We start from the raw sequence: 121777 nt of genomic DNA, 5'->3' as shown, positions 1-121777 counted from the left end.
GAAAAATTAAATATGATGACCTACCTAGTGAAGCCATACTTCAAAGTTCCAAAACACTTCTGTGTTTAATTGAACTGTTAACTCATTGTGTCCATCACCTTTGAATATGGAATATAGTTAACACATTTAAAATATTGTGCGCGTCCAATATCATCAGCGATCCACAGCGAGTATGCGATGCAAGGAGGCGATCAGATTTGTCATTGTCTCTCTTGCATACACATTTCGGAAATCAATATCTTATTCACCTCGCTATTTTAAGTAAGCATATGTGATTAAAATTGCATACTTGATGTTCGAACGACTCATTAACGATTTAAGAACTGTTTAAAACTATTTAAAATGTATAAAATACTATTTCCAATGAATCTTTCTTATTGTAAAATCTAATGTGGAAATATATTGTTCCATCAGTTATTGTTTGCCACATGATGTAATGAACATTAATGTATCCAAATTATGAATTGCATTCAGTGATTGAAAGTCGATTTTTTAATCGAATATTACCAACCGCTATACAATCAATACAGACCTGCAATAATTATATCTTTTTGACGCCGATCTGGTGTCATTACCATATCTGAAACAGTCAATTTCCCGCAGACAGAAGTAATCATCAGACAGAAGGTTTCCACTTTACCGTCATTTTAGGCAATTATCGTTCGGTATGTTATCAACCAGATATTCACAGGTAATAATTGAGTTTCTCTGTAGAGTTCAGGCTTTCAGTATTTATCTAATTTTCATTTGGATTTTAATATAATTGATTGATGATATGACTGGGTTGGATATTGATTTGGTCATTTTTATTAATAGGTAAGCCACATTAACAATATTCATGGTGGTTTCACGCGTATATTGATCACACATAAGGTCATACAAAATATGAAAAACATTACAGAGTAATAACATTATGTAAACAACAACAGGTAAACAAAATTGTGCCTTTTGGCTTTTGACATCAACCATTGGCATTTTTTTCCGAAAACAAATGTACAGATACTTAAAAACCACAAAAATGTATTCGCTGCTGAAATATAGAATTGTAATTGTGGTCCTGCAATATTTTATCAAGAAAAACCACACAACACAGTTTAATATAAACATTGATCACAGATACGAAATCGTAGGTTTTGCAACGTAACTATAGACAAAATGCAATCGTGAAATTTAAAAATGACAACATGTGTTCGTCTGGACAGGGCGTATATAACAAAATATTAGAGACTTAAGCAACACATTATTGTAATGCAGACAGAAATATCTTAGCAATTAATGACAGGAGTAATTTTATGGAAATGCGGCTCATTCCCGTTGATTGGACAGGCGTAATCGTAATTATCATTTATTATATCATAAAGACGATGGTGTGCTACTTTTTACACTCGTAATTTGATTGTATATGTGTTATAAGCTTGAGTGTCTCAGTTAAATACTTCATAACAAATGTTCTAATTCAATACTTACCTCCCGTTCACACATAGACGCCGCTTCTACTACGATCAAACCGTGGCCGAAAACGTGGCCGCTAATGACAAATCGCAGGAGAAACGCAGTGGAGCCTTCATAAGCGCAGTATGATCGCGGTAGAGTCTCTATGATCGGAGAGTTCTAGGCTCTCGCCACGCTTATTTTGAACATGCTCAAAACAAACGTAGCGGGATCGTTGCGAACAATATTCGGTGTATATATAGGGGTTTCTTAATACGGTCGAAATGAAGACCATAATTTGCCAAATTGTTCGATTTAGACTCAGATCGGTTTCGATCCACCCCGATACAAACCCTTTTCATATAATGGCTTGATCGAGATTATGGTCGTAAAGTCGCAGCTCTGTGAGAACGGGGCGTACACACAACGTTCGTTCAAAACGTAAACATACATCTCTAGTATGTGCGTACTAATTAAAGGTTGATATAATATTGTATATATATATTATTGTTAACTTTGTAAAAAGGTGTACATTTTTTCTGACTTAAATGTGCTTGCTTTTTTCCGGAAGTTTCTAGTAAAGTTTTACATTTTTAACTCATATAAAGGTGGTTCCCGATTCTAACTATTCGGATGCTATCTATTCGGATAAAATTCCGTATGACCAGTTAACGAATCAGAAATACTTATGATCCAAGTAGATAAAAACCCAACAAATTGAATTAAAGAATTAACACAATAGCAAATTATAATACAGAATTACAAAACACACTCTTTTGGCTGAATGAGGCAAGTGTTGGTTCGGATCTCGTGCAAGTTAGCACTAATTGTTCCTCTTAGAATATTCATTAAAACATCAAATATAAAGATAATTCAATTGTTTGCGCTCGCACAGGTAGTTGCTTTATATCTAACATTATCGAACTACATATACATTTACATGGTTTCAAAACTTTGAATAACTTCTTTGCATTCGTACAATTGTTTGCTCGTTAAATGTTTTGTTCTTAGCAATCTGCTGACCGTCATATGTGAATATGTTTGTCAGAGTTCAATATGTGCTTTTATGTTTATCTCTTCCAGAATGTTGAAACGTTTTCTTTTCAAGTAAGGTGCGAATGAAGCCCTTGGAAGGTGCACACTACTGTTTATTTATGATCCGTTACTGTGCCGATACTTGTCTTATATATGTAATTTTGATTCAAACGTATATGACCTGCTCCTTCGAAATTATAATTATTGTTTTATTTCGAAATTATAATGAATTTTGTATTTTACTGATTATACACTATATGCTGATATTTATTATATACCTGTTTAATGCTTTTAACAAAATACATGTTGTATCAATCGTTGAAATAAAAAATCCCGTATTACGCTACTCGCTGTTTCCAATTCCGTATTACCATACTAGCCGGACTACTTCGACCCATTTAAAGGGGCCTTTTCACAGATTTTGGCATTTTTTAACTTATTCATTAAATGCTTTATATCGATAAATGTAAACATTGGATCGTAAAAGCTCCAGTAAAAAATCAAGAATAAAATTAAAAAAAGGAAAAGAACATTGCCCGGACCAGGTTGCGAACCAGTGACCCCTGGAGTCCTGCCAGAGTCCTGAAGTAAAAACGCTTTAGCCTACTGAGCTATTCCGCCGAGTACACATGCTGAGCGTATTTTAAACCTTATGTAAGCAATCTTCGTAGTTTCACAAAATTTAACGACAAAAACAGAACTCACCAAATTATTCAATCGTTTCGCGTTGCAACGCTTTATAATTTTTAGGTTTTAAAATCGTCAAAAGATGCATATAATGGCTCTATTAGACCATGGTAAATGTTCAGTATTACTGTTTCCTCACAAATATCATAACTAAAACGAAAATTTGCGAATCTGAAACAACTTTTTTCAATTTTGTCAATTTACCAAAGCGTGAAAAGATCCCTTTAATAACGTCACATTACACGCACCGAAAATATAAATATTTTTTATTACGAAATATATTACGTAGTACATCGTGTGACGTCATTTCTGTGACAAAACACAATTGTTTTATCTAAACTCTGCAAGGACATGTCGGACGTGGTGTTTTTTAACAGTAAACTATGTGTTAAAAACGTATTTTGGAGTGTGTGTTTATCATGCATACATGTATATTTCGATAGGAATACTATAAAATAGTGTGGTTTAAACTAAGTTTCGATAAAGACATGGAAGATAGAAGTGGAAGTGCATATTTTTTGTTTGTTTTTTTTGTTACTCTCAACAAGACGATTGCGTAGTATCCTATTAAAAAACAATAAATCTCGTCATTTATGATTATGATGAAATAAATGCGATATCATTTTTTCAGCGTTATATGGTTAATACACATGTAAATGCAAATACAATATACATATTCACAAATAGCTGTGCAGGTTATCATTATATTAATCTGTTCAGCCTTTTATTGTTTGTTTTATTATTTAATATTTTTCATATTTTTCGAACATTCCTTGAAACCACTTAAACACTTTAATTTAAGGACATAGTTCTGCCAAAAAAATGTTTAATTCTTAATTAACAGGCTTATTCCATCATAAATCATCACATTCGTTCAACAACGGATATACTGAATTAAGATTCAGTCGCCATTTATTACAACATGAATTGTTATATGGGTGCAACCCAGTGCCATTGATGACTTCTCTTACTTCTGTTCATCTTATTTATGTATTGTGCGACCTCTGGTGAGAAGCATTATGCCGTCAGTTCTCCTGTGGACAATTCTTACATTTCTGTGAGTTACAACTGGACATTTTATACAATGATAATCAACGTTCAATATTTCCCAAGGAGGCTATATCGATAGACATCCCAGTAGTGAAGAAAATTAATTCACTTTTAAATAACATTGAAAAGTTATGATTTTCGTTTCCGTTTTTCTCATTTGTAACATGATACATATGAAGCTCTGATACTCATGAACATAAGATTTCTATGATCAAGGTCACATGACGGTTAACACATGTGAACACTGCAAATGTAGAATTTATTGAAAAAAATATAAGTACTAATAATATGTGGACATAATTCGAAACGAAGTCTCAAGTGATCCAAACTTTGTTAACACATGTGAAAACACTTTTCGCCACATGTATATATCATTGGAAAAACTGTTCTGATAAAGTTTCATTTAGTTTGGGCAATATATGTGGTATTTGAATTGTTCATAAGAATTTCTTCAATTTGACCTTGTGACTTGTGACTTTGCAACAAATGCAGCTTGTAGAAGTTTCATTCCGTAAATAATTAAAACATACCACTCATTACGGAAGAGGAATGAAGCACAAAAAGTAATTATAACAAGAGGGCCATGATGGCCCTGAATCGCTCACCTGACTAACCCTGCTACATCAACTTAAATTCTATCAGACCCATATACAATCCCAAGCCAGATTTCATCAATTAATACATTTTGACAAAATTTCATTAAGGCGTGATGAAAATTGTGACCTCTTTTATCTACACAAAGTTTTACTAGAATTGGCCAGGTGACCTAATTTTTTACCCCAGATGACCCATATAAGATCCAAAATCAGATATTATCAAGATAAACATTCTGACCATATTTCATTAAGATCAGATGAAAGCTATGACCTCTACACAAGGTTTTTCTATGATTTGACCTAGTGACCTAGTTTTTGACCCCAGATGACCCAAATAAAATCCCAACCCAGATTTCATCAAGATTAACATCATTCTGGCCAAATTGTATTAAGTTTTAGATGAAAACTTGGGCCTCTACTGTCTACACAAGTTGTTTTTTTTTAACTTTGACCTAGTGACCTAGGGTTTTACCCTAGATGACCCAAACTCGATACCAACCAAGATTTTAACAAGACAAACATTCTAACTAAATTTTCTTAAAGATTGGATGAAAATTGTGACCTCTGTTGTCTTTACAATGTATTTCTATTATTTGACCTAGTGACCTAGTTTTTGACCCCAGAAGACCCAAATACAATCCTAACCCAGATTTCATCAAGATAAACATTCTGACCTAATTTCATAAAGATTGGATGAAAACTCTGTGACCTCTATTGTCTACACAAGGTTTTTCTATTATATGACCTATGGACATTATTTTTGACCCCAGATGACCCACATACAATCCCAACCCAGATTTAATCAAGATAAACATTCTGACCAAATTTCATAAAGATTGGATGAAAACTGTGAACTCTATTGTCTACACAAGGTTTTTCTATTATTTGACCTAGTGACCTAGTTTTTGACCCCAGATGACCCAAATACAGTCCCAACCCAGATTTTATCAAGATAAACATTCTGACTAAATTTCATAAAGATTGGATGAAAACTGTGACCTCTATTGTCTGCACAAGGTTTTTCTATTATTTAACCTAGTGGCCTAGTTTTTGACCCCAGATGACCCAAATACAATCCCAACGCAGATTTAATCAAGATAAACATTCTGACCAAATTTCATAAAGATCGAATGAAAACTGTGACCTCTAATGTCTACACAAACAAATTGTTGACGGACACACGCACACACGCACACACGCACACACGCACGCACGCACAACGGACGCCGGACATCACTCGGTCACATAAGCTCACCATGTCACTTCGTGACAGGTGAGCTAAAAACCCACTGTGAGTAAGTTTTGCTCAGGTGAGCTCAACACAACGATAAACAACTTCATCATAAACGTAAGCATGCAAAACTAAACAAATAAGCAATCTTTCAAATCATAGTCTGCATGCAAATGCATTACAATTTACACTCACATTACCGTGTGTATAATAGGCTTATCTCAATGTTTAATAAACAATTATTATGTTTCATTTATTTTAATTATGGTATTATTTGACTTCGGTGTAAGGTGGTTTCAAAATCAAATATCTATAAATAGCGGGATTGTTAGTTTGGTTACATTATAATATTGGTTTATCCAAGTATTTCCATGGTAATTAATGTTTCACTAATGTGTTCTTTTTCACAAGTTTCATACATATGCAATTATAACCTCATAATATAACAATACGTCAATATTAGACGTGTCATTTAATTGATTGCCTTTGTAGTAATATGTGACGATTTTGACATGATATTAAAATGCAGTTGTATTCTATAGAAACGTGTGTATGTCTCATCCGACATGAGTAATACAAAGAAACATTGGACATGTTTAATTCGCTTCTACAAAAAAATTATACTTTAAAATCAGACATGTGTTAATATATACATTTAAGATTCCCATGGATACAGTTTGGCCTAAGTAACGCTTGAGGTGTTGCTGTCTCTATTCTTGCCTCGATGAGTGTAGGTTATCTCACAATACATGGTAGTACAGTTGTCAAGATAAAGACAGTTTCTTAATCCCACAGGTTAGCAGGTCAAAATAACTTTATTTAAACAGGACGTAACGCATATGGTATACGAAAACATTTCAGACACCTGTGTAAACATAGCGAAATGTCCTTGGTTTCCGAAGCCATAGCTTAGCGTACTCGTATCTTGTTAATTATTCCTTCGACTAAAGTTTTCGTGTATGTATGATAACACTAGATTACAAATACAATATTCAAACGCATATTTATTTAGTGATCCTTGTTTTGCAGAGCTGTACAAACGGTCATCAGATGCAATATTTATATCCTCAAACGTGTGTCTCTAATACTATTCATATAGTGGTTATTCTTGGGTGAAAGTATGATTCTCATTGGAACAAAAACGTTCATGTTATTTTTCAACGTTGAAGAACAGCTGATGGCACCACCTCAAAACATAGCCGCCGTGGTAACATGGTCATAAGAATCCCATTATACTCAAGAAAGTCTTTGTTTAGAGAAATAAGGATACAAACGCGTATCGTGTACATTTTTTGATAAAACAAAGAGAGGAAATTCACCTTGCGTTTTCAAACGTTCCGCTCATAAAGTTCTTAAAAATGTGTGATCATTATGTTGTTTTATAAATCAGAGCTGTTTAATATGATACATATAACTACAGAAATTATAAAATACAAAGATAAACAGCCCCATGTTCACATGGCACACATGAACCAATAAAATGATACTTGTTTAAAATATTAGTATAAAGGCAAACTATTCACAACAGTTTACAACATATATAACACCCTCGTATTTTGCGTGAACACTTAAATCAAACTAAATATTGTCAAAGTATATGTATAATTACACTGACAATATTCTGTCGGAATAGAGAGTTCCTTGCAAAGCGAGCTCCTCACACTGTCCGCTCATTGGCTGATTCTTTCTTTTATGCAATTTGCATTTTGTGTCTACTTCGTAAATCGTATTTGCAATCCAGTTGCTCACTGACCACAGAGGGGTAAATGTCTGAATAGCATTCTGTGTGGTGTTTCGACTATCTCCAAGGCCTGCCAAGTACCATACGCCTTGGTAATTCAAAGACAAAGGGGATCCCTGAATGTTTGTGTTTTCTGAACCATTAGGGAACCGAAACCGAACGCAAATGTCACTGGAATGATCGCATCGGCGCAACAACTTGCCGCGTTTTGCACTTAAACGCCATTTCTGCGTTTCGTTCTGGTATAATCTTGTTGTGAACACCGCTGTACTAAGAACTCGAGACAAATGGTAAAACTGTGCGTGGGAAAGGATACAAGGTATGACGGTCGAGTGGTCACGCGACTTGGGTACCAGTTTCACTAGACGAACATCAAAATCCGCCACGCTTACGTCGCTATCAAAATCGACGCTAAGCAATATATCACGTGACTCTTTGCGTCCAATCTTCAGCACCACGCTTGAGGAGTTAAATGGCAGAAAATCTTTGGCGCAGCTTTGTCTGGTTATAACCCAATCGTCGGTTAACAGCGTACCGTAACACGTTCTAGTAGTGTTCGACACTTTGTGTACACCTTTCAAAGTTACATGCCAGCTTCTTGCTTCTTTTTTAAATTTTCTGTAACAAAAAAAAACATGTTTACAATAGTTTGACTAAAAAAAATATTTTAAATACGAACATGGTATCAATTTAAATAATTTTAGTGCCTTAATATAACTTGAAAACTGTTTACTTGACTGCTTCTTCTTGTCCCCTAGCGGTGTACATGATCTGCAAATTCTGGCAGGTCAATGTCTTCGCCACAGTGGAGTTGTCGCAAGTTAACTTATTAGATATCACGTCGGTGACCTATATAAAAAACGCATATAAAAGATTTTAGTGAACCTATAAAAGAAGTTCTGTTCAAGGGTCAGCAGGTAAAGCATATTTAGCTATGAGTTGCAGATCAAAATTGTATCTCATCAAATCAAATAAATAAATAAACTGAAAAATAGTATATTTGTAGATTGCGCTGCATGATCGAATTTTAATATAATCACTAATGACAAAAATAATATATCATTCGTAGAAAACAACATACCTTCTACTTACTTTATGTTTAAGTAACATAAATAATTTAATCTTAAGAGAAACAAGGGTAAGTGTTATACGTTTCTGAATTATGACTCCATTAAATGTGAGTAAAATGTCATGAGGCAGACAATGCTGTTAACAATTGTTAAAGGACAAAACGTAATGATGTTTGTTTTGTTGTTGTAAAACTCAAGTGTTGTTAATTTTATAATAGATTTACGAAAAAGATAGGTTTGAAAATAGTCTTCACGCATTTTTATTTGTCACGAGTAGTTACTGACTCATTAAGACCGTTTTTGCTGTTACAAAAACATTGCGATTTTTCTAATGATTTGATGCTGTGAAAAATGTATATGTTATACATAATGGATATATATTATGCAGTAACTGGCTATTTCTAATGATCCTTGTATAGGCAAAATATACCTTAATTCCATAATATGACGCCGGTGAACTGCAAAACGTTTTACTGGATCCCAAAAGACGGAACTTGTATAAATTTCGGGTGTATTCATGTAACCATGACAATCGGCAGTCGCATGACAACGGATTGTCGTTTAGCCACACATTTCCGCCATGTGCGACAACATTTACAATTTCAGGCGACATAGTCTGTATCTGGTTTTCGGATAAAACAAGTTGGCGGATGTCTTGGTTCTTTTCCTTTGGGAAGCTTAATTCAAAAAGACGGTTACCAGTGAAGTCAACAAGTGATAGTTTCTTCGACATCACTAGATCTGAAAAGTTGAATGTTGGCAACAAGTTTTTCTGCAATTTTAGCGTTTCTAGATTAACGAAATGTCGAAAGGCGTTTGGCGTTATATGCTCAAGTCCATTAAAAACAAAATTCATATCTCGCAGGTTGACAAGACCAATGAAAGTGTTGTCTTGGACTGTTGCTACTTTATTGTTGTCCAAGTTCATGGAGAACAGATTTTTCAGATTAACAAATGTGGAGTCTTCAAATGCTCGAATATTGTTGTCGTTTAGAAGAAGATTATGTAGACTACTTAGTGTGTAAAACGATTTCTTGTGAATATATTTTATGGCATTGTGACCCAGGTTCAAAAACTTTAAATGCGGGAGTCCAAACAAAGCGTACGAGTCTATGGCCTTCAGATTATTGTACTGTAGACTTAGCCACGTTAACTTTGAAAGCTGGTTAAGAGGAGCAACTATGAATGCATCATTCTCTATTTCCGAAATAATATTATGCTCAAGATTCAAGCTCATCAAGTTAAGAAGTCCTCTGAATGTTTTGCTTCTTATTATCTTCAGCTTGTTGTAAGAAATGTCTAATTCTTCCAACGTGTCTAATGGATGCAAAGCAGCTTCTTCGATATCGCTAATTACATTCTTTGAAAGAAACAGCTGCTTCAAATTAGGCGTTGCTGTAAATGTTATATTGTTGATGAAGGACAGTTTGTTGTCACTAAGAGTGAGCGTAGTAAGCGTTTTTAAACCAACAAAACACGCTGGTTCAAGTGTTCTAATATCGTTAGTACCAATGTTCAAATCTTGTAACAGAGACAAATTTTTGAAAGCTCCATTTGCGATTGAGTTGATACTGTTGGCGGACAATGAAAGCGTGATAAGGTTAAAAACGGTTTCAAATGTGCTGGGATCTATGCGGGTGATAGCATTGGCACGTAATTCCAAACGCCGCAATGAATTCAGTTGTTTAAACCATCTAGCGTTAATGTTCCAGATTTGATTCTCGTTTAATAACAATTCCTCTAGATTAGTTGCCCCATCGAATACGGTATCTGTTAAAGTCCGGAAGTCATTTCGAGATAAATCGATGTGTTTCAAGCTTTTCAGACTTTGCAGAACGTTGTGGTGAATCGCAGAAAGCTTATTGCCGTTCAAAAACAAAAATTCTAAGCGAGTAAGGCTGTTGAAGATGTTTGGAGAAAGAGACTGCAAGGTGTTGTCAGAAAGTCTCAACTCGAGTAAATTATCCAACCCCTGGAAGGATGCGGCGGATATATGTGAAATATTGTTATTTTGTAATGCCAAGTTCTCTACAAGTGGTACATTTTGGAAGATAAACGGGTACAAAATTTTCAAGTTGTTGGCGGATATTGTCAACTGCCTTATTTCTGTACCATCCAGGAAAGAGTTGGGGCGAAGATAGGTCAGTTGAGTGATTCTGTCACCTACTGTGATGCTGCTATCTCCGTACAATGTTAGCTTGAAGGCATCTGAAACACCCAATCATTAGGGTTAATATTTATGTATAAAACTCCCCTTACTGTATTTAATTATGTTATAAAACCAATATAAATGTGAATGCATTGAACGAGCGCAAAAATACAATGTTTAAGGTTAAATCAATATTTATTTACTTTTCTAGTTAATATATGCATTTAGTAAAGTACACCCCGTTTTTAATACCAAGTACAGCGATCAATTGAAGAATCAGTATAAAATATTAAGTGTACAGTATGTCAAAGTATAAACTTTAAGTGTATATGCGTACATGCATACACGCGGCATGAACAATATCACACTGAGAATTATTCGGGAGGCGCCCAGATTATATTTGAACAAAATATATACACGCGTTAAGACAGTGCCGCGTTGAAAATATGTACGGACCGTACCGCGTAAAAATCATACAATCGCACAATCATAATCTTTGTATTTCAACATTGCTGTTTGTCATTCATATCGTTTTTATTTTCATGTCTTGATCAGTTTGAAGTACTTGATCCGAATTTATTATCGCACCACTGTGTGGTACAATTTCACATGACTTCTGTTAAAAATTATTGTTGTTGTTATGAAAGTGTTATAAAATAGTGCCATAAAGTATCGCATGTATTCATATGGGATAATAACAAAAAGGATATGTATATACACTCTGTCAATAATACAGGAACCATGCAATAACTGATTAATATATGTAATACTTTCGATCTTACAAATAGTTTGGCGTCATTAGATAATTGTTTAGAAAAAATGTGTTCTGTTATTGACAATGTTTGTTCACCTGTATTCAAGAAGACCATAAACACTCAATTTAGAGGTAAATATCGTGAACATAAAAATAATCGATGGTTTAATGACGAGTGTCAAAAAGCAAAATCTGAATTCTATAATAACTTGAATACGTGTATATATCGAAAGTATAGGTCGGATGAAAATAGAATTGTGATGGTTAAAGCGGGTATATACGATTTGGTCAAATATTTATGAATTAATATAAACCGTGTAAAAAACTTATTATATATATATTTCAATATAAATTAAAATAAAAGTTAAGAAGAACATGTGTCGAAAAATGCGAAATAAGCCAGATATTTAATTCTGAAATTGAAAACGGCTGTACAGCCGAATTCGCAAGCATGTATACCATACATGTACGATGTGCATCTAAACTTACGAGGGGTGTTCCAAAAGTTCGTGGATTTTCGCTATAACTTTCATTTGGTAACATAAATGGACAAACAAATTGCATGTTAAGAATATTTCGTCCTTTCCAAATATACTCTCCAAATATCATGGAAATATATAAAACAATAAATATATATCAGAGATTTAAACATGTGCGCAATGCGCACACCGACGCACGTGTAACGTTTCTGTTCAACGTCAATGACGTTATGAAGTTAACAACTGTCAAATCTTTTCCACATAATCACCTCCAACGCGAATGCACTTTATGTGTCGGGAAATCCACTTGTCAAAAGTGTCTTTATACCAGTCAGCGTCAAAAAACGACACGATTCGCTTTGCTGCAACTGTAAGTTCCTGTTTACTTGCAAAGCGAATACCGCGCAACTGTGATTTAACTTCCGGGAAGACGCGGAAGTCCATAGGGACCAAATCCGGGCTGTAAGGAGGACTTAGGCGCTGTAACGTGAAATTTGCCGTAAATTCTGTTTATCAACGACATTTAAACCAAATTTAAATTCGCGTAACGCTCATACTTATAATAAAATACACGCGTGCGCCGCATGTCGTTACTGAGGTCTCTATGGCAACGCGTTTCAAACGCGCTTTATGGAATTCATGCATTTTTAGCATATATATAAAGTCCGTGATAATTGGTTTGTATAATATGTAAATTTCATTGACTTTAACCAGCAAACTAATAATTTATAGCGAAAATCCACAAACTTCTGGAACCCCCCTCGTAGTTAATCGGTTTATAATACAAAGACGAATGCTTCGGTTATTGTAGGAAAATATGTACGTCACTATCGGCTCGGGGCGCTAATTTGTCTTTGCTGCATTTTATGAAATACGGCTTTAATGTATAATTTTTCTTGCCTATTGTGTGTTATTGTAACATATTTTATCAATATATTACAATTAAACACATATAAAAAATCGTATATACCCGCTTTAAATCCCGGAGCAACTTAAAATCTTGGTTTAGAAAAAAATGAATATAATTATGATTCAAAGCAGACAAACATTTTCGAACATAATCGGTTTTTAGATGCCAAAAAAAATTGGAAGTTATTAAAGGGATCGGTGAAGCCTTGCAAGTCAGATAAATTAAAGACTGATGATTTTTTCCGATATTTTAAATCCATTCATGATCCATACACACATTTTATCAGCCAGTTGAAGACATTCTATATTTTAATGAAAGATACCTTAATGAGGAATTTCAGGTAATGTTTGATGATTTAAATATTGGAATATCACAAGAGGAAATTAAAAAGGCTTGTACATCTTTACAAAATGGAAAATCTGCAGGTCCTGGTTACGTTTTAAACGAGTTTCTTAAACACGGTGTTAGAAATGAACACTTTATGAGGATTTTATATTTACTTTTTAATAACAGGTTATTTCCCAGAAACTTGGAGCGAGGGACTTATTGTTGCTGCATAAGAAGGGGGATTTAGACGACCTGAGCAATTATAGAGGAATAACCTGTTAAAACTTAAGTACAATAGGAAAATAATGTCGTAAAATAGTCAATAATCGATTGAACTTATGGGGGGAATATAATGTGTATATAGAAGATCAAAAAAGGTATGGGTACTATTTACTATATTTTTGGAATGCAGGGTATTGTTACGCATATTGTGAATCAAAATAAAAAACTGTACACGTGTCGACTTTACGAAAGCATTTGACTGTATAGTTAGAGATATCATTTGGTATAAATTTATACAATTAGGGGTACGTGGTAAAATATTGAGTATAGTAAGATCGACGTACAATGTTGTTCAATCGAAAATCCAATTTAATAATGAAATCAGTAATGATTCGTTTACATGCTATCTGGAAGTGAGACAAGGTGAGTCGTTATCGCCATTTTTTATTGCGATGTATTAAAATTGTATTGAGGTACATTTTATGCTTAATAAGTTTGATGGAGTTAATCTTGATATGTTAAGAGTGTATTTATTGTAATATGCTGATGATATTGTAATATTTGCGGAATCGGAAGCTGGAATACAAAGTGGATTTAATTTATTAGATCAGTATTGTACTAAATGGACGCTATGTGTTAATGCGAATAACACAAAAATACTGATTTTTAGAAAAGGCGGACAAAATATAGCAAATTAAAAAATGTATAACAAAGGCCGAATCGTAGAAATAGTGAATAGTCTTACATACCTAGGCATAGTATTTACCACTGGGGGTTCTTTTTCATTAATTTATGATGCACTCTCAGGACAGGCTCTTAAAACAATATACAAGCTGAAAGCAGATAAAGTAAATACCCACAAATATAAGTTAATCATATACTTGAGCTTTTTGATAAACTTATTGAGCCTATTCTAAGTTATGACTGTAAAGTATGGGGGTTAAATAATAGTGGTCAGATCGAACGAATACATATACGATACCGTGAACAAATGTTTGGTGTGAGGTTGCAAACACAAAATAATTTTGTTTAAGGGGAAATGGGACGTGTGCCGTTAATAAATAAACGTATCATCTGTGTTTTAAAGTACTGGTTTGAAATATTACAATCTGATAATGTCAAGTTCATTAAAACCGTTAATGATATGTCATTATATGATCATTATATATATCCAAAAAATAAATATTTGGTTAAATCGCTCAAGGAATTATAAGACAGACTAGGATTTGGTGAAGTATGTTTTTTTCAAGGTGTAAGAGATATTAATATATTGTATCCATAGCTAAACACAGAAAATCGTATATGTTTCACAAACCTGGTCAAGTGAAAAGCAATACACCACAAAATGTAGAAGTTATAGCCGTGACTGTAGTTCCACCCGTATGTAAATGTAGTATATGTTTCAAAATTTAGACTTGCTTTAACTCGTTTTAGAGTATCTGCCCACAGAGTAAAGCAGGAAGATGGCACAAGCCTGAACAGATACCGTTTCAAAACAGAAAATGCAAACACTGTAACGTTCTTGATGACGAATTTTATTTTTACTGGAATGCCCATTATGTATGTACTTACGTTAACAGTTTATAAATAAATATTACTTGAAGAACACAAACATGATCAAGTGTATTGGCCTCTTACAGATTTACAATTAAAAAAGTGTACGAACTCTATTTATTTTTGTTTTTAAATCTTTTAAATTGAGAGCTGAAAATGATATCGATAGTTTCTTTCTATGTACTTACATGTATTTATATATTTAATATAACAATAAACAAAATACGATTAAGTGTATTCATTTTTTTGTATTAAAACTGTCATCAATGTTCAGGTCATATACAATTTTTATATTAAGACTTTCTGCTAGGTTCTTTTAAAAACTCTGAACGCCATTGACCGTCTGTGTATATACTTTATTGTAATAGTTGTGTACTCAAAGGCTTAAAGTCTAATGTATATTGAAATAAACTCCAAACTATATCATTGTTCGTTTAAATATAAGTGCTATAGTGCAAGGGGCAGCTATTTGAAACACACATGTAGGAGTATTCAAAATCAGTCTAAAGTAATGGTGTATTCGATTTCCATGGGATTGATAAAAAATGTTCGTGATAATATTGGACTTCAATGCCAAATATCAATGCTGACCTTCCCATGCCAAAGATTCGATATGATCATTTCAATAATAACCATAATATGCAAATCAGTTAACGACAAGCTGATGTTCTAGCGGGACTATTTCGCTAATTGTTTCATGAGATTAGCTGGTGTCTCTTTAAGAGGTAAAACTCGGACTCAGTTTATCAAGAAAATAACTAAAGTTACTAGCAAATGATATATCAATAAGGTATTGAAGTCGCTTCCTCTATATTACGTCCCGAAACCGTTTTCAGAAGGTCGGAAATAAATAGTAATCCGTCAGGACAGTGCACAAGTCACACATCTAAGCAGACCCTCAAAATTCATTGGGAAAAATAAACTGTGACTGTAATGAATGGATTCCAATTTATCACATGCTATACCCTGTTTCCAATGTAATACAACGATAGCATATTTTTTTTATATTACACATGTGTAATACAACATTTTTAAACGTTTTCATTGGCTTAGTTTTCGTTTATTGACCAATCGCATTTTGTTATTTTGCTGAAATGACGTAGCAACGTCAAATGACGTCACGAAATGTAAACAACATTCAGAATTTATCGTTATGTTTGCGTAAATATTTTTTATTAAATTTGCTCATTTAAAAGCATGTGATAAAAAAGATCTGACACTCGTTGTCATATCATACCATATTTTATTAAACTCGTCCAGGAAATTCGTTAGTAACAAAATTCCTGAACTCGTTTAATAAAATATGGTATGATATGAAAACTCATGCCAGATCCTATATGTATCCTGATGCTCCATTGTTTTTGGTATATGGGCAGTCCTTAAATACCATCTATAGAAGCGCAACGTTTCTGCTCTTTTAAGTCTTAAACTTCTCGTAAGATCAAGTGGAGAAAAGTGGACCAAACTTGTTTTAATAAAGACTATTGAATCGAGGCCAAACGGGTATAAGCTTATTTACTCTCCTTTTGCACACATACGTCAAGGTACGGTTGCAATTCTCTTTATTGCGTTATTAACTTTTGTAAATTATATAATATGGGCGCCTCTCGTATTTGCTTGTGTAAGGCGCATTTATAAAAACGATTATTTGCACACGTTGAACTATAACAAGTACTAAATAAAGTGCCTCAGCTGTTATTCGCTAGTATTACAACCCAATATGTTTATAATCCTTCTGTTTACTATCGATTTTCAAAAGACCGGAACTCGTTGTTAGAAATATGTTATCGGTAGCCTTTCCGTTAATCTTTAAATCTCATGAGAAATGGGAACTATTTAAACGTATGTACACTTCAACAATTATATGTATGATGAATACTCAAACAACAGATGGGTCATAATGCATTAAGAAACTTTCTCCTCGATATTAAAGCAACAAATATAAATACATATTAATACACTATGTCAAAACTTACTTATATTAATTAGCGTAATAAACGTATTAATCTGATAATTATGTGGTATGTAATACCATTAATTATATGATTCAATATTGTAAAAAACCATCAAATGCATAATACATTTCATTTCTAATTAGCAATACTTTACTTAATTTTATATTGATATTTTATCCTTAATGTATTTTTGTTTGATGGTAGAGGATATCGACCACGACATACAGGTTTTAAAATATGCAACATTCTAGTTGCAGGAAAATTTGGATTTATCGACCTGCATATTTTGATTACGTGTTTTATTTTTACCAGCTCTACGTAACCATCTCAGGACTCGAAATTAACACTCGCACACTCGCAAAATGCGAGTGAAAAATACCGATTGCGAGTTAAGTTTTAAGCCACTACAATTTTTTTGCGAGTGAAGAAATAGTGAAACAAAAAGAGTTATATCGCTAAATGCGCTCGACGTTGTGAACGCTAAACCGCAGGTCAATTAATAGAACGTCCGAATACCCATATGCGGAAGCTCGCACCGTATGTAGACTGGTATACTTATAGTACATATATGCGGATGGTATTGGTACAAAGAACATGAAACAGTCGATTATCCACACATGTTCACTGTAAAAGACAAAAAACATGAACAGTCATGACGTCGAAACGAAAAATAACTAGTTTCTTTTTGCCCACAGATTGACATAACAATACGAAATATAAAGTAAATTTAACCGTTGAGTTGAGAGAGAAAAACACGGAAATTAAATTCTTCCACGAAAACAGTGAAAAAGTGGGAAAAAGAACTTCATATATCACACCAAAACTTGTGGTTGATGTCATATTTTATTTAGTTTTAATAGTACTAAACTAATGTCCAAACTTGCTTTTATTTATGTTTCCAGCAAAATTTGCGAGAATGTTTTTGATTTTGCGAGCTGGTATTTAAGCTGCTCGCAATGTTTTGCTAGTAGAAAGGAAAGTTAAATTCGAGCCCTGCATCTAAAATCAACTAATACATAATCGGCGTCAATGCATCTTTTATCCTGATGCTGCCTAAGCAGCCGCTTAATCCTCAAATATTGCAGAGCACGCCTGGGGTAACCAATTAAGTTTGCTAATGAATAAACCATCTGACATCATTCAAACTCTCTACGTGTTGTCGTAATGAACAATTACCAGCAGCTCAGCAACGCGATATTTGATACATCAAACTTATCATGAAAACAGGGCTTACAACATAATTTACTCAACAGCATAATGAAATCAACAATTTAGAGCACTTATTTATTAGATTGTAACGCGTATGCATGTTGCCGGGCGTCGTTTGGCATTATCCTTTAACAAGCCTGGAAGAGTGACACAATAAACAGATGTGTAATTGCTTCCATTACACAAGCATGATATAAACTTTACATTCAAGAAAAGAAAAGAAAATTGACGAAGACATTACATTTTCTAAAATGTTGAGTTTATGTGATATTATAAGTCGAAATAGATATGAATATGATATTTTCTCTGTATTCTTGCATTTCTTAATAATTTTTATATTAATTTTGTTTGAAGACAGATTAAATTGTCGTAATAAATCTTTGTCAACCAACTTTGGACCTCTACACGTGCTATTGTCAACGAATTACTAAATACTTGCGTTGGGGACAATGACATAAAGTATAAAAATATGAAGTCGACTTCCCTTAGTGCAAACTGTTCTACCTACAATTATTGTCCTCACAGTTCACATGGTACGCATACGTACGTTTCATGCACTAATAAATCCTCTGTTATTTTCTGCGGTTTAATGATCATTAATAACTTTACCGGTAGTGTGTTTCTTACTTTTTTTGTTATTTAATAGAAGAAAATCACATGCTTTGAAAAAGGAATTAAGTACAAATCATAACTTGCTGTGAGCTATTGAAACTATTAACACCTAAGATTATATCATGTTAAAATGTGCTTCAGGCGGTCACCTGATTACCATGTTCCTTTAATGTTTGTATATTTTCGATACAAATCCTGTATTTTGCTTCGCTAGCATCAATTCAGAACAGTGTTTGAACACAGGTTAATTCGATACAATATCATTCTTAACAAAAGATATGTGTAATAACATTTCAAAACTTGACCAATCTGTATTTTCGGAAACAATGGTCTTATGGTAGGCTTAGAGATCGAGAGGTCCCTGGTTCGAATCCCGCCCTGACCACTGGAATTTTACTGAGCAAGAAATTTATCCCACATTTGCCCCTCTCCACCCAGGTGTATAAATGGGTACCTGTTAGGGAAATAAGCCAATGTGCCGTGGCTGCATACTGCACCAAATGTTAACGGACGACTTATGACCCAGTAATCCGGTGGTAAAATGTGAAGCGCCTCTGAACACACATGCTGTCAGAAAAGGGCGCTATATAAATGGGGCAAAAAAATACCTATAAAACCGTTGTAAAATCACAATCAATGGGTCAAAAAGGCTCAGAATGTTCACCTTCGTTCCGGTTAATGACAAGCTCAAAACGTTTTGATATAATAATAAATGCTATACTTGTTAGTCACATATGGCAAATAATTTCTTGATATGTAAATACATTCAAGTAACAATTCGAAGACGTTCTTATCCTTGGCTGCCATGTTTTCAAAAGGGCGAAAAAATAATTGCACTCGGTCGTAATATCTTCCGCATGCTATGAAGTTTGCGTACAACTATTTGTGTATTAAATCATTCACATTTTAAAGAAAACGTTTACATAATGCCTTGAATGGATACTTGTTTCTACGCCTCCATTCCCATTATTCACCGTAGTAAGTGCAACTCGGCGCTTGAAGTGCACTTAACGGTTTTTATTGCGGTAAAATGCATGTTCCAGCTGAAACTTTCTTGAAATCCCATTTCAAACGGAAGTTGGTAATGATTTTCCACAGTAAATGTCAAGATTATAAGCCGTGTGAGAGGGAAGAATATTCCCACATCATGCATAAAAGCTCTAGCCAGTCTTATGAGATCTTACATACTTTACCGGTATATATGTATGTTTGCTGATCTGGTCTTGACAAAAATGTAAAATGTTAAGGGTTGTGGTTATGATCTGATACCGATGGTGATCCATCTTGCAATATTGAGCAATGGCACATTTACGTATTAAACTCGAAAGGTAAAAGAGAAAAAACGGGATTCGGATAAAGGACCTTCCGATTCCCAGACCGGAATCCTACCAATACACCACTAAGAAGAGTTGAAGTAACCATTTAAACATAATCATATTGAAAATATTAAACATATTTATTTATTATTGATTCCGCTGCAAGCTAGAAAAGCTGGTTCGAAGAGGTACGTAGATGTCTATACACGATTCAAATAATTATCATTTACACTTTCATATACACCATCAGACGGAAATCTAGTTTTGAGGATTTGTATCAATTTACAATGGAGATGTCACACGAAGGCCAGATATCATAAGTTACTTACATTAAATAATTATTGCAACGTCGTTTGCCACACAAATAGGATTTTGCCAATAATCCAAATCCAAGTTTTAAAACTTAAAGCCATGTCTGTCGCTAATGATTTAATAGCATCTGTACAGCCATATATCCCGGCACCATTTTAAATATATTAAATACATTGTCGGAGATCTTAACAAGTTACTTACCAAAAATAGTGTTATTACTTCACAAGAGTTCACCAATGTGTATATGTCAACCTGAGAGGAATTATCTTTGTGAACGATAAATTGCATTTCCGTTTCTAATTTAAGTATTTTAAAATACCCTATTTTTTAACTGATATTTTCAAGAAAGAATTATGTCATTACTGAAACATGTTACCAGTTTTAGCGTCTATTTAAGAAACTGGATATTTTTATAAAATATATTTCAGGACAACACATCCGTTATTTATTTAAACATCTGTCATGTAATCAATTTATATCTAATTAGTTAACCACCAAACAATTTATTGTGTAGTATCTTCGCGTACAGTCTTTAGGTTCTATGTCTAATGAATGTGTGGTATGTATTTCATACTTGGCATAAATGAATGACATTCATTTTTATATGCGTATTTAAACGGTTTTGTTTACAAATTCTTGGTTTGCAAGTTGAAAAATATTGAACGTTAATTCAAACAAATCAATTAGTATGTATTGTTGTATTAAATGGCGATATCCTTTTTGAGTCCTAGAATACATTTTATTGTAAGACTTGGTTTTTCATTTTAAATTCTAACGCAGTTTATTTCAATAAAATAAATATAAAAAAAGCAGCAATTCAATTTTCTACAAATATTGTTTATGGCAATGTTTACTTTTAGAATTAAATAATTTGAGGATTATGTTTGTAACTTGATGTGCTACTTTTGTTCAATTATTGAATTATTTCAACCAAATTAATACCTTATCTTAGTACTGAAACCTAGCATTACAATGAGCTCAATATGATTTATTTTATTAAGTAAGATTTGGGCTTACCCTCACTGCAGCTTGAATTGCAAAAGATAAAAAGAAAATATGCGCACGGTGCATGGTGCTTCATTTTTTTTTTATATAATTGCGATGAGTCTTTTAAGATATAGATCGACATGGTGCCAGAGCGTAGATTGCTATCTCTACAGATGCTTGATTTCCCCTGTTGCCATGTTGCGGTCTCAGTTTATCAGAGAACAAATGGGATCTCTCTAAATCTTTAGAGCGGCTTTAGATGGAAAAATGCTTTTGTCGGGATTATATGTTACGATATACGCATTTTATTTCACAAAATCTAATAAAACACAGTCAAACAAGTTTTCTAAAGATCGTTTGAAAATATGTTGTATCATCACTATTAATTCATGTTTTTCATGTTAACAGTTAACCCATTTGTGCCTCTAGAAATAAGGCCCTGGGTCTGCGCTCTTTGCTTAAAGGAATTTCTGTAAAATATCCTAAATATAGAAATAAATATACTAGACATCCCTAATTTTGGAAATAAATTGATCCAATTTAGAAGGATGGGAGAGTCATCTAGGCATAAATGGGTTAACTGAAAATAGTTGCATGATTTGAATAGCATCGCATATACACTCTTTAAATCACGTTTTATTTTCGCATACTTTTGCGTTTTGCGTAAAGTTCGTTGGTTTTGCATTACTTATTGTATAATGACGTCGCTTGAATCACATTATTTAACTATTAAATGACCACCGTAATTTGAAAACGGGCCGTACGCAATATGTGGCCAGCTTAGTTCAACCCAAACCCGCTCAATCGCTGGTCAGACTTGGCTACTGAGCAGGCAAATCAGGAGTTGCGCTGATCGTATAAGCAAGACACTGATCATATTTTAATTATCAATCGTTAAGACCAATATATTGACGCAGCTTGTTTAATACTTGAAATGTATATAGTAGCTTATATTTTGAATTGGCAACCAATAAACTTAAATAATAAAGCCATGAACGTTTTTTCATAAGCACTTACTGCAAGCATGGTCCTTTACTCATCGAAAGGATCTGCAGACAAACGTTTGCCTATTTGGCCTATAATACCACCTCCGTAACTGAGATTTAGTATATATATGTTAATGTGAAAGGCTATTACAAAATTACCAAAGAAATACAAATAAACAGCTGAGCATAACATGTTCATAGGGTAAAATGCCGTGTCTGCAACGTTTCATTAGCTTATGTGTCATGACTTCATCTTCGCCTGCAAAGCCTTTATGCCTGAATGGTTTAGCACTATGATGCCGTTGCGTGCAATCACCTATTCTGTAAAGGTTATTCGCGACACAAGATTGATTTCCTGAAATTTCTCAGAAATAATAAGAAAACAATTTAAGAAAGATTGGAAGGTCGATAGAGTGTTTGGTGTAGGGCTTATATTCTTATGTGAAGTATGAAAAAAACTATAACTATTATTACATTAAAAGTTATCTCATAATCAAGTTTTTAATAGGATATTTCCATAGTGTTATATCGATAGACCGCACAATTATTATTCGTGAAGCAATATTTCTTAACCAATGTATTTATCTGAAAATAAATTAGGGAATTATTTACTGAGAAGCTCATGCCATCGAAAAATATGAACTCCTTGTGTTTATGAACCCTTGGCAACATTGAATTCAGTAAGTTGCTATTGTCCGTTTTGTACATTTGCGATATTTAATAATATAAAAATTATCGTTCTCTTCATCGGATGAGTAGTAAAGGCATGTTCTCTTCATGGGATGAGTAGTAAAGGCATAAAATACGAATGATGATACTCTCTAATGCTGGCGTCGTCTCAGTTTATCAAAAACATGTCCGCAATAACCTCGCGGTGAACAAAACCATGATCAATAATTGGTGGGATTATCTTGGTGGGATTATCTTGGCTTTCTGTTCGTTCGCTGTTTTATTTTGCAAGATGCGTCAGTGTGTTTCAAACCACTTATAATAAAAAAGTATTTGCTGCTGTAATCAAGCTTTATACTTTTAAAGCAGTTGTTGTTTCAAGATTGTTATAGACTTTTATTTCACTAACCATCTTATCTGCGATTCAACGCTGTCTGTAAAGTATTTTGTTTTCAAATATCGACGTTCGTTTGCTTAATTTACTCTTCATAACAAATAATAATATTCTTTAAACGTGTTTAAGTCTCTTTACAAGAAACATAATTTTGCAAGATCAAAAGCAAATAAGTCTGGAAAACATTAAATAACCTTTTAATGTTGTTGTTTTTATAATGCCGATACGTGCTGATATGTTGCACGTAAACGATTATTCTCGCTACAGATGTTAATTTATCAATTCCACAGATTTGGTGCTTATCGGTGGACAAATGATTAAGTCTGGTATAATCTTTACGAGGTTTGGAAAAATAAAGTAATACCTGGAACTGGAACTTCATATTCAGGTTCGACATGACAAAGTACAAACAATACCATGTTGTCATTATTTACATTAATAAAATCTATATATATATCAAAACGGTCTCCTTTTATAATTGAATAAATAAAAAGACACATTTTTGGTATTCTTTAGTGCATCGAACCATTATGATTTTATTTTGCAAACACATAACATTTAATCCTGTGTTGACACATCTTAAAAAAAGTGCAACGGCTGAATTTCTTTTTAAAAAAGAGGTCACACATTGCGTCAAGATTAACACAACTGCTTTTTTTTAAATAAACGTTGGAAAAGCCATTGACAGGTGTTCTGCATGGCTGATATCACGATCGAATAAACAACACATGTGTAAATGTTATCGGACGAGTATGACATTTTTAACTACATCAGCATGTTGAATATTAATTAAAACCAGAAGCAACTATTTCAAAATTAATAATCTTAATGAACTCTTCATACTTATATCAATTCGTCTTCGCAACAAATAGTCATTATTTAAGCACATATAGCAAGAGTTTGATATATTATGTGTACAATTATTAAAGTCTGTTACCCCAAGCACAAGCACTATGACCCTTGTAAAACTATGACCGGATTCAATTGCTCATTATTCTCAATCATGACATAAGATGTGCATAAATAGCAACGATCCAACAACCCAAACAAAGTTTTGTTAAATGTTCGCAGTTAAAAAATCCAAATATGAAAATTATGGAGTAAGAAAGATTATTCATAGAACACTCTAACTGGGCATGAATTATCTGTGCAAGCGTTTACTAATTGTGGTTATTGGGTTTTAAGTTGAGTTTACCAAAAATGTGATCAAAATCGTACTAGAAATAAAACTCGTTGAAAAAAATGAATGAAGATATAAAGTATTAAATTTCGTTGACAGTTTTATATCTGGGTTTTATTTACGGTATCTGGAAATCATCTTATAGACTATGCAGCTTCCAAGATGTATAAATGTGTCAGAACCATTCACAAATATCAGATGATATCGAGATCCAGGAGTACACGGGTCTGAAAAAAAACAATCTTACGAGCTAGGTACTACGGAAACGTATATGGTACACCCCAATAATGTGGTCATGCCGGAATAATTTATATCGATTTACTGTGAAATAACATGGTATGTCGACATAGTTTTGTAGCTTTTCCCACCTTAATTTTACTCGTCATAACGACATTAAGTTGAAGTCTCGACGTAAATGTTTCCGGCTTTTCCCGAAAATATATTTGGTCGACATGATCTAAGTCGACAAATCTACATAACTTGTGGCGTCATGCTCTTGTGAAAATGACTTTCCATCATAGTTTTAGTCGACACGATGAGTTATTTTTTACGCCATGACACCTTTTTCATATCATGCCGTCGTAAAATTTTGACATCATCACAGTATTGCAACATTGGCTCATGACTTCCGTCGTCGAACAGATTTTCAGTTTCTGGTATATTCTTTCGAAACACGCAAGACCCTAGAAGTCCATTTTTACAGCAGGAATGCTTGGTATAAAGGTAAAAATAACATACACTGTTTGCAAACAATAAATATTTATGTGTTCGTTGGGTTTTATGAGCATTTAGAGAGCTCAAATCTCGATTGATTCATTTCGATATTTTTCTTTAACTAATACATGCAAAACGTATGTTTAACGACGCACAACTTTTTTATATTGCAGATTTGTGTCTTTATGGCACTGATATATGTTGACTATTCTTTAGCTGTACTTTCAAATCAAGAAAGGGATGTTTGGATTTCGCGTTATCACAAACAGGGCTATACGCGTCTGGATATATGTGGATTTTTGCATTTCCTACACAACACTGCTCTCAGTTTGAGTCATCTGAAACGGATACTGCGAAGGTTAGGGCTCCAAAGACGCAACGCGTCATCTCCTCTTCCAGACGTTATACGAGCGATTCGCTCAGTATATAAAAGAGGGATGGCTGTATGTGGTTATAAAACTATATGGAAACTGGTCAACACAACCACAAATGTCAAAGTAACCCAAGAAACAACAAGGTGTGTATTGAAGGTAATTGATCCTGAGGGTTATGCTCTCAGGTCTGCACATCGCCTGCGACGCAGAGTCTATACCAATAAATGTCCTAATTTTACTATACACATTGATGGGTATGATAAGCTAAAGCCTTTTGGAATTGCTATACACGGGGCGGTTGATGTATTTTGCAGATGCATATTATGGCTGGAGGCATGTTATTCGAATAATGACCCTCGAATTATAACGGGCTTCTTTGTTAACTTTGTGAAACGGATTGGTCGCGTTCCACGTCTGGTTCGTGGTGGTGCAGGGACAGAAAACGTTTGGGCACGGGCTATGCAGATAGCGTTTAGGTTAAATGACAGGGATAACATGTCTGGAATGAACAGTTACATCACCGGGAGATCCACTTGCAATCAAAGAATTGAACGTTTGTGGGTAAATTTAAGAGTCAGTTTTACTGTGTTTTGGAGGAACTATTTTAAGGATATGGTAGACAGCGGCTTGCTTCGAATTGATGATCCTGTGCATTTAGAATGCTTGGGATTCTGATTCATTCGATTAATACAACGTGATCTGAACTCTTTCACCCATCTATGGAATTCTCATCGGATTCGGCAGCAAAGACATGTGGAAGCACCAAATGGGATACCGATAGAAAGCTACTACCAGCCTGAGGCGTATGGAACCCGAGATTTTTCACTTCGGCTTCCTTGCGAATTGAAAACCATTGATCGTATTTAAGAGAGATACTTTGTAAAGAAACCACACTTTGGATGTAAAGATGACTTCATACCCGTCCTAGAACATGTGTGTGAAATGCGGCGGGAGCAACTGCCGATTCCTGAATTGATTCAACGTGCGACTTCTTTGTTCTTGGCCTTGACTGAAATGTTGGATGGTTACTAATTACATATGCAAAAATGTATGCTTAAAAAGTGGTTATATTTTGCAAATTTAATCGTTAAGTAAGTTTAGTTCAAGTAAGTTTCGTTGAGAGTTTTATTTACAATGTGTCGATAAGCAACACAAAATTGATATTCTTGTTATTGGAATTGATCATGAAGTAGTTAAACGTTGTTGTTTTTTTCTTTGCTTAAATAAATTCACTCATTTTGTTGTACACATTTACAGACATTGCAAACTTGGCAAAACAGATTAATCATGTTCATCATTTCATTGTTAGATTGCAAAAGAATGAATGAAACGTCACTAATTGTTTAAAAACATTGCGGTCATTTAGTTATGAAATCCTCGTAAATTGTGGAATGTTCCTTTCAAAAAAATTTTTTTTTTCAAAATATTTATTAACATTTCATTTCAAACTTCAGTATATTAAACGAAACGACTGTTGTAAATCTTATATTTAATATTAACACGGGCGCAAATTTATGATATGTTTATTTTGTATATTCTTACTTGATTTGCTGTTCCTGAAACTCTAGTGTATATAGTACATGTTTAAAATAAATGTTCATACTGCAATTCTTTATTTTTTGAATAGTCAAATAATTCGTTTTTGAGGAAATAGAAAATTAATCAAATGTGACACAAAATTGGGCTATTTGTAGGTCAATTTTAGGGCTAGTTAATGTGATCGGTCTTTCTTCGTCGTCCGTCAACATTTTCACTAAAGCGAAATCACCTACTCAGCTGTGTCAATAATACCAAAACATGCACAGTCCTCAAAGCTAGTAAGGTTGTAGTTTGCTTTTATTTCCATATTATGTCCACATCGCACATTATTTATCAAAATATTTTCAAAAAATTGAAATATTTGTTTACAAGCCGGTATAGTTTTATATGAGTGGTGATACACGTACCCTTTGACTAGATCGTTCTATGGTCTGAAGTCCTTATTTTCTTGTTTTGTTCATAAATACATTGACACCATCTGGAACCTACACTACTGTAGAAGATAATGTTAGAGTATTATTAAATATAACACACAAGAAACACTGAAAAAAGGATACTTTTGTGCAAAAAAGAATTTAAACAACTAGAGTAAAATAATAGTACACTTGAAAAAGTATGATGGGCCAGAAATGATAATTAAAATAATATAATATGAAAGATACATAAATATTGAAAACATGTTAATTAAATTCATTTAATTTTATAGCGTATGTTAAAACTATAAAGATAAGGATTCATCACATGCCATACCCTGTTTCCCGTTTAATATAACCATCACCTATTTTTTTATATTACACATGTGTAATACAACATTTTTAAGCGTTTTCATTGGCTTAGTTATCGTTTATTGACCAATCGCATTTTGTTATTTTGCTGAAATGACGTCACGAAATGTAAACAACATTCGGGATTTATCATTATGTTTGCGTAAATATTTATTTAATTTGCTCATTTAAAACATGTGATAAAAAAGATCTGACACTCGTTGTCATATCATACTATATTTTATTAAACTCGTCCAGGAAATTCGTTAGTAAGCTCGCCAGAGGCTCGCTTACTAACAAAATTCCTGAACTCGTTCAAAAAAATATGGTATGATATGACAACTCGTGCCAGATCCTATATATATCAATGTGTTTGTTAAAGTGATATTTTACACTGTTTCCAAAAGTTTCAATCAAATTTTTGTCATCCTGGTAAACCATACTTTTTTCAACTATTTTTAGACTCAATTTGTTAACATTTTTTCTTACAAAAAGATCCTTTTTTCAGTGTTTCTAGTCTGTTATGTTTGATCATACTCTAACATTATCTTCTACAGTAGTGTAGGTTCCAGCTGGTGTCAATGGATATATGAACAAAAAAATAAGAAAATAAGGACTTACAACGCCCAAGAAAAAAGTGGTTTAGAAGGTTAAAACATGTGATTATTTACTCTTTTTGAAAGATTTCATTAGAACTGGTTCATGTATCACTTAAGTATATGTTATTTTAGTTCTGCATATTGTTCCAAACTTAATATAGAATGCTAATATGAGGAATTATTATTTGACATTACTCCAACACCTTCTGACTATTTCAGAAAGTGATATCTACTTAAACAACAAAACAAGTAACACAAACAAGAGGGCAAAGAGGCCCTAGGACGTTCACCTGATGGAATGAGATCAAAAGAAAGACGAGTTAAACTTGTGTGCAAATAATTCAGAACATTTATATGACAAAGGCTGACTTCAATTCAAGGTTAAGGTCTTCCAAAGTATTTAATATAAGCAAATATACAAAATTACCCGACCCCCTGGTAGACATGGTTTTTTAATACTGATTGACCAGAACAATTTTACAACTCAAAAGTGTCAATGAAACAAAGGTTTTAACCAAAGTTTATGAAGATTGGGCTTAAAATGCAACTTCTAGAGTTTTCACATGTTTATATTATAAACAAAAAGAGAAAACTGCCCCACCTATCAGTACCAATTTCGAACTTGTCTGAAAAATCAATAATACCAATTTTCTGACTAAGTTTCATAATGATTGGCACAAAAAAGTGACTTTAAGGGTGTTCACAAGCTTCTTTTACTACATAAAATATATGGAAAATGACCCCACGGTGGCTCTGTTTTTTTGACGGACCAGAACCAGTTTCAAACAAACTATACATATAGAGAAAACTGCCCCACACCCTGAAAGCCATATTTTCCAACCGATCTTTACCATTTTCGAACTCGTCCATGATATCAATAAAACTAATATTCTGACCAAGTTTCATGATAGGGAAAAAATGTGACTTACAATGTAACTTGTGTCCGGAAAACTGCCCCGCCCCCTGGCGGCCATGTTTTTCAACCGACCAGAACCATTTTCAAACTCAAGAAGCGACATATCCTTTACACAAACATTTTGGCAAAGTCAATGTGACTTCTAGAGTATTCACAAGGTCTTTATTTGTTTGACCAAGTGACCTAGTTTTCGACCCCACATGACAAGTTTAGAACTCAGTTGAAGTATGATTTGGACAAATGTCCTGATAAAGTTTCATGAAGATCGGAGAAGAAATGCGGTCCTAAGTGTTCCTAAGGCAAAGGTTCACGACGGACACAGGTCGATCAAATATCAACATGAGCACTAACGTGCTTATGTGAGCTCAACACTGGGCAGCCAATTTGTTGACAAAGGCATTGAAAGGACCAATAGCTGTTGAAGGACGGAGCGCTTTACTTTTCCGTCACGTATGTATGTATAGACATATATAACCATATGCGCATATTGGTACTTCTATATTTTAAATATAAATTCAATTAGTGGCTGCTGAGTGCAGAAACCTAAACGGTTATACCTTATAATGCCCATGGCATCAACGGGCAATAACTCATCGAATCAGAATGATTAACATTGACATGAATAACATTGTTTTGTAGCTTCATTCAAATGTTTTCAGAATTATAGAAATGATTGAAGTTGAAAAAAAACAGCAACATTTGAACGTCCGTCATTTGGAGAAAAATATATCATAAACATACAAACATTATGGGCAATAACTCATCGAATCAGAATGATTACATTAGCATGAATAACAGTGTTTTGTACTTTCATTCAAATGTTTTGAGAATTATAGAAATGGTTAAAGTTGAATAAAGAAGAGCTGTCTCCATAGGATGACATATGCCCCCGAAAAATGCTTTGATAGAAGTTATGAGCATTTTTCGAAACCTAAAGGCTGATTTTGAAACATAAACGCTGACCCTAAGTTCAAGGTCAAGGTCAAATGGGTCAAAATTTTTGTGCGTATGGTAAGGTCTTGTTCATATATGCCTGCTTATCAAATATGAAGGTTACATCTGAAGCGACATAGAAGTTATATGAGCATTTTTTGAAACCCTAACGCAGATTTTGAAACCGAAACGCGGACCATAATTTCAAGGTCAAGGTAAAAGGTGTCAAAATGTGTGTGTGTATGGAAAGGCCTTGTTCATATACACATGCATACCAAATAAGAAGGTTACATCTGAAGTGACATAGAAGTAATGAGCATTTAAAAAAAAGTATAACGGACAGTCCGATCACTATATGCCCTCCTTCGGGGCATAAAAAACAAAAACATTTGACCTCCATCATTTTGAGAATAATATATCATAAACATACAAACATTAAGATAACAAGCTAATTCCTTGAATTAATATCCCTGCCAAATAAATTGTGTTTATGGATGGGCGTAGAACTAAAAGAAAAGGTATAGGTGAAGGGTTGTGCCTTTTCTCAATTATTTTTTTAACTCATTTGATGGGTTTGCAAACAATAAAATGCAGTTATTACATAATCCTTTGATGCATAGTAAATGACCTAATAATGTATAAAATTTGTAACCTTTGACCTCAATGTGTGACCTTGACCTTAGACCCTAGGATTATGGGTGTTGAATGTGAAGCACCCCCAGATGATTGAGAACAACTATGGCAAGTTTCATGGCTCTGACTCATGTGTTAATAGAGATAAATCTCTAAGCTTATATTATCAAAGCGCTGAAGGCACTGAAGATGTTCGCTATTGCATAATTTAACACGCAATTCGTTTTTGAAAATCAATCGCAAGTTTGAAATGAATACACGCCATTCAACTTTATAAAGTGTGTGTCATAGCGCACGGGTCGAGTTTTGTGTGCACTTTTTATCATCCTTATTATTTCATAGAAATAACTAAGACAAAATAAAAACAACATGCTTTTGGAAGTTCTGAAAGCATAGAAAGTATGTTGAAAATGGTAATGAGAACTTAATATAAAGAAAATTTGCAGTCACCATCATATTAAAGGAATATTTTTTCTAATATCAAATGACTATCTCACCAAGAATATAAATTCATAATGAAACTTCCGTGTACAAAACTTTTGATTTTTGACACCATATACAAATTCAAAATATACAATAATCTTCGTATCTTGTATATGGAGGAATAAAAGTATATAAACATTGCTGTTTATGCTTTACTTGTTACCCGAGCAGTTCACACGGTGTCAACAACGCTAACATAAACATAGGTATAGAGCACTAATGCGCTTTTAGGCATAGCTGTTTCAGTTTTCATCTTAGTGACTTTTACATAACGCCAGACAACACGCATGAATATTTTCGAATATTAAATAAGCTGATTCGAAATACAACATCTGAATTTTTGCTACATCACTGCGTATGTGCTCAATTCAAAGGATGTAGCACTGTTCAGTGTAAGGAATTCCGGACTACTCTCTGTATGCTCAAACGACACAAATTGTGGCCCTGTAACAATTACGCGTTACAATCCATCTCGCAGAATTTCACTTTCGCCTCCAAGATGAGAAAACAATCATTAGCAAAATAGTATAGTCACGATAAGAGAAAATCGTTTAATTATCATACCACAATGTTTGCCGTACTTGGTCAGCACGTCTGGAAATCATTCCTTAATGTGTGGATAGGTTTCCATTATTAACAAGTTTGCTATTTTGAAATCAATTTTGTATCAAAAAGCATTGTTCTCAAATGTGGCATTTTCAATTCGCAATAAGATTTGTAATGACCCTCGTCATGCGAAAATGGGTCTTATTCCATATGCGCCCATCATATAAATAGCCCACTCAGCTATCCCTCCTTCTGGTAAGGAGAAACATAACATATTGAGTGATTTTAAAGCGAACAGCATCGCCTATGGCCTGACTGCGCCAAAGCACATGTTGGGTTTAACAAACGCTTGCCGAAACGCATAAGACCCATTTTCGCATGACGGCGTTATTGACGTGTGATTTAAATGTGTCGAAAGAAAACTGCGTTTAAATCAAATATAAACATACGATATATTTCGATAGTGAAGAAAGATACTCATAACAAAGCATATGAGGACACATATGAAGTGCTCTCCCGTAGTATATTTTTTATTTACTCACACTTATGTGTGGTTTGACAATGCTAACACACATTTAGCTGTGAATATGCAGCTTACAAGTGAAAAACACAACACAATAGTTTAACTTTTGTTTAATTGTATTTAATTATTTAGAAAAGTAAATTGCTAACTTTATTTCAAAGTCAGCGACCATCTAAAACGCATTTTTTTCAAGATATAAAGGGTCATAACTCCATTATTAACAGATGGTGTACAATGCCATTTGCATGCATCATCCTCTTATCCATATATATATACATACCAAGTTTCAATAAAATCCGCCACAGCACTTCTTAGGTATGGCTCCGGACACAAAAGTGCCGGACGGACGGAAGGACGGAAGGATGGACAACGCCAAAACAATATCCCTCCGCCTATGGCGGGAGATAACAAAATCAAGACATATAACAACAACAGACATATCACGTTTAAACTTAAAAATATGTCCCTCAATTTGGTTTATCTGAAAGAACTGAACATAAGTGTCACTATCTATGTAAAAGCCATACAGCACTAGTGTATGGATGAATCTTACTGAAAGTACTGAAGTACGCTCAATAGAACATTTGAGATAAAAATTGAACTAAAAATGAGCAAAAATAAACAAAACAATATAGCACAATAAAAACTGAACTAAAAATGTTATTTCACAGTAAGTCGATATAAACTAATCCGGCATGACCATATTATTTGGGTACCATAAACGCCTCCATAATTTTTAAACAACGCCCTTTGTCCACATAAATTATATCGACCCCTTCAGTTATATCACCATGTCAACATTATGTTGCTTGCAAGTCATCAAGATATATACCGTCATACAGTAAACAACACAGAAATAGTTAAATTAACTAGACGGCTAAAGTTAAAATATCGACAGAGATTTAGGCTCTTATGTCAACATGCGGGTTGTTTAAGTCTTGACAACTTATCTTATGTCGACAAATCAACATAATTTTAGGCGTCATGCTCTTGTGAAAATGACTTGACATTCTAGTTTTCGTCGACACGATGAGTTGTTTTTTACGCCATGACACCTTTTTCATATCATGCCGTCATAGAATGTTGACATCATCACAGTATCAGGGTGTACCATATACGTTTCCATAAGGTACACAAGTATTAGACTTTTTTTAAGTGATTTTGGTGACTTGACTTGTTAAAATAATTAAATTAAAAGCGAGAACCTTATCACAACACATACCAAGTGTATTATGTTTGTAAATAAGAGAGTGATAAATTCGAATGTTCTAGCGGTTATATTTTGCAATTACGAATTGTGTGTCTGTTTGTTCAAAAAAGTCTTCATGGTAAATGCATGAGTTGTCGTTTTCTGTATGTTTTACAGCGACCTATGTTTAGAATTTTGGATAAGTGAAAACATAAAAAAGTAATATATATTTGTGTCTAATTCATCCATGACATCATATTTCATATGACACGAGTGGTACACCTGTGAGTGTTAAGTTTGTTTAAAGGAAATATGTATATGTCATCGACGTAGTTGTTTTGTTACTTTCCAGTATTGTTTTGTTTTGTTACTTTCCAGTATTGCTCTCCTTCATGGAACAACGTAATAACTATTATCAAGACAATTCAATATACGAATATAGAAGCACAAGGAGTGACATTAGTTTTAATACATAGGCGTCTTTTTACTTATGTATATTTTTGTATTGCTTTGCTATGGTTATAATTAAGGATTTGCTTTTAGACATATTTAATAATCATCTGAACTTAATAACGTGACTGTTCACTTAAACTATAAGATACCGTTCATGTCATGAAGAGTGACAACTGTGTCTTCAAGGTATATGATTTAGTATTATAGTATAGGTTATAGTATCTTAATATATCAAACGGTAACACTATGGCTACTATAGCAAATTATGACACTTGAGTGGTGAGTGTTACTTCGGACACAGTCGTAACCATATATAACTTCATGACACAGAAATATTTACATGTCGACTCTTCTTTTCATTGAATTTGTTTTTGGTCTTTTGTAAGATGATTAAATCCCATGTCAGATAGTCATTAACAAATCACTTTAGTAAACAATTATACACTAAATAAAAGTGGAATTAACATGATCAATATGTATTGTGATGTGTAGATATTGTTTTTTACTCCTGATATTGTACAAGTTAACTTATCACAGTTGTTTAACTAAGGGATGGGGAGGGTGCGTTGATGTTTTGTATGATCAACTTCAAACTTTTAGACAAAACACTACAACTGAGATGATAAAGTTAAAATTGAATCACAGAAAACTTATATGTTATAGGTATTTATAGTTATTATGTTATTATCTATATATAAGAAAATTATCTGTACAAAAAACATATTGACTTATCATTAGATTTGCCAATCTCGAACTTAATTATATATATGGAGGTATACATCAGGTGTATGGAATTGCTAAGCCGTCCGTACCATGCGGGCAGAACTTGGCACAACTAGAAACAAACACAAGCGAACTGTGATCTATTTAGCAGACGCACATGAATGCAAACGAAGTCTCTATGAAGATCGTTTATCTCACGTTGAAATCGTAGATTACTATCTTTATTATCACATTTCTGACTCTAATGAAGGAAGCCATTCATAAGCTAGAGAAACGTTTTAGTGCACGCATAGTGATCACCAGTTAAACAGATTATATTATTTTGTTGTTGTTGTTTTTATATCATATAATCGTGACCTCAGGAATGCACACAAATTTAAAGTAAAACATTTAAAAAAAGAACAGCATAATTTGCGTACCTACCTCAAGACTTAAAACAATGTATATTTTTTCTAACTGCGAGTCAGACGAAATGCCAATTCATGTCGATACCAATCTTAAGAAAGCCCTTTTATGGCATTGTCCATGAAACATATCATACTGCGGTCCCCTTAAATAAATATTCAGATATGTCAAAGAATAACGCACACGTTTGTTGAATTTGATTTTATATTTCATTTGCTGTTGTTGTTGTGTAGTTGTTTTGTTGTTGTTGTTTTTTTCAATAAAAATGCTAAGAACTATAATGATTTAAATTATAATTGACGGGTATCTTCAAGAAAATTGGTCGAATCTTCACAACGACGCTTGCATAAGAACCGCGTCATGCTTATAATTTATATATCTTATTGCGCATGCCGCATTCGCGCAGTCTGATTTCATGACACATGCCGCATTCGCGCAGTCTGATCTCATGGCGCATGCCGCATTCGCGCAGCCTGATCTCATGGCGCATGCCGCATTCGCGCAGTGTGATCTCATGGCGCATGCCGCATTCGCGCAGTCTGATTTCATAGCGCATGCCGCATTTGCGCAGTCTGATCTCATGGCGCTTGCCGCATTCACACAGTCTGATCTCATAGCCCATGCCGCATTCACACAGTCTGATCTCATGGCGCATGCCGCATTCGCGTAGTCTGATCTCATGGCGCATGCCGCATTCACACAGTCTAATCTCACAGCGCATGCCGCATTCACACAGTCTGATCTCATATCGCATGCCGCATTCACACAGTCTGATATCATGGCGCATGCCGCATTCACACAGTCTGATCTCATAGCGCATGCCGCATTCGCGCAGTGTAATCTCATAGCGCATGCAGTTTTCAAACAGTCTGATCTCATGGCGCATGCCGCATTTGCGCAGTCTGATCTTATGGCGCATGCCGCATTCGCGCAGTCTGATCTCATGGCGCATGCCGCATTCGCGCAGTCTGATCTCATGGCGCATGCCGCATTCGCGCAGTCTGATCTTATGGCGCATGCCGCATTAGCGCAGTCTGAGATCATGGCGCATGCCGCATTCTTACAGTCTGATCTCATGGCGCATGCCGCATTCGCGCACTCTGATCTCATGGCGCAATGTGCACTCGCGCAGTCTGATCTCATGGCGCATGCCGCATTCGTGTAGTCTGATCTCATGGCGCATGCCGCATTCGCGCAGTCTGATCTCATGGCGCAAGGTGAATTCATAAGTCTGGTTTAATGGCACATGCCGCATTCGCGCAGTCTGATCTCATGGCGCATGCCGCATTCGCGCAGTCTGATTTCATGGTGCATGCCGCATTCGCACAGTCTGATCTCATGGCGCATGCCGCATTCACACAGTCTGGTCTCATGGCGCATGCCGCATTCGCACAGTCTGATCTCATGGCGCATGCCGCATTCGCGCAGTCTGATCTGATGAGGCATGCGTCATTCACACAGTCTGATCTCATGGCGCATGCCATGAGATCATGCCGCATTCGCGTAGTCTGATCAGGAGCAACTAAGAACACGAAACCTTGCTCGACTTTATAAATGTTAATGTAGCTCCTGACCAGACTGTGAATATGCGCAGGCTGTTTTGGAGCTTTGCTCGCCGCGTTCAGCATCCGACCAGTAATAGCATGACTCGGCTCAAAGTGGTTTGTGTTTACACACTTATATTGAAATATAAAGAAAAGTAATTTTACAAAAACTATGCACGTGATCAAGAACCATGGTCAATATTGTATGTTCAAAAATAAACATTTGTTTTTATTTTTCTTTCAAATATATGACTAGATGCGTTAGTTATGTTAAAGACTCGATAATTCACCACTACCTTTGAGCTGCTACACTTTAAGTGCACTTTGAAGTTTGTTTATAGCACATGTTTCAGCTTCAACTCGCTCGGAATCGCATTTCAAACAGCACATGTTAGTTTTTTCTCGACCGTTAATGATTAGATTAGTAATCATGCGAGCTGGAGGGTATTTACAAATCATGGTATTTATAAATTATGCATGATGGTAAACAAAATCTAGACAATTTCTTTGAGATGCTGGCGTAGAACTAAGCGGGTTAGGCGCCACAAAGCATGGCTATGCACAGCTTATGTCAGTGCGTGTTACTTCATGTCAGTGTTATGAGTCTAATGGATTATGGCATTAGTTTTCGACTATATATCGTATAAAAGAGAAGCAAACATTCCCATTTACATTCACATTTACAGTTCATTCATATTTAAGGATGTAAGATCGTTTCCACTTTACAGTTCCTATTGTTACGTAAAAGCAATTAAAAGCTCAATACTACTTGTCGCGTAATTGTTCAAATTTTATATATGTTGATATGCTGATTGTATTATTTAATGGCTCCCAATATTAACAAAAATATGCTTTGAAAGATAGAAATAACTTTCATAAACGATTGTAAAATTGTTGGTGGATCAATAATTTATCAAAAGTGGGAGCCGATAAAAATCTTTTTATTTTAAAAAGTCAATGTTCATAAACAAACCATTTATTATCTCTAGCTATTAAATGAGTAATGAATTGTATTGTTTATATGTTTAATATTTGTTTAAAAACGCATAAATAGATACATACTTTTTGTGAGTGTTATGATAATGAAGCTCTTCTTAATGGCGGTAGCAAAAATTCAATTAACGACGACATTTTATTCCTTTATCCATATTTTATGTTATATATGTGTTCAATATAATACAATTTAATATATGTTTGTTAATTCATAAAAAATTTAAGTGTAAGATTCAGTACGTATGTGTTTTATATGCATTCTTCTATATCCCTGGTGTTTTGTTACAAAATATTTGGTCAACAAGAATACTATAGTGAAATGTAGGTATTAAGCACAGGTTAAACTAGTTTATTAAAAGCCACATAACGCGAAACTTTGGTTATTATATACTACATTATTATACAGTCACGAAAGGCCAGTTGTAAAACATTTACTGTTAATCGACTTGACACGGAGAATATTTTCTTGGTAATTTGTGTGAACATACAAGATTGTCAAATAAGCCTTGTATTAATCGAGTTTTTAATATAACTCACTTAACAGAAAAAAGAGAAGCTTAATTCTGATTAGGAACGAACAAATAAATAAATTCTTCAAATGTTCCTGTATGAATGTAAAAGATGTCATCTTAGCATTAAGGCATTGCGCAATATTAATGTCCAGTTGCCTTTGTCCTAATTGAAAGGTCAACAACGGATTGGATTTTTTTTCGGAAAAAAATATGAAATATTTTATATCAAACACAGCTATTCGAGTTATTTTAGTTAGAACGTCTTGTTATGCATATAAGTATAACATTAATCAATAAAATATTCAATAAATGTCTCGTGCTAGAACAACAAACATCGAACATATAACTTTAACAATCACCTGAGTTCCGATATAAATAAAACATGTAAAATATGACAAGTTTATAATAAATGACAATAATAAAAAATATATTCATGTATTAAACGCATTTACTAGTATGTATACGCATTAAATGTATTTTATATATTGTATTTAGTTGCAATGTCAAATGTTCTGTTTAATTTGAAAAAATATCGTGTCTACTGCATATATGCAAATATCAGTAAAGTATACAATTAGTTCTCATTTAAATTTATTCTGATTATCGAAAAACTATGGCAGGACGGCTAGCAAAAACAAGATGTCTTACTTTTAGGCAGTGGTCTCGGAACCTTGTTCAGACCCATACACACAATGTCGCGTCCCTGGAGCTCAGCGGGATCTTTCTGCCAAGTTGGGGCCACGGTCCCCTTAAACGTGTGCTCGAGACCCTCCATTTCGCCTAGGGACCTCCAGCGCTCCGCCATGTCGCGGTAACCGAGATGGGTCAGTGCAATGCAGCGGCATTGAGCCGGGCAGTCGGATTCCTCTGCCGACGCCGGTGATTCTGGCGGCACTGCTCCATCTGTCCCCAGCTCCCCGTGGAGTCCCGCCGTGTGTCGCCGAACGTGGCCGCCCTCGTTACGGTAATATTCATAACAGCTGACCACCGAACAAACACACAAAACGCGCAATAACTGTAACATTACCATCGCTTTCGGTTTTGAGAAATGCATTTAAAACGTGTAAGTCATATAAAATCCATGCCAGAATAAAGTCTATATCTGGAGCCTTGTCAATTAGTAGAAAATTTATCAAAATACAAAGTTAGCACTCAACTTTTGCTTAAACTATAGTTATGATCGGAGGGAGCTACACACTGATTTCATAGAGTCGATGTTAAGGATCTAAAGGCATCTGATGCCGGCGAAAAAAAACACTCCAACAACGCATTACCACATTTTCCCACCATCATTTGAATGAACAAAGAAGCACAGAGATCGCATGCGGATAGAAAGAGCGCTACCTTTAAAATCTCTCTGATAACCCGAGTCAGTCTCTGAAGCCCCCAAATCATCCGCATCTACCGCAACTCAACCGAACACGCAGTACATCATTGCGCGCAGCACGGGACGTCCTCGGGGGATGGATCGTTTATCACAGGATAATGTACAGCGATTTGTAAACGTAATTTTTGGGGAAAGACAGAGACACTGTTAAGTTATGGTAAATCGCAGCGAGATGGATGAACTTGAGACGATAATAAAGCATTTAAGAAGTTCATCAGGTGTTCCAATTGTTTTATATTCATAATCGAGTTGTCACCTCAGACATAACATTAATATTTCACAAACATTTCGGTCAGGTAAAAATTAAATGTGCCAATTTTTCATTATATATATCCGTCCATCTTTCCGTCTAAACGAATTTGAGTTATGTATTAATTCCCATTTTCTAGATTAACTAGGTCAAAAATACCCTTGACACAACCACCTTTTACATTATTAATTAACAAATTGCAAGTATATATTCTTATTGCATAGCCCGATTACTTTTCTTTTAATCATACCTAGCATATCTATCAGGTTTTCGGTTACCGATTTTCAGCTTATATATATATATATATATATATATATATATATATATATATATATACAATAGATTTTATGTAAATCATAGTTGATGTAACTTATTTGTACATAAACATTCGTTTCGCAAGACTACGAGATTTAACAGGTATACTATCATTTATTCTTAATGGCACGAAATACTAAGAACATAAATGTCGTGTCATACGGCGTGATGATGGTATTTACTATGTGGTTCAAATCAAATATTTTATTAGTGGTTTCTCTGCTCCCACATTACGCAGATGTACGTGTTTTCAGTACCACAGAAACAGTCTTAGCTAACTTCGTGTCATTCGATTCATTTTGTTTAGTTTCATACGGTTTTGTGTGCTGTAGTTGTTATTAGATCACAACGCATTGTGCATGTTTAATTGAACATTTTGAAAATTCAAAGGTACACTAACTGCTTTGACATCTGAGACAATTTACTGAGCATCTATGTACTTCAAATAATTGTTTATAAGCCAATTAATACCGCTTATTCAGGCTCTAATTATCATATTTTAAAAACAACATTATCATGTTTTAAAATAGTATTTAAAAAAGAGTACGCAGCCAAAAACAATGATTTATGGTAATACCTATGATATGTATTTTCCGAGGAAGATTCCTCACGTCCCTGACTGATTATTGAACGTCTCACATTGCGTGCAAATTATTGACCAGTTCTTAACCAGTAATTATTAAACAGCTCTTCACCAGTAATTATTAAACAGCTGTTCACCAGTAATTATTGAACAGTTCTTAACCAGTAATTATGGAACAGTTCTTAACCAGTAATTATGGAACAGTTCTTAACCAGTACTTACTGAACAGTTCTTAACCAGTAATTTTTTAACAGTTCTTAACCAGTAATTATTGAACAGTTCTTAACCAGTAGTTACGGAACAGTTCTTAACCAGTAATTATGGAACACTTCTTAACCAGTAATAATTGAACAGTTCTTAACCAGTTATTACTGAACAGTTCTTAACCAGTTATTATTGAATATTTCTTCACCAGTAATTATGGAACAGTTCTTAACCATTATTGAGTAAATTCTTGGACTCAGAGCCGAATTTTTTACCTTGGAATTTTCGAAGATATCACATCTTCTTCATCAGCTGATCACTGGCTAACTGACGTCACAGTCACATGACCGGTGAAGGGTCACGTGACATGAGGAGACTGTCATAAACCCGGGGTAGCTCGAGTCCCTCGTCCCTGTTAAGTGATGGCCGCCGCTGTTTAATCTCAATTGCTTCTTTCACCTTGCGTTTCCATAGATGTTCTTCGGAGGTGAGTACTTTAGTTTTGTTAGGGTCGATCTTGTGACCTGTTTGTTTACAATGTTCATATATGGCAGAAGAAGTTCGTGTAAGGTGTTCTTTCAATCTAGTGTCTAATTGTCTCGCTGTTTCACCTACATAGTCATTTTTACAGTCCTCACATTGGACATGATAGATCACACCACATTTCTTCATTTTATCTGTTTTGTCTTTAACTTTGGTGAGGTTCTGTCTGATGGAATTGAAAGGTTTGTGGAAGATGTTGGCTCCATGTTTTTTGAATACTCTAGCCAAAACTTCTGAGGTGCCCCTGATATAAGGTATTCCTGCAGTCGGTCTCTTTTGTGTTCCCTTATCTTTGTCTAGTGTTTTCTCTTTCTTTTTGGGTAGTCTGAATATCCAATCCGGGTATCCGTTGGTTCTTAAAGCGGATTTCACATGTTCGATTTCGTCTTTCTGGTCTTTTTCTTTTGTTATTAGGGTTTTGGCTCTGTGTAGTAGGGTACGTACAACTGATCGTTTGTGTTCAAGGTGGTGGTTGGACTGAAAGTTCAGATACTGGTCGGTGTGCGTCGGTTTCCTGTAAACCGTGGTTTTCGTCGACCCATCGTCTGCCACGTGAACACATGTGTCCAGGAACGGAATACGGCCTTCTTCCTCCTCCTCTGAAGTGAACTTGATATGTTCGTCTATTGAGTTGATGTGGTCCGTGAATTCTTGGATGTTGTATTCATGGATTTTAGTCATGTCACGTGACCCTTCACCGGTCATGTGACTGTGACGTCAGTTAGCCAGTGATCAGCTGATGAAGAAGATGTGATATCTTCGAAAATTCCAAGGTAAAAAATTCGGCTCTGAGTCCAAGAATTTACTCAATAATGCATCAACCAGAGCAGAGAAACCTCCACGAGCGAGTTCTTAACCAGTAATTATTGAACAGTTCTTAACCAGTAATTACTGAACAGTTCTAAACCAGTAATTATGGAACAGTTCTTAACCAGTAATTATGGAACAGTTCTGAACCAGTAGTTACTGATCAGTTCTTAACCAGTTATTATGGTAATTAACCGAATTCAGACGTATTCAATAATGTATTCTTAAATGTAATGATATCGGCATAAACTGCAAGAACAACTGTCTTTTCCTGAATCCTGATATGACATACTCTAAGAAGACTTTGGTCTTATATGGGTCATGGCCTTCTATGTCTTGTACTTTTAATAGAAGCTTTAATGAAAATTACAGACGATATGACGTGTCTACAACTGCATTTAAAAAGGCTTGATTTCTAAAAATACCTGTTTAGCTGTCTATTGGAGATTCATAAACAAATGATTCTTATAATTTTCGTTTATGTTTGGTCTCTGGCGCATACATTTACACCTACAACACGTTCAACAAATTACCGCCATAGAATTGTAAAAAGTTGAGGCTTAATTGATCCTTCCGGTGCTCAAGCAATATGCCATGTATAATAAATTTGCACGATGTTCCGTAAGCAGGATGTGCGCCAGTAAATTTTCGTTTGTTTGTATAGACGATAAAGCGCAGATTCGTGAGAAAACAGTTAACATTTGCTGCCGTTAAAAGGAATAGTGTATTCCACGACGAAAGAAATTATACGCACAGCTAAAAATCGGCTTGTTCACATTATCATTATTCATTTCGGCATTGGGTTAAAATACTGTCAATTTCACTCATGTCTTTCATGACAGCCATCACAATGGACGCGTGTTCAACATGGTGGTCGTCGGGGAATGTGTCTCAAATGTATGTGATAATAACGTATACGAAAATGAACGTGTTGGCAGTTTTCGCATTGTTTTTGCCAGTGTCTGAAATGTTATACAGTTGTGCAAGTGATGAACAGGACGGCATTTCGATGTGGGAAAATTGTCGAAATTCAGATGCATTGGGAAAAAAAAGCATTCGAACCGAGTTCGTTTTGTCATATATAAACGGGTCATTATATGACAAATTACCATCCTAACTTCCCAAAATTCATATAAAAGGTATTTTAATCGATTCTGGTAGGGTAGGGTGTCCTTTATAACATATCAAAAGATTACCAATATCGGACCACCGGAAACTGTTGTTTTGTTTTAAGATGGCATTCAGGATGGCCGCCAAAACGTATTAATGATTATTTTTGTGTCTATACCTAGGTTTCAGGGGTCAAAGAACACAATAAGATTATAAAAAATTATGTTATCCTATAGCGTAACAGAGAAATCCAACATGGTGTCAAAATTACCGCTAATACAATGACCGCAAGTGAATTACTATTGATTCAAACGTGTTATCATTATTTCGTAATTTTATTATAAATATTTTTTATGTTTTGTTTTTAAAGATCAATTCCCAGTAAAACTTTGTATACAAATATTATTTAAGTGTCTATACTTAGGGCTCGGGGGTCAAATAACATATTTAGATGATATAAATTATAGTGCTTTATAGCGTAACAGAGAAATGCAACATGGTGTTAAACTGATCGCTAACACAATGGCCGCAAGAGCATAACTATTGACTCAAACGTGTTTTTGGTTTTTCGTGATTTTTTATAAATAGTTTTTAATGTTTTGTTTTAAATATTAATCCCTAGTAAAACCTTGTATATTTTTTCATATATTGAAGCTCTTGCATCATAAACACCACAAAGAGACCTGAAAGGCCCAAAGTCGCTCACCTGAGATTCAAACGAAATGACCTATTCTGTGCAACCCAGGATGTCATGAGAACAAATGTCCTAACCAACTTTCATGACTAGGGAACACCCTGGCAGCCACGTTTTTCAACAGACCAGAACCATTTTCATACACAACCAAGATAACATTTAAACAAATATTCTGACAAAGTTTCATTAAGATTCATGAAGCCATGTAAGGAAACATTCCGCGGCCCCTGGTGGCCATGTTTTTCAACCAACTGGAACCATTTTCAAACTTGTCCAATACTAGTATATCATTGGGACAAATCGTCTGACCAAGTTTCATGATGATCGGACTATAAACGTGGCTTCGAGAGTGTTAAAAAGGTTTTACTATAGCCATATAAGGAAAAATACCACGCCCCTTGGCGGCCATGTTTTTTCACCAACAGGAATCATTTCCGAATTCATCCAAGATATCAATGGGACAAATCGTCTGACCAAGTTTCATGATGATCGGACAATACATGTGACCTCTATAGTGTTAATAAGGTTTTACTAAAGCCATATATAGCCATATTAAGAAAATTGCCCCGCCCCCTGGTGGCCATGTTTTTAAAGCAACCGAAACCGTTTTCGAACTCATCCAAGATATCATTAGGACAAATCTTCCGACTAAGTTTCATAAAGATCGCAAAATAAATGTGGCCTATAGAGTGTTTACAAGTTTTCACTACAGCCATATACGGAAAAATGCCCCGCCCCCTGGCGGCCATGTTTTTCAACCAACCGTCATCATTATTATTAGGATGAATCTTCTGACCAAGTTTAATGAAGATCTGACAATCAATGTGGCCTCTAGAGTGTTAACAAACTTTCACTATAGCCATATAAAGCCATATAAGGAAAAATGCCCAGCCCACTGGCGGCCATGTTTTTCAAGCAAACGTAACCATTTTCGAACTCATGCAAGATATCATTAAGACCAATCTTCCGACCTAATTTCATGAAGATTGGGCAATAAATGTGGCCTCTCGAATGTTAACAAGGCTAATGTTGACGCCGCACGACGGACGACGCACGACGGACAAAAGGCGATCACAAAAGCTTTTAAGGATGTGTTAACTGTACCAGTATATGGACCCATTCTGAGTACATTGTAACATTTTAAATCAGAGCTTTAAACTAAGTAATTATTGTCTCTATTTCCATTAATGATTTAATAATGAGTGTGAACACATCCAGACAAGATTTTTGTCCAATATGCAAGGAGGAGATTGGTATTTACATGAACAACTGGGGTGCTATTCAGTGGAAGGGAGTGAGTATAATTGAGACTGGCACTAAAAAACATTAAAGCGAGATTATACAATTTGTCAAATATTTATGAATTTATATAAAATGTGTAAAAAAAAACTTATTAAACATATATTTCAATATAAATTAAAATAAAAGTTAAGAAGAACATCTGGGGATGGATTGTTTATCACAGGATAATGTACAGCGATTTAGTAAACTTAACTTTTGGGGAAGGACAGAGACACTGTTAAGGTATGGTAAATCGCAGCGAGATGGATGAACTTGAGACGATAATAAAGCATTTAAGATCGAAGTTCATCAGGTGTTACAATTGTTTTATATCCATAATCGAGTTGTCACCTCTTAAATAACATTAATATTTCACAAACAATTATGTTAGCTAAAAATAAATGTGCCAATTTTTCATCTGGCGGTTTCCTCAATTATTTATTCGATGTTTTGTTTGTATTTCCATATATCCGTCCATCTACAAGTCTAAACGAATTTTAGTTATATATTAATTCCCCTTTTCTAGTTGAACTAGGAAAAAATACCATTGGCACAACCACCTTTTACATTATTAATTAACAAATTGCAAGTAAATATTTTAATTGCATAGCCCAATTACCTTTTATTTAATCATACCTCACACGAATACCAGGTATCGGTTACCGATATTCAGCTTATATATAATATATACAATACATTTGTATGTAAATCATGGTTGATGTCACTTATTTGTACATAAACATACGTTTTGCCAGACTATGAGATTTAAAACGTATACTATTTTTTATTCTAAATGGCACGACATGCAAAGAACATAAATGTCGTGTCATCCGGCGTGATGATGGTATTTACTGTGTGGTTCAAAACAATTATTTTATTAGTGGTTTCTCTGTTCCCACATTACGCAGATGTTCGCGGTGTTTTCAGTACAACAGAAGCAGTCCCAGCTAACTTCATTATATTCGATTCACTTTGTTTAGTTTCATTCGGTTTTGTGTGCTGTATTTGTTATTGGTTAACAAAGCATTGTGCATGTCTAATTGAACATTCTGAAAATTCAAAGGTACACTTACTGCTTTGACATCTGAGCCTATTTACTGAGCATCTATCAAATTCAAATAATTGTTTATAAGCCAATAAATAAAGACTTATTCAGGCTCTAATTATCGTATTTTAAAAACACCATTATCAGGTTATTAAATAGTGTTTAAAATATGGTCCACTTTGCTAAAGTAAATCATGTTCACATTAATCACATTTTCAAAACAAAATAGACGAATCTACAAGAGATCGAGAAGTCAAGTTTGAGTTATAAATTATATACAATTAATTATAATATATATATATATATATATTATGGGGGATGGGGATTTCATAGTATGTATGCCTCGTTCTGCACCGTAGCTAGGCGCACACGCCGAAGTGTCAAATGGGAATATGTATGTCTGTTTGTATATCTGTGTATCTGGTTGTTCACACACCTTTTTCCCTATATATATATATATATATATATATATATATATATATATATATATATATATATATATATATATACATATAAAGGTTTCTTTTCCTAAATACTTTATGTACATACATAGTTAAGTTTCTGTTGGTACTTGTATTATCTGATTGCATTAATTCAATAAATTTTATAATGTTTTGTCTTTTCCAGTAATATTTATTTATATACAATATCCTATTATCACCATATAAGGGACATTCTAATAAAAATGATTTTTACCCTCAAGAACATTACAATCTTGATATTTTCTATATTGAAAAGGTGTAGCTTCAGGTTTATGCCATATGCCTGATTCGATTTCTTAACTGAGATGAAACCCTTAATCTTCAAATATCAGATCTAAACTTATTTGCACTAACATCATTTAAGTAAGGTTGCAGTTCAAATTTACAAAAATGCCGGCAACTTATTGCTCGTGAATAATCATTAAGTTCTGACATCAAATTTTGGTTAAATGTATCATTTAACCAAGACTTTACCGAGGATAAAACACACTTTTCATCGCCTATACATTGAATAAGCCGCGCATATTGAAAGCCTAAGGTCTGCAACCGATTACAAACAGAATTTTCCCAATAATGTTTATTTGGTTTACTTTTTAAATTTCCACACATGTGGCTATACCGACATTTAAAATAATTATGATCTTCTAATTGAATAATTCTCAACCAATACGGTATTACATTAATGGCACTTTTAGTTATCAAGGATGTTCTTCCAACTTTCCCAAATACACAATTGTTCTGTGTTTGAATTGTCACGCCTAGTAGTTTGTTTGTTGTTTTGTAAAAATTGAAGTGAAATGTTATTCACAACCATTCATTTTATGACTTCCTTTGAATTGGTTGCATTTTATAAGTTTGTGAAAGGTAAGACGATGTATTTCCTATTTTATGTTCATCTTCTTATTTAAATTATGCTTACACTTTAAATGACTATATTCAAGCTTTTTGCTGCCTGTAGCGTGTTTTAAAGCACCGGAGGTAACTCGATAAAAAAAATATTAATTAATAAAATTAGTTTGCTGGTAAAATACAACCAAAGATGTTCACAAAAACTGGATCAATAAATCCATCAAAGATTAAAGAAACGCTTGACTTTGAGGCATTAGCTGTAGGACGTCGACAAAATCGTGCTATTTTGACCTCAGTATGGCCATTACTTTAATGAAGGTATTCCCAGGCATTACGAAGTAATCGAGCGGAAACGAAAAAAAAACGTCCAGGTAGTAATCTGAAAATAAAATAAGACATTGCATTGTAGCCTGGACATTTGAACGTCAAGAGTATGACCGCATATCAGGGTGCCGGATCACGTGACTTTATGGGGTTCACTAATGGATGTTAATGGATTCAACTAGTGCATAAAAGACAGTTTTTATGCGACGTATGGTTATTTGAAAAACATCATAATTAGTTTATTTAATAAGCCTGTGCTCTCGGCAAAATCTTCGATACATTCGACACTCATATATATACACGGTATAATTCTTCGAAACGTGCAATTTGGGCACCGATTTCAGACGTAATCAATAATGTGTTCTTAAATCTAATGATATCGGCATAAACTGCAAGAACAACTGTCTTGATCCTGAATCCTTATATGTCATACTCTAAGAAGACGTTGGTCTTATATGGGTCATGGTCTTCTATGTATAGTACCTTTAATAGAAGCTTTAATGAAAATTGTAGACGATATGGCGTGTCTACAACTGCATTTTTATATCAGATATTCAAAATTCTAACATATGGGAACTGGCTTCATTACTAAAAAATGCCCTTTTAGCTGTCTATTAGAGCTTCATAAACAAATGCTTCTTATAATTTTCGTTTATGTTTGGTCTCTTGCGCATACATTTACACCTACAACACGTTCAACAAATTACCGCCATAGGATTGTAAAAACGCGAACCTTAATTTATCCTTTCGGTGCTCAAGCAATATGCCATGTATAGTAAATTTGCACGCTGTTCCGTAAGCAGGATGCGCGCCAGTAAACTTTTTCTTGTTTGTATAGATAATTAAGCGCAGCTTGATGAGAAAAAAAAGTTAACATTTGCTGTCGTTGAAAGGAAAAGTGTAGTCCTCGACATAAGAAGTTATACGCACAGCTTAAAATCAGCTTGTACACATTATCATTATTCCTGTAGGCATTTGGTAAAAATACTGTCGATTTCACTCATGTCTTACATGACAGCCATCACAATGGACGCGTGTTCAACATGGTTGTCGTCGGGAAAGTTTCTAAAATTTCTATTATAACAGAAGAATGTATACGAAAATTAACGCGTTTGCGGTTTTAGTATTGTTGTTCTTTGCCAATGTCTGAAATGCGATACAGTTGGGAAAGTGCAGCGCAGGACGGCATTTTGATGTGGGAAAAATTGTCGACAAATTCAGATGCATTTGAAAAACAACGTAACCGGAAGAATTCGAAACGAGTTCGTTTTGTCAGATATAGTCGGGTCATTATGATGACAAAAATACCACCCAAACCCCCCAAAATTCATGCAAAAAGTATTTTAACTGATTCCGGTAGGGTAGGATGTCCTTTATAACATATCAAAAGTTTACCAAAATCGGACCACCGGATTGTTGGTTTTTTTCGATATAGCATTCAAGATGACCGCAAAAACGTTTTAATGATGATAACTGTGCGACTATTCTGTCAAATTTCGTTATCTTTGTGTCTATACTTCGGCCCCAGGGGTCAAAGAGCACATCGAGAACAAACATCGCAAATAATATTTAGATCATATATAACGAGCAAAAGTGTGAGAAATTACATGAAGCGTCCCAGAAACGTGCTTTCATTGAAACTGCTTCTAGATTTAACAAAAGTGATATTAAGTCTGAGGTTGTTTCCTTGGCAACTCGGTATCCAAGTATTGAGGATTTAAAGCTAGAGACAGCTATAGCATTCCTTCCGACTACTGGTAGTCTGCGGACACTACTGGAGACATTATTATATGGAAAAACACAAGAAGGAATGTTGCGGCAGTTGGTCATGCTATTATTCAAGCAGTTCGTCCACGAGCTGTCATTGAACCATTACAAGTGGGACTTGCGGTTCAAATCCATCATCTATATCGGTCTTAGTCCATTGTCGATACTCGGCACGAAATGGGATGTTGTTGTTCATAGCACCACAGCGTTAATTTGCGGCGATACAGATTTACTGATCTTGCTCTTGCATTACTCGAAAGGTACAGTAAGACCATCTACTTCCGCTCTTACATAAACAATCAAAGGAACACAAAATGTATACCGGTACTATTAATATTTTGAAAGAACTTTTAGGAGACGAAGTGTGCAATCAATTGCTCTTTGTTCATGCATACACAGGCTCCGATTCAAATGTATTGATTTTCGGCATCGTTGAAACAGTCAGTCTCTTGGAAATTAATAAAACCTGTTACAATCATGAAGTTATGCGCTAGTTCATTCCATCTTCCAAACAAGTTTTAAGAGGAAATATCAAATGTTGGAAAATGCTTGATGGTGGAACTGTTTGGTGATAAGATTCCTTAAAATCAATGCGTCATAAAGGTTTCACAAAGAAAGTGGCTACTGCCGAAACATTCGTCACTCCTGAGCGCCTTTCCCCAACATCGCATGCAACAGTATGGCATAGCCCACGCGTATATTATCAAAGCATGATGTGGATGGGAATGGAAAATAATACGAAACCCATTGAATGGGGGTGGAAACAGGAAAACGACCAATTAGTTCCATTCTTGACCCAAAGCAATGCTGCACCTGTCGAAACATTAAAAATCATAAATTGTAACTATTCTGTAAATCCTCTCCATGAAGCTGCAGACACTATGTACTCCCCTGCACTGCTGTATAGCGTCCTTGCCTTACTGAAAACTGCGACAAGCTACAATTTACAAGAGGTCTGTACTGAAGACGAGGAGGACGAAACGGACAGTCTCTCCGAGACAAATTGTACGGACGAAGGTGATTGTGTATCAGATGATAGTGGACAGCGGAATGTCATACATTGTATTTCATGATTTTTCAACTGCTTAGTGATATAAATTTAATCAAATTCTTCTTTGTCTCCAAAACTATGGCATTTGACTAAAAAATCATCACCTTTGAGCCAAACGTTATGTACTAGTAGTCCTTCCTATTTTGGCGGTGCCTATTTTTGGACGCCAGAATAATAGATTTCTGGGGAACAGTAAACTTACACTATGTCTGTTGATTTTAAGTGTTATTCGACCCCCAAAATCTAGGTATAGACACCAAACTCATCAATTTTAGTGGATAGTTAAGCAGTTACGATCATAAATATGTTTAGGCAACCATCTTAAAAAAACTTTCCAAGGTCCGATTTCGGTAAACTTTTGATGCCATTAAATACCTTTTCCCCTACCAGGAACAGTCAAAATACCTTTTGTTGCAATTGTTGGGGGTTCAAAGTGTATATTGACCTCACTAATAAATTAAAGTCTGTAGAATTTCTATGATGGTCTTATTGTAACATTGACCTAGAAGTGTTATATTGATCTTTGAGTAAGGGATACAGGTCATATGGGTTACACTTCAGCTCCACGTTGTTTACATTTTAGGGCTTTAATTTTTTTATTGTATGATGAATGACTAAAAAGCTATCTTCAAAACCATTAACTAGGCAATTTTTTTTCTCGTATTTTACCTTTTTAATATCACCTTGACCAACGAGTTCGTAACACAGGTCATGATTTGGTCATGACACCTTCACGTGCAATACATGTGTGGTTAGTTAATTATTCATTGAATTCTCACTTACCATTCCAAACCAGCAGTGTACTATGCCAAATTTTGATCTCCTACGTGTGAAATCGACCTTTGTTTCAGAGATGTTGAAATGAAATATTGTAGTTAGAATTGCATGATAAACAAGGCTATTGTCAAGCAATATGGTCCCCTACTGGCTCCACCATTGTCAGAAATTCCACCATAGCAACCACAATTTTTGACGTAGGAACAAAATTAAATGACGTGCATAATGTCCATATTGCCATCTATCCATGTTGCAAGTTTCATGAAAAAATATTAAGAACTTTAAAAGTTATCGCAGGATCCAGAAAAGTGTGACAGACAGACAGACTCACAAAGCGCAAACCATAAGTCCCCTCCGGTGAAACCGGTAGGGGACAAATAATGTCGTTACAAATCGGACATATTTGTTATGTCCAAATTTTACATCAATGTTAATTCAGTACGCAGTTCTTAAACATAACACGTCATCCCAATTAGGTGAACATTAGGTGCAGAAGAAAATACTGATTCTAACGGGGGTATAATAGCACGTTCACAATGTAATTAACTGGGTTGTGCGCCCATTATCTGGATAGAAATGGTTGCTAGAGATATGCCTTCTTTTCTACGATTAATTATCATAAAAGATGTTTTGACTAGGGTGCTTAGCTCTTAATGAAACTTCTCTGGACTTGTCAGTAATGTTTTTTAAATAACCTAACCGACTAGCTTTCTATAATTTAGTATGATGTTTATCAATGTGCAAGATTATTTGAGGGAAACAAGCATCTTCTTTTAAAACACTTAAGTTATTAATCATAGGACTATTTAATCTAATCTGTTGAAAGAAAAAAACAGAAAAAAAAACAAATGAGTCAGAAATAAAGAGAAAACACATTTTGGATGGACACAGAAAAAATTTAGAATGCTTATATAAAGCTGAATGTGAAAATACTTTACTCATTGTGGTATACAGATGCTGAAAACCATTTTGAAACATCAAACCATATTTCATGGCAAGATCTTCGTTATAATAAGAAATTCTACGAAAAAAAAATTGCATTCATAATTTATTTCCTCTAACAACTTCAACAGTTGTGCCAATACATTTTGTATATCAGCAAAATATTTGCATTCATTTCCTCTAACAGCCTCCAATTTGAATAAAATAGTTGTTTAAATTTTTAATAGACGGAGCAATTTGTATAAATACATTGATTCCCCCATTATATAAAAGACGCTCACACAATTCAAGTTGGATTTAAAACAAGACTATTGTCAAGCAATATAAGTCCCCTACCGGCTCCAATATTGTCAGAAATTCCACCATTTTCAGAATATTTTTTTTTTATATTTGTTGCCATAGCAACCAGAATTTGTGTCCATATTGCCCTCTATCCATGTTTCAAGTTTCATGAAAAAATATTAAGAACTTTAAAAGTTATTGCAGGATCCAGAAAACCACCATTTCAGCAGTATTTCTAGTCTATTTGTTGTCATAGCAACCAGAATTTTTGACGTAGGAACAAAATGAAATGACGTGCATATTGTCCATATTGACATATATCCATGTTCCAAGTTTCATGAAAAAATATTGAGAACTTTAAAAGTTATCGCAGGATCCACCATAAGTCCCCTCTGGTGAAACTGGTAGGGGACTAATAAAAAGACATCCATATACAATGTGTAAATGTTTTCTCACACAATACAAGCATAAGTCTAATAATTAGTTATCCAACAGTCAAAAATTAGACAGCCATCAAGATTTCTGGTGTTTCTTTTTCTTCATTTTTTTCTTCTGTTTAGAATGGCCCTTTTCCTCATTGGCTGCTTCAACTGCCTTCCTTTTCTCAGCCAAGGTACTAAAATACAGTTAAGACGAGTTCATAATCTTCACTTGTGTAAATTTCTTCAATACCAGTCTTTGATGCAAACTTCTTTTTTGAGGTATTTGGTTGTATTATTTTAAGACAGTTGTTCCAAAGCAGACAACATTTTTACATAGCATATCATTAAATATAAAGGCATTTTTTCAATAATCAGACACAATAATCAGACTACTAAAATATTTGTGCATATCACACTCCCCTCCCCCTACTATGCTGCCCTTTAAATACATCTCTACTCCAGCTTTTATTATTCCTTGATTGGATTGAAAGCCTTAAGCATATTTAAACGCTTTGACATCTGATTCTTTTGTATACTGAGAACTTGGTATTTTAGGGAGATCTGCAAAACACTCACACAGAAGGGATTGTACCGCCTGCTGGAACGGTAGACTCCAAATCCATTACCAAACTGCAACCTTTTGTTAACCCAATCATATATCTATTTCAATACACTATTTCTGACCTTTTGACACTGATAAGCCCCTTCTTCCCGCTGACAAGGGCCTGGTCCCAGTCAAGCTCTGTCCCTTTGATGGCGTACTGCTTCAGTTCCTCATCGCCGAGTATGGCCATTTGCTTCTTCTGCTGGGCTGTCACCTGCTGGGCAGCCTCATCCTGCATAGGAGCAGTTGACTTGCATGAGAACCAGTGTATAACACAGTTGACTGGCAGAAGAACCAGTGTATAACACAGTTGACTGGCAGAAGAACCAGTGTATAACACAGTTGACTGGCATGAAAACCAGTGTATAACACAGTTGACTGGCATGAGAACCAGTATATAACACAGTTGACTGGCATGAGAACCAGTGTATAACAAAGTTGACTGGCATGAAAACCAGTGTATAACACAGTTGACTGGCATGAGAACCAGTGTATAACACAGTTGACTTGCAGAAGAACCAGTGTATAACACAGTTGACTGGCATGAAAACCAGTGTATAACACAGTTGACTTGCAGAAGAACCAGTGTATAACACAGTTGACTTGCATGAAAAACATGTATAACACAGTTGACTTGCATGAGAACAAGTGTATAACACAGTTGACTTGCATGAAAACCAGTGTATAACACAGTTGACTTGCATGAAAACCAGTGTTTAACACAGTTGACTGGCATGAGAACCAGTGTATAACACAGTTGACTGGCATGAGAACCAGTGTATAACAGTTGACTCGCACGAAAACCAGTGTGTAACACTGTTGACTGGCAGAAGAACGAGTGTATAACACAGTTGACTTGCCAACGAACCAGTGTATAACACAGTTGACTTGCATGAAAACAAGTGTATAACACAGAAGCCTGGCATAAGAACCAGTGTATAACACAGTTGACTGGCATGAAAACCAGTGTATAACACAGTTGACTGGCATGAGAACCAGTGTATAACACAGTTGACTGGCATGAGAACCAGTGTATAACACAGTTGACTGTCATGAAAACCAGTGTATAACACAGTTGACTGGCATGATAACCAGTGAATAACACAGTTGACTGGCATGAAAACCAGTGTACAACACAGTTGATTTGCAGAAAACCAGTGTATAACACAGTTGACTGGCATGAAAACCAGTGTATAACACAGTTGACTTGCATGAGAACCAGTGTATAACACAGTTGACTTGCATGAAAACCAATGTATAACACAGTTGACTTGCATGAGAACCAGAGTATTACACAGTTGACTTGCATGAAAACCAGTGTATAACACAGTTGACTTGCATGAGAACCAGTGTATAACACAGTTGACTGGCATGAGAACCAGTGTATAACACAGTTTAATGGCATGAGAACCAGTGTATAACACAGTTGACTCGCATGAAAACCAGTGTATAACACTGTTGACTGGCAGAAGAACCAGTGTATAACACAGTTGACTTGCCTAAGAACCAGTGTATAACACAGTTGACTTGCATGAAAACCAGTGTATAACACAGTAGGCTGGCATAAGAACAAGTGTATAACACAGTTGACTGGCATGAAAACCAGTGTATAATAACCAGTTGACTTGCATGAGAACCATTGTATAATAACCAGTTGACTTGCATGAGAACCAGTGTATAACACAGTTGACTTGCATGAGAACCAGTGTATAATAACCAGTTGACTTGCATGAGAACCATTGTATAATAACCAGTTGACTTGCATGAAAACCAGTGTATAACACAGTAGGCTGGCATAAGAACCATTGTATAACACAGTTGACTGGCATGAGAACCAGTGTATAACACAGTTGACTCGCATGAAAAGTAGTGTATAACACAGTTTACTGGCAGAAGAACCAGTGTATAACACAGTTGACTTGTGTAATAACCAGTGTATAACACAGTTGACTTGCATGAAAACCAGTGTATAACACAGTAGGCTGGCATAAGAACCAGTGTATAATGCAGTTGACTGGCAGAAGAACCAGTGTATAATAACCAGTTGACTTGCATGAGAACCATTGTATAATTACCAGCTGACTTGCATGAGAACCAGTGTATAACACAGCTGACTTGCATGAGAACCAGTGTATAACACAGTTGACTTGCATGAGAACCAGTGTATAACACAGTTGACTTGCATGAGAGCCATTGTATAATAACCAGTTGACTTGCATTAGAACCAGTGTATAACACAGTTGACTTGCATGAGAACCAGTGTATTATTACCAGTAGACTTGCATGAGAACCAGTGTATAACATAGTTGACTGGCATGAGAACCATTGTATAATAACCAGTTGACTTGCATGAGAACCAGTGAATAACACAGTTGACTGGCACGAGAACCATTGTATAACAAGAAACCGTCGGAGACGGGTGATTTTCTCCAAAGGTTTTTTTTGTCACAATATTGAACTATATATTCAGATAAAAGGAAACGTCTTGAGGGCACAGTAGTTGGGGGGACAAGAAATTTTTTATAGAAAATTTCAAAGGGCCATAACTCTGTGAAAAATCATCCAACCAGAACCTGCTGATAATATGCACATCTCCTCTTGGTAGTGAAGCTTCCCATAAAGTTTGTGAAGCGTCCCATAAAGTTTCATTGAATTCCGGTCATTAATTGCTGAGAAATAGCCCTGACAAGAATTGCACTATATGTACAGTTAATGGAAAATTTCAAAAATTTCAAAGGGCCATAACTCTGTGAAAAATCATCTGACCAGAGCCAGCTGATAATATGCATATCTACTTTTGGTAGTGAAGCTTCCCATAAAGTTTCATTGAATTCCGGTCATTAGTAGCTGAGAAATAGCCCGGACAAAAATTGTGCACACGGACAGACAGACGAAGCGGCTACTATATGCTCTCCCCAAAATAAATTTTGGGGGAGCATAATGACCAGTTAAATTGCATGAGAACCAGAGTAAAACACAGTTGACTGGCATGAGAACCTGAGTATAACAACCAGTTGACTTGCATGAGAACCAGTGTATAACAAGCAAATTTGTTAAATTGATATCCTCCGCCAATATGCTTGTGGACACTCATACCAAGTTTCAATGAAATCCGCCAAAGCACTTCCAAGATATGGCTCTGGGCACACAAAAAACATTTTTTCAAGATACAAAGGGCCATAACTCTGTTATTATCAGATGGTGTACAATGCCATTTCTGCGTGCATCATCCTATTATCAATATAATACTAGTACCAAGTTTCAATGAAATCCGCCAAAGCGCTTCCAAGATATGGCTCCGGACGGACGGAAAGACAGATGGACGGACGAACAAGGCCAAAACAATATCCCTCCGCCTATGGCGGGGGATAAAAACGAGTTGACTTGCATGAGAACAAGTGTATAACAACCAGTTGACTTGCATGAGAACCATTGTATAACAGCTAGTTGACTTGCATGAGAGCCAGTGTAAAACAACCAGTTGACTTGCATGAGAACCAGTGTATAACAACCAGTTGACTTGCAGAACCAGTGTATAACAACCACTTGACTTGCAGAACCAGTGTATAATAACCAGTTGACTTGCAGAACCAGTGTATAACAACCAGGACAAGTGTACATAGAGTGATCAAGATTCCCTTGCATTCTACTTTTGTTCTCAAATTTCACCTCCAACCTCAAAGAGTAAACCAGCCTACCAGTATCTCATACCCCCATTCCCCGCCTACCAGTTCCTCATACCCCCATTCCCAGCCTACCAGTTCCTCAAAACCCTCATTCCCAGCCTACCAGTTCCTCATACCCCCATTCCCAGCCTACCAGTTCCTCATACCCCCATTCCCAGCCTACCAGTTCCTCATACCCCCATTCAAAGCCTATCAGGTCCTCACATCCCCATTCCCAGCCTACCAGTTCCTCATACCCCCATTCCCAGTCTACCAGTTCCTCATACCCCCATTCCCAGCCTACCAGTTCCTCATACCACTATTCCCCGCCTACCAGTTCCTTATACCCCCATTCCCAGCCTACCAGTTCATCATACCCCCATTCCAAGCCTACCAGAATCTCATATCCCCATTCCCCGCCTACCAGTATCTCATACCCCCATTCCCAGCCTACCAGTATCTCATATCCCCATTCCCAGCCTACCAGTTCCTCATACCCCATTCCCAGCCTACCAGTTCCTCATACCCCCATTCCCAGCCTACCGGTTCCTCATACCCCCATTCCCAGCCTACCAGTTCCTCATACCCCCATTCCCCGCCTACCAGTTCCTGATTACCCCATTCCCAGCCTACCAGTTCCTCATACCCCCATTCCAAGCCTACCAGTTCCTCATACCCCCCTTTCCCCACCTACCAGTTCCTCATACCCCCATTTTCCGCCTACCAGTACGTCATACCCCCCTTCCCCGCCTACCATTTCCTCATACCCCCATTCCTAGTCTACCAGTTCCTCATATCCCCATTCCAAGCTTACCAGTTCCTCATACCCCCATTCCCGGCCTACCAGTTCCTCATTCCCCTATTCCCCACCTACCAGTATCTTATACCCCCAATCCCAGCCTACCAGTATCTCATACACCCATTCCCAGCCTACCAGTTCCTCATACCCCCATTCCCAGCCTACCAGTTCCTCATACCCCCATTCCCGCCTACCAGTTCCTCATACCCCCATTCCCCGCCTACCAGTATCTCATACCCCCATTCCCCTCCTACCAGTTCCTCATCGATATCTGCTAACCCCCATTCCCAGCCTACCAGTATCTCATACCCCCATTCCCAGCCTACCAGTATCTCATACCCCCATTCCCAGCCTTCCAGTATCTCATACCCCAATCCCAGCCTACCAGTATCTCATACCCCCATTCCCAGCCTACCAGTTCCTCATAACCCCAATCCCAGCCTACCAGTTCCTCATACCCCCATTCCCCTCCGACCAGTTCCTCATACCCCCATTCCCAGCCTACCAGTTCCTCATACCCACATTTCCCGCCTACCAGTTCCTCATATCCCCATTCCCCGCCTACCAGTTCCTTATACCCCCATTCCCAGCCTACCAGTTCCTCATACTCCCATTACCAGCTTACCAGTTATCATAACCTCATTACCAGCCTACCAGTTCCTCATACCCCCATTCCAAGCCTACCAGTTCCTCATACCCCCATTCCCCGCCTCACAGTTCCTCATATCCCCATTCCCGGCCTACCAGTTCCTCATACCCCCATTCCCTGCCTACCAGTTCCTCATACCCCCATTCCCCGCCTACCAGTATCTCATACCCCCATTCCCAGCCTACCAGTTCCTCATCGATATCTGCTAACCCCCATCCCCAGCCTACCCGTATCTCATTCCCCCATTCCCAGCCTACCAGTATCTCATACCCCCATTCCTAGCCTACCGGTATCTCATACCCCTATTCCCAGCCTACCAGTATCTCATACCCCCATTCCCAGCCTACCAGTTCCTCATACCCCCAATCCCAGCCTACCAGTTCCTCATACCCCCATTCCCCTCCTACCAGTTCTTCATACCCCCATTCCCAGCCTACCAGTTCCTCATACCTCCATTTCCCGCCTACCAGTTCCTCATATCCCCATTCCCAGCCTACCAGTTGCTCATACCCACATTCCCCGCCTACCAGTTCCTTATACCCCCATTCCCCGCCTACCAGTTCTTCATACCCCCATTCCCAGCCTACCAGTTCCTTATACCCCCATTCCCAGCCTACCAGTTCCTCATACCCCCATTCCCCGCCTCACAGTTCCTCATACCCCCATTTCCCGCCTAACAGTTCCTCATACCCCCATTCCCAGCCTACCAGTTCCTCATACCCCCATTCCCAGCCTACCAGTTCCTCATACCCCCATTCCACGCCTACCAGTTCCTTATACCCCAATTCCGGGCCTACCAGTTCCTCATACCCCCATTCCCAGCCTACCAGTTTCTCATACCCCCATTCCCAGCCTACCAGTCCCTCATATCCCAATTCACTGCCTACCAGTTCCTCATACCCCCATTCCCAGCCTACCAGTTCCTCATACCCCCATTCCCCGCCTACCAGTTCCTTATACCCCAATTCCGGGCCTACCAGTTCCTCATACCCCCATTCCCAGCCTACCAGTTTCTCATACCCCCATTCCCAGCCTACCAGTCCCTCATACCCCCAATTCACTGCCTACCAGTTCCTCATACCCCCATTTCCAGCTTACCAGTTCCTCATACCCCCATTCCCAGCCTACCAGTTCCTCATACCCCCATTCCCCGCCTACCAGTTCCTTATACCCCCATTTCCCGCCTACCAGTTCCTCATACCCCCATTTCCAGCCTACCAGTTCCTCATACCCCCATTCCCCGCCTACCAGTTCCTCATCAATATCTACTAAGCCCCATTCCCCGGCTACCAGTTCCTCATACCCCCATTCCCCCCCCCTACCAGTTCCTCATACCCCCATTCGCAGCCTACCAGTTCCTCATACCCCCATTCGCAGCCTACCAGTTCCTCATACCCCCATTCCCCGCCTACCAGTTCCTCATACCCCCATTCCCAGCCTACCAGTTCCTCATACCCCCATTCCCAGCCTACCAGTTCCTCATACCCCCATTCCCCGCCTACCAGTTCCTTATACCCCCATTCCCCGCCTACCAGTTCCTCATACCCCCATTCCCAGCCTACCAGTTCCTCATATCCCCATTCCCAGCCTACCAGTTCCTCATACCCCCATTCCCAGCCTACCAGTTCCACATCGATATCTGCTAACCCCCATTCCCCGCCTACCAGTTCCTCATACCCCCATTCCCAACCTACCAGTTCCTCATACCCCCATTCCCAGCCTACCAGTTCCTCATACCCCCATTCCCTGCCTACCAGTTCCTCAAACCCCCATTCCCAGCCTATCAATTCCTCATACCCCCATTCCCCGCCTACCAGTTCCTCATACCCCCATTCCCTGCCTACCAGTTCCTCATACCCCAATTCCCAGCCTACCAGTTCCTCATACCCCCATTCCCAGCCTACCAGTTCCTCATCGATAGTCTGAACAGCAGGGGTGAGGATGATCTCCTGCCTGGCCACCATGCCTTGCTCCACATCGTGCTCCAGGACCCCTGTCAGTGTGCTGGACAGCTTGCGTATGATCTTGTTGAACAGGCCCAGCAGCTGGGAGGCTGGCAGGTCCAGCTCCCTCTCCAGCACCTCCACCGTCTTGTGCTGCAAGCCCAGACCCAGCAACACTGCCTGAAATGGGGAACTCAAACTTAAATACATACATGCACAGTCAAACTGAACATGAACCCATGTTAAAAGCCTAGGCCAAGCATGACTACCTGAAATGTGATACAGACCCCATTGAGCGAACATATCAGGATTTAGAAAACTAAGCCATAGTGCAGATTTAATCACAAATACTTCTAATCACTTTGACTCTAACCATGAAGACTCATAACAAACAACACTTTCAACCACAAGTACTTTTATCACTGAGACTCCTAACCACTTACACTCCTAACCACTTACACTACTAACCACTAAGTCATTTACCATTTACACTACAAACCACTTGGATTCCTAACCATTTACACTACTAACCCCTTAGATTCCTAACCATTTACACTACTAACCTCTTAGACTCCTAACCATTTACACTACCTACCATATACACTCCTAATCACCATGACTCTTAACCACTAAGATATCTAAACTCTAAAATGCTATTCATTTAGAATTCAAAACCCTCAGAATCCCATCAACTAAAGACTTCTAACCACTCAGACACATAACCAGTAAGACTTCTAATTACTCACAATCCCAACCACTAAAACTTCTAACCACTTCCACTTAGACTTGAATTATTACCTTTAAGTTTAACCTTGACATTTAAGGCCAAGAGACTGTTGATACCGGACACTCAGTATCCTCTTGGTAGTTATTTGTGCTACCTTGCTTTCAGATTGCATGATGAATGGCGACGTTACAGCCAGGACAAGCTGTTTAATTGCCAAATGTGACCTTAGACCTCTAAATTCTACCTTGACCTCTGAGGTAGAGGTGACCTTCAACCTCTAAATGCTACCTTGACCTCTGAGGTAGAGGTGACCTTCAGCCTCTAAATGCTACCTTGACCTCTGAGGTAGAGGTGACCTTCAACCTCTAAATGTTACCTTGACCTCTGGGGTAGAGGTGACCTTCAACCTCTAAATGTTACCTTGACCTCTGAGGTAGAGGTAACCTTCAACCTCTAAATTTTACCTTAACCTCTGAGGTAGAGGATATGACCTTCAACCTCTAAATGTTACCTTGACCTCTGAGGTAGAGGTGACCTTAAACCTCTAAATGTTATCCTGACCTCTGAGGTAAAGGCAGGTTTCACAAGAAACTGCAGTCTTCTCATGGCGGTAATTAGTGGTAAGTTCATTCAAAACAGCAAATGACAAAGTTACAGTCTAAGAAAGCAGTTTTCATCTCCAACTTTTAACTCCAACTCTTTAACTTTGAACTCCTGTTGGAACCTTGATCATAAGGTAGATAGACTTGTGTTAATTTTGACAAGTCCTCTCATGACGGATTGCATTAGTGCAAATTATTTAAGATATCCATCAATAAATGGCTAAGTTTTGACTGAGGAAGGAATTGTTCAGCTTTTATAAGACCAATTTAAGACCATTTACATAGGGAGACAGATATTAACAAAGACACAACATCTTATGATGATTTACAATTGTTTACAGAGTGACAGGCCACAGCCACTGAGAATGACAATAGAAGAACACTCAAGTGAGGGCTGGTACAATGCACTAAGGGAGTATATGACACTTTGGTGAAATTCCACTATTTAAACCAATATCATTCTGACAAGGGAAGGCAGATTAAACTTACCGACTGTATAATACTAAGGTGAACATCAACTAATTCCAAGAAGACCATTCTGGCTAGGGCAGGTACAAGGTCCATAATGAGGTGGTAGTCCACCATATTCTGAGCGTACAACTCGAGGCGTTTCAGGTCATAGCGGGTCACATACATCTCCAGGTCCTTACTGCTCACGGTGCCTGCACAACATGGCAAAGAAATGTCTTAAAGAGAACATGGTAATGTACAAAACATTCACAAAGCTATTTATAATGACATTATTTTATAAATAACATTTAGGTTATACAATTTTATTTTTTCTTATTTAAATATATTATCATTGCATGGAAAAAGACCATAGTTGAGGATATTGTTTAGTGATATAATATACCCACTCGACATTGGCTCTAAACATGTGTGCTGGGTTCATATATTTTTTAAGAAAGCTCCAATGCCTTCTAGTATCAGGGTGCAGGACCATGTGTCTTTGTGGGATTAATCTTTTTAACTTTTATGGATGTATACAGGACGGAAGGTGGTGCTTTATTTCAAATAACTTTTTTAAACAATTTTTCTTAAGAATTTCAGCTAGTGCATAAAATACAGATTTTTATGCTGCTAGTGGCAATGTAAAATACATTATAATTACTTTATTTAATAAGCCTGTGTTTTTGTTCAAAAATTCGATTTGTACTACACAGTTTTGCTTCACGCAACCTGAATTTGTCACGGATTTCAGACATATTCAAGGATTTATTCTTTTATACCTTAAGATATTAGCACAAACTGCAAGAAAAACTGTCTTATATGCACTCTAGACTTTTGCAAAGGTATTTCACTTACTAAACACATTTGCAAAAACAAAGTTTTTAACAGTGTGATTACATTCTGTCCAGCCCATGTGTTAACCCCTGAAAACCCTGATGATTCTGCACCCTGAGTAATGAAATTACAAATGTGTGCAAATATTGGTCAACATGTCTGTTTTATGTGACACAGTAAAGAATCTACAATTACCTGTTGAAGTATGTTTGAACTGTTTCTGCTGCAGCACATTGAGGGCCATGGCTGGCATGAACTCTCGGAACTGATATGACAACAGTGATATGAACCTGCGCCGGAAATCTGGAATATGAAAACAAACCACATCATAGCAATTACCAATGCTGGTCATTCTTTTATAAACATTGAATATAAGCAAGCAAATACAAGAGCAGTCTTGAACACATTCTATATGTATTAAATACACTGAACTTACTGTTCTCCAAATCAAGTAGCTGTTGTGTCTAGTTCAAACTGTGTGTGACTTTTAAAGAGGGATTTTCACACTTGAAATCATTTATTATATACAGAATGATAGACTCAACCAAATAATATTGGGTATTAAAACTATTATGCTCATACAAAGAGACACACCCAAATAATGTAATAATAACGCATACATAATCAGTTACTGACACAACCCTGGAATGATTTACAACCAAAATAAGGCAAATGCATATTCCTAACGTGTGTGAATTCAATGTTGATAATGGACTTCCATTTTATGTGAACAAAAAGAAAAACTTATCCATAAATGTGTGGCATGTTTTTTCATGTATGAATAAATCCCTACTGGTAATATAACTATGTTCAAAACAAGGTGCTGCATTTGATAAACCTATATATGCTGCGGCATATGCCTTGTCAGAATTGGTTCACTGGTTCATTTGAAAGAGTCCAAAGGTAGCTCAGTGCAATGTTATTTGACCTCTAAGTGTCACCTTGACCTTAAATTAAGGATACGATTGTAACAAAGTGCAATGTTATTTGACCTCTAAGTGACACCTTGACCTTAAAATAAGGACACGATTGTAACACACTAAGTCTTATGATGCTTTACGTTTGTGCTGATATATTTTAATATCCATCCAATTATGGACAAGTTATGCTGCAACAGAACTGTTCGACATACAGCTGGGAACTCATACAAAAGATGTACAGACATACATGGTGACTGGAATATGCTGCATTCCTTGAAGGTGGACATGACAAACTAACAAACAAACACCTTTTAAACAAAAATCTGCCAGCCTTCTTTGGCTCTCTAAATTTACACTTTGAAGATTTTTTTTAAAATAATGAACTACCAAAATATTACACCAAGCGATGAAAGCCTTTCTCAGACAAATCCTATAAATTCAAGTACACAACAACACTATCATGATATTCTATATATCCTACAATATTTATTTTAAACATCTTTGATGAGACAATCAAAATATGAGCGTTTAATTGTTGAAATTTGTTATAGCCAAAACAGATTAAATTGACAGAATCTAATCATGCATAATTACATCAAAATTATTTGTGATCTTTTCCGATTTCGCTACTTGAAATGGTCCTTAATAATTAAATGTAAAGCAGATGTTTATTCAAAACCTAGCTTTTCCTACAACAACATTGTTTAGCTGTAGGATGAAATTATTAACCAACACTCAAACATAGCTAAACTCTAAAGACTCTTGCATTGAATGACAGAAATTGAAGAACCAGCATGTACTTCACTTACAGACATTTTGATGGGTCAGATGTAAGGGGCCTTTTTCCAGATTTTTGCAGATATTGAAGTTGTCACTAAATGCTTTATAATGAGAAATTTAAACATTGGATCTAAAAAAGCTCCAGTAAAAATCAAAAATAAAATTAGAAACAAACAAGGGACAAAATTGTCACAAAACCAGGGTTTCATTGTGAAAAAAAAATCTGATAAAGGGAGAAAACTCAAACTGAACTTTTGAAATGACCAAAAAAAATTAACCCCCTTTGTAAGTTTTTTTTTTTTTTTTTAAATCTATTTTTAGTCGTGGCGACCTTGACATTGGAGATATTGACGTGATTCTTTCGTGGGACACACCGTCCCATGATGGTGAACAAATGTGCCAAATGATTTTAAAATCTCACAATGAATGACATAGTTATGGCCAGGACAAGCTCATTTATGGCCATTTTTGACCTTTGAACTCAAAGTGTGACCTTGACCTTGGAGATATCGACGTAATTATTTCGCGCGACACACCGGCCAATGATGGTGAACAAATGTGCCAAATGATTTTAAAATCTGACAATGAACGACATAGTTATGGCCCGGACAAGCTTATTCCGCCAGCCCGCCAGCCAGCCAGCCAGCCCGCCAGCCCGCCCGCATTCGCCAATCTAATAACCAGTTTTTTCCTTCGGAAAACCTGGTTAAAAAAGTAATCCTCAATTGGGCTCAAACCACAGACAACTAGTCTAAGAGAAAAGTCTAACACTTAGACCACTAGCAATCTGTGCTCATTTAATGAATGATGTATTTTATACTTTATATAAGCAATCCTCGTTGTTTCACAAAATATAACGACAACAACAGAACTCTCCAAATCATTTTGCATTGCAACTCTTATAATTTTCAGGTTTTTAAATCGTCAAAAGATGCACATAATGGATATTGTAGAGCATGGTAAATGTCCAGTATTAGTGTTTCCTAACAATTATCATAACTACAACGAAAATTTGCGAATCTGAAACAATTGTTTTTAATTTTGTCAATTTACCAAAACGTGAAAAGGGCCCTTTAATGAGCAATACAACTATTAAGTATTAAGATGTCTTCAAATATTTTATTTATCGTCATTTTTCATGAATATTGTAATGGTATGCATTTATTGGAAAACAATAGCTGTCACCATAGGATGACATATGCCCTCTAGGGGTAAATTTTTTTATGCGTATGGAAAGGCCTTGTCTATACCAAATATGAAGGTTATATCTCAAGGGACATAGAAGTTATGAGCATTTTTCAAAACCTAAACACAGATTTCGAAACCTAAACAGGGACACTAAATTCAAGATCAAGGTCACAGGGGTAAAATTTTTTGTGCATATGGAAAGGCCTTGTCCATATACACATGCCTACCAAATATGAAGGTTATATCTCAAGGGACATATTAGTTATGAGCATTTCGAGAAACCTAAACGCAAAGTGTGACGGAAGGACAGACGCACGGACGGACAGTCCAATCACTACCGTAATTACTCTATGTTTTCGGACACTCTAAGTTTTCGGACACCCCCTTTTTTAGCAAAAATTAATTTTTTTTGTGACTCTTTATTTTCGGACACACGAGTTTTCGTCCGTTATTTATGTCTCTAAGTTTTCGGACAGTATATTTTACAGCGCTATTTTACCAATTTTGGAACCTGTTTTCCATATCTAATGACACTTCGATCATGGGGTTTTACAACAAGATTAACATCATTAAACATTGCGGGTGCATGCCTAAGGGGAATTGAACATTACATTTGCTTTATTGGGTAAAGAACCTCGTAAATCGGTATTAAACAATGGTTTCGCCCGATAGCATAAGCGTTATGACATGACAATTACCAGGGGTAGTGCCAATTAACAGTTCAATTTTCTACCGCAATGGTACTACCCCTTCTCAGTAAAATAACTGTGACAAATACTAAATGTTTCAAATTGTGATGCACCCTATTACAAGTTTTACGAACAATGGAAGGTGTTACACAACAACTATCGGAAATGAACAAACAAAGAATTAATAGTTTGCTTTTTTTATTGCGTTAATTACAGGTTCATACAAGCGTGTATTGGTACATCACATGCTTATTTTTGTACTCGTTGGTCAAAGTACATCCTTGAAGTAACTTTCTGTCAAATAAATTAAGCATTTACAATTATTTAAAATGCAGTGCAAACATGTATAACTGTAATTTATATTATACAGCATGGTATTTTACAAGCGCGTGCTATAACCAGTAGTCGTTGATGCAATTGACGCTATTTTCGGACACTTCCATTTTCGACTCTAAGTTTTTGGACACCTGTATTTTGTTAATATTTTTCGTATCTAAGTTTTTGGACACGAAAAAAAAAAAAAATATATTTTTAAGTGTCCGAAAACATAGAGTAATTACAGTATATGCCTTCCTTCGGGGGCATTAAAAAAACAAGGCTTTAATCTTAAAGATACAGCATTTTCATCAAGTGTCTTCGCTTCTTTAATGGAGGACCTCAAATGCAAAATAAACGGAAACCACATACCCTATAACCAAATAGCTGAGGTAAGCAGAACACATACATATAAGGTTCATCTGAAAACTGTTGTAACTGTTAAACATGTAAATTAGAGATACAATAGTTTCAAACTCATTTTTGACCAGACAAACCTTTCCAGAAAGCAGGCAGCCACATGGCTTCTGACTCCCCTTCTCCAGTGTGTAGGGATTTCAGCATGATACAGGAATACTCTCCTGTCAGTTCATTGGCTGTCTGCCTCAGATACACAGGAACAAAACCGCATTTCTTCCAAAATCTACAAGAAAGGTGGAATTTTCCTTAAGATTAAATGACTGTTATACTGCAAACATTCTTCAAATAAATGCAGAAAACGAAAACTGTTCTTTCGAGATCTTTTGAGAAACAGTACATGCATGATCTCTGAACTACCAATAAAACATTCAGATTACAACTTTAAGAATCTTCGACAAAGTCTCAAGTACACTTTTTTAACAATACTTTGACAGCTAGACATTATTTGGAAGTCCAATTGTCCCTGAAAACAAAATTAGATTATTTATTTAAGTATAATGATACAACATGATAAAACATATCTACATACATGATAAAATAGTAAAACAATAAGCATGTATGCGAAATGAAACCATGCCAATAACATTATACAAAGGATTACACAAACAAGAGGGCCTGAAAGGCCCAAAGTCGGTCTCCCGAGATAACAAGATATTATTGGGACAAATTTCTGACCAAGTTTCATAAAGATCGGAAAATAAATGTGGCCTCTAGAGTGTTAACAAGGTTTTACTATAGCCATATAAGGAAAAATGCTCCGTCCCCTGGCAGCTATGTTTTTCAACCAATCGGCATCATTTTTGAACTATTCCAAGATATTATCGGGATGAATCTTCTCATCTAGTTTCATGAAGATCGGGCAGTAAATGTGGCCTCTATATTGTTAACAAAATATTACTATAGCCATATAAGGAAAAATGCCCCGCCTCTTGGAGGCCATGTTTTTCAAGCAAACATAATTATTTTCGAACTCATCCAAGATATCATTGAAACCAATCTTCTGACCAAATTTCATGAAGATTGGACAATAAATGTGGCCTCTAGAGTGTTACCAAGGTTTTACTAAAGCCATATATAGCCATATAAGGAGAAATGCCCCGCCCCTGGTGGCCATGTTTTTAAAGCAACCAAAACCATTTTCAAACTCATCCAAGATATTATTGGGACAAATCTTCTGACCAAGTTTCATGACGATCGTTAAATACATGTGACCTCTAGAGTGTTAACAAGGTTTCACTACATCCATATAAGAAAAAATGCCCCGCCCCCAAGGTGGCCATGTTTTTCAACCAACCCGCATCATTTTTGAACTCGTCCATGATATTATTGGGATACATCTTCTGACCCAGTTTTATGAAGATCAGAATATAAATGTGGCCTCAAGAGTGTTAACAAGATTTTACTATAGACATATAAAGCAATACAAGGAAAAATGCCCCGCCCCTTGGCAGCCAGGTTTTTCAAGCAAACGTAACCATTTACAAACTCATCCATGATATCAATAAGACAAATCTTCTGACCATATTTCATGAAGATTGGCAATAAATGAGGCCTCTAGAGTGTTAACAAGGTTTTACTATAGCCATATAAGGAACAAGAGATGTGTTCGTCAGAACAATGCCCCCTATTGCGCCGTGTTGAAATAAAACAAGAGGGCCTGAAAGGCATAAAGTCGCTCACCTGAGATTACAAGATATTATTGGGACAAATTTTCTGACCAAGTTTCATGAAGATCGGAAAATAAATGTGGCCTCTGGAGTGTTAACAAGGTTTTACTATACCCATATACGGAAAAATACCCCGCCCCTTGGAAGCCATTTTCTTCAAGCAAACATAATTATTTTCGAACTCATCCAAGATATCATTGAGACCAATCTTCTTACCAAATTTCATGAAGATTAGACAATAAATGTGGCCTTTAGAGTGTTAACAAGGTTTTACTTGAGCCATATATAGCCATATAAGGAAAAATGCCCCGGCCCTGGTGGCCTTGTTTTTAAAGCAACCAAAACCATTTTCGAACTCATCCAAGATATCATTGGGACAAATCTTCTGACCAAGTTTCATAATGATCAATAAATAAATGTGACCTCTAGAGTGTTAACAAGGTTTACTATAGCCATATATGGAAAATAGCCCCGCCCCCGTGGTGGCCATGTTTTTTAACCAACCGGCATCATTTTTGAACTTGTCAAAGATAAAATTGGGATGAATCTTCTGACCGAGTTTCATGAAGATCGGACTATAAATGTGGCCTCTAGAGTGTTAACAAGATTTTACTATAGCCTTATAAAGCCCTATAAGGAAAAATGTCCCGCCCCTTGGCAGCCATGTTTTTCAAGCAAACGTAACCATTTTCGAACTCATATAAGGAAAAATGCCCCACCCCCTGGTGGCCTTGTTTTTCAACCAACCGGCATCATTTTCGAACTCGTCCATGATATTATTGGGATAAATCTTCTGACCAAGTGTTGTGAAGATCAGACAATAAATGTGGCCTCTAGAGTGTAAACAAGATTTTTCTATAGCCATATAAGGAAAAATGCCCCACCTCTTGGCAGCCATGTTTTTCAAGCAAACGTAACCATTTTCGAACTCATCCAAGATATCATTGAGACCAATATTCTGACCAAATTTCATGAAGATTCGACAATAAGTGTGGCCTCTAGAGAGTTAACAAGGCAAATGTTGACGGCGCACGCCAGACGACGGACAAAAGCGATCACAAAAGCTCACCATGAGCATGTTGTGCTCAGTTGAGCTAAAAAGATGACTTAATCTCTTATTTCCATTGTGGTCCTTGGATATTGATGGCAGTGACATAGAGAGGCATGAGATGAATATCAGAGATTTGAGTTATAAAAGACAATTATTTGCATACAAAGGTAGATATATTAAAATGTGGATTAATTAAAAACTAACTATATAGATCTAAAAGAATGATTACATATTAAGAAGATGAGTTTTAACTGACAACTGAAAATGAGTTATACTTGTAAAATTCCTTGAGGAGGAAGGTAGTTTGTTCCACAGAACACAAACATTATATGCAAAAGATTTAGCACCAAAACCTTTGACTTTGGGTAAAATATAGCACTCACTTTCACTTGACCTAGTCTTGCATGAATGACGAGTCAAAGGGAACAAAGTTTTCACTCATATATTCAGGAGCTAAACCATTTTTGATTTTGAAAACATGACAAAGGGTAGCTTGCTCCACTCTCTTTTGAACAGGTAACCAGTTCAAAATCTTCAAATGTTCATTACCTATATGTGACATAGGACCTAGATTGAGGACAAACCTTATTAATTTATTTTGTGTGACCTGAAGTTTATCTTTCCAAATTTTGGTAAAACCATGATACCAATAAACAGCTGCGCCATGAGCGCATGATACGCCCGTCGTTCGCCAATGAAGTAGCAAGGTAATAAATAACCCTTTGAATCATTTTTTTACTTCAGTTTATTTGTATTTGAATACATGGTTTAATTTATAAGTACATGAGCATGGAGCGCCGTCTCCTTGACATTCATACCATATCTTTTTTTGAGTATATGAGGGTTTATCAATATTAAGATTGTGTTGAAATTTGAAAAAAATCCATCGAAGGATATTTGAGCTACGGTAGGACATTCAATGAAATCACGAAATTTTGACGAACAAAGTCCCATAACTCTGAAACGACAATTCAGAATTCCGTCAAAAACGAAAGGGGATCAGGGTTTATCAATATTAAGATTGTGTTGAAATTTGAAAAAAATCCATCGAAGGATATTTGAGCTACAGTAGGACATTCAATGAAATCACGAAATTTTGACGAACAAAGTCCCATAACTCTGGAACGACAATTCAGAATTCCGTCAAAAACGAAAGGGGATCAGGGTTTATCAATATTAAGATTGTGTTAAAATTTGAAAAAAATCCATCGAAGGATATTTGACGTAGCGTACGACATTAACAGACGGACGGACGGACAGACGGACGCGGGGTATACCATAATACGTCCCGTCATAGACGGGCGTATAAAAACGACATGCGTAATCAAAATGACATTGGATTACAGTCAAGACCAGAAGTTTCTTAGTTTGGAATGAGAGAAAATCAAGTTTTCTATACAGAAACTTTAACCTTGTATTGGCTTTTTTAACAACAGAACTAGCCATGGAATCACCAGACAGTGACTGATCAAGTGTAGCACCAAGATATTTGACTGTAGAAGTTGACTGAATACGAATACCATTACAACTAACATTGACAGAAGCACCAGACTTTAACCTAGGTTTAGAACCAAATAGAATTGTCTCTATTTTACCTACTTGAAGAGAAAGTTTATTGTCAATTAACCATTGACTGACAGACTGTAATTCATCTGTCAGTTCTTTTTCTATGAAAGACCTGTTTTTACCTGCAACAAGAATGGCCGAATCATCAGCATACAGAAGAAGTTTATTTTTAACCACTGCCTGCATATCATGTTCATATATTAAGAAAAGTAGTGGCCCCAAGATGGATCAGTGTGGAACACCGTAAGTAACCTTACCACTAGAAGAGAAAGAACCAGCTACATTAACAAGTTGTTGCCTGTCAGAAAGCTAGGTATGACTTAAACCATTGAAGAACATCAGGACTGAGACCCATGGCTTCTAGTTCTAGAAGAAGAACTGAATGGTCTACTGTGTCAAAAGCTTTTTGAAGATCCATTAAAATCATACCTACAAGGTGACCTTTATCCATATGAAACCTATATAGTCTGACAAATGAATAAGGCTTAAAACTGTCAAGATAAAAATCTTATTCAATCTATCCAGTACTTACATTTAGCAATATACGTATTATGTATTATTATGTACGGCCATGATCAATGTTCAAACTTATTGAACTATTGCAAACTGAAAACAAATCTGTATTGATTAAGTTTGCAAAATATATTAAAGAAAGCTTGGAAATTAAAACAAAATTATAAATGTTAACAAAAGCTGATCATCCTCTTTACATGCTGTGTTATGTTATATTAAAATGTCCATTAATTCGTGTTTAAATGTTATACTGATATATGAGATGTTATAAATTGTCATAAAATAATATGTGTATTATGATGATGTACTATGTACAAATCAAATATCTGTTCTGTTCTTAACCCATTTATGCTGAGTGGACTCTCCCATCCTTCTAAATTGGATCAACTTATTTCCAAAATTATGGATGTCAAGTATTTTTATTTCTACATTTAGAATATTTCTTACAGAAATTCCTTTAAGCAAACAGCACAGACCCTGATGAGAGGCCTTTTTTCTTGACGCTAGGCATGAATGGGTGAAGCTAGAATATAGCTGACATATTCACACCTGAGTAGATCAGATGTCATCCCGTATGACACACCCAGGTAATCCAGCTTTTCAGCCTGACGCTCACTCAACTTCATCAACAATGGTGGGAGGTCCTTCCGTGGAGTTATGCACTCTTCCAACAGCTCCACTTCCTCCTCTGTGACTGTGTTGGTGTCTATGGAAATGCCTTCATCCCCTTCTAGAATGTTCTGAATTTTACCCTCATAATACTGTTCCAGCAGAGTCATCGCTCGCTTACCATAACCCATCTGCAATTAGTACCAAAAACGTGTGACATTAAGGAATAAAAACAATCTAGTACAGAACAATCACAGTTTATTACATTTTAAGAAAACTGTTATAAATCCTTTTAGACTTGTTTTTTTAATACAAACATCTGACATCTAAAAGTGTACCTGTTTACAACCATGATATTCAATATTCACAACATTCTGAATCAGTACAGAACTCTCCTGTACAGAGCTCCCCTGTACAGAGGTCCCCTCTATATCTTACCCCTGTGTAGTCTGGATGAGTGGCAATCCTAACTATACGGGCTCCGGACAGGCTAGGAAAATCATGGTCTTGAAACTAAAAACAAAAACGTTTTTAATTGTAATCAATATTAAACCAAAATAATTTCTCTATAACAAAGACATACAATAGTATTGCACCTGTTGAATGCTGGGAATAATCAGGATTTTGTATTCGTGTTTAATAAGTTTAAAATCATCTTTACTCTATCCACAACCTCATCGCATCATCAAAACAAAAGAAACAATAACCATATCCAGATCAATATCTTACACTACCTACGCTACCAATCACACAGTACAACAAGGGACAAAATTGTCACAAAACCAGGTTTTCATTGTGAAAAAAAATCTGATTAAGGGAGACAACTCAAACTGAACTTTTGAAATGAACAAACAAAATTAACCCCCTTTGTAAGTTTGTTTCAAAATAAATCTATTTTAAGTTGTGGTGACCTTGACATTGGAGATATTGACGTGATTCTTTCGTGCCACACACCGTCCCATGATGGTGAACAAATGTGCCAAATAATTGTAAAATCTCACAATGAATGACATAGTTATGGCCCAGACAAGCTCATTTATTGCCAATTTTGACCTTTGAACTCAAAGTGTGACCTTGACCTTGGAGATATCGACGTAATTATTTCGCGCGACACACCGTCCAATGATGGTGAACAAATGTGCTAAATGATTTTAAAATATGACAATGAACGACATAGTTATGGCCCGGACAAGCTTGTTCCGCCCGCCCGCCAGCCAGCCAGCCAGCCAGCCCGCCGGCATTCGCCAATCTAATAACCAGTTTTTTCCTTTGGAAAACCTGGTTAAAAAATAACCATCATGAGCTTTAATTTATAACAAGAGCACCGCATAATGGGTGCCACGCTTGGCTACGAAAGCTTGTCAGATTTTTTTTTTTTTTTTTTTAATTTAGAGGTCACAATGACCTTGACCTTTGACCTAGTGACCCAAAAATGGGTGTGGCGTGTAGAACTCATCAAGGTGCATCTACATATGAAGTTTTAAAGTTGTAGGTAGAAGGACTTTGATTTTAGAGCCAATGTTAAAAAACCTTAACAAACCTTGACACGGACGGCAGACAGGACGAGCTGGCTATGACAATACCTCAGGTTTTCTCCGAAAACAGCCGAGCTAAAAACTGACTGCCACATCTGTTGTAATGGCATATTTGATATGGTGTCAGCCTAGACCTCTTGAGGTCCCCATTCTGGGAGTATTCCCAAGATCTCTCTTAAAATACTTCAACTCCAGCAAACCCTCTCACAGGAACTGCACGATAACAAGATTTAGACTACTCAATGTTAGAGTGAACTACCTGCTGTGAGACAGTCCATGGGATGAGATCCCCAGACGCACGTTTGCCCCGGGACAGACTGTTCAGTATGGACGACTTGGAGATCTCCCCTTCCAAGCACACCTACAATATTGGACCAAGCTGACAACTGAGCTCATTAATAAAAAAATATGGGCTGTGCTCTGTGAAATGGGGGTTTAATGCATTAGTGTAGAGTGCTGTCCCAGATTAGCCTGTGCAGTGAGCACAGGCTAATCAGGGACGACACTTTCCGCCTAAACTTGATTTTTGCTAAGAAAAGTCATTCTTTAAACAAAATATATCATAAAAGCCGAAAGTGTGGTCCCTAATTAGCATGCATTCTGCACAGGCTTATCTTACTGCACAGGCTTATCTGGGACAACACTTTGGGCACATGCATGAAACCCGCTTTTTACAGAGCACAGCCCATATCTATAGAAATAACTTAACACTTGTGCAAGTTATCTCATCAAACAATGATAAATGAACTTTTTTCTCTGAGTGGGAAATGAGACAGCAAACAAATCTCATGGATTGTTACTTTCTATACTATTGACCATGTTATTTATATATGTTATCAATGACATATCTAAGCTAGCCATTTCATAATTCACTGTATATGTATGCAAAAAGTTTTAATGGGTTACAAGAAAGTTGCACAACACAACCTTTTTAGGTCTAATACATATCTTAAATGTAATCTACAGGTACAGTATTCATATTTAAACTTTAGTAAATTACTAGATGTAATATATAGATATCGGCCCTGCTCTGTAAAAAGGGGATTTAATTCATGTGCGTAAAGTGTTGTCCAAGATTAGCCAATGAAGTCCGCACAGGCTAGTCAGGGACGACACTTTCTGCATAATTTGGATTTTTGCTACGAAGCAACGTTCTGTAAACAAAAGAAATCATAAAAGCAGAAAAAGTCTTCGCTGATCTGGGACGACACTTAACTCAAATGCATTAAACCATTTTCACAGAGTACAGAGTACGACCCATATAATAATTAAGCAACCAGGTTACAGGCCAAGATTTTGGAACTTAGTAAGCCTGTTTAAACGAGATTAGCATAAGCTCTCTTTGTTGATACTGAAATAAATTGTGAACAAGATGTGTTTGTGAAACACAATGTCCCCCTATATAACGTTTGACCTTGAAGGATGACCTTGACCTTGTGAAGGATGACCTTGACCTTTCATCTTCAATATTGCAAAAGTATTCATAAAATAAGCGATTTGGGCCACATATATTTGACCTCTGACCTTAAAGAATGACCTTGACCTTGACCTTTCACCACTCAAAATGTGCAGCTCCATGAGATGCACATGCATGCCAAATATCAAGTTGCTATCTTCAATATTGCAAAAGTATTTATAAAATAAGCGCTTTGGGCCACATATATTTGACCTCTGACCTTGAAGGATGACCTTGACCTTTCACCACTCAAAATGTGCAGCTCCATGAGATACACATGCATGCCAAATATCAAGTTGCTATTTTCAGTATTGCAAAAGTATTCATAAAATGAGCGATTTTGGCCACATATATTTGACCTCTGACCTTGAAGGATGACCTTGACCTTGACCTTTCACCACTCAAAATGTGCAGCTTCATGAGATACACATGCATGCCAAATATGAAGTTGCTATCTTCAATATAGCAAAAGTTATTGCAAAATGTTAAAGTTGGCGCAAACAAACCAACAGACCAACAGACCAACGGACCAACAGACAGGGCAAAAACAATATGTCCCCCACTACTATAGTGGGGGACATAAAAAGTGTATGTTTAAAGTATTACAAGCTTCAAATGAAAATAATACGTGGACTTATTGTCATAAATAGTATTTTGTACAACAATATCAACTATGAAATAGTAATTTGCATCTTGGAAATAAGTGACTTAATGCAGTTATACTCAAACCAGGCTTATCTTTTTTTTTAGAAAATGAGGCCAGTTCCTCCAAAATTTTACAACTGCTTTAACCTTACCATCATTAATTTTCAGAAATAAAAAAACCCTAAGTATATTTATCTCTGTTAGTATATTTATCTCTGACCAAACTAAGGGCAAAGTATTAACTAGTGTTACAGATTTTCATAGCAGAGTTTCTGCAAGTAAAAAAAGACAAATTTGTTTGTAAACTAAAAGCATGGCTATTTTAACGGTCAAAAATAAGAACTGGTTCCTTTTAGGAAGTTAGTCTGCAAATAATTGAAAACTGTCGCACGTGTACACTACAAGATTCATGCAGCTTATTACAAAATATTCCTCTTCAGACATGCAGCTTTAATTATAAAATGCAGGAATAATTAGATCCAGGTCTATTATAACTTTTTCTTGAACATCTTGTCAAGTCAGTCTCATTACTTTATGGCATAATCAAATGATCTCTAAAGCATAAAATAGTTTCTATCTTTATAGGTTCTGTCATTTTGTCAAATGTATACAAAATAACGTTTTGATTACAGTTGACCCACTATTAATCTTTATATACTTCATGTACAGGAAAGATGAAAGACTGCTTGGAATATCAAGGGACCAACCACACATGTAAGGGGCCATAGACTAGTGGCCTTGTTCTAATTAACTTCATGTTTCTCCCTGTTATATGTTCGTCTGTTTTGTTCTCCTAACCTGCAGAACACACAGCACCTCAGGCAGGGCAGACTGGTTTGGATCCACGGGACCCAGCAGTACAAATATGTGGTGGGCCGGAGCATCAGACAGCAGTTGAAGGTCATTGGGGGTGTTCTTAGAAAGAAAGCAACATGTAACATGATTCATCTGTTCGAAGCCATAGGGGACTTCTCTGCAAATATTCTGACTGGGCCTCCAGGTTTTGATGGAAAATACAACAAAATGTACTATTAATCCATTTTCCTCAGTTGAATGCATATCAAACCATATTTTTCCACAGAACAAAGAGGAATATTAGCTATTAATGTGGTAGAATAAAGACCCCAATTGTCTTTTGGAGCAATTGTAACAAACACTTTTAAGAATAATTAGAGTTCAATAAAAATGACAAAATTACTTTCTTAAAAAAAAAAAATCAGGGAAAATTTCCCTGTCAACCAAATACCAACCTTGTAATGGGAGGAGACATAGAGCCCCATGATTCTATGCAAGAATGCCTCAGAAGCCTTGTGATAGGAGAACAGAGTGTCCCGATTCACATAATACAAGTCACAAAGCTCTGGCAGGGGGCAACCAGACAATATCCTTGGAACATCACTAGCGTCCAAACAGAGAAGGTCATTGAGCCATCTCTCTACTGGATCATTATTTGTGTATCGTATGGACTCGTTGAGCACCACCTCCTGTAGAGTCCGGCCTGATGCTGATGATGCAACCTTACTGTCTGACTTGGTTGTCATAGCAACTGTTTTCTTGACCTCTGCTGTTGTGCCGCCGTAGGTCAAGGACTGTTGACGCAGCTGCTGAATAAGCTTCAGTGAGAGAGAGCGGCCAGTTCCTTCATACCTGGGGGTCGAAAACACAAATGATTGTGTAAATTAAGTCAACAATTATGCAATATTGATACCTGAGAAGATCTGATGTCACAAGATCGGTGTGGTGAAAAACAAGAGGGCCTGAAGGCCCAAAAGGGCTCACCTGAGATAACAAGATATTATTGGGACAAATTTTCTGACCAAGTTTCACGAAGATCGGAAAATAAATGTGGCCTCTAGTGTTAACAAGGTTTTACTATAGCCATATTAGGAAAAAAGCCCCGCCCCTTGGGTGGCCATGTTTTTTAACCAACCGGCATCATTTTTTAACTCATCCAAGATATTACTGGGATGAATCTTCTGACCCAGTTTCATGAAGATCCGACTATAAATGTGGTTTCTAGAGTGTTAACAAGATTTTACTATAGCCTTAAATAGCCATATAAGGAAAAATGCCCCTCCCCTTGGCGGCCATGTTTTTCAAGCAAACCTAACCATTTTCAAGCTCATTCAAGTTATAATTAAGACAAATCTTCTGAATATATTTCATTAAGATTGGACAATAAATGTGGCCTCTAGAGTGTTAACAAGGTTTTAGTATAGCCATATAAGGCAAAATGCCCCGCCCCCTGGCGGCCATGTTTTTCAACCAACCAGCATCATTTTCGAACTCGTCCAAGATATCATTGGGATGAATCTTCTTACCAAGTTTCATGACGATTGGACAATAAATGTGGCCTCTAGAGTGTTAAAAAGATTTTACTATAGCCATATAAAGCCATATAAGGAACAAGAGCACCGCCTTGCAGGTGCAGACCGCTCATCTATTTTCTTTTTAAAGGTGAAGGGACTCTCATTTTCAATCACAAAGGAGGGAGGGGTGGAGTGAAGAGGGGTGCATTGTGTGGGGGTGTGGACATTTATTACATTATGTTCCAAAAATGCAAAAAAAAAGGAAAAAAAAAATTCGGGGGGTGGGGGGGTGGTGGGGGGGGGTGGGGGTGGGGATTCTTGGGTGCGATGGTTGGAGGGTATTTCAAACATAAAATAATAAATATTAGTGTTTTTTAAGTTTCAAAAAAAAAATTGGGGGGGGGGTGAGGTGGGGGGGTATAGTGTGAGGGTGTGGTGGTAATTTGTGAGATGATCTTAAAAAAAAAAAAAAAAAAAAAAAAGTTAGGGGGGGGGATTCGGGTGGGGGGAGGGGTGGTGGGGGGGGGGATTCTTGGGTGCGATGGTTGGACGGTATTTCAAACATAAAATAATCAAAATAAATAGTTTTGTTTTTAACCGTTTAAAAAAAAAATTTGGGGAGGGGTTGGCGTGGGGGGGGGGTATAGTGTGAGGGTGTGGTGGTCATTTGTGAGATGATCTTAAAAAAAAAAAAAAAAAAAAAAAATAGGGGGGGATTCGGGGGGGGGGGGGGGGGAGGGCACGGGCGATGTTTTGGGTGGAGTCTATTGTGGTATGTCAGGTAAGAGTAGTTTTGTCAAAGTATCAATCAAATCTAATCATAAATAAAGAAGTTATGGCAATTTTAGCAAAATTTAATAATTTGACCTTGAGAGTCAAGGTCATTCAAAGGTCAAGGTAAAATTCAACTTGCCAGGTTCAGTAACCTCATGATAGCATGAAAGTATTTGAAGTTTGAAAGCAATAGCCTTGATACTTAAGAAGTAAAGTGGATCGAAACACAAAATTTAACCATATATTCGAAGTTACTAAGTCAAAAAAGGGCCATAATTCCGTAAAAATGACATCCAGAGTTATGCAACTTGTCCTTTTACTGTACCCTTATGACAGTTTGCGAGTGTTCCAAGTATGAAAGCAATATCTATGATACTTTAGGGGTAAAGTGGACCAAAACACAAAACTTAACCAAACTTTCAATTTTCTAAGTATAAAAAGGGCACATAATTCTGTCAAAATGCCAGTCAGAGTTACATTACTTTGCCTGCACAGTCCCCTTATGATAGTTAGTAAGTGTTGCAAGTATGAAAGCAATAGCTTTGATACTGTAGGAATAAAATGGACCTAAACACAAAACTTAACCAAAATTTTCAATTTTCTAAGTATAAAAAGGGCACATAATTCTGTCAAAATGAACGCCAGAGTTATCTAACTTTGCCTGCCAAGTTCCCTCATGATAGTAAGTAAGTGTACCAAGTTTGAATGCAATAGCATTGATACTTTATGAAAAAAGTGGACCTAAACGCAAAACTTAACCAAAATTTTCAATTTTCTAAGTATAAAAAGGGCACATTATTCAGTCAAAATGCATGCCAGAGTTATCTAACTTTGCCTGCCCAGTCCCCTCATGATAGTAAGTAAGTGTACCAAGTTTGAATGCAATAGCATTGATACTTTCTGAGAAAAGTGGACCTAAACGCAAAACTTAACCGGACGCCGACGCCGACGCCAAGGTGATGACAATAGCTCATAATTTTTTTTCAAAAAATAGATGAGCTAAAAATGTCCCGCCTCTTGGCAGCCATGTTTATCAAGCAAAGGTTACCATATTTTAACTCATCCAAGATATCAGTTGGACAAATCTTCTGACCAAGTTTCATGAAGATCGGAAAATAAATGTGGCCTCTAGAGTGTAAACAAGGTTTTACAAAAGCCATATAAGGAAAAATGCCCCGCCCCCTGGCGGCCATGTTTTTCAACCAACCGTCATCATTTTCGAACTCTTCCAAGTTATTATTGGGGTGAATCTTCTGACCAAGTTTTATGAAGATCAGACAATAACTGTGGCCTCTAGAATGTTAACAAGGTTTTACTATAGCCATATATAGCCATATAAGGAAAAATGCCCCGCCCCTTGGCAGCCATGTTTTTCAAGCAAACGTAACCATTTTCGAACTCATTCAAGATATCATTAAAACCAATATTCTTACAAAATTTCATGAAGATTGGACAATAAATGTGGACTCTAGAGAGTTAACAAGGCAAATGTTGACGCAGCACGACGGACAAAGGACGACGTACAAAAAGCGATCGCAAAAGCTCACCATGAGCACGTTGTGCTCAGGTGACCTAAAAAAACACTGAACTGAGAATGTATTTTACTCTTAGTTAAATAAAAACTGCAGTGTTCAAGATGTTTTGGAAGTTGCATACCTCATCATGATGCAATCAATTAAAATAGAACATAATTAACGTAGTTTTCAATAATACTAAACTTTTTACCCGTTTATGCCTAGTGGACCCATTTTTTTCAATTGGATCAATTTATTTCCCAAATTAGGGATGTCTAGTACATTTATTTCTATATTTATAATATTTCTTACAGAAATTCATTAAGGCAAACAGCGCAGACCCAGATGAGACGCCACATCATGCGGCATCTCATCTGGGTCTACGCTGTTTGCCAAGACCTTTTTTTCTAAACGCTAGGCATAAATGGGTTAATATAGATAAAGCAATCCTCTAAACTGCCTATACCCATTGATAGTGGATGAGAGGAAGACAAGGTAAGGTCCAAGGAGGTTCTTCACCAATGGGAGAGGTATGGCAGCTGCCTCATCGATACACACTAGTTCAGCCTGGCCAAGCTTGTGGGCGTCAGATGGGTGGATGTACTGGAACAGAGAGGTAGGATGTGGTGTAAGTACAATCTGCCATGCATACGAGTCGTTTTCTGAGAAAACTGGGCTTAATGCATGTGCGTAAAGTATTGTTCCAGATTAGCCTGTGCAGTCTGCGCAGGCTAAGCAGGGAGGACACTTTACGCTTTTATGACATTTTTCGTTTAAAGGAAGTCCCTCCTTACCGAAAATCAAGTTTAGGCGGAAAGTGTCGTCCCTGATTAGCCTGTGCGGACTTCTCAGGCTAATCTGGGACGATACTTTCCGCACATGCATTATGCCCAGTTTTCTCAGAACACGACTCATACTGTTAATTCAATAGTGCAAATAGTTTGTGGGCCTGCTATGGATGGAAGAAATGGCACATAACAGTATGGTGTTGTACATAACAAAATGCCAATCATATGTCAACTCTAGTAATGCAAGACATGCCCTTCCTTCTGCATATTAGACAAGAAAATATAAAGGGAGGCATTATTATCCTAGCAAGAAGTACATCATTTTCATCTTTTGAGAATCCATAAAACAATATATGACACAAATATGTAAATGTTTTATTTATTTCTTATTGCAATAAAAATCTCTTGTATCTTAACAACTTAATTGTGGGAACTAGTTCAAGTCGATCTTTTTGTTTTCATTCCACTGCATTTTTAAAATTAGGATGTACACTGAAATTTTAATTTTATGTATCATTTTTGCATATTGTTATTTAGGCAATAACTGGGTAAGTCAAAGTTAACAGATGAATGTTGATTAAAGAGGGTAAAAAAGGACAAATACAATCTAATAACTTTGTAAAAATAATTGGAAATATGAATCACTTATATTGATTTGTTTGCTTGTTCGATTGTATACGGAAGGCGGAAAACTACAACGGGCGAGGCATGGTCAGGGGTGATAACCCCCAAAAAGGGTTAGGGTAAGGGTTAGGGTTAGGGGTCGGATTAGGGTTAGGGTTGGGTTTAGGCTAACCCAAACCCTAACCCGACCCCTAACACTAACCCTAACCCTAACCCTCTAACCCCCCCTTGCCATACCATGCCTCGCCCGTTGTAGTTTTCCGCCTCCCATTGTATACCAGTTTCATCATTATTACAAGCAGTCATAAAATGATTGTAACTTATACAACTGCATAGATAGTACTGAGAAGAAATATGATAGGGGCTTAATTTTGAGTGATGCAAAATTTAGAATTTCACCTGAATTGTCTGTCTGTGCTCTCTGAAAATGTTGACTCTCACAATGGCCTTGTTGAAGTCAGGATTGGTAGACTGTATTATCTCATAATCTAGATGTTCCTGCAAAGAATTACAGTTCAATGAGCCAGCCTACATTGTTTTCTTTTAACATAAACATTACAATGGGTCAACGTTTCAAACAATAAAACCCAGCTCATTTTAGCAGAAATCATGACATTCAAGGGAGAGTAATCTGAGTATCTTAGTATATGGATGCATTAACAGTTGTCTTATTATAGTAAGTGCCATTGCACAATGCTCTCCCTTGTTAATTGACCAGCTATCAATTATTGAAAGCACATACACACCTTTTATTCTGTGTTTGTACATACATTCTCATAGCAAATTTTAGAAACAATGCAGTCAACCACAGAACAAGAGCAGTCTCCATTGGATGGCATAACGCTTTGATAGAAATTATGAGCATTTTTCAAAACCTAAACGCATTCTTCGAAACCTAAACGCTGACCCTAAGTTTAAAGTCAAGGTCAAAGGTGTCAAAATTTGAATGGAAAGGCTTTGTCCATATACACATGCATACCATATATGAATGTTACATCTGAAGCGACATAGAAGTTATGAGCATTTTTCGAAACCTTAATGCAAAGTGTGACAGAAAGACAGGCAGACGGACGGACGGACAGACATATGGACAGTGTGATCACTATATGCCCTCCTTCGGGGGCATCAAAAAGTAAATAATTCATAGATTTATGCTCATTTCTAAATACAACATACCATATCCTAATTGTCAGACAATCCAACTGTACCTGGTACTCCAGGGCATCAAATCCTTTGAAAATGAACTCGAACAGTGTTTTTAAGTTCTCCGGGCTTGGCGAAGTGACAAATATGTTAGAGTAGCCAAACCCGACTGCAGTTGCTATAGCGAGCCCCAGGGCTGCAGACTTGCCTCGCCCACGGGCCGCTGTCATAGCAATAGTGCTCCTTAGGGTCTTCTCTGATATTGCTTCTACAAACTTTAGCAAAGCCTTGCCCTGTAGGGATAAAATGGGATACAAGAATTATGTGAAATGAAGGACATATCATAGAATGAAAGGAACAGGATATTTTTATTGTAAATTTAATAAAACAAGCCAAAGCACACATATAGATGTTAAATTACAATAGTCAAATACTTCGTAGTTTAAATACTTTTATTGTACATGTAATTTAAAGTAAAATTAATTAGAAGTATTAAGAGGTTTAGATAAAATATATAGATACCAAAAGAACAAAATCTTGGTTACAAACAATAAAACATATATCTTTTCTATCAATGTAAATTGTTCAATGTCACAAATAATACATACCGGTAAGTATATGGACTTCACCTTAATACATCGAGGTTTTCAGAAACTCTTATATATGAATGGCATTGAAAGAAATAGTACATTTTGAGGTATACACAAACTGTTTGCACAACCATTGTATACCTGATCAAATGTTCTGCAACATTTCACCAGGGCCCCAACGGGCTGTGTATCCTGCAAGGAATCCTTCAAGTCCCGTAACTCTTGCTCCTGGGCAGAGATATTCTCCTCCTGGCCAGGTAAGATAAAAGTTGTCATTTCATACAAACATACATATGTATAGATAAGAAATATTAATATCCAAACTAATTTAGGTTTACTTATCATTAGGATTTTTTTTTGAGTCCTAAAAAATGTTAGAGGATATATATGACAACATACTGATAATTCATAGAGAGACTGTGTGATTGTGGTTCATACAAATTTTTTTTTTTTTATTTCAAACATATATATCAGCAATTCAATGTTTATCATTATGTTATATTATATATTAGATCTTAACTGTAAAAGAAAATGGACATATTTAAACTAGTTTTTCGTTAGTATTTTCAGGACACGAGAACATAGTACAGTGGGTCATAAATCTGGGAGTTTAAATGTTGCAACTAATATCTAAATGTGTTTGATTTGCAATTATTTATTGGTTGCGAGCTCACCCCAGACTTGGCAGGCAGGGGATGTATGTGCAGCATGTGGGAGGAGAAAGGCAGCAGGTTGAACTGGTCGTCTATCACCATGCAGTGCCGGCAGGAGGCAAGTGACAGGATGAATCTGGAAACAACAAGTCTGTTTTCAATCTGGCACTCAGAACACCATTTGTTAACACCATTTGCCAATGATTGGAATAAACAATACAGCATCAACCTGTCCAAAAAAAACCATTACATTGTTTAAATTGACTAAGATGTGACCTTAATTGTTCAAATGATGACAATGAAGTTCCATACAGTCAAAATCAGGTAAAAAGATCCCCAAGAAAAAATAATCTTAGCTTATGTTTGGTTACCAAGAGGACACTTATTATGTTTGATAAACTCATTTGTATATTTTGTAATTCAAAATTCATCTCAGGTCAACATTTTTACTTTTCCATTAATTGTTGTCTCTGACTTTGAGCAAGCAGGTAATTTTAAAGACTGTTATGGTAAAATTTACTTTCAAGTTTTTAGATAATTATGATCATTCATCTTCCAAAAATTGTGAAGATAGCACACACAGTTTACCAAAAGAGAAAGGTATCACTGGTTCATCTTTTAACAAGGTGCACCATGTATTTTGTGTTTATATTTTGCATGTCATCCTGTGTGGTTGTAATAACAAAAGATGCAGCACAAATCTACTTCTAAATACATGCTAGCGCAAATTCTCTTCGATGGTATATACCTACCTTTCATTAAAGCGTCCCACAACATCTTGGTGAGCCTCTGTTCTGTACCTAGAGTGGACATCCTGCAATTGTTAGCAAACAGTTGTTAATACTGATAAATCAAGCACATTTGATGAATTAATATCCCACGCAAAATAAATTGTGTTTATGGATGGGTGCAAATATTTTGATGTATGGTAGAATCCTAACAAAGAGAAATAACCCTAATTTCATTAGGGTTATGGTTCTTTTGCATGGTACTTCTCTTCATTGAATTTATCCACCCATGAAGTTTCCTGTTGAAATCTTGTATCATATCTGAGATATAGCCCTGAAACTTTGCATCATGCAAATACAACAAAGGGAAATAACTCTTATTCAAGAAAGTGTAGGGTTTTGGTTTTTGTGCATGGTACTTCTCCTTTTTGATATCTTTATACCCATGAAGTTTCATGTTGATATCAAATATACTGCAGTTTCTAAGATAAAGCTATAAACAGTTTGTGACAGACGGATGGGCGGACAGACAAGGCCAATGCTATATCCCTCCACCTTTTGCGGTGATAACACACATGAACAAGAGCACCGCCTTGCGGGTGCAGACCGCTCATCTATTTTCTTTTTAAAGGTGAAGGGACTCTCATTTTCAATCACAAAGGAGGGAGGGGTGGAGTGAAGAGGGGTGCATTGTGTGGGGGTGTGGACATTTATTACATTATCTTCCAAAAATGCGAAAAAAGGGAAAAAAAAAATCGGGGGGGTGGGGGGTGGGGGGTGGGGGGGGGGGGAAAGGGGGGGGGGATTCTTGGGTGCGATGGTTGGACGGTATTTCAAACATAAAATAATAAAAATAAATATTTGTGTTTTTTAACCGTTTAAAAAAAAAATGGGGGGGGGGGTGAGGTGGGGGGGGGGGGGGGGGTATAGTATGAGGGTGTGGTGGTAATTTGTGAGATGATCTTAAAAAAAAAAAAAATAAGGGGGGGGGGGGATTCGGGTGGGGGGAGGGGGATTCTTGGGTGCTATGGTTGGACGTTTTTTTTTTTTTAAACATAAAATAATCAAAATAAATAGTTTTGTTTTTTAACCGTTTTCAACTTGCCAGGTACAGTAACCTCATGATAGCATGAAAGTATTTGAAGTTTGAAAGCAATAGCCTTGATACTTAAGAAGTAAAGTGGATTGAAACACAAAATTTAACCATATATTCAAAGTTACTAAGTCAAAAAAGGGCCATAATTCCGTAAAAATGACATCCAGAGTTATGCAACTTGTCCTTTTACTGTACCCTTATGATATTTTGCGAGTGTTCCAAGTATGAAAGCAATATCTATGATACTTTAGGGGTAAAGTGGACCAAAACACAAAACTTAACCAAACTTTCAATTTTCTAAGTATAAAGGGCCCATAATTCCGTCCAAATGCCAGTCAGAGTTACATAACTTTGCCTGCACAGTCCCCTTACGATAGTTAATAAGTGTTGCAAGTATGAAAGCAATAGCTTTGATACTGTAGGAATAAAGTGGACCTAAACACAAAACATAACCAAATTTTCAATTTTGTAAGTATAAAAAGGGCACATAATTCTGTCAAAATGCCAGTCAGAGTTACATTACTTTGCCTGCACAGTCCCCTTATGATAGTTAGTAAGTGTTGCAAGTATGAAAGCAAAAGCTTTGATACTTAAGGAATAAAATGGACCTAAACACAAAACTTAACCAAAATTTTCAATTTTCTAAGTATAAAAAGGGCACATAATTCTGTCAAAATGCACGCCAGAGTTATCTAACTTTGCCTGCCCAGTCCCCTCATGATAGTAAGTAAGTGTACCAAGTTTGAATGCAATAGCATTGATACTTTCTGAGAAAAGTGGACCTAAACACAAAACTTAACCGGACGCCGACGCCGACGCCAAGGTGATGACAATAGCTCATAATTTTTTTTCAAAAAATAGATGAGCTAAAAATGTGATCCATAAGCAGAAATTTGAACGAAAAAACAAACATTGTAACAATAAACAAGATTAACAAATTACAATGTAGAATGTTTACAGAATAGCTTACCTATTTAAATGAATATTCATATGTGCACATTATTGTTTAACCTACTTTGAACTTTTTGCCTTAGGATTAATTGAGCCTTGTTTTGAAAAAAATGGGCTTAATGCTTGTGTGTAAAGTGTCTTCGCAGATTAGCCTGTGCAGTCCGCATAGGCGAATCAGGGACGACAATTTCCGCCTAAACTTGATTTTCGGTAAGGAGGGACATCCTTGAAACTAACAAGAGATGTGTTTGTTAGAAACATAATGCCCCCTATTGCGCCGCTTTGAATTAAAATTTCAATATATCATTGGCCGGTTTAGAAATTATCTCCCTTTTAATAGAGCTGCAACGATTCGATCCGATTCATCGAAAATCGATTCGAAATGCTTCGATTCGATTACGATACCAAACCTACCAAATTCGATTCGATTCTTTAAAATATATACATATATACATAAATACGTAAAGAACGCTGTATTCTGACTATTGATACGGGAAGGTGAAGGTTTTATGTTTACCTGTAATTAGGACCCGCGCGATTGGTTGCTTATTACTTTAGTCATCCAATCAATAAGCGCGTTAAGGTCTACTTTCGGAAAAAGCGTCAAAATGGCTGAACAAGTTGTTTCCGACAAATTGAAATTATCAGATGCGCCTAAGTGTGGCAGTATTTTGGGTTTGGTAGCCCTACCGATAAAGCAAAGTGTAAACTGTACTACACGGATGTGGCGTACGCAAAGTCCGGCTTAACCACTAATCTAATGCAACATGTCAAACAAAAACATAACGTTGATTTAGCAAGACTAAGAGGTCGCACAAGTGCAACTTCTGAAGTCGCGAGCCAGAAAAGTAGTTCTATTTCTGTTGGAATTTTGTTAAGTTTATCAGAGAATGTGATTTGTCCTACAGGTAACAGGTGATGCTGTCATGTCACAATGGCAGACATGCTTATTGCGGTTTTGGGTAAAAGTATTATGTGATAGTACTACCATTCAACTGATTCCAGATACGTTCTTATGATTATTTATTTATTTTTTATATTATTGTGTAATTAACACAATCTTCTAGTCAGAAGTTTTTATATTAAAATTCCTAATTTGCTTTTCTTTTTAATGTGTTTTATTGAAATCACATTTGAACAGAAATGTTAATTTTGAGGCATAAGAGTGAATATATGATGAAACTAGGTTTAAAGATGAATCGAATCGAAAAAATCGGTATCGGAGTGTCTGAAATCGAAATCGAATCGAATCGAGCTGTTGGTGAATCGTTGCAGCTCTACCTTTTAAAGCTTATTACTTCCCTTGGATTGTACTTTTTGACTTTTGACCTTGAAAGATAACCTTGACCTTTCACCACTCAAAATGTGCAGCTTCATGAGATACACATGCATGCCAAATATCAAGTTGCTATCTTCAATATTGCAAAAGTTATGGCCAATGTTGAAGTTATCAGACGGACGGACAGACTGACGGACAGTTCAACTGCTATATGCCACACTACCAAGGGCATTAAAATACCTTAAAAGTGGAAAGTGTCGTCCCTGATTAGCCTGTGCAGACTGCACAGGCTAATCTGGGATGACACTTAACACACGTGCATTAAGCCCAGTTTTCTCAGAACGCAGCTCAATTTGTTATTTGTTATTTAAGTATTGAATTCCTTTTTTTTTTCAAAACAAATTGACACATTGTGCTTTATAATTAATCAATTGTAAACAGGATAAACCATTGCAAGATCAATGTTCCATCTTTCAATCAAATACTTCTTGAATTTTCCATCCATAATAATAATATACAAGAAGATATTATAAATACCATGAAATATCAGCAATGTAAATACTTCTTTCTTTCCAGCTTCTATGCAATATAATTCCAAAATCTAAAGGGTTAAATAAATCTTCTATATTGGCTGATAAAAACAAAAAGTTAAATCAAGAATGATTTTATACCCTACCATAGACATGGCATACAGCTGCTTGAGTGACTTCATGGAGTTAAGAAGTATAGTGATGATGCCTCCCCCCTCCACAGTCTCCACTGTGCGAGCTAACAGGTTAGGAGTCATCGCTTCAAAATCCTGTAAATAAATCTTAGAGAATTATATATGATGATTGGGTTAATATGTGGTTAATTGCTTGTTCACAATGTTTCAATGAAGTAATTACAATAAAAACTCATCATCATCATCATATTCATCATCATCAATATTACCGTAATTACTCTATGTCTTCGGACACTCTAAGTTTTCGGACACCACTTTTTTTAGCAAAAATAATTATTTTTCACGACTCTTAATTTTTTCGGACACACGAGTTTTCGTCCATAATTAATGTCTCTAAGTCTTCGGACAGTATATTCTACAGCGCTTTTTTACCAAATATCGGTCCTGTTTCCAATATCTAATGACACTTCGATCATGGGGTTTTACAACCAGATTAACATCATAAAATCTGGCAGGTACATGTCTGAGGGCATCGGACCATTACATTTGGGTTATTGGGTAAATAACCTTGTTAATGGGTTTTAAACAATGGTTTCGCCCGATAGCATAAGCGTTATGACAATTACCAGGGGTAGTGCCAATTAACAGTTCAATTATCTACTGCAATGGTACTAACCCTTCTCAGTAAAATAACTGTGATAAATACTAATCGCTCCAAAGTGGATGCACCCTATTGCAATTTTTACGAACAACAGAAGGTTTTAGACAACAACTATCGGAAATGAACAAAGAATGAATTCATAGTTTGCTTTTTTTATTGCGTTAATTACAGGTTCATACTAAAGAGTATCGGTACATCACATGCTAATCTTTGAACTCGTTGGTCAAAGTACAACCTTGTAGTAACTTTATGTCAAAAAAAATTAAGCATTTAAAATTATTTAAACTGCAGTGCAAACATATATAACTGTAATTTATACTATACGGCCTGGTATTTTACAAGCGTGTGCTATTATTGGTAGTCGTTTATACAATTGACGCTATTTTCTGACACTTCAATTTTCGACTCTAAGTTTTCGGACACCTATGTTTTGTGAATATTTTTCGTATCTAAGTTTTCAGACACGAAAAAAAAAATTATTATTTTTAAGTGTCCGAAAACATAGCGTAATTATGGTACACTATAATAGCTATCACTAAACTAGTGACTCAACAATAAACAACATAGTTATGGCCAGGACAAGCTCATTTATGGTCATTTTTGATCTTTCAACTCAAAGTGTGACCTTGACCTTGAAGATATCAACATAATTCTTTCGCATGACACAATGTCCAATGATGGTGAACAAATGTGCCAAATGATTTTAAAATCTCACCATGAACGACATAGTTATTGCCTGGACAAGCTTATTTATGGCAATTTTTGACCTTTGAACTCAAACTGTGACCTTGACTTTAGAGATAACGACATAATTCTTTCGCATGACACGCCGTTCAATGATGGTGGACAAATGTGCCAAATGATTTTAAAATCTCACAATAAATGACAAAGTTATTGCCCGGAAAAGCTTATTTATGGGAAACTCCAAATGTGACCTTGACCTTGGAGATATTAACGTACTTCTTTCACATGACATACCATCCCATGACGGTGAACAAATGTACCAAGTCATTTAAAAATCTAATGATTAATGACATAGTTTTGGTCCAGACAAACTTTCAGTTAAAAACGCACTTAGTGACCCCGTGACCTAGTTTATTGACCCGACATGACCCATATTCAAACTTGACCTCGACATCATCTAGATACAACTTGTGACCCAGTTTTGTGAAGATCGCATGCAATCTTGGGACAGACAGACTGGCAGACTGACCGACAAAGTGACTCCTATACAGCCTCCATTACCAATGGTAATGGGGGTATAATAATAAACCTGTGGTTGTGTTGTATCAGAGGAAAAGATTCTTAGAATTGCTGAGCTATATAAGCTTTTAGACCTGCAGGGCACGACCATTTTTTACCCAAGGGGGATACTGTAACAAAACGTTGTTGAAGACAACTTGGCAATGTCACATACAGAATTTTTATCTTAGAACCTTGCCGACTCAGAGAAGATTCACACTGAGAGAACCATTTTCCATGACCATTGTCCTAGGCTGACAGACTTTTTCTGAGTCTGAGATGCCAATGGTGATTTACGTACAACCCCAACCTTTACTTCTTGAGGGATAAGAGTTATTTTGTTACAGTGGAATAACAAGAAACTTAATTATTTTAAATACGTTGGGGGGGAATGGTCACCTGTAAGACACACATTCCGTACGTATTTCCCAGAATCTTATGGGTCTCTGAATAATAACAGTATCGTATTGAAGTGGCTGAGATGAATAACTCAAAAGGGTCGTCCTCCTTCACATCCAATTTGCCACTGGCAATCTTTTTCTGAAGCTGACGCATCCGCTTTTTGCGATGACTGAAAAATGTGTCAATAACGGGTAAACATATCTACTGAGTCCAGCAGTTGTCATTTTAATAACTTCTGACTCATGGCGTTTAATTTAAAAAAAATTGAAGTTGCAATAATACATTCATCTGCAAAAGCATTTTTAGAGCAATAATACATTCATCTGCAAAAGCATTTTTAGAGCAATAATACATTCATCTGCAAAAGCATTTTTATAGCAATAATACATTCATCTGCAAAAGCATTTAAATTATTAATGAACTAACCTATATGTACTATAAAAAGTGTCTGGTTCTTACAAAAAACTTTAATTTTTGATAACATTTAACCTGCAGTTGTCAGTAAATTATACTTGGTACAGAATATAACAAATGACTTTAAACTAAACTGCTTCATACATATAGCAGTACAGTTCAGTTTTGCAGTAATAAAATTAAATTTAAATTTATAAACATTAATTTAGCCTCATTCTGACAAATATGGTCTAAATGCATGTGCATTAAGTGTCTTACAAGATTACCTCTGCAGTCTGCACAGGCTAATCAGGGATGACACTTTATGCTTTCAAGGAATATTTCACTTCAAGGAAAATATTTCTAAGCACATGTCCAGTTGAAGCGAAAAGAGTTATCCCTGATTATCCTGTTGGGACAAGCTAATCTGGGACTACACTTTATGCACATGTATTTAGACCCGTTTTTTGAGAATGAGGCTAAATTATTTAATGTGATTAAGACGAGTACCTGCTGAAGCCTAGTTCTTTTTTGTAGCACCAAAGGACAGAGGGTCGGGCTCTCACTTGAGCCTTTGACAGCATATGATGTAAAATGACAACCTGAAATGTTCCGAACATGAGTCATGTTCTGAGAAAACTGTGCATAATACATGTGCGTAAAGTGTTGTCCTAGATTAGCCTGTGCAGTCTGCACAGGCTAATCAGGGATGACACTTTGTGCCTAAATTGGATTTTTGCTAAAAAGAGACTTCATTTAAACTAACAATGTCATAAAAGCGGAAAGTGTTGTCCCTGATTAGCCTGTGTGGACTGTACAGTCTAATCTGGGACGACACTCAACGCACATGTATTATGCCCAGTTTTCTCAGAGAACAAGGCTCATATTGTCATCACAATGTGACTCAATTGAAAAATAATGACAAACCTGAAATGCATATTTTAACAAGCGATGTGTTCGTGAAAAACTAAGTCCCCATATATATGACCTTTGACCTTGAAGGATGACCTTGACATTTCACCATTCAAAATGTGCAGCTTCATGAGATACACATGCATGCCAAATATGAAGTTGCTATCTTCGATATTGTAAAAGTTATGGCAAATGTTAAAGTTGGGGCAAGCAAACAAATGAACTAACAAACCAACAAACAAACCAACAGACAGGGCAAAAACAATATGTTCCCCACTATAGTTGTGGGGGACATTAAAAGTTTTAAGGATAATCATTTAGGACTGATGAAATGTACAACATTAAATTTAATGACAATTTGTTATAAAATGTGAATGGATATGTATTTATTGTAAACCAACAGATTAGGTCTTGAGAAAATATGTGCTCTTTAATTTAGGTATTTCATTTGCTAATGAGATACGGTGGGACCGCATATTCAAACCACTTTTTGATCATACAGTTTATCATAAATGCCAATAAATAAACAACCTGTCAAATTTTATTTAAGGATTAATAACATAAACTTGAAAAACTCATAAGCAATCTTTTAGCATGATAGACATGATAAGAAAAACATAAATGCCAAAAACCCTAGCTCTTACCTGGTCCCTTGCATGATCACCGATGACAACAAACATTGTCCTGTGACCCAAGTTGACTCCATTTTCTATCAAAACTCTGATCCGGTTATCTATCTTTTTTCTGACCATTTCTGCGTAGTTTCTAGGAAATCAAAACCTGTAATACATACAGAGGCAATAACAAGTATTTCTGTAGATATATAAATGTAACTAGCTAAAGAAACTGAATTTTTTAACAATGTAAGAAAGATGGCTGGATCCTTCAGAATGAGATGTGTTAATGTGCTTACAAAATAAAAAAATAACTTCATTTATTATAACTAGTTTATATTCTAATTGTTAAAAAAAATAAAGAAAATACATCCCAATAACAGGATTTTATTCAATAGCAACGGCACTGTCATATATACAGTAGATTGCTTTGAAATAGTGAGCATGATTTTTACTCCACGCTTTTTGAAAAAAATGTGGGGATATTGTGGTTATATCCCCCGTCCGTCCGTCCGTCTGTCTGTCTGTCTGTCTGTCCGTCCGTCCTGGCCACTATCTCCTCCTACACTAAAAGCACTAGAACCTTGAAACTTACACACATGGTAGCTATGAGCATATGTGCGACCCTGCACTATTTGGAATTTTGATCTGACCCCTGGGTCAAAAGTTATAGCGGTTGGGGTGGGGCCGCGTCAGAAATTATCACTCATTTTTTTAGGTTATTTTACATTTACTTCTTTATTTCTACACCGATTCACTTCAAATTGATACTGGACCTCTCTTATGACAATACGGTCAATCTCAACCATGCATGGCCCCATTCCCAACCCTGGGGCGCCCCGCCCACATAGGCCACACCCACCAAAAATTTCCATCTACTATAATTTTTTCATTTCTACACGGATTCACTTCAAATTGATACTGAACTTTTGTTATGACATTAGGGTCAATCTCAACTATGCATGGCCCCAATCCCAACCCTGGGGCGCCCGCCCACATAGGCCACACCCACCAAAAAATTCCATTTACTATAATTTTTTCATTTCTACACGGATTCACTTCAAATTGATACTGAACTTCTCTTATGACATTAGGGTCAATCTGAACTATGCATGGCCCCATAACCAACCCTGGGGCCCTGCCCACATAGACCACACCCACCCAAAATTGCCTTTACTATAATTTCTTCATTTCTACACCGATTCACTTCAAATTGATATTGAACTTCTCTTATGACAATACAGTCAATCTCAACTATGCATGGCCCCATTACCAACCCTGGGGCGCCCCGCCCACATAGACCACACCCACCCAAAATTGCCTTTTACTATAATTTCTTCATTTCTACACCGATTCACTTCAAATTGATACTGAACCTCTCTTATGACAATACGGTCAATCTCAACTATGCATGGCCCCATTACCAACCCTGGGGCCCCGCCCACATAGACCACACCCACCCAAAATTGCCTTTTACTATAACTTCTTCATTTCTACAACAATTCACTTCTAATTGATATCATGATGAACTTCTCTTATGACAATACGGTCAATCTCAGCTATGCATGGCCCCATTACCAACCCTGGGGCACACCTAGGTCAAACATTCGGCGTGGGGATACGCGTCGGCCTCTGCCGCGCCATTTCTAGTATTTCACATGTTTTTGTGTCACTTGACTCAGTTGTGTGAGCGCTTGACTTCAGATCTGAGGATGGCAGTTTCAATCCCCATTCAGGCCACATAACTTGTGTGGGGATTGGTAATACAATTATTCTACGGACAATCTTTCCTCAACACTGAATTGAGTTGGGCAGTTGTCAGTTACTAGCTTAAGTGTGTTCACTTAGTACCAGTTATCCAGCTATACATTGACAATTGTGAGTTGTTTAACTGACATGATAGGACTAAAATACTGTTTACAAAGGTGAACAATTAAAACTAAAGAAAAAACAAGCCTTTTCTTAACTATTATTAGTAAAATGTAATAATTATCCCCACGCTTTTTGAAAAAAAGGTGGGGATATTGTGGTTATCTCCGCCGTCCGTCCGTCCGTCTGTCTGTCTGTCCGTCCGTCCTGGCCACTATCTCCTCCTACACTAAAAGCACTAGAACCTTGAAACTTACACACATGGTAGCTATGAGCATATGTGCGACCCTGCATTATTTGGAATTTTGATCTGACCCCTGGGTCAAAAGTTATAGCGGTTGGGGTGGGGCCGCGTCAGAAATTATCACTCATTTTTTTAGGTTATTTTACATTTACTTCTTTATTTCTACACCGATTCACTTCAAATTGATACTGGACCTCTCTTATGACAATACGGTCAATCTCAACCATGCATGGCCCCATTCCCAACCCTGGGGCGCCCCGCCCACATAGGCCACACCCACCAAAAATTTCCATTTACTATAATTTTTTCATTTCTACACAGATTCACTTCAAATTGATACTGAACTTTTGTTATGACATTAGAGTCAATCTCAACTATGCATGGCCCCAATCCCAACCCTGGGGCGCCCGCCCACATAGGCCACACCCACCAAAAAATTCCATTTACTATAATTTTTTCATTTCTACACCGATTCACTTCAAATTGATACTGAACTTCTCTTATGACATTAGGGTCAATCTCAACTATGCATGGCCCCATAACCAACCCTGGGGCCCCGCCCACATAGACCACACCCACCCAAAATTGCCTTTACTATAATTTCTTCATTTCTACACCGATTCACTTCAAATTGATATTGAACTTCTCTTATGACAATACAGTCAATCTCAACTATGCATGGCACAATTACCAACCCTGGGGCGCCCTGCCCACATAGACCACACCCACCCAAAATTGCCTTTTACTATAACTTCTTCATTTCTACACCAATTCACTTCTAATTGATGATGAACTTCTCTTATGACAATACGGTCAATCTCAGCTATGCATGGCCCCATTACCAACCCTGGGGCACACCTAGGTCAAACATTCGGCGTGGGGATACGCGTCGGCCTCTGCCGCGCCATTTCTAGTTTGTTTTGTTTTTATAAAAATATAATAAAATGAAACTGCTTGTTTGTAATATGAAGTCCCCACACTGATCCGACATTTTTCTAACCGTTAAAACGCGCAGCTGCACTTAACAACTGAAAAAATACTTATTTGTTTAAAAAGATCATGATAACCCACGTTGGGCGCAAATGTAACACAGCCAGAAATATCCCCAACCATACTGGGGATCGAACCCGGGACCTCCCGGTTCCAAATCAGACAGACACTCTATGACGTCGCTATAAAAGCTAGCTCATATAGCCAGGCAGTATAAGTTCTCCTTATACCGAACCCTGCTACATACTACCCCACCAATTGTGAAATTCTTCCACGAATTTCCTATTGCCATAACATCTGTGGGACGTCTGACACACATGGTGGGTTTTTTAGTTTGGGCGCCAATGTAACCCAGCCAGAAAAATCCCGGACCATACTGGGGATCGAACCCGGGACCTCCCGGTTCCAAATCAGACAGACACTCTACCGCGTCACTATAAAAGCTAGCTCATATAACCAGGCAGTATAAGTTCTCCTTATACCGAACCCTGCTACATATAGAAAACTCTCAATAATGAGCGGGCTCTCCAATTTATCCCATAAAAATGGTGAAATATTTAAAAAGAGATCCGTAAAAATATTAACTGTGTCGCACTTAATTCTCCCAACACAGATCCAAAAAAGTCACATGGTATAGGCACAGTGGTCAGGTATATTCACGAAAAAGCATAGGTAAAAAAATTAGTTATAACAGTACATTTTTGTATCTGGAAAATCGTACAGAAAGCAAAAAACAAGCTAAAGAAACTTCAGCGTACAGTTTATATAGTATTGACATACCTGAAGCCAACCCGTATCGAAAGTCAATCAGAGTCGTAACATATTTATGTCACGCTATAAATCAAAGAAAGCTTATTTTCTTGGATACATTTCTACGTTTATTGGTGAATGAATATAAATTACTGCATCGGGGAATATTTTAAGGTTCAAATGTTTAAAATGCATCTTACAATAGATGAAAATAACTCTCATCAGTCTGAAATTCACAATTTTGACGCCATTGTCGCTTTGTCACATGACGAGTTTTCATTTGGATACTTTCTGATTGACCTTGACATTTTTTGCTGAAATTGTAAACATTACTTTCGTTTTCTGAAATCTATTATTTGTGATTAAAAACTTACGTCTGGTGGATTATAAGACTGATTTCATTGTGTATCAGGTAGTTTAAAAAAATATTTACCTTGAGTTTGTATTTTCACTATAATTTGTTTACAAAACAAGCCAGAATAATCTAAAATACCGGTAATGTAATTCTGAATTTGAAAACACTTGAGCACATGGTATGTTACTAAAAATAGAATAACGTCATATGACTGTGAAATCTCGGGAGATTCGCATTTCAAGAAAGTCTGTCACATCGCTGTTTTTCTCGATATGTAAGAGCAGAATAGATAAATTTTAAATGTTTAAGATAGTATTTTTTGAAAGAATATATCAGTTAAATGAGAAAAATGTCAATCTTTCCGATCAAGTGGTTGATTTGGGCCAATAACTGCATTTAAAAGCTGTTTTGGACCAGTCTTTGTAAACTGTCAACTTTTCGGGAATTTCTGGTTGACTTTCCTAATGGGGTTGGTGCATAACTATAAAGTCGCGCCTGTCAAAAATCATAAAAAGGGACATTTAAAGTAATGGTAGCCAGAACTAGCAAAAAACTAGTCCGATCTGATTTTCTCAGTCCATCATTTTTCAACTACAGGCTAGTGCTTTATTGAGCAACTTTCTGATATATTGTGTCTGAAGCTTTGATGTTGACAATTCGAAAGTGCCCACCCATTTTCCAAAGATGAATGCACCAAGATCATGAAGATGATCAATAATTAACTTTTATTAAGAAGATATCCAACGACTGACCAAACAGCAACACTAATGATTTAACTGTGTTATACACGTGTTGATAAAACCACAATTGTGCTTAAATAGTGATGACCTTAACTTCGGTTATTCACATTGAATATTATAGATTCGTGTTACCTGTTCCACAAACACAAACTGACAAGGTAACCTAAGGTAAAGTCAAAGTGTAGCCCTAACGCTCGCGAAAATTCATTGCATCATATGCAAGTTAGCAATGTTTGATTTGATATATCAACAAGTCCAAAACAGTAGATGCGTCTGTCATTATTTAATACGAAACACGTTTAACATACCTTATTCCAGAGACAACATTTTAATTCGTGTGAGTTACATCAAATTGGGTTTTGTTTGTAAACACTCACACGTGCTGGGACTTTCTGACGGAGGTGGTTTCTTAACCTTCACCGATAAACATTTTTCCGCGCCAAATGTCAAACGTTGCTGCAGAAGTTCACAAACACAAACTATGACAGATAGAGTGCGTTATTTATTAGGGAAACAGCCAGGTAATTATAACTCAGACAAATATTATGTTACTAAACTTCTATAAGAATTAAGACTGTTTAAACTATAATTATCAAATGCATCATCTATTTTGTTTTATCTCTTAGCTTACTCTCATAGTATCGGCCCTCCTGACCTCATACTATCGTGCCTTTAACAAAAACCCTCAAGAAGTGCTGGAAATTTAATTATTTTTCAAGTGTTAGAAACCAATCTGAAGGGCCGATACTATGAGACAATTGTACATCAAACAGATTACTTCAGTTGATTGGTGTATAGCGGATTTTAGTGAGTAACGGATAGGTTAAACGTTTTTTGCAAAATACTTTTATTGATGTTAAAATTTATAGTTGTCTATGAATTGAATACAAAAAGCCTATCATTGTTAAGTCGATTCATGTTTTTGTTGACGTGTTTCAATGTTTACAACTGTTTCTTTTTTCGAAAGCATGGATCTCTCATGCCATAGTCAAACTCATACGTAAAAGAGATAAACTTTACTCAAAGCTAAAGAGGTCAAAAACTCCAAACCCCCAAAAGGTCACACAATTCAAATCCCTTAAAGCCCAAATACAAAAGCAAATAAGGAACTCGTATTGGTCCTATTTAGACACAGTTATCTTTACTGATAGTTCCAACCCAGGCCAAAAGAAAAAGTTTTACTTCTTCATCAAATCAAACAAAAATGAAAACTCAGAAGTAGCCCCACTAAGCAGTAACGGTCAAATACACTCTGATTCAACCACAAAGGCCAACATACTAAATCAACAGTTTGAATCCGTCTTCTCCCGCCCCCAGCCTATTATTCTCAAACAACTTGCTAAGAGTGCCATACCTAATCTCTCCCACCCATTGATGCCCCCAATTAACATAACTGTCCAAGGAATTGATAAACTCCTAACTGGCCTAAATCCCAATAAAGCATCAGGCCCAGATGAAATCTCCCCAAGGCTTCTCAAAGAGCTGCACAGTGAAGTTGCCCCAATTCTGACAAGCATTTTCCAGAGGTCACTGGATACAGGAATTGTCCGAGATGACTGGAGACATGCAGTTATTTCCCCTGTCTACAAAAATGGTCAAAAGTCCAAAGCTAGTAACTATCGGCCCATTTCCCTTACCTGCATTGCATCCAAACTTATGGAACATATCCTGGTCTCAAACATTATGAAGTACTTTGACGCCCACAACATATTAAGCCCCCAGCAGCACGGTTTTAGGTCAAAACGGAGCTGCGAGACCCAACTCATAGGTTCCACCCAGGAGATTGCTGACAATTTAGAACTCGGTCAGCAGACTGATGTCATCATAATGGACTTCAGTAAAGCCTTCGACAAAGTAGATTACCACAAATTAATCCACAAACTTAAACATCTGGGAATTAATAATGAGGTCTCCTCTTGGGTCCGCTCTTTTCTCCAAAACAGGTCACAACAAGTTCTGGTCGAAGGTAAAAGCTCCGATAGGCTGCCAGTCCTCTCCGGAGTCCCCAGGGTTCGGTACTCGGCCCTTGCCTCTTCCTCGCCTACATTAATGACCTACCTGAAAGCATCAAAAGTCGGGCCCGCCTCTTTGCTGATGATACTGTGGTTTATCTAACCATCAAATCCTTATCTTCCGCAGAAAGCTTACAGCAGGACCTGCACCTACTAGAGTTATGGGAGCGGGAATGGTCTGTGGAATTTAATCTCCACAAGTGCGAGATCTTAAGAATCCATAAAAAAAGAAAACCCCTCATATTCCCCTATAGGCTACATAACATGGAACTTAGATCAACCGAACGGTCCAAATACTTAGGAGTCACCTTAGGTCAAAATCTCAATTGGGCCCCTCACATAAACAACATTACCTCAAAGGCCAAAAATACTTTCCGCTTCATCAAAAGGAATGTCAAAACCGACAACAAAAAGGTCAAAGAAGCTGCCTACAAAACATATGTCCGCCTCCAGGGTTTTTTTTGGCCCGATTTTATAGCCGAAATTCGGCTATGTTCCCAATCCCAAAAAGTATACTTTTTTCCCAAAATGTGGCAAAAAATTCCCAATTTCCAAAAAAAAAAAAAAAAAATAAAAAAAAAAATTTTTTTTTTTTTAGAAAGAAGTCTATTGTGTATTTTATCTCAATTTCAATTCAATTACATCTAACAAAGTATTATATGATTTTGTTCTTTTAATTTAAATGATTATAGAGAGTTATATCAAATTTAGTATTTTCCTAATCAGTGGACTTTTCATGTGGAAAAAAAGGCTAATGAATTTATTTTCCCAATTTCATGAACATGCCGATAAAATTCCCAATTCCAAAGCCATTGGCTATCTTCCCAAAAAGTGGAAAAAAAACCCTGGCCTCCAAGTTGAATACTGTTCTACAGTCTGGGATCCCTGGCAGAAATACCTCACATACAAAATTGAAATGATTCAGAGATCAGCAGCCCGTTACGTACTTAATGACTACGGTTACACCAGCAGTGTCTCCGATATGATTTCGGCCCTAAATTGGAAAACCTTGGAATATAGAAGACGCCAGGCCACCCTTGTCATGTTCTTCAAAATCAGAAATGATTTAGTTGCCGTGGATCATCACCATCTTATTCCTACCAGAAACCTAAATTACCTAATCCCACATTCCAAAACAAATTACCACCTAAACTCCTTCTTTCCCAGGGCTATCAGGCTATGGAACGGTCTACCAACCTATATACAATCCAGCCCCAGCCTACTGACCTATGTCAGTCGGTTGAATTCCCACCAGCTCTAGACCCCCTACTTCTGTTTTTAACTTTAGCTTTCTTGTAGATCTTTTTAACCTACTAATCCTTTGCACATAATTTTTAAAAAAACTAACACCCTGTTTTCCAGACAAGCGTCTGTCAGTTATAATCGAGCACGATTGTAGACAGTATCAAGTTGAAGTATCAAGTTGAAGTTGAAGCAAAACAAGGTCACGTTATGTAAGCACCGTTTTTGTGACGACAGGAAAAGTGCAGACGAATGGTTTCTTGAATTTTGCAGATTTTTTTGGTAAACATAATGTTCATTGATGTAATAGTTTAGTATTATGTGTCCTTTACAAAAGTTAGAATGCTCAGAAACCAAATTGATGCGTACCATATAAAATAAGCATGAAAGCTGCAACTCGGGATTTAGTGAATAACGGACATGTGATGACCCATATTCAGGAATGTGGGGATTGTCTCAAAATAAATATAAACTCAATTGAAGTTGTCCAATACACATGTGGTTAGCGTGTGGCTGTGCTATTATATAGTGAAAACATCATTTTTGATGAAAAATAATCAAATTACATGTATAACGAAAAATCGATTTATCTGAAAACATATTTTTCACTATCAAATCTATATATATATACCAAGGTATTCAACTCAAAATGACTCGAATATATGGTGCATCGCTTCATCAATTGTGCAGCAATTTCCATGAACTTGGTCTTATAAACACAGAAAGTAATTTCCTTTCTGGAAATGTACATATATTGCAATTATTTTTTACAAATGCTGTGGCAAATTTCAAGAAATAACATGATACAAATGTAATCCGATAAAGACCTAAGCGATACGGTAATGGCTGAATCAGTGTACCCTGAAATTCGCGCTGTAAACAAATAACTTTTTTCGGAAATTTAAAACCGCTGGCATGTTTCAATAGGAAAGACATGTGTCTATCTAGGTTTAATGGTTTAATTACTGAATGCATGGTGTTTACGTTGAAATGAGACTCGAAGTCCTTAGCTATCCGTTATACACCAATCAACTGTACATGGAGCTTAGTCTAGCCAGTATTTTGTCAAAAGATTGCCGATTTAAATGCAGTTTTCGTTGTTCTGTCAAAGAATACACATTTAACTATTGATTTACATATAACACATGCGTGTTTTTGTATTTGTTAACTTCCAAAATTCATACGTATTCATTATGAGGGCCGATACTATGGAAAGACATGCTAGATACTGTTAGTTTTCTGACCTATCATCGACATTTCGCATGCCCTGCTCTACTAAACTAATAAACATTAACTAATTCACAGGTTTGGCACAACATGTGGAAAAAGTATTGCTAAATCCTGGCCAAATTATATTTTTCTCAGAAGAATTCATGTTTGTTTAAAGCTTGATATAGCAGTCTATATCATCAAATATCATCAAATGTGAGTTTGCGGGTTCAAGCTTGTTCTGAAGCAGACCATGACTTTATTATTTATTTTGAAATTCTCACACTTAGAGGTCAAACTTCAATATCTAAAATTCACATTTTTGTTAAGCCTGCTTGTGGAAAACTTAAGGTAGCACTAGCAGTCACAGTGGTTGGATTAGAGACATGTTGTGTACGTCTCTGGTTGGATCATGTATGTGTGTGACTGTGTGCCTCAGAGGTTGTCTGGATTGTAACTTTCCAATTCATTGGGCAATTTTTTACTTAAAAAAAAAACAACACAAAAAATAGTGAATTAACAGATCTATTTGAGATTTTACATGATAATGTATGAGACAAAATATGTTCTTCATTATCCATGCATTATAGTTTATAACAAACTTATAATATTATTGATATTGTTAAATGGTTAATTACTGCATTTTCATAGCACGTCTGTTGCTGATCGACCAATCAGCCCCTATAACTCCCGACATAGGAGACAATCTGTGTCTTGCATTAGAAAATGTGCTTGCCTTGGCATGTAATTTCACTGGACCATCAAGGATGCCTTTTTTCAGTGTCATGGTTCTTCAACATTATCAACCAGAGGTTAGTATCTGAGCTTTTAGTGTTGGTTTAAAGCATTAGCCAGTGTGTTTTTTCACCATTTTGGGAACGGGGCCAGGTCTCTTTGGATTGGGAAAAAATGTGCGTTTTTTACTAAAATTTGGAAATAAGTGTTGTTCTTTTGCTTACCAATGCTTCTAAATTGACAATAAAAATGATTTCAATATTATATTTACTTAGATCCTTACTCTGACACAGTAGGCGACCGACAAAGCTCTTGTTTACAACTATTTTGCTCCTACTCCTCTGAACCTTTGTGATATTTCTTGTAATAATGTGGGTTTGTTTTGTTTTATTAATTTATTAGACTAATTAACAAAAAAATTGGGGGGGATCAAGACTCATAAATTGTATACAGGAATGTCATTACCTTATCTTAAATTAATGATTTTACAGAATTTGATGTGAATGTACTGGTAATTAACCCATTTATGCCTAGTGGACTCTCCCATCTTACAGAAATTCCTTAAAGCAAACAGCGCAGACCCTGATGAGACGCCACATGATGCCCATGCCTTTTTTCTAGATGCTAGGCATAAATGAGTTAATTTTACTGTATGACTAGTAATTTTGATGTATTATTGTTTCTTTGATCTTAAAGTCTACTGAGCATTAACTATGGTGCATACTTTAAAAAAGAAGCAAAATAATTAGAAAAACACATTTTGCATAAATGATTTTAATTAAAATAAAGAAATACACTAATTTCACATAAATTTACATTAATTTCAGGTAATCTTGCCCTTCTCATATGTAAGGAACAACTTTCATCGAATACAGACAGCTCTAAATGATGTCCACTTAAGAATATCGGAGAGTGTCAACGCCTGCAAAGAAGCTTCTCCTAGTTACTTTCAGGCTATTGCAGAAGCTTGTCTGTTGTACAGGAGACAGCTCCAATCCACTGCACAGGTTTGTTGAATTTAAAAGGTCCGAATAAAGTCTGAAAACTGGAGTACATGTATTTGCTTTGGAAATTTCTTAAAAACTAACGCTTTCCTCCCTAATTGAAGTTGATGTTCCCCACATTTTGAAGCCCTTACTTTAAATGCTACAAAATTATGGTTACAAGTTACTGTGGTATTTCTTCTTTAACATTTTTGGTCTCTGTAACATGAAAAATCATTCAGTTCATGCATATGCTGCATAAATGAATACCCTAAAACAATGCTTCAGTTGGAATTTTACCCTGAATTGTGTGGTTGTCATCCAGGTCTAGGTCACGGTGGATAAAAATAAAACAAATGTTTCTGTCTTTAAACATGAGAAAAATTAGAAATATTTAAATGATTCAGGTGTGGAAGTTATGGTGAGGGTAACTGTTTCTAAAATACGCACATGCGTAACACTCAGTAACTGTATAAAAAATTGTTTTTAATGAGTTATTCTTCATTTAGACCATGTAGAATTTGTGTATGGACCCTATCACCTCTGGCTGTTTGTCTGTTCTATCATCCCCTCATTCATCCACAAAGTTTATGTTTTTCTTTTAGAACATTAAGTTATTAACCCATTTATGCCTAGCATCTAGAAAAAAGGACTTGGCAAACAGCGTAGACCCAGATGAGACGGCACATGATGTGGCGTCTCATCAGGGTCTGCGCTGTTTGCTTAAAGGAATTTCTGTAAGAAATATTGTAAATATAGAAATAAATATACTAGACATCCCTAATTTTGGAAATAAATTGATCCAATTAAGAAGGATGGGAGCGTCCATTAGGCATATACGGGTTAATTTGAAAGTACCTCTGACCAGTAAAAGAAAAGCTGAGCATGCTGCTCTCTGACATCATGCAGTACCAATTTGCAGCACAAACTACAACATTTCCATTCCTAACCAATCTGAATCACCTTCACAAAATACCGTTTTCCATTCTGTGTCTTAATAGTCATTAGTTACAGCTTCCTCATTGTTTGCTTTTTCAGTTTCTGATATTTTGTCAGTGTCTTTAAACTAGAACATAATGTAGTGTGTGAATGCCCTTGTTTTTCTTGAAGCCAGGAGGGTTCTGTCAGCAGTTGGAGATTATACTTCTCACTTGCCAGAGCTCTAGTCATGTCCAGCGTCTTGTGGACACTGCATTGGCTTCCATCGACACACAGTATTTGAAGGTTTGTGGTGCAATAAAATTTGAACATGAGTGGTTTCATATTGTATAAAACATATATTTGTCTTTCTCTTGTCAGTAAACCATAACTTTTAAGACATAACTTTTAAATACATAAACAATAAAATTTGGATATTTAAAGGGTGCTCATGATTTAAATATATGTATTGATGTAGAATAAGTCTTGGACTCGTATGATGTGATAGAAATTGATTTGAAAATGTTAAAGTTTTTAAAGTAATTATTTGCTCTTTTGCTTTGATCTAATACATTTGTTTATTGAATTTGGGTATTTAATTTGTAATACGCTGATTCAAGTTTGGCAGCTGTCAGTCACCAGTATAATTTTACCTGATATACTTAAAAAAGATAAACATGTTCAGCAAAGTTGTCAGTAAATAAATATAGGATCTGGCACGAGTTGTCATATCATACCAAATTTTATTAAACAAGTTCAGAAATTATGTTAGTAAGCGAGCCTTTGGCGAGCTTACTAACGATTTTCCTGGACGAGTTTAATAAAATATGGTATGATATGACAACGAATGTCAGATTTTTTTTATCACATGCTTTTAAATGAGCAATTAAATAAATATTTATGCAAACATAATGATAAATCACGCATATTGTTTACATTTCCTGGCGTCATTTGGAATGCCTCGGCTTTTACAAAGCAAAATAACAAAATGCGATTGGTCAATAAACGAAAACTCAGCCAATGAAAACGCTTACAAATGTTGTATTACACATGTGTAATATAAAAAAATATGTAATGGTTGTATTACATTGGAAACAGGGTATAGCATGTGATAAAATGACATCCTTGATATGATTGATACAAAATATATGTACTGTTAAATGCAGCCATTGATACAAAATACATGTACTGTTAAATGCAGCCATTGATACAAAATACATATACTGTTAAATGCAGCCAATAAAACTAACAAACAAACCTTTATGTAGAACTTGTATTGATTACCTGATAAGAATACCCCTTGCAGAGGATACAGGTGGTGAGCCTGAGCTGCACTGGTGGGTGGGGTATGGAGGACGTTGACCTAGATGGCAGCCAGTCCAGCCTGCACTCCAATGACTCCAGCAACGCCAGTCTGAGCAGCCTCATAGAAGTGATCAACATGGAACCAGGTAAAAAAATATATAATGCACATTTTATGAGGAATCGCTTTGTCCTCTCTGTTTCTGTTGCAATGAGTTGAGCATCCATTTATCAGCCTGAGTACAAAAATGCAGGAAGTCAAAATAAGCAGTTAAAAATGTTTAAGTATAAGAATGGTGTGTTACATTCCAATAAAACATGGTTACTTATAAGGTTGCACTTTGAGGTAAGTGGGAAAAATAGACAGCATTTCAGCAAAGAATTGCTTATCCAGGCTCCCCAGGGCATATATCGACATGAAATAACTGAATGAGGCGTTGAGTCACAAAAAACTATTTTGCTGCGGTAAAGATCAGGCAGAAAAAAAAGCCTTGTTTTTCTTTTTATCTTCTACCAAAAAAGTTGTATGCATGATTAAAAAACTTCATCTGTAGTACAATCATGATACATTTTATTATGTCATTATTTTTTTAAGTGATACGGATTAAAGCGAGACAATGGCTCTTCCTAGATACATTTAATATGTTAATCACTTTTGTAGGAAAATGAACAACTTTATTCCTATCCTTACATCATACATGTACTTTATTGGTGTTTCAGAGGTTTTGTGCCTGCAAAACTTGTTCACTGGCTGGTTGGTTGACATGGGAACAGACAGCGAGCACCTGCATATCCTACTGCCACCTTGCCTAAACAGTGGTAATGCAGGTATGGGGTCCAAAAAGGGTTTCTTTATTTCACCAAAATTGATTCAAGTCGAGTCAAAGTTTGTCCAAGTATTGGACATGCAGCCTTGGAAGTTGGAAAACAGAAAGAGTGATTATTTATCACAAACATATGCACCAGATTGTGTGCTTGTCATTTTTAAATGAATAAATGTGAGCCGCAGCACAGGCTAATATGGGAAGACACTTTGTGCTTTTTAGCTCACCTGATTGCTCAGGTGAGCTTTTGTGACCAGTTTTTGTCCGTCATACGTCCGTCCGTAAACATTTGTTCGTAAACACTCTAGAGGCCACATTTATTGTCCGATCTTCATGAAACTTGGTCAGAAGCTTCGTCCCAATGAAATCTCGGTCGAGTTCGAAACTGGGTCGTGCAGGGTCAAAAACTAGGTCACTAGGTCAAAAAAAAGAAAAAACTTGTAAACACTGTAGAAGTCACATTTCATGCCCAATCTTCATATAACTTTGTCAAAATGTTTGTCTTAATTATATGTTGGTTGAGTTCAAAAGTGGTTCCGATCCGTTGAAAAACATGCCAGTGGGCGGGGCAGTTTTCCTTATTTGGCTATAGAGAAACCTTGTAAACACTCTGGAAGTCACAATTTTTGCCCAATCATCATGAAAGTTGGTCAAAACATTGGTTTTATTGATTTCTCGGACGTCCCCCTGGCAACCATGTTTTTCAACAGACCGGAACCATTTTCAAACTTAACTCACGTATCTAGGAAACAAAAGTTCTGACAAAATTTCATGAAAATTGGACCAAAAATGTGACTGCTAGAGTGTTGACATGTTTTCACTATATGCATATAGAGAAAAATGCCCTGCACACTGGTGGCCATGTTTTTTCACACAACTTTTTACCCCTGTGACCTTTGCCTTGAAGTTAGAGTCCATGTTTAGGTTTTGAAAAATGCTCATTACTTCTATGTCCCTTGAGATATAACCTTCATATTTGGAATGCATGTTTATATGGACAAGGTCTTTCCATACGCACACAAATTTTGACCCCTGTGACCTTGACCTTGAACTTAGGGTCCGCATTTAGGTTTCGAAATCTGCATTTAGGTTTCGAAAAATGCTATTAATTCTATTAAAGCGTTTATAGGGGGCATATGTCATCCTATGGTGACAGCTCTTGTTTTTAGCTCACCTGATTGCTCAGGTGAGCTTTTGTGACTGGTCTTTGTCCGACCGTCCACATTTGTTCGTAAACACTCTAGAGGCCACATTTATTTCGGATCTTCATGAAACTTGGTCAGAAGATTTGTCTGAATAAAATCTCGATTGAGTTTGAAACTGGGTCATGTTGGGTCAAAAACTAGGTAAAAAAAAAAGAAAATGCTTGTTAACACTGTAGAAGTCACAAATAATGCCCAATCTTCATGTAACTTTGTCTATATGTCTGTGTTAATGATATGTTGGTTAAGTTCAAAAGTAGTTCCGGTCCATTGAAAAACATGGCCGCCAGTGGGCGGGGCAGTTTTCCTTATATGGCTATAGAGAAACCTTGTAAACACTCTAAAATTTTTCCCAATCATCATGAAAGTTAATCAAAACATTTTTTTTATTGATATGTTGGACGAGTTTGAAAATGGTCCAGATCGGTGAAAAAACATGGTCGCCAGAGGGCGGGGCATTTTTCTCTATATGTATATAGTGAAAACATGTGAACACTCTAGAAGTCACATTTTTTTCCCAATTATCATGAAATTTGGTCAGAACATTTGTTTTCTTGATACGAGAATTGAGTTGGAAAATGTTTCCGGTCAGTTGAATAACATGGCTGCCGGGGGGGGGGCAGTTTTTAACCAGGTTTTCCGAAGGAAAAAACTGGTTATTAGATTGGCGAATGCGGGCGGGCTGGCTGGCTGGCGGGCTGGCTGGCTGGCGGGCTGGCGGAATAAGCTTGTCCGGGCCATAACTATGTCGTTCATTGTCAGATTTTAAAATCATTTGGCACATTTGTTCACCATCATTGGACGGTGTGTCGCGCGAAATAATTACGTCGATATCTCCAAGGTCAAGGTCACACTTTGAGTTCAAAGGTCAAAAATGGCCATAAATTAGCTTGTCCGAGCCATAACTATGTCGTTCATCGTCAGATTTTAAAATCATTTGGCACATTTGTTCACCATCATTGGACGGTGTGTCGCGCGAAATAATTACGTCGATATCTCCAAGGTCAAGGTCACACTTTGAGTTCAAAGGTCAAAAATGGCCATAAATGAGCTTGTCCTGGCCATAACTATGTCATTCATTGTGAGATTTTAAAATCATTTGGCACATTTGTTCACCATCATGGGACGGTGTGTCCCACGAAAGAATCACGTCAATATCTCCAATGTCAAGGTCGCCACGACTAAAAATAGATTTAAAAAAAAAAAAAACTTACAAAGGGGGTTAATTTTTTTTGGTCATTTCAAAAGTTCAGTTTGAGTTTTCTCCCTTTATCAGATTTTTTTTTCACAATGAAAACCTGGTTTTGTGACAATTTTGTCCCTTGTCTTATATTTATATAGTAAAAAAAAGCTTGTGAACAATCTAGAAGTCACATTTTTTGCCCAATCATCATGAAACTTGATGAATAGCTTGTTTTATATAAATCTCAGATGAGTTTGCAAATGGTCCCGATGGGTCAATAAACATGACTGCCAGGGGGGTGGGGCAGTTTTCCTTATGTGACTATATAGAGAGAATCCTTGTGATCAAACACTACAGAATTCTAATTTTTTGCCTAATCATCGTGAAACTTAGTCAATACATTGGTTTTATTGATTTCTTGGACAAGTTGGAAAATGGCTCAGATCAGTGTAACACACTTTTTAGCTCACCTGATTGCTCAGGTGAGGTTTTAGGATTGGTCTTTGTCCACAGTCCGTCCGTCCACATTTGGTTTGTAAACACTCTAGCATTCACATTTCTCAAGCATTCTTTATCAAAGTTGCTGAAAGATCTCAGTCAAGTTTGATAATGAGCAAAATCACATAATTAATGCCATAATTATTGCCCTTAGATTGTCCAAATTATCATTATACTATACAAAATCCTTGTAAGCAGTTTGATGTTTGGGGGGTCAACTCAAAATATAGGTCACCATTTAAAAGCTTACAAAAACAAAAACACTCCCTACACCAGAGTTTTGGTTCAATAATGATGAAACTTGACTAGGATGTTTGTCTGGTCAATATCTAGGTCATGTTTGACATTAGGTAAAGATTGAATGAACCAACTCCTCTCAGGTGAGCGAACTAGGGCCATCTTGTCCCTCTTGTATGCTGTTTTTTCTGTTGAAAGGAAGTCTCTTCTTAGCAGAAATCCAGTTTAGGCAAAACGTGTCGTCCCTGGTTAGCCTGTGTAGACTCCAAAGGCTAATCTGGGACGACGCTTTATGTACATGCATTAAACCCCCTATTCACAGAGCGCGGCTCATGAACATTGAAGTGATACACAATGCTTATTTATGATTTACTTTGGAATGATGCTGATTGGAAGGTAAACCACTAACAGAGATCATATTGTTCTGCTAAGTCTAAGGACCTTGTTGTCCAAGGGATACGCTCATTTTGCATTTAAATTTAGCGCAGCCATGAATTTGTAGTAAGCATATTATGTTATATGGTCTTGAATCATTTAACTTAGCATCACATTTTTTTAAGCCAGCTAAATTTTCCTTACTTAGAGCTAATGGCATTGTTGTGGCTTATTTCTAGTGCGATTGTCATATTTACTCACTATGCTGAATTATGTACACATGTTTTACATTGCCTTAAAAGCTTCATTAATTTGTAAGAAATTGTTAAGATGTCAAAACTTGTTTCTCTCTTTGCTTAAGGTGTTCCCCTCATCGTGAAGTGTGATGTGCATGAAAGGGTTTTCCAGCCTGCCCAGTTGCCATTCTACAATCAATTTGTATGTTGAATAAGTGTCTACAACTTTTTGAGCTACCTTTTTTTCCCCTTGTTTTAGTACATGAAACCATGTTATTTGCAGATCTTTAAGGTTTGTAAAAGTTTTGTTTGAGCCTTCTCTTGAACATGATCAGTAATAGGTAGTACATTTAACCCATTTATGCCTAGTGGACTCTCCCATCCTTCTAAATTGGATCAATTTATTTCCAAAATTAGGGATGTCTAGTATATTTATTTCTATATTTTGAATATTTCTTACAGAAATTCCTTTAAGCAAACAGTGCAGACCCAGAAGAGACGCCGCACCATGTGAATCTGAATTAACCCTTTACAACTTAGATACATATTTTTAAGCATTTGTAGTCCCATAGAAAGTTAAATTTAATTTAAGACCTTCCTTTCAAAATTCAAGTTTTAAATGTTTCATTTCCAACCCTTAGATACTGAGCAGCAAACAGCACAAAACCTGAACAGACTGTGAGTAAGACTGCGAGTTACTCACAGGCTGTTCTGGTTTTATGCTGGTTGCAAAAGCCATTTTCACTTTGCTTCTTATGGGGGAAAGGGTTTATCAGATCTCACTGTATAAGTTTGTATATTTTTGACACCTTATGAGAAAACTGGGCTTTATGTATGTTTGTGAAATGTCATCCCATAATTTCCTGTGCAGTCCAAACATTATAGTCAAGGACAACACATTCTCCCTTGACTTGATATTTCTTTAGAAAAAATTCCTAAAAACAAAAATCAATAAACAAGAACATTTCATAGACTTATCGGAGAACAAGGCTATTGAGTTAAGCCCTGTTTTCACAAAAGTCTTCTCTTTGATATCCTGCTTATAAAGTTAGAGAGGGGCTTATTGGAGGAATTCAGTAGGGTTTTGAAGCTTTACATGAAATGTATGCAGCGAACTGATTGTACCTTTCTCAAGGGATTATATTGTTAATTGAAATACTTATCATATGTTATGCTATGCAGTATTTGAGTGTAGAAAACCAGTGATTGATCAATCTGATCAATTCACATAATTTTGAGTGAAGTGATCAGATTAGATCATTTTATTCTGTCTGAATGCCACCTTTTAAACAACTACTTTACAAAAAATATGTATATAAGTTTAAAATTCTTTTAGTAAACAATAGAAAAAAAAGAATTTAAAAAAAACTAAATTAATTCTATGAAGCGATGACAATGCAAAAAAACCAAAAACTTTCCCCAATAATGCATTGAGCTACAGGTTTGTTTTCAACCTATTAAGATTTTGCTATTATTATATTTTTTCTCATATATCAGAAACACAAATATTTGTAATCATGACGAGGCCACTTGTGAAAATATGTTTTACATCACCACTCATGATAATAATACAATCTTACATGGCAATCAACAAATATTCTCTATTATATCGCCGTGAAGTATAGATGTGCATATTGCATTTTTCCTGTCCAACGAACCACACATTGCTGAGCTATTTGCCCTTTACCAACATGTTGCAGTTACATTAGTCACTCTTTTTACAGAGCTTTGGTCTTTGAATCAAAATATTGTGATGTAGTAACCCTTTCAGTGCGAGAACCGAATTGTGAAAGCCTTTGCAAACAGTTTGGATCCAGATGAGACGCCACAGAACGTGGCGTCTCATCTGGATCCAAACTGTTTGCTATTCGGATAGTATTCTTTGAATAAAAAATGAAGAAAATGCTGTTTTTAGAAATTGAGCAGACAACATTTTAGCAGACGACAAATTTCCCAGCATGCAATGCGTTAATGCTGTCTTGCAGACTATTCATGCTGACTCGAGCTCTATGAAGATGGTGTTTCCCAGTACAAGCAAGGCCATGGGCATATCTGTACCCATATACCAGTTGCAGGTTACCTCCCTCGTACCAGTGACAGCAGTGTGCGACTCAATCGTCTTCGATATGGTACATGTGGGATATTGCATTATAACAAAGTATTGTCTGCCTTTATACTTACAAATTGGTGCACTCTCATTTTGTGTGAAATGATTGCCTTAAGAATACATTTATAGTACAGAGTCATTTGAATAAATCTATATTTAGAAATATGTTTATTTTTTGTAGGCAAAAGAATGATGTTAATACTTATATGTGTTCACTCATATAGGTATAATGATATGAATATGTTGTGATTTCAATTGTATGTCAGAACACAGGGTTCAATCATATATTTCACGAAGTCAACAAGTACTGAGGAATTTATAATGTTTAACCCTTTGCATGCTGGGAAATTTGTTGTCTGCTAAAATGTCGTCTGCTGAATTTCTCAAATTAGCATTTTCTTCGATTTTTTTCAAAGAATACTATCAGATAGCAAACAGTTTGGATCCTGATGAGACGCCACGTTCTGTGGGTCTCATCTGGATCCAAACTGTTTGCAAAGGCCTTTAAAATTCGGTTCCCGCACTGAAAGGGTTAACATGACTCTATGAATATTTTGCTTTCAACTCGATCAAGCTTATATGAAGATATTCAAGCTGCGTGTGTTTATGTAGTAAAGACATTTATATGGTAGAGCCATTCATATGGCACATACATTTATACTGTTAAAATATATATACAGTACAGAGTTATGTGCGGTCAAGACAATTATAGGGCAAAGACATTTAAATACATGACAATGTATCATTAATAGAAGAAACTACTAGAAGCTATAATCATAACTGTATGATTATAATTGTGACAGTTTCTTAAAAGGCTACCGGTATGCTCTTTACCTTCCATGTTTAGCCTTTGGTTGCTAAGGCAACAGCCTGTTGGAAGATGGAGTGGGATGATTTGGAGAAGAACCACCAGTTACTCATAGCACTCTGTCAGGCATTGGGCAAAGAGGTGAACTATTCTTTTTTTTAACCCATTTATGCCTAGCTTCTAGAAAAAAGGCCTTGGCAAACAGTGTAGACCCAGACAAGACGCCGCATGATGCGGCGTCTCATCAGGGTCTGCGCTTTGTGCTTAAAGGAATTTCTGTAAGAAATATTCTAAATATAGAAATAAATATACTAGACATCCCTAATTTTGGAAATAAAGTGATCCAATTTAGAAGGATGGGAGAGTCCACTAGGCATAAATGGGTTAAAGTTGTGTTTGTCTGCTGCTGTTCAGGCCTTCAGTTTTGAGAAATTTTGTGCAAGGAAAGTTTGTTTTTTTTAAATAAAAAAAGCTCAAACTTGAACCTGTACATTCAGCAAGTGTACATGTATTTATAAATGTATTACAGGTCATCATGGATACTAATTTGTTTTCCAGGGAAATAAGCTTATTTGTGTTGATGTATTCCTTTTCCAGCATTTAATAAGCTTATCTGTGTTCATGTATTCCTTTGCCAGCATTTAATAAGCTTATTTGTGTTGATGTATTCCTTTGCCAGCATTTAATAAGCTTATTTGTGTTGATGTATTCCTTTGACAGCATTTAATAAGCTTATCTGTGTTGATGTATTCCGCATTTAATAAGCTTATATGTGTTGAAGTATTTGTTGGTTTATTGTTTGTTTCACTTATTTCACATTTTATGATGATTAATTATTAATTGTCTTGATCACACCCACCTACAGGAGAAGGCCATGGTTGCCAGCCTCCTTCCACCCAGTAAACCCTCACATGCTGTGAGCCAGCCAGACACAATACCACAGGGTCGCTTTCTTCTTGTTCCCTTTTCAGATGGTACCCTGCTTGTGAAGGCTTTGGCTACACAGGTTTGTTGAAAACATGTTTTGTCAGTTAATTATTCGGATATTCTCATTTCTGAAATTATATTTAAAAATGCTTTTCAATTTTTTGTGAATAATGTCATGGCAGTTACCCATATAACCGTGTTATTTACATCATCTGACTATGGTGAATAATTGATTAATATATTGAGCATAATGAACAGTGTATGTGATATGCTTCACACTATGTTTACAAGACCTAGATTAGAATTTTCAGGAGTTATTGTTGCCATATCAGCCCAGTCACAATGTTGGCAGTGTAACCCAGGATACTCATGATCTAATAAGTGAATCACTTCAACAGGTAACTCATCCATTAACAGCTGATGGTAATAATGTCTCAACAATGTGTAGCTTGTAACAAGGTATAAATCATATGCATAAATAAATTATGAAATAACTGTCATATCAAATTGTATAAGTGGTATATATGAAAATATTTAAGGCATAAGATATACTACATTGAAAATGTTGTTGGAGTTGGGGGTTATTGACCAATAAATGTTATCAGTATAATATATTTGTAATTCATCATACTTGAGAAAAAAATCTAGTGTTGGGTATAAAAAACAATTTTCAAGGCAGATTTAAGCAAAACTTTATCAGCCAGTGATACTATAAGCCAGTGAGCTTTAAACATCAATAAAAGTAATACACAAAAGTCCTTGCATTTGCATTTTAAACCTTTCAAAATTATTTGAGTGTAAATTCTTTTTACATAAATGTGTCATAACCTATTGTTATACCGCAAAATTAGCACAAATAACTTGATTCTAAAGTTAATTTTTACCAGCTAAAAAGGTTTTCAGAAATTCAGTCCAGGCTGCTTGCTTATGATGTAACTTATTACCTGGAAGTAGGTTATCTTTCAAAACATTTAGTTGGAAACCCTCGAGAGCTACAACCCCCTGGACCATAGTGCAGGCCTGTTTGAGAGTCTGAAAGGCATGGGAAGGAACCTGTCCACCCAAATGCAGCAGAAACGACCCTTGGAAGAGGTGAGCTCCATGACACGGTCTGTTCTAAGATCTTCTTAGACGCATTCTGAGAAAACTGGGCATAATGCATGTGCATAAAGTGTCTTCCCAGATTAAGCCTGTGCAGTAGTGCAGTCTGCACAGGCTAATAAGGGACGACACTTTCCGCCTAAATTGGATTTTTGCTAAGAAGAGACTTCATTTAAACGAAAAATGTCATACAAGTGGAAAGTGTCATCCCTGATTAGCCTGTGTCGTCTGCACAGGCTAACCTGGGACGACACTTTATGCACATGCATTATGCCCAGTTTTCACAGAACAAGGCTCTCATTAAGACAAATCTGAGACATGACCAATTTTTGTAGTATTAACTCTTTCAGTGCTGGAACCAAATTTTGAAGGCCTTTGCAAACAGTTGTGATCCAGATGAGACGCCACAGAACGTGGCGTCTCATCAGGATCCAAACTGTTTGCTATTCTGATAGTATTCTTTAAAAAATCGAAGAACATGCTAATTTTAGAAATTCAGCAAACGATATTTTAGCAGACGACAAATTTCCCAGCATGCAACGGGTTTAAACTGATTTACTGGTGATGGAGCAGTATGGTACTCATTTGAGTATTATGTGAAAGTCGTCTCATCTTGAGCACAATATAACTTCAGCATTTTGAAAAATTGCCACAAATGACATTTATATGGAGACTATCGGTTTGGAATTCCCCTGTGATGCCTTAAACAGCCCTTATAACAATAAGTCAGTTTGTAAGAGGAAAATAAGATGGTCAATACATGCTGTTATAAAATGTGTTTTGGGTCTTTTAATTTTTATGAGCACTCTTAAAAGTTGGTTTAAAATGTTGCCAAAAATTCTGAAAGTGCTTTATAATCAAATGGGCTTTTGCCAAATGCTTAGTAACAAAATTATACACTTTAGATATACTTGTTCTCAGTTAGGCATATTAAAATTCACAAAAATTGTCATAAAATAAAAATGTAATGTGTGTATTATATGCAGACAATCAAAATACCACACCTGCTGAGAAAATGCTACAAATATCTTGCATATAAGAAAAATCAGCAATTTAAATCTAAAAAATAATATTATCTATTGTTACATTTTTAATCTGTTATTTGGAGACTTTGTGCATGATGAACAGAGTTTAAAATGCCTTCAGTCAGCCCTTTTAACCCTTTGCATGCTGGGAAATTTGTCGTCTGCTGAATTTCTCAAATTAGCATTTTCTTCGATTTTTTTGGCAAAGAATACTATCAGAATAGCAAACACTTTGAATCCTGATGAGACGCCACGTTTTGTGGCGTCTCATCTGGGTCCAAACTTTTTGCAAAGGCCTTCAAAATTCGGTTCCAGCACTGAAAGAGTTATGATCCTGAAGCCTCAGTGGAATATGGGTAGCCAGTTAGGTGTTTCAGGGCGCTACATTTTATTTAGCGTTTTTCTTGCTTATTTTATTATTGAAGACCAATCAAAACAATGTTGTTGTTTTTCAATATATTTAATTTAGTTTTTACAAAAAATCGAAAATCTGTGTACAAGTGTCTAAAAGATGGTATGTCCTCTCGAAGGTATAAATGCTTACAGGTGGAACTTTCTCAGATAGAATTTGAGCTATTGACACACGAGTTTAAGAAATTTCCCAGACTATATAAGTAATTGCTTTATGTTACAAAACATTTGCTTATTTTGCCTAGTGATATCACAGTCTATCATGCTTTCTCCAAAACTATTTCAGTATGTGTGTATGTGTTCCAGTCCTGTCCACTGACCAATAAGATTGTTGTTAAGGGTGGGAGACCAGCTATGAAGCCGGCAGTGGTAGCAACTGTCACACGGAAACATAGTGAGCTGGCTGATACACCACTAACAAAAAGGTGACAAGGATTCGCAGTTGGACACCACTATTTCAAAGTAGTTCCAACTGTCAAAATTAGACGCAATCATAAACTCGTGTTGTTCTCTATCGTCCCAATAGATTGTTCAGTAAAAATGTGCTAGCGGTTGTATTTTGCTATGGTACTGATATAAAGGCTCTTAAATACTATTTATGCGATTTACCAGGGAAATTCAAATAAACAATCTGAGTTTAGTTAAATAAAGTACAAAAAGTATGTACAGGAATAAAAATTTGAAAGGGCAATTAATGTAAGTTAACGGTATTCCAAGTAGTGGTTTTCAACTGTGTGTATTATTTCTATGTCTGGTATCGAATATTAACATGATTACATCTATGCTAATTTCTATACATCAGTTTTCAATATAAAAAGATGGAAAGGGGCTTATTCGCAAATTTAACATTGAAAACTGTTTGCATCAATATATGAGCCTTGTTCTGAGAAAACTGGACTTAATGCATGTGCGTCAAGTGTCGTCCCAGATAAGCCTGTGCAGTCCGCACAGGCTAATCAGGGACAACACTTTCGGCCTAAACTTGATCTTTGGTAAGGAGGGACTTCCTTGAAACTAAAAATACCATAAAAGCGGAAAGTGTCATCCCTGATTGGGACGACACTTTATGCACATGCATTAAGCCCAGTTTTCTCAGAACCCAGCTCATATAAGTTAAGTGATTTGCAGGATTGAACACAAAACTGGCTCTGGGGCACCAAGAAGGACTCTGTACACACAGCCCCACAGCATGTTTTACACAGAGGACAATGCTGCAGGAGGCACCCGTCAGCAAGCCCATATAAACGCCGGTCAGATCAGACACGGGCCCTCTGTTGTGTCCTTTCCTAGTACACTATGACCAATATCGCCTGTACATAGGTTGTAAAATTTTATCTGACTGTTAAGGATTATAAATTGGTTCAATTTTTTTTCCACAATACCAGTTGTTGTTGTTGTTGAAAAAAAACATATTTTTGTCCATGCTGTGTTTGTATTTTATTTTGACTCCATAGCTTTCTAGCACTTATCTACCATATGATGTGATTAGTGCATGACCTATGTTTGACAACCTTTGGTCAAGGTTACAACTCAAGGTCAAAAGTCAAATATATGTACTTATGTCTGTAAGATTTTCAATATTTTAATGTAACTGCCGCATTCACTCTCCATGACCAGATGTGTTTCCTGTATGCATTATCCTTTTATCAAAAGTCCAAGTCACAGTTGAAAGTCAAAGACCACACATTTTGTTGAACCTTATTTTCTTACATCTCACAGCTAGTTATCTCAATCAATCTCAAAAAGTCCTTTTAGTTTCAAGTCAATTGGCTGGGCATTTTTTTATGTGTTTGGTTTGTCAATCCTGTGTAATGCTGGTATGTTAATCAGCTAGATTTGCAATTCTATTTTTGATCCATATACTGAAGTCGACTCGGATAAGGTTGCTGTTCTCCTCTATAACATGTAGACACTAATGCTTTGCTATTGAAGTTGTACTTGACAAATTTTAATGTGTGCGACATAAGTGTTATTTTTTAGGTGGCTGTTATGTTGTCTGTTTACGAGAATATATTCATGACTATTAAAACAAACAACTATTTTTTGCTAGGAATGTTGGTTGCGTTATACCTAAAAAGCTCAAATATTTGTTACAGAAGCTGCTTTTATTCAATTTAAAATGTGTTTGATTCACCGGAAGATTCCATAAAATATAGACGTATGTTAATCTCACATCAAAAAGTTCACTTCCTTAACGTTCGAAAAGAGGAAAGGACAGTACTAATTAGATTAAAATAGCTATTACATGTATGTATATGCTTTATTTTATTCTCCCTACGAGCAAAAATGAAGTACAATACAATTCTTAACAAACAACTTTTATATGGCATGTTACGTTTTTACATGAAACGTTCTCTGTTAATGTCCTTCTTGTCTTCGTTTCCTTAAATAACTAAGAACAATCGTAGAGCGAATTTACCACAAGAATGTATTCTCCCTTCATCAGTATCGGCTGATTTACCACAAGAATGTATTATCCCTTCATCAGTATCGGCTGATTTACCACAAGAATGTATTCTCCCTTCATCAGTATCGGCTGATTTACCACAAGAATGTATTATCCCTTCATCAGTATCGGCTGATTTACCACAAGAATGTATTATCCCTTCATCAGTATCGGCTGATTTACCACAAGAATGTATTATCCCTTCATCAGTATCGGCTGATTTACCACAAGAATGTATTCTCCCTTCATCAGTATCGGCTGATTTACCAC

The 121777-nt window shown here is 36.3% G+C and overlaps 3 protein-coding genes across 4 annotated transcripts; 1 reads left to right on the top strand and 2 right to left on the bottom strand.

Moving 5' to 3' along the window:
- Positions 1–2875: 2875 nt before the first annotated feature.
- LOC127847716 (insulin-like growth factor-binding protein complex acid labile subunit) lies at positions 2876–40073 on the bottom strand. The gene is made up of 4 exons (XM_052379808.1): positions 39348–40073; positions 9272–11049; positions 8505–8620; positions 2876–8389 (listed from the first exon to the last, which is right to left on the bottom strand). Exons 1-4 carry the CDS (start codon positions 39751–39753, stop codon positions 7636–7638), a joined length of 3054 nt encoding a protein of 1017 aa, XP_052235768.1. The 5' UTR covers positions 39754–40073; the 3' UTR covers positions 2876–7635.
- A 13130-nt stretch (positions 40074–53203) lies between these two features.
- LOC127847715 (RNA cytidine acetyltransferase-like) lies at positions 53204–100159 on the bottom strand. 2 transcript variants are annotated; one of them, XM_052379805.1, is made up of 22 exons: positions 100035–100159; positions 94809–94944; positions 93763–93854; positions 92857–93028; positions 90567–90689; positions 86589–86650; positions 85858–85972; positions 85325–85432; positions 84659–84886; positions 83850–83948; positions 82505–82641; positions 78692–79088; positions 78240–78356; positions 75600–75701; positions 74244–74318; positions 73746–73996; positions 68477–68622; positions 64283–64390; positions 63293–63465; positions 61436–61654; positions 54499–54650; positions 53204–54008 (listed from the first exon to the last, which is right to left on the bottom strand). In XM_052379805.1, exons 2-22 carry the CDS (start codon positions 94914–94916, stop codon positions 53906–53908), a joined length of 3087 nt encoding a protein of 1028 aa, XP_052235765.1. In that variant the 5' UTR covers positions 94917–94944; positions 100035–100159; the 3' UTR covers positions 53204–53905. The 2 variants fall into 2 exon arrangements, with proteins under 2 accessions (XP_052235765.1, XP_052235767.1); XM_052379807.1 differs by having other exon boundaries at positions 94809–94929; positions 100035–100132.
- Positions 100105–121105, top strand: LOC127847719 (meiosis 1 arrest protein-like). Its single transcript, XM_052379814.1, has 14 exons — positions 100105–100247; positions 104841–105001; positions 105752–105931; positions 107018–107131; positions 108132–108276; positions 108848–108955; positions 112808–112884; positions 114668–114811; positions 115637–115738; positions 116463–116603; positions 116836–116922; positions 117500–117616; positions 119368–119486; positions 120190–121105. Exons 1-14 carry the CDS (start codon positions 100208–100210, stop codon positions 120359–120361), a joined length of 1707 nt encoding a protein of 568 aa, XP_052235774.1. The 5' UTR covers positions 100105–100207; the 3' UTR covers positions 120362–121105.
- The last annotated feature ends 672 nt before the right edge of the window (positions 121106–121777 follow it).

Source organism: Dreissena polymorpha, chromosome 10, assembly GCF_020536995.1.
Source record: "Dreissena polymorpha isolate Duluth1 chromosome 10, UMN_Dpol_1.0, whole genome shotgun sequence".
In the NCBI taxonomy this organism is placed as follows: Eukaryota; Metazoa; Mollusca; class Bivalvia; order Myida; family Dreissenidae; genus Dreissena; species Dreissena polymorpha.
This window is presented reverse-complemented; position numbering and strand designations above follow the sequence as displayed.

Coding starts and splice junctions, on each gene's coding strand:
- LOC127847719 (XM_052379814.1), top strand. CDS start 100,208: ATGACAGATAGAGTGCGTTATTTATTAGGGAAACAGCCAG. Junction 114,812..115,636: donor ACTCAATCGTCTTCGATATG/GTACATGTGGGA, acceptor TTCCATGTTTAG/CCTTTGGTTGCTAAGGCAAC. Junction 116,923..117,499: donor TAAGTGAATCACTTCAACAG/GTAACTCATCCA, acceptor CAAAACATTTAG/TTGGAAACCCTCGAGAGCTA.
- LOC127847715 (XM_052379805.1), bottom strand. CDS start 94,916: ATGGTCAGAAAAAAGATAGATAACCGGATCAGAGTTTTGATAGAAAAT. Junction 85,973..86,588: donor GTGGGACGCTTTAATGAAAG/GTAGGTATATAC, acceptor TGTTGTTTCCAG/ATTCATCCTGTCACTTGCCT. Junction 85,433..85,857: donor CCCTGCCTGCCAAGTCTGGG/GTGAGCTCGCAA, acceptor TTACCTGGCCAG/GAGGAGAATATCTCTGCCCA.
- LOC127847716 (XM_052379808.1), bottom strand. CDS start 39,753: ATGCATTTCTCAAAACCGAAAGCGATGGTAATGTTACAGTTATTGCGC. Junction 11,050..39,347: donor TCCGAGACCACTGCCTAAAA/GTAAGACATCTT, acceptor TGGGTGTTTCAG/ATGCCTTCAAGCTAACATTG. Junction 8,621..9,271: donor CGTCATATTATGGAATTAAG/GTATATTTTGCC, acceptor TTTTTTATATAG/GTCACCGACGTGATATCTAA.